Source organism: Dasypus novemcinctus, chromosome 15 (assembly GCF_030445035.2).
Source record: "Dasypus novemcinctus isolate mDasNov1 chromosome 15, mDasNov1.1.hap2, whole genome shotgun sequence".
Lineage (NCBI taxonomy): Eukaryota > Metazoa > Chordata > Mammalia > Cingulata > Dasypodidae > Dasypus > Dasypus novemcinctus.
In genome coordinates, this window is record NC_080687.1 from 21,397,622 (window position 1) to 21,541,800 (window position 144,179).

Genomic DNA, 144,179 nt, shown 5'->3' on the forward strand with positions numbered 1-144,179 from the left:
GCAGCTCTCCTTCTTGGGCACACTCCTTGCACATGGGGCTCTCCTATGTGGGGGACACTCCTGGTGGCATGGCACTCCTTGTGTGCATCAGCACTGTGCATGGGCCAGCTCACCACATGGGTCAGGAGGCCTTGGGTTTGAACCCTGGACCTCCCATATGGTAGGTGGACACTCTATCAGTTGAGCCAAATCCACTTCCCATCCTGGGATATTCTAAGGTAAGAGTTCTTAACTGTTTTGTGCCATGGACCCTTTTGACAGTCTGGTGAAGTCTATGGATGCCTTTTGGGGATAATGTCTTAAGTGCTTAAAACAAAATGCATACAAAAGACCAACTTATTATTTCAAAAACTAATAAAAATGAGAGAGTCAAGCATACGTATTTGACCTTCTATACTAACTCTACCAATGGATATTCAAATAATTGATGACGCTTTTTTTTCCTTTGTAGAAGTTATGGTTGCTTGGAGTTATGCACCCCAGAAAAACATGTTCTTAGTCTTAACCCACTCTTTTGAGTGTGAACCCATTGATGAGGTTTTCCAGTTAAGGTGTGGCCCAACTGAATTTAGGATGGGTCTTAATCTTATTACTGAATGCTTTACAGGAAAAGGCGTAGGGAGAGAGGCCAGAAGCAGCAGCCAGGAGCTGGAAGAACCTGAAGCAGCCAGAACTTGAAGAGAAAGGAAAAGATGCCACTATGTGCATTGCCATGTGTGAGACATCAAGACCAAGGATCTCTGGCAGCCAGCCCCAGAATGCTTCAGCCTCAGTTTTGGACTTACCTAGGCTCCAAACTGTGAGCCAATAAACTCCCTTTGTTTAAGTCAACCCATTGTAGGATATTTGTTTTAGCAGCCAGGAAATTAAAACAGAAATATTACAGCTAATAAATTATAAGTGATAGAATTAAAATAATTCTAATTATAAAATAATTCCCTAATTAATGAACTTAAAGACTGAGAATCAATGGCTGCTAACAGAGACAACCAGAAGTATTCTTGCTGCCCATCTCCTACCCTCATCTGAATCAGACCTAAATGGCATCAAACCTCTAGATCCAACTGCCCGTATACAGGAAATACAGAAGAAAAAGGGATTCAGTAAACTATACCGTGCGGATGCAATCTACAAAATCTAGATTGTGGGAAACTCTACAGGACAAACAATCCTTTCTTTTTTCCACCCAAAAATCAAACTGCAAGGAGAGGGAGGAAGAGAAAGATGAAGGAGAAACCTAAAAATTAAGAGACTTCAAAGACATACCAACCAATTGAAAGTGCAGACTTTATTTGGATTATTTTTTTAAAAAAGTCTTTAAAATTTCTAACACTTATGGATAATTAGAAATTTTAACACTGATTGGATATTTGATTGTATTTAAGTTTTTGTTGATTTTTCAAAAGTGTGACAATGGTATTATGATTATGTTTTAAGAGAAAGGACTTATATTTTAGAGAAACATACTGAAACATTTATGGATGAAATTATATGATGTCTAGGATTTACTACAAGATAACAGGACTGAAAAGGATATTGGGGTGAAAGTGGTGATGGATATGTGGGTTTCTATATATTACTCAGTCTAGTTTTGTATATATTCTAAGTTCACCACGCTAAAAACCTACAAATAATGTTTAGGATTACCAAGGAAACAAATTATCTTGTAATGCAAATATCAAAATATATTTTTAAAATATGTGATAATTTGCCTCAATAATGCACTAAGTAACAAGATCTAGTGGCAGGTATAATAACTACTGCAATTTCAAAAAGGTTGTAAGTATACACAATATTTTGAAATATTTAGGACAACTATACTGTGATATGAAACTACCTATTATTTCTATTGGTGACAAAGTCACACATACTGCTAATACTTGGTTGTAGCAAGCAGTTTGTTGACTATATTCATAGTTGAAGGAAATGCTAAATTGCAGCTGAAGTTTAATGAAAATAAAATGAAGTTTTTTCCTGCCCATGGTCAATGAACATTCTGAATTCTATCCATGGAGTCCTTCAACCCCAGGTTATCCCAATGGACCTCAGATAAAGAACCCCTGTTCCAAGGGTATAGAAAAGCTCTGGGGTAGAGACAATATTGTATTCTAGGCTAGAGCAATCCTATGTTTGACTTGGGCATTTCAATCGATTTAAGTCATGATTCTTATCTACTTGAGACATTCATGGACCTGTCTTTGGGGACCTGTTTTCAGAGATACATGTTGGGGATCCTAGCATTTCTTCTTTACTCTCCCCAGGGGAGAAGTAACTCAATTAATATACCACATTTCTGTTATACTGCTCAGGAACTACATGTAGTGATATAGAACCGCAGACTCCTGAAATGTTAGCATAAAAAGAGACCCTAAAGTCAAGATGGCAGCATAAGAAATCTCTGGGAACGTTTCCCCTTAGAGGCAGCTAAATAAAAAGGCAAATTCAACTTGCTTGGAACTCTGGAGGGTGAGACTGGAAAAGGACTCTACAAATGCTGAAATGAAGAGAAAAAAAAAACTGGAAGGAAGGAAGGAAGGAAGGAAGGAAGGAAGGAAGGAAGGAAGGGAGGGAGGGAGGGAGGGAGGGAGGGATGGAGGGGAGAGTAGAGTAGCATGGACCTGCCAGTCTGGGACACACCCATGCTCAGTCCTGTGAGGTTTAAGAGACAGAGCCTCCCCACTCACCGTGACAATGCCCCATGAACACTTGAACACATTTATATGCGTTATATGTATACTCGGGTGAGCCTCCTCCCATGTATCCTCCATCACTGACATCCTGCACCAATGATCCTCACCTGCCACAGTTGTAACCCTTCCTCAATCCAAAGCTTCTTTAAAAATGAAGCCAATAAAAGAGCCAAATACAATTAATAAGAAATGAAATAAAAAATGACAGCTTACAAAATAAGAAATAAAATTTAAAATTTTTTAATTAAAAAAATTTTGATAATAAAAAATAATAAAGCTATATTTTAAAAAATTTTTCTACATTTTGCCTTTCATCACTATAAGATCTATTGTCCTATATGTACAGTAACAATTTCTTCCATTTGTTCCCCCAGTGTTTTTCTTTTTCCATTTTGTTTTCAAAGAAGTTTTAGTTTACATAAAAGTCACATACCAAATACAGGGGACTCCCATACACCTACAGAATTGGGTGGGAGAGAGTGTAACTACAATGTAAACTCTAATCCATGCTTAGTGGCAGTGCTCCAAAATGTACTCAAAATGGATGTACCACATTAATGAAGGATGTTGTTAACGTGGGACAATGTGGGGGGTGTGGGGAGTGGGGCATATGGGAACCCCCTATTTATTTTATGTAACATGTATGTAATCTAAATACCTTTTAAAAATAAATTAATTAAATTAAAAATTTTTAAAAAGAGACAACAGTGGCACTCTGGCCTAGGTGCCTCCTCCTGGTCACTGACCACAGAGCCACCCTCATCAGTGACTAAGGGTTCCACAGTCAGGCACGAGGGCCCAAGGACACATAGGCAGGGCCCTAGTAGTAGACATGTGCATGCATACAAAGTGGTCTGCCAGAAATCAGCATGACCCAGGGCAGGACTATTGGCATGCACACTCCCAGCCTGATCCCTAACTGCTATTGCACCTAAATGAAAAAAAATCAGATGCTTTTGAACACTGACCCAGTCTGACCCCATGAGCCAGGATCCCCAAAAGCAGAAGTTATTGGAGGCAGAAAAGCCACATGAATGTCTGTAAGGTAGTACAGACCCTGGGCTGAAAGCTGGAATGAAAAGGTGGCCTAGAGAGCAGGAGAGTTGAGAAAATCAAATGTTGGGGAGGAAAAGCTGCATAAAAACAAAAGAGAACAGTTCACCACGTCTGCAGGAGAAACAGAAGAAAGGAAACCCTCTCCTGGAAGGGAAACAGTCACCCATAATAGGTAATCTTAAAAGTTACTGAGCATGCACAGGGCAAGAGGCAGGTAGGTGCCTCTTGATGGGAGATTGATGGGAGAAATAAGCATCAAAATGGTGAACAGCTGGAACTCCTCCCCTGCCATTAGCAAAAGGGTGGGATAATTAGCAGTTCAAAAAGTGGAGCAGGGCCTGAGTTCTCTCTCTAGTGCACTCTCTTGCCTCTGGACCCCAACTCTGGTTGTCTTCCCTGCTTGGATCACCACACAAGTAAAACCTGGGGTTTTATAACCTGTAATAGGAAATTGTAGTCTGTAAATTAGCCTGCTTTATCATTTTTCAGCCCCTTCCTCTCTATCTGGGACCCCTGGTCTGTTATTTTCTCCCATTTCTCTTCCCTCCCTACCTGAATAAATTATTAGCCTCACCCAATGTGCTCTTGAAATTCATTTCTGCAGCACAGTCAAAAAACCTTAATAAAGTCCAAAACAAAAGAAAGGAAACCCTCTCCTGGAAGGGAAACAGTCACACATAATAGGTAATCTTAAAAGTTACTGAGCATGCACAGGACAAGAGGCAGGTGCAGAAACACCTGGGAAATCTTAACTGTTAAACATGGGCTGCTCTAAAGGTTCAGTATTAAGTTGACCAAGCATTGAACAAGAACCTTAACACAGAGACAGTTTACACTAAAACCCAAGGCAAGAGAGAGAAACTGACTTCCAGAGTTAGCACACCAAAAAAATCAAATGCCTAGACATCAACCCAAAGATCACAAACCACAGAAAGAAATAGGAAAAGATGGCTCAATCAAGGGAACAAATGAAAACTTCAGAGAAAACAGACAATGGAACAAGTACTCCAAGATGTGCAGTAAAATCTCCTAAATCATCTTGAGGTGCTAAAGGAAAATATGGGTAGAAATTAATTAGATTTGGATATAGAACTAAAGGATATAAGGAGGATGGTGTGTGAACAAAAGGAAGAATTAGAAAGTTTGTGGTATTTTGAAGCTGTATGTACTCTTAAATGTAATCCATTCCTATGGGTATGAATCCATTATAAGTAGGACCTTTTGATGAGGTTACTTAAGTTAAAACGTGACCTATCTCAATCAGAATGGGTCTTAATCCTATTACTGGAGTCCTTTATAAGCAGAATAAAATTCAGACACGGAGAAAAAAAGCCACATGGAGCAGCCAGAAGCTGAAATTCAACAGAATCCAGAAAAGAATGGAAATACCACCATGTGCCTTGCCATGTGACAAACTAAGAACCAAAGATTGCTGACAGCCAGCTGAGGAATGCCAGTCTTTGGGGAGAAAGTATCACCTTGATGATTCCTTGATTTGGACTTTTCCAGCATCAAACCATGAGAAATAAAAGGCATCCAAATAGGAAAGGGAAAAGTAAAACTCTCCCTATTTGCTGATGACATGATTCTATTCATACAGAATCCTGAAAAATCTATAACAAAACTAGTAGCACTAATAAATTAACTCAGCAAAGTGGCAGGGTACAATATGAACATGCAAAAAGCATTGGTGTTTCTATATGCTTCAGAACAATCTAAAAGAGGAAATCAATTTTAAAAATTCCACTTACAGTAGCAAATAAAAGAGTCAAATATCTAGGAGTGAATATAACCAAGGATGTAAAGGACTTATACATGGAAAACTACAAAACATTGATGAAAAAAATTAAAGAAGACCTAAATAAATGGAAGGACATTCCATGCTTATGGATTAAAAGAATAAATATTGTTAAGAGGTCAAGTCTACCCAAAGTGTTATACAGATTAAATGCAATTCCAATAAAAATTCCAACAGATTTCTTCACAGCAATGGAAAGCCAATCAACAAATTCATTTGGAAGGGTAAGTGGCCCCCAATAGCCAAAACCATCTTGAAAAAGAAGCATAAAGTTAGGAGACTTACATTTCTTGATTTCAAAATTTGTTACATAGCTGTTGCAATCAAAACAACATGGGACTGGCACAAGGACAAACACATAGACCAATGAAATCAAATTGAGATTTCAGAAATAACCCTCACAACTTTGGCCAATTGATCTTTGACAAGGGTGCCAAATCCACACAGTGGGGAAAGAATAGTTTTGTCAAAAAACCGTGCTGGGGGAACTGGATACCCATATGCAAAAAGTGAAGGTAGACCCCTATATCACATCATATAAAAATAAGTAAAAAATGATCCAAAGACCTAAATATTAAAACCAAAACTATAAAACCCTTAGAAGAAGACAGGAAAATATCTTTAGTCAGCGATTTCTTAGATTTTACACCAAAGGCATGAACAAGAAAAGAAAAAATAGATAAGTGGGGCATAACGAAAATTTAAACTTTTGCATATGAAAATACTTTATTAAGAAAGTTAAAAGACAATTTACAGAATGAGAGAAAATATTTGGAAGCCATAATCCTGACAAAGGTTTACTACCCAGAATATATGAAGAGCTCCTGTAACTAAATAACAACAAAAAATCAAACACAATTTAAAAATGGGGAAAGACTTGAATAGATATTTCTCCAAAGAAAATATACAAATTTAGCCAAAAAACACATGAAAAGATGACCAACATCATTGGTCATCAGGGAACTACAAATCAATACCATAGGAGTTACTCATCTTCTGTTTAAAATATATATATAAAACTCCATAAAATATATTTTACAAAAAACAGCACAGGACTGTGAAGACTGAGAAAACAGAAACAAAATGAGGTGAGTCCTATGATCACATTAGCTTTCTCCTGGAGGCACTTCCCAAACCACAGTGTAAGATGGAGGGGTGGGGGAGTCCACGCAGAATAAGGCAGTATTGCTGGGTTGAGGAGACAGAGATCAGAGATTAGAATTGGTAAGGCAACTGGAAGCCAGGGATTTTAGAAATGCACAGAGAAAGAGTTCCAGAAACCTGCATAGGGGCTCCCTTGAGTCTTTGAATATACTGCAGTGCATGCTAAAGGCAAAACTCTGAAAAGTGCAGGCAAAGATCAACTGCAAAGGAGTTATAAGCTGAGTAGAAATTCCAGAACATGCACAGAGTTAAGAGACAATGAAGTGCCAGTCAACCAGTGTGGAAAGACCTCACTGAACACACCAAGCACTGAAATGACACCCCAGAAAGACCATACTTTAAAATAGGGTTATTCTAGCCCTAGAGTAAAGGCTACTCTCAACAAACCCCAACAAAGTTAAAACCAATCCTCAAAAATATCAAGTTCATCTGCAAATAAATTAATCACTTGCAAGAACTAAACTCAATACTATTCAAATGCAGACAGTGCAATTCTAACATTTAACAATGTGGCATCCACTATGTCCAGCATACAACAAAAAATTATTAGACATGTAATGGATAAGGAAAATGAGAGAAAAATATGAGTAAGAAAAAACTCAGTTAAAAGAAACAGGCCAGAAATGACAAAGGTGATTCACTTTAATACAACCATTATAAGTTGGTTGAAAGATTTAAAAGCATGAACATACTGTGAGAGCAGATGGGAAATATAAAAAGAGAAATGAACATGATTTTAAAAGAGCACGTGGAAATTCTAGAATCTAAAAAAACACATTCCAAAATGCAATATTTTCATTCATATCTGTAAGCTTTCTGATCACAATGTCTGTCTTATCTGTAAGTGTAATGCAATATAAAAATATATTATCTGCCTTAGTTTCTTGGCTGCTGAAAAAAAATACCATAAAATGGACTGACTTAAACAATAGGAATTTACTGGTTAATAGTTTTGAGACTAAGAGAAGTAAAAAAATTGAGGTGTCAGGAAGCAGATATGGCTCAAGAAATTGGGCTCCTATCTACCACATGGGAGGTTCAGGGTTTGATACCCAGGGCCTCCTGGTGAAGGCAAGCTGGCCTGTGTGGTGAGCTGGCGCATGTGGAGTGCTGGTCCATGCGGAGTACTGCCTCACACAAGAGTGCTGCCCTGCCCAGGAGTACTGGCCCATGCGGAGAGCTGGAGCAGCAAGATGACACAATAAAAAGAGACACAGAGGAGAGAGAATAAGAGATGCAGCAGATCAGGGAGCTGAGGTGGTGCAAGCAAATGATCACCTCTCTCCCACTCCGGAAGTTCCCAGGATCGGTTCCCAGAGCTGCCTGATGAGAATACAAGAGAACACACAGTGAATGGACACAAAGAGCAGACAATGGAGGGAGGGGAGAGAAATAAATAAATAAATCTTTTTTAAAAATTGAGGCTTCCTCCCTAAAGACATTCTGAGGCTGGCTGCTGGCAATGCTTTTTCCTTGGCTTCTCTGTCAAATGATAGTGCACATGGTGATGTCTTTTCCTTTCTCTTCTGGGGGCATTAAATTCTGGCTTCTTCCTGTGTTTTTTTCTCTCTCTGTTTGAATTTTGTTCTACTTATAAAAGATTCCAGTAATCTGGATTAAAACCAGTTGCCCACATCTTAACTAAAAATAATATCTTCAAAAGGTCCTATTTACAATGGATTTATGTCCTCAGGAATGGATTAAGATTAAGAACACGGTTTTCTGGGGTACATAATTCAATCCCCAACATTAGTAAATCCATCTGTAAAATAAAATATGAGCCAAGTAATCACAGGTTTTAATATAGTAGCTTTCCTGTAAGGAAGCCAAGGAATTTCATGAACAGATCCAGGTACCCTGAATTGGTTGGGCACGCCTAGCTATTATTTGAAGATATATCTAATCTGGGTGTCTATTTCTAGGTTGCACACAGGAAAGTATATGTTTAAGAAGCATCCCAGGTAATCCTGGTACATGATTACCCCATAAGAAGCACTGAAAAAATGTACAGATATAATAACCAAAACTTACAATTTCAATCAGTATGGTTTTATATTCATGGTGTGGCCAATTATTTAATTTTCCTTTTATAACTTGTGTTAATACCCATCAGTTTCGCTCTTTATAAATGTAGAAAAATATTTTTTTTCCATTTTTCCATTTTGTACTGAAAGCAAACTACATTTTTAGATGATTCAAATTTTCATAGTTTTGTACACTTGAACCTTTCACACAGTATATGCTATGTATTTGTCTGTTGAAAGAGTAAATCTAGATGACCATTATCTCATGGACATCATTTCTGAAGCCGCTTGATATATACTAGTAATTTTTATTTTTGTTTCTCTCCCTTTCCTTTCTGCCACCGCCCCCCCCCCCCACCAGTTGTCTGTTCTCTGTGTCCATTTTGCTGCGTGTTCTTCTGCGTCCACTTCTGTTGTTGTCAGAGGCACGGGAATCTGTGTCTTTTTTGTTGCATCATCTTACTGCATCAGTTCTCCGTGTGTGCAGTGCCATTACTGGGCAGGCTGAACTTTCTTTCATGCTGGGTGGCTCTCCTTACGGGCGCACTCCTTACGTGTGGGGCTCCCCTACGCAGGGGGCATCCCTGCGCAGCACGACACTCCTTGCGCGCATCAGTACTGTGCGTGGGCCAGCTCCACATGGGTCAAGGAGGCCTGGAGTTTGAACCACGGACCTCCCATGTGGTAGACGGACGCCCTATCCTTTGGACCAAGTCTGCTTCCCTATACTAGTAAATTAATGATGCAAGAACCAAGATAAATGATCCCTTTTATGTTGGCAGAAAGCATTTTCATAAGTAAAATTGTTTTTGTTAGAGACTTCTGGATCATTAGCTTTCTCCCCCCCTGTAAATAAATTATAATAGGAATGTTACTCACAAATTCACCAAGGTGTCTTCTCACTGTGAAATAATTAAAAATTCTTTCACCTAATGATATAGGATGAAAAAAGATTTGGTTCATCAAATTCGTTGTACAAAAAGCAGATTTGCAGGCATTTTAGAAGGAATCCAGAGAGGAGTACTTGCTTTCAGAAGTCTTACTTGATCTACTTTCTCAGCACTGAATTGGTACACTAACTCTGAATCTTAATTGAGCTAATGTGTGCATCTAATCAATTTCTCATTGAATTTCTGGGCTTCTTGTACTTCAAACTAAAAATCGACTTGCAGGATATTATTCTTAAAGAACATTATTTTAGAAAGATTTTTTGATATTATATTCAACAGGAGTTTTTTTGTTTGCTTAATTACGTTCTTCATTTTCTTTTAAGAGCAAAACAAAATTGTTTTTGTGTTGCAGGGTTTTATATTTTTGATGTATTAATAGATGATATACCAGGAAGTAGGATAGCTGTGCCCTATGTAATGCTTAGGTATCATATATATGTTCCGTATTATACAGAGATTATACAAGTAGTCTCAATACCTGTCCCAATTTCATTTTGTATGTTTTGTATATATCATGTATGAGTGAGGAGAAGGACACAGTTATGTTTAAGTGTAACCATGTATGTGTTTTTTGAGAAGACGTCTTTTCCTTGTTCATTTTTTATCCTAATTCTGAAGCTCAAAAATATAGCATACTATATTTTCCTATTTTGTTTGTTTGTTTAATTTGCAGGTCCCTGAAACTGCTCCATTTTTATGTTTAAGGAATGTAAATAATTTTTTAGCTACAATAGTGCTATTAGAAATTAGTTTTTGAGACTTTGGTTCTAACTACAGCCTACTTCCTCTATGATAAAGAAGAAATTAATGGATTGATATCCTTATGAAACCTGCATGCATTTTTCTATTTTTAAACATTTTTTAATAGGGTCCATGAATCACTAAGTACTTTTGTGAAATAGTCTTTCCATGGCAACTCCTTGCACTTCTCTAACTAGCCAATAGATAAAATTCATTATCTGTGAAAAAAATGGAATCATTACCCTAAACATCACTCCGTAACAGCATTCAGATCATACTGTTTCCTCTGGGGAATTACATTTTTCTGGGTAGCATGGTCTTCTTGTTCAGCTTAGTCTCATCTGAGGTATGGCAATGGACCTCACTATTGGTGATGGTCATGGTTTGTGGTTCTGGTTCTTATTTTCTAAGAACTCAGAGAAACACCCTTTGCAAAAATACTTCCATTTCAATATAATTATTTAGGTGCAGTTCCCTCCTTCTCAATTTTCTTAGGTCTGGGAAGGCTCTCCTCATTTCTGCAGGTATTATACTACCTTTCCTTTCTCTGTACCCAAAGAATAATGTCTTTTCGAAATGAAAAAGGGAAAGATAGGATCATAGGTAAAATCAAAGCATTATACCAAATTGGAAAACTGTCACAACTGGTACTGAGACATTACATTTTTTGAAATGAGAACTCCACTAAGCAGAAACAATAAGAATTCCCAAATGTCTGAAACTATAAATTTAGTGGGTGAGATGAGGGAAAGAAGATAGTCAATAGATCCACAACACTTTCCATGCCCAAAGGAGTTCTGATATGCACCATAGTGTTTCTTTAAAAGTTCTGGAAAACATAGATTTAATCTAATATATTTTATCCTTGCAGAACCCTACTTTTACCTCTAAACTCTCCTTAAATGTGTTCAGTTAGATATGCTCAAAGCTCAGTTTTCTATAAAATAGTGTAACTTGATGTTTAGAGAAGAAAGAGGTTGACAAACTAACAAAAGTTGTTTTTCCATAAATATCAAGGACATGGGAAGGAAAAGTAAAGAGAGGGATTTTGTGAGTCAAAACAACAAATTTCTCAGATGAAAAAGAGAAAATTCCTCTATGATTAGCAACATAAAACTTTAAAATGGTTATTATAAGCCAGGGATGCAAATCTACCCGAGATATTCTCTAGACTTCAATTAAGTAGTACCATCATTAATTGAAAGTCGCTTGGTATAACAGTAAGCGCAATGAGGGACTGCTCTTAAACTTGGTGGTTTGAACAAATGCATTTCTATTTTTCCTTTGTGGAAACTCATAAATAGAGAGTTAAGGAATAATAAAGAAGAAGAGAGCAGTAATCTATGACAGCAATACTTTTGTTGGATAAGGAAAGAAGAGACTTAAGCAGACTTAAGAAAGCCAAAAACTGGTGTGTGTACAGTGAGTGATATCTTAAGGAACAAGATAATTCTCACTGTGGAACTCAGGAAAGGCTAGAAACTGGAATTATCAGGTTCCTTTAAATACTGGGGTCAGGGGTAGGGCTGAAAACAGATTTTTGATGTCAGTGTGTAGAGCAGTTATACACTGAGGTCCTCTCCCTTATGCAGCACACTCGGGCAACTATCCTTCTTCCATCACCTTTTTAGGAGATGCTTACAAATGGTGTACATTTCTGATTTATTTGCAGAAAATTGAACCAAAGATGTATTAAGTTATGGGACATCAAGCATAGCAGAGAGCAGGGAAGAAGACTTATACTGAAAATAGAGTGATTAAGTGAGTTGTGAGTCCTTCTGCCCTTCAGTTGTAAGAATGCTTGAAGGAGATTGCAAAGTCTTCTCTAGAGAAAAAAAGGATTTCAGAAGGAAAAGAACTATAGATAACAGACATTCGATACACCCTAATGAGTCCTTCAAGTGTCAGGCTACAGAAGCCTTCCAGGTATCACATAGGCCACTCCCAAAGCTTCCTGCCACCTGTTTGATGCCTTATTATTAAATATTAATAGAATTTTAAAAAGATAATTAGACATTCATAGACATGTCTCCAACATGAAAGACTGAGTCCAAAACTAACAGGTAAAGGGAATTAGAAAGAACAGATAATCCAGGGTACATAGAGAACATTAAAAAAAAACAAAAACTCAGAAAGAAGACATTAGCAAATCCATGAAACAAAAAAAAAGTATGGTGTTTTTAAAAGTAAAATAAAGAAAAACTCAGAGAATAAAATATGTCTTGGAAATTAAAATTATGGTGGCCATAAAACAAACAAACAACAAAATAGACTAAGTAAAAGATAGTGATGAAAAGCTCTCCCAGATAGCAGAATAAAAAATAAGTAAATAAAAGCAATGGAAAATAGGAAGTCAGAGGATGATACAGGATATATAACCTCTAGCTGATATGAATTCCAGTAAGAAAAAACATGGGGAATAAAAAGAGAGAGAAGGAAATTTCAAATAAATTATTCAGGAAAGTTTCCCAGAATTGAAAGATATAACTTTTAAGATTGGATGCAGAGAGTGAATGTGACTTAAGTGGTTGGGTGCCCACTTCCTCATGGGAGGTCCTGGATTCCGTTCCCAGTGCCTCCAAAGAAGACAAAGGAGAAAAGAAAAAAAGACAAACGAATAATGAGCAAACAGATGAGACAGCCATGGTGGTGGGGGGGAAGGGGGATAAAATTTTTTAAATTCTAAAAATTTTTTAAAAACCATAACCTTTCATAAAAAAAGATTGCATGCACATAAATTCTCAGTACAAAAAATGAAAAAAGACTCACCTCCATGTACACCATGATGAAATTTCAAAACCCAGGAATAAAGAGAAGGGATAAAAACGAACAAACAAAAATAGCTTACATAGAAAGAGTGTCAAGCAAGTGAAAAACAAGTAAATAAAAACAAAAATAGATCAAATATAAAGAATCTTGAATCAAAAGAGCATGGGTTGCCTACAGCTGCCATCATACTTAAAGGTGAAAGACGGAATATTTTCCCTCTAAGATAAAAAATAAGATAAGCAATAAAAGACATCCAGATTGGAAAGAAAAAAATAAAATGCATGTATTTGCAGATATTATCCATGTAGAAAATCTTACAGAAACTAAAACAAAAAAACAAAAACAAAAAAATACAGCTACCAGAACTTATAAGGACATTAAAATGTTACAGAATCCAAGGTCAAAATACAAAATTTAATTGTGTTTCTATGAACAATCAAAAACAAAAATCCATAAAACAGCACCAGTGACAAAGGGTAAAATATGGAATTCTTAGGGATAAAGATATGAAAAACCTGTACACTGAAAACTACAGAACGTTGCTAAAAGAAATTAAAAAGATTTAAATAAATGGAGCTATATATTGGATTAGAAGACTCAATATTGTTAAGCTATCAATTCTCCCCAAATTTATCAATAGATTCCATGAAACCCCAATTAAAACCCCCAAAAGGCTTTTTTTATACATAAATTGAAAAGCTGATTCTAAAATGTATATGGAAATGCAAAGAACCCAGAATATTCAAAAAAACTTTGAAAAAGAGGAACAAAATTGGAGGATTTATCCTACTTGATTTCAAGACTTATTATAAAGGTACAGGAAACAAGACAGTGTGGTATTGGTATGAAAATAGACCAATAGATCAATGAAGCTAAATAAAGGGTCCAAAAGTAACTCCACATATATGGTCAACTGATTCCTAACAAAAGTGCCAAAGCAATTCAATAGAAAAAAAGAATCTTTTCAAAAAATGATACTAGAAAAATTGAATAATGACATGCAAAAAAAAAAAACCCCACAAAAATATCAACTCTTTCCTCACACCATGTACAAAAGTTAATTTGGAATGCATAATAGACCTACATGTGAGACCTAGAACCATAAAATATTAGAGCATTGTACAAAAGAACTTTCCTCAATGATGGAAATGTCCTTAGGCTGTAGTGTCCAAATGGTAGCCACCAACCATATGTGACAACTGAGTACTTTAAATGTGACTAGTGTGACTAAGGAAATACATTTGAATTAAATTAAATTTAAATAGTCACACAGAGTTTTTGGCTATCATATTGGCCAGCACATTTCTAGAAATAATTATAGAAGAAAATCTAAGTGACTTCGAGTGTGGCAAAGATTCTTAAATATAATATAAAAAGCATGAGCTATCAAATCAAATCAATAAATCAGACTTCATCAAAATTAAAACATTCATTCTTCAAAAGACACTATTAAGAGAATGAAAATGTAAGCCATAGACTGTGAGAAAAGCAAATATCTGGCAAAAGACTTAAATCCAGAATGTATTAAGAACTCTTAAAACTCAATCATAAGAAAACAAATATCTCAATAATAAAGGGCAAAAATATTTGAATGGACATGTTTCCAAAGAAGAGATATGGATGGCTAATAAACACATGAAAGGATACTCAACATAATGAATCCATAGGGAAAAGCAAATCCATAGGGAAAAGTACAATGAAATGCTATTACACATCCACTATTATTACTAAAATTAAAAGGCAAGTGTTGATATGGGTTCAGCCATGTGAGATAATCTAGAACTCACATACACTGCTGGTGAGAATGTGAACTAGCACAATAACTTTAAAAAAACAGTTTTGTAATTTCTTAAGAAGGAAAACATACTTACACATGGCACAGGTGTTCTATTCCTAGGTATTTAGCCAAGAGAAATAAAAACGCACACCGCATATGTCCATAAAAAGACTTTTACACCAAATTCATAACAGACAAAACTTGGAAAAAATATCTATCACCAGGTGAATGGATAAACAAATTGCAATATATCCATGTAAAGGAATACTACTCAGCAATAAAAGAAATGCACTATTGATATGCTGTAACATTAATGAAACTCAAAATAATTATGTTGAGGGCAAGAAGTCAGATGAAAAAGAATACATATGGCGGCGGACTTGGCCCAGTGGTTAGGGCGTCCGTCTACCACATGGGAGGTCCGCGGTTCAAACCCTGGGCCTCCTTGACCCGTGTGGAGCTGGCCCATGCACAGTGCTGATGCGCGCAAGGAGTGCCGTGCCACGCAGGGGTGTCCCCCGTGTAGGGGAGCCCCACACTCAAGGAGTACGCCCCGTAAGGAGAGCGGCCCAGCGCGAAAGAAAGTGCAGCCTGTCCAGGAATGGCGCCACACACGCGGAGAGCTGACACAACAAGATGACACAACGAAAAGAAACACAGATTCCTGTGCTGCTGACAACAACAGAGGTGGACAAAAAGAACACGCAGCAAATAGACACAGAGAACAGACAAATGGGGCAGGGGAGGGGGAAGAGGAGAGAAATAAATAAATAAATCTTAAAAAAAAAAGGAATACATAGTAGGAAATTCCATTTTTATAAAATTATAAAAAATACAAACTGATTTATAGTGAGAAAAAGCAGAATAGTGGTTGACTAGGACTGAGGAAGGAAGCAGAGAGAGGCAGGATGGAAGGTTTAGAAAGAAGATAAGGACACTTGAGGTTGATGGATATGTTTATTATCTTGATTGTAGTGATGGTTTCATGGGTATATATGTTTCTCAAAATTTATTAAAGTTGCACACTTTAAATATGTGCAGTTTATTGAGTATTAATTATACTGCAGTAAACTGTAAAAAAAAATAGTATGGATTGGACAACAGTAACATGGAAAGTAAGAAGACAAAAATCCCGAAGGAAAATTATTTTTTAGAATTCTATACTTGGCTAAACTATCACTCTAGTGTTGTATAAGCTGCCAGAAGTTTCAGCCTACCAAAACAAGGGAATGAATCTAGCAAAAAGAAAATATGAATGCCAGAAATGGGAGCTTTACATGGAAGAGAGTTAAAATGAATCACTATGATGACAACCACGCAGCAAGACTAGAGAGCAGCCAACCTATTTTGGAACAAATGGACAGACAGCTCCTGCAGGGTTGGCTCCAACAAGACACAGAATTAATAAAATTCCTGATCTGTTAACCCTTGTACAAAAAAGTATTCAAAGGTGCTTGCAATATTAATGGAGAGTTTGGGAAGAATTTGTGATAGGACCATAGAAAACTAATTGAAAGAATAACTATGACTCTCATAAATTTTAAAAAAGGCCTTTTTTAACTTCATGGAAAAGAAACAGTTTCACAAGAAAGGAATATAATCATATTTCACCCCTGGGGTCAGCCATGAACAGTACGTTAATGTTCAGAATAAGGTAAACACTGAATACTGATTTTAACAAAAACTTATGATATGCCTACTTTGGGAAGAAAGAAAGAAAGTGGGAAAGAGTGTAAAAAGAAAAAACATGTAAGATTTATATGGTCTCCAATAAGGTCTGAACAGATAATGTCTAACACTAATGAATCAATAATAAGCAATATAAACATATACTTCAGAAATAGTAGATAAAAAATAGTCAAATAAATTATGAGAAGTTGCTGCTGGGGAGTGGGTCTGAGGGATGGGGAAAGGTGAGGCCTGGGGACTCATATAAACCAGGCTTATAATGCTGGTTGACTTTGAGGAATATTCTTATGTATTATATTGATGATAAATATTAGAATTTTTCAGCTCCAGATTTTATTTCTGAATTTCCCATTCATTAATGAAGATTACTTAACCTATCTTGGTCTCATATTACTCATCTGTAAAAAGGGAGAATTATACTTATACGTAATTGTGTGATGAGGATTAAATGAAACTGTGTTTACAAAGTACATAGAAATTAATCTCTTTATATTTCATTCTTCCTAAAAGACTCAAAGTAGTTTACAAAGATGGATTTAATATAATAAGATAAATTGAATTATAAATAAATAAGAAAAACGAGGCAAAGCCTGGCATCCAATTGTTGATCCATTCCCTTTCTCCCATGTTGTTTGGGGCAAATTTTATGGGTTGGTATGCTCAGTTCGTACTATCTTAATGTGGTGAGAAGAACAGCTCCCCGTGGTCTCCTGTGGCTTCTGCTGTGCTGTCATGTAGACAACTAATTCAGGGTAGATTCAAGGTCTGTTGATGGTCACCAATTGATTATACTTAGAGGTCCTTTCTACAAAGAGATTTAACTAATCCCACTGAAGTCTAAGCTACTCAATTTCCTAACAGAATCTGGGTCCTCAGAATGTGCAATATTTACTAGGTAAGAAAATGTACTGGAGGAAGCAGATGTGACCATACGGGAGGACCCGGGTTCGATACGTGTGGCCTTCTGGTGAAAAAAAATAAGAGAAAGCATGCCTGCATGGCGAGTCAAGTGCCCACACGGCAAGCCAAGTCCCGGTGCAAAGAACCAGTGCCCATGCAAGTGAGTCACGCAGCCAGATGACGATGCAACAAAAGAGAGACAAAGGGGAGAGTCAAGATGAAGTGCAGGAGAAACCAGGAATGGAGGTGGCGCAACTGTCAGGGAACCTTTCTCCTCAAAGGATGTCCCCAGGATCGAATCCCAGTGAATCTTAGAGGAGAAAGACGAGAAGAGAAGACAAAAAGAGAAATAGATACAGAAGATCATACAGCAAATGGACACAGCAAAAACAGTGGAGAGGGGGAGAAAAAATGTAGTGGTATCATAATCAAAAAGGTGAGGGAATATTTAGTATGCATGAGCAGATTAAAATGTCTCCTTACTTAAAACAATTCTACAAAAGCGTAAGTGAGGGTGTGGTCATAGTGTTAGCATGTGGAGCCAATTTTTGATCCATACTTTCCAACCTTTAATAGTTTTGCCATGAGAATTCAGTCATACAGCCCTGCAGCAAAGGATAATAGTCCTTTTGAGGTTTCTAAAATTTCTTGTCTTTCTAATATTTTGTTCTTTCCAGGGATACTCATCTCTGACCCTCTCCTGTGGATTCAGTCTGAGCTTCTAGGTAACCCCTTGTTCCTAATCCAAAATATTTCTATTATATCTAGTTCAAATACAATTCTATGATTATAACAGTGGGTCCTGACTTTGGTGGGCAAGAGGCTACTTAAGGGTACTTTTATAGTAAGAATAAGAACCATCTCATATATTTTTCCTTAGCTGGGATGAAAACAGGTAATGAGGCCCAGTGCCTTTTAGTTTTTGCTCATACTAGGCCCCAGCAAAATGCTCGTCCAAGTGTACCTTGCCTTCTTGTTCTTATTCTCCTTTCTTCTCTCATCACAGCCCTGCATGTTCCTCAGTCTTCTCCACTGCTACTCAGTAAAGCAAGAAATTAAAATAGATTTAAAAATAAAAACTAAGGTTTAACACACATAATTAAGAATTATTTCTTCCAAAGGCAGATATTGGTATATATTTGATGAGCTTATAACATAAAAATAATTATTTTCAAAAAACTGAAAAAGTTAATCTAATACTTTGGTTTTAGGGTAACGGTATAACTCATACTGGCCCCTCCTACTTTTGAAACACCATCATCCCACACTGAATTGATAGGTAGTTTTTTGCCATTATTTCATATTATTATTGTTACACAACTATTATTGCTATAAAAAAGTTTCTGTGTGCTGCCCATAACACCCAGTACTATAGACATTTTGTTACCAGATGGTTTGCATAGAAAAAGAAAATCCGGTATTCAAAAGGAAAGGAAGAATGTATTAGAACAGAATTGAGTGTAGTAGAGTTAATCAAGTGAAATAGAGAAGCAAACTCTGGAGTGACACTTAAAGCAGTCCTGCTGATGGTCAAAACTGTTAGACTAAGCATCTTTTTAGAACATTGGCAGAAATTCTGGTGTTGGGAACACTTCAATCTGAAAGATACAAAAAGCTAATGAATACTTTTTAGCAATTCTTTGGCATACGATTTACATGTTAGAATTTTACTATTTCTAGTTCTCTCTGTGTTGCATAGATTTAAAACTGGTTTGTTAATCTAAGTAAAATGGCAATTTAAAAATTTTGCAAAGCAGATGTGGCTCAAGCAATTGGGTCCTGTCTACCATATAGGAGGTCCAGGGTTCGATTCCTAGAGCCACCGGGTGAAGACAAGCTGGCCAGCGAGGCATGATGGCCCACGCAGGAGTGCTGGTCTGCGCAGGAGAGCTGGCACAGCAAGATGATGTAACAAAAAGAGACATAAAGGAGAGACAATAAGAGATGCAGCAGACCAGGGAGCTGAGGTGGCACAAGAGACTGAGTGCCTCTCCCACTCTGGAAGGTCCCAGATCAGTTCCCGGTGCCACTAAAGGGCAGAGAAGCAGACACAGAAGAACACACTGCAAAAGGACACAGAAAGCAGACAGTGAGTGCAAAACAATGAGGGAGTGGAGAGAAATAAGTAGATAAATCTTTAAAAAGAACAACTTGTTTGCTCATTCTTTTAAAAAATAAGCAAATCCTTAATTTTAGACTTTCAAACTGACATTATTACTAGAAATGTATTCTCAATTTTTAAATACTGCAATGAAATTTGGAAAATAAAGTAAATTATTTAATTACTAAAGGCAGTAATACATTTTAAAAATAATTAAACCAACACTTTATTGCTCCAAATTGAATATATCACCTATACTAACTATTTGCAGAGAAATAACATTGTATTTAATGAGGCAGCAAAGGTTAAATTATGCAACTGTATTAAAACACAACATAAATAAGAATAGATCATTTTAAACCATCTTTAAGTTCAATATCAATTTGAATATTATATTCATACTGTTCCCTTAGTGTCTCAATTACTTCACAGTGCCCTAGAACAAATGAAAAACTCAATAGTTCTACCTAAATAGGTAGTCCAAACTTAATAAATATTTATGTTCTAATATGCTAGAAGCCACTAAAAAACTGAAAGAAAAACAACACTTTATTTTAGTCTTTTAAAAATCACAGTTGCTTTCAAATAGATTGAATATTCCTATTGGGCATTGCACAGTTTCTTAAACTTGGAAATCAGATCAGACACCAGTCCCCTCAGTTCCTGTTCCATACTGATTTTTCCACAGTAGCTGCTTTCCGCACAACCTCTGAAAATCCAGTTTCAGTAAGGTATGGTGTCATCAGAAGCTAATGTTGAAAACATGAACTATCTCAAACTAGTTGTTCCCATGGGGTGTGACAAATGTCTAGCATTGCTGTGTTTCCTTCATTATTTAAAACTATCTGGAGGTGTCTGAGTTCATTATAGTATTCAGGGATGCCTTGGCTCACAGTTTGGGAAATCATGGGAATAGGGTGACGGAGAGTTGGAGCCAGGTCATATGGCACTGCCCTATCGCCCTGGACAGTACAGACACCAATCATGCTGGTTATTTAAAAAAATAAATTTCTAGTTTTGTACATTTTTGCACCTTCAAATATACTGAAACCAAGCAAAATTATAAGTTAATACAAGGGTGCTACAAATAAAAGCTCATTAGGTTCTGGCTGGGACTCTCAAACTACATCTACAGCAAGGTCACTGTTTTAAGATTTGCTCCCCAGTAGCTCCCTCCTAATTCTCTTGATGGTTCTGTGATTAAGGCCAAAAAAGGGCAGACTCCCACTTTGCAGCTCTTCAAAGACTCCCTATTGCAGATGTAGTTTTCAAAGAGGGCTGCATGCCTTTTCCCTGCCTAGCCACCTTCTTTCCAGGTGACTGAACCTCTCTTCATACCATGACCCCAATGGTCCCAACAAGATAATCTTATCTTAACATAATACAGAGCAGGACAGTAAAACACAACATAATGCAATGCAATGCAATGCAGTAACCAAAGCACTTCATTTTAACAGATAAATGTTCACTGCACCCCACTATGTGCCAATTTATGTAGCAGGTATTGGGGAGTTAGAGGTAAAAAAAAATAAAAGCAAAAAACCAAAACAACTCCCTAGCCTCAAGTAGCTCACTCACTCTAATATTTATAAAATACAATTAATACAAACATGTGAGCCACATACTCATACAGAATCTAGTCCCAGTTCTCCGGGCACCGGCAGAATAAGCACTCTGCCCTCTCCAGCAAACCGAAGCTGTTTATCTCATTTCTCTTCTACCGCTTCATCTCACAGAACTGAACTCCTTAAAAAGAGCAGCAGCAATAAAGGTAACTCATTTTACAGTGTTTTATTAGGGCCAGGCACTGCTAAGTGCTTTAGGTTCATTATTCCATTCGCATAATTGTGTGACAGGCTATACCGTCACCCAGAAGTGCTGGAGGTCTGATTGGACTGGAAGTAGGCTCGCACCTCTTTATACTGGTTCTTTGGTTTGTCAACTTCTTACCAGCAATCTGAAGGTCTGCTGACTCTGTCTGGCTGTGTTGAATTCAATAAATATTTATTCTACCTTTTATATGTGCCCAGAACTGTGCTGATGCTTGGAATTGGAAGGAACGGAGGGAACAAGGGAGGAAGGGAGGAAGATCAAACCAGACACAGTCCCTGTTCTCAAGGAGGTTTGATTATACTTGGCCTTTTTATTTACAAGTTTATATGTGGACTCTTTCCAGAGGTAGAACATTCTGCTAACTCAGAATATTCTAGCAAGGGAAAACCTGCACTCACAAAGAGCTGCAAGTCTTCATGGCTATAGCAGTGACTGTAAGAGGAAAATGAAGGGTTGACCCTTATAAAAATTTATATACATATATATTTTAAATTTTTTAGTCTTTATTTTTAAAAAATCTTTAGATTATATAAATGTTACATCTGACCTTTTTGTTATAACTTAAAAACATTTTAAAGTGAAGAATTCATTTTAAAGTGTTATTGCAAATGTTCTGTTTTCCTCAAACATAATTTAATATAATCATAATTGTTTCAAATTCAGCATTTTTGGGACTTTGAGTTGTCCTAAATAATATTGCAGGGTCAGATGCTGGACTTTATATATCCTGCCTTAACCTACTGAATGTACTGGGGGAGAGTGTGAACTACAGGGAAAACTATTATCCATGTGGTGCAGCAGTGCCCCAAAATGTGTTCACCAAGTGCAATGAGTGTGCCACAATGATGGAGGAGGTTGATGGTGTGGGAGGAGTGGGCTGGGGGGGGTGGGGGGTATACGGGAACCTCTTATATATTTTTTGGTGATGTATGTATCTTTAAAAAAATACAATTTACAAAAATGATGGGGTGGGGGGTAGAGAGTGGGGCATATGGGAACCTCTTACGTTTTTTATGTTTTTTAAAATGTTTTTAATGTAACGTTCTTTGTGAGCTATTAACTTTAATTTTAAAAAGTATAAAAAATAAAATTTAAAAAAGACAAAAAATTGAAATGAACTTGTAGCTTATAGAATGAATTAAAATTATCTGTTATTATTTGTTATATTTTAATACAAGTGCAGCTTTTAATTTAAATACAATATTATTTTTCTGTAAATAGTTGCTACAGGTGATACATTCATTTTGGAACAATAAAGTAGTGGTTTAATTATTTTTAAAATGTTGTATAATTTCTCTTAGCAATTGAATAGTTTGTTAGCCAAATTTTATAGTCAGTATTTTAAAATTGAGAATACATTTCTAGTAGTAGCCTCAGTTTGAAAGACTAAAATTAGTGACTTACTAATCTTACTAAATAGCACCTAAGTCAAGGAAGCATGTTATGCCTACTTATTGTAGGAAAAACGCTTTGTGGATTATAAAAGAGACACTTGGTTAATATTCATTAATGGCTCCATGGACTTAAAGTGATCAGGTCCTAAAAAGTTGTTGTGATGAGGTTTCTTTAGCAAGTTCTTGTTTAAATTATTATTTATTTGATGAGTAAGGTTTTTACCTTGCTTTGCTGTGTGAAATTTTAAAAAGGGATGTTTTTTCAGGCTGGAAAAATAAATGTTGCTGTGCAGTTTTGTTTTTGTTTTTGTTTTTAAAAAGCTTTTTAAAAAAATGAGCAAGAAAGCTTTTACATTAATATTTGGCTTAGATTAACAAACCAAGTTTACATCTATATAATGCAGAGAGAATTAGAGATGATAAAATACTAAATGTAAGCTTATATGCAAAACAATTACTAAATGTGTTAAGTGACTTTTTCGTCCTTTTCAGTTTTAAATGCTCGCAGCTCCAAGATTTCTACCAACTTTCAAAAAGATGCTAAGACTAATAGTATTTATCAACAGCACAGCTGATGGTCAAAATACAGCTTTGAGTCACTCTAGAATTTACTTTTACTATTTCAGTTGGTTAACTCTACTATAAACAATCTTTTCCAATATAGTCTTTCTTTTTTTATGTGTATTGGAATTTCCTTTCCCTATGCAAAATATCTGGTGACAAAATGTCTATAGTACTAGGTGCTGTGGGATGCACACAATGAGTGTTAATATGGTAATAATAAGAGATAGTAATAATACTAGAAATAATAGAAAGGTTAAGAAACTCTGCCCTATCCACTACTCATCAGGGCCTGATTACCTGGGTTGATGTTCTTAACCATTAAAATTATGAATGCATTAGTCCACGAGACCAAAAAAGCGATAGTTAAAGTGCATAGGTTTCTCAGATTTGCTGAATGATACCTTGGGATTCTTATATTACTAATATAGCTTTGATTCTTTAAATAAAATATTTTATCTTATATCTTACTTAAAATTTATTTTCACACATGCTTTGCAAATAATTATTGATCTTTGCTGCAATTATCTGTGCATATCATGAATCCTGGCTTTATTATTATGAGCAGTAATAGCAGCATTCACAATGCAGAACTGACTGCTTTGTAGAAAAACTACTGATGCATAATAGTTTACACTGTTTGTAATGGAAACCCCTTTGTTCAATCCCTTCCTAAGACATTTAAAATACTTAACATATCCAGCCTTTTTTACAATAAAGCATTCCCATTTTACAGATGACAATATTGAGAAGTCTGATAGCTAAATACTATATTATTATTGCTACTGTTATCTCTCAGACTCAATCAATTTAACCTGTCCCATGTGCAAGGTTAAATGGCACTTCTCTCACCCTCATTGGGTTCACAAGAGTGGTGTGAGATAGTTTAGTCTGGTAAAATTAGAAAATGTTAAGACATGACATATAACTTTGCTTCATCCTTTTATTCTTCGGTTCTTAAAAAAAAAAGTGTTTGTGGTGTATGCGCCCTATGTTTTACATCAACTATACTTCAGGAGAGTGGGATATATTTATAGAGCAGCTAAACCACCAGAGAGTGGAAAACAAGATGACTGCATCAGTCAGTTGTGCCTATTTATAAGATTCTAATAATCCAGTTTAAAAATGTTTCCTTCTCCCACTAATTTAATTTTCCCCCAAATCATCTAAACTGAACAATAAGTGAGAGCACTTTATATATAATATAAATTGCTACTCAAATTTAAATTATCTAGACACGGCTACATACAATAACAAAAAAACTCAGGTCCATCTCCAACTCAGATTTTCCAAGTGTCATCTAGGACCTGCTCAAAATCACATGGAATGTCCCTAAGAAATTGCATATTCTTGAATCCCACTAGAACACTATCCCACAGGAGCACAGGGCCTGAGAATCTGAATTGTCAACGAGCTTTCCTGCACCATGAAGTTGAGAGATCACTGTCCTAGTGCATCTCTGTTAAGTTGAAATCTTTGGCCACCCAAACCAATCTGGAACCATTCATTTTAAATAGAAGGGAAAAAAGCAGTTATCATACATACTTTGCTCAAATTTATAACCTTTATCTAGTTATAAAGAATATGTAGACAATTTGCTCATCTCTTAGAGAGACCCACTATAGGGAATGTTTATAGTAGCTTTATAAAACCTCAGGTTTCAGTTTAGGTTCACTTCTAAGAAGTCTTCCCTGACTCCCCCAGACTTGAGCAAATGCTCCCATGGCATCTGATATGTACCTGTCACGCAAGTGACTACCTGGTATTGTACTTGCCCATGTGATAATCTGTCTAGCCCACCAAACAGTGAGCACTGTAAGGGCAGGGACCCTATGGTATTGATGTACATATTCTCAGTTCCTGGTGCAGTGCCTTACATGTGGCATGTGCTAAGTTCCTAACATAGAATGTGTTCTCAACTGTTGAACAAATGAGTGAATGAATATGATGATTGTCCAGTAACTCTAAGGAAAACTCATTATTAATTTGAATGAATGGAAGATTGTGGTTTGTATAATTCCAGTTGTTTCCTACCCTGGTCAAATCGAGCACTTAATGTCACTATTATCCAGTTTTCTCTGCCTGACTTGACACAGGGGTATATATCAAATGACCATTTATGGAGACCTGCTCTTTGCTAGGCATTGCACTTACATTTTATCATGAATCCTGACCATATCCCTGGAAGTTAGTATTATTATATCTATTTTACATATAAGGAAACAGACTCAGAAGTAAGGGCATCTGCCCAAAGACACAGAACTATTAACAATATGTGACCTAGCCATGATTAAACCTCAGTTTTATCTGACTCTAAATCTTACATTTTTCCCACGTTGCTGCACTGCAGTTTAACAGAGAACAGACATACTATAAATACCGTATTGACTAATTTTTCACATGGAGTCTACCTTTTCTTTGAGCATAGGTATGTCATCTCTCTTTGAGGTGAAAATGCGAATGGCCAATTTGTACCAGGATAAACTTCACTTCTCTGTTCAATTTCTAACACAAAGAATAGAGCTACTGCTTTTCTATCCACTTGGATACAACAGTTAAATTTATCCCTGAAAGTTGGGATTTTCCACTTACTGAAATTTCCTCTTACAGTATGAATTACTTCAATGCATGAAGTTCTAAATTCTTTTGTAGGTTCAAACATGTTCACTGGATTTCATCCTATACCGTTACTTAGAAATAAAAAGATAAGTTGCCCTCTGCTTTGAATGTTTTTCATGTCAATCTTGACACCACTACTGTACTGTTTATAGGTTTTATATATCCATGAGGTATCTTTGCCCTGTAAATTCCAGTATTCTTCATGTGAAGTCCTGGGTCAGTCCTTTAGATGTCTAAGATTCTCATTTTTGCATCTTACGTGTGCATAGGACTAACAGAGTGCTATCGCTGCCACTAGATATCATCTCCAGTTAGCATTTCCGGGGTGCTCAGAGAGAAAACAATGTCTGGGTGATGACTCTTGTCAGTTCCCCATTGTCAAACCCAATCTTATGTTCCTCCACACTCTCACAATATTTCCCCATTGGGAACATGCCTGACATTGCAATTTCTCAAAACTGCAGCTCTGCAGTGAATGCCTAATTCCTGAAACTGCAAAATCTAACAAAAGCTGATTTTTTCCACTGATTTGACTGGCTGACTATTTCGAGGCTTTGCATGTGATGACCTGCTGTTCCTCACAAACAACATCTTTAATACACCCACATGGTTTTTCTGAAGTGGCTGAGGGCAATTAAGTCCTTGCAAGCTGCCTGCGGGACATTCAGAATTACTTGTGAAGTCCAGAGTTTCTGTCCCAGACGAATTTTCCCCATATGTTACACTTAGCCACTTACCATGTAGTAATCTGTTACTTGATTTTGAACTCAGAACCCATTTACCACATAAGGTGTCGTCAATGTTACCCAGGGGAAAGCTGTGGAATGTCAGTACACTTGACATTCCACGTAACTTGAGGTATTTGTTTTCTTTTGTTTTAAAAACTGTGTTGTGTGTGTGTGTGTGTTTTGTTTTTTGTTTTGGTGTTGGAGTTTTCATATATGCAGGTGAAAAGCCAATTTAGAGGAGAATATGGTAATCCTGTTTTTTTTTTAACCATCAGAATAAATGATCTTTTTCTATCTTTGGATATATCGCTTGTTTGGGTTGTTTATATGATTTCTATGTTTGTTAAAACTCTTGTTAGTTTTATTTCAGCACCAATTCAGACCAATTTCCCTACTTTCTTTCTCTCTCCCTTGACCTCCCTGTCATCCTTCAGCCCAGACTACAGGTGAGCAGGGGGATCACGCCCGAGAACAACTGCATGGCTTATAGCCCCAGTGAGGGTCTATTTCTCCACCTTGATGGAGAATGGGGTGTAGTGACAAATAGCCTTAATAGTTGTTCCCATATTGCTTCATGTACGCACAACAGATGGAAGTCAAAGGGATGGGAGGCCTGTATGATAAAGAAGATAAGGTAACATTTTCTGGAGGGCCTGGGGAAGAAAGTGAAAAGGACAGCAACCTAGGATTTGGTCTTTAATTTTTTGTGTCATATGGAAATTGAATTGCGTTCATAAGACATATCCTCTTGAACAGAGAGTCTATCAGCATTCTCCATAGTCTTCCACTCAGAGGAACAGTCTGGAAGACAGCCTGAAAAATGGGAAATGCAGGCATTTCCTTCAGGAGATGGAATTTTGACGGGCAGCTGGTCCCAGAGTGCACACCCGCATCCCTGAGGTCGTGCACGCCACCGTGTGTTTACCTCGCCTTCCGTGGCTGGGTCCACTACCGTGTATCGTTTTTCAGCTGGGGTGGGGGTTCCGCTCGTTCTCGTCCCTCTTCTCATTCTCTCCTCCCTAGATTGAGAAGCGGGCGAGCCCTCCATCCTCTCCTCCCTCCCCCCCTTTCGCTCTCCCACTTGTTGCGGTAGAGCCTGAGATGTGCTTGTTCCGCCCGCTGATTGTAAAAGGGTTTGACTTGCAACTGACCCCGGGGTCAGGACTTTCTCTCTACTAATCCTGCCCTCTTTAAACACAAAAACACTCGGCCCTCTTCCCTCCCATCAGTCATCTTAATCTCCTTCCCCCCCTCCCCAGCTCGGCTACTGACACTCCGCCCTGACCAAGGCGTGGGCTGGGAGTGAGTTGGGGGCGCACTCCCCATCGACAGCGTCCCAAGACAGTGCCTCTGGGGAACCTCAACGCGACCCCCTCCCCCGCCCCGCAGCCCGGGGGACCAAACCAGGGAGGGGAAGGGGTCAGTTCCCAAGCACCTGCCTGACCTCAGAGGGAGCATCCTGGGGCTGGAGCCAGGATGGAGAGGGGTATAAAAATGCAGTGAGGAAGAAAGGGGAAAGAGAAGCAGCGCGAGTATAAAGACAAAGAAAAGAGCGGGGAATACGGAGAAAGAAAATTCAACGCAAAGCAGTTTGGTATTAAACTCAGAAGTGTGTGTGGTGGGGGTGGGGAGAGAGTCCAGGGAGAGCGGAGGAAACGAAGAGAGAGAAATGAATGAGTATGGGTGACAGGGTGAGTGTATTACAAAAGTGGAGAGAAAAAGAAATGAGTGGGGATGAGAAGGAAAACGGCAGGAAATATCCGCTCCAGGTCTTCGTACATGCATGTAACAGGAGAAAAAGTGACTTGCGAAAAGTGGGGGCAAGCAGGGTAGAAGCGAGGAGAAGAGCGGGGAGCCCTCAGGGGGAGAGCCCCGCGCCCTGAGTGGAGGCCGGAACCGCTCATGGAGCGCGGCGACGAATGGGTGCGCCCGGGGTCGCGCGGCCCTGGACCCTGGCCGCAGAGCCTCCGCCCGCCACGGCCGCTGCTTTGTTTCCTGGGGGGCGAGCGGAAGACTCCGGGGCGCTCGGCAACCGCCAGGCAAAGAGGGGTGCGCGCAGCTGGAGAGGAAGGTCCGGGGTAGGCAGGGAAAAGGAAGGAGGGAGAAAGGGAAAAAGGAAGGAAGGGAGGGAGGGCCGCGCGCCTGCTGCGGGGCCCTAGCCTTGGGCAGGCGGGAGGCAATCCTGGGGGCTGGGAGCAGAGCGGGGAGCAGAGGGGGGAGGGAAGGGGCAGTCCTCGCCACCCCCAGCCTCCCCGCGCCTGGCTCCCGCGCGCTCACTTGCCCACTCTGCGGCCCACGCTCGGCCCCTGGCGCGCCACCCTCACCCCTGCAGGCCAGGGGCTACAGAGCCTGGGGAGGCGCCCCTCCTCGCTCCGGGGGACCCTCGCGGCGCCCCCGCTCCGCTAACCTTCTCCCCGTTTTGGCCCAGGCCTTGCAATCCCGCCAATAGTCACGCTGGGAAAAAAAAAAAAAAACAACTGCAGCCAAGGCCAAGTTTGCCTTTCACTTGAAGTTTCCAAGGAATCAAACCTATTATTAAATTCTGCCGCCGACGTTTCTGGTGCCTCTGCCCAGGCACAAGGCTGCGGAAGCGGAGGTTGGGGGGCGAAGGGCGGGGGCCGGTGAGAAGGAGAGCGGGGGCGCCCTGAGGGTGAGGTGGGTGGTGCTGGCGCCGTGTTTGACCTCAAATCGCTCCTTCCAGGGACTAGGGTCCCAGGAAGAGTTTCTCTAATTAACCGGAATTTTCCAGAGACAAAACTCTGCGGTGCCCAGTTTTTGTGGGGAAAATGAGATTCGTGAATATATGTGTTATTCTTCTCCCACATACATTATTTGAATAGACCTGTCAGTCACGCTACTCGACAAACATCTGCAGATCAGGCGCGCTGCACCCGCAACTGTTTTTTTTTTTTTTTTAATTAATTCATTTAATGTAGCTACTTGTGGGTTTCTTTTGCGGGGGGTGGGGTGGGGTATCAATGTCTTAGCAGTAACAACAAAAAGAGTGCGGTGAGTTAAAAGACAAGACAAAACAAAACGAGAGATGGGGCCTGAGCCGAACTGTCCAGTTAATGAAGAATTCATGCAGTCGCTCCGGCATGAAGTTAATCAAACTTTGTGCAAGACCTCAAAACGGTCCTCGCCACGTTCTTCGCACGGCTTTAACACGAAGTGGAATAAGCGATGAGAGCACCACCCTGTAATTTGGGAAGTGAATGAAGTCGTTATATAACTAGCGTCATATATAATAGTTCGTTTTGTGAACACGATCAGTATTGCCTTAGCAAGAACCGAATTTGCAGTTGGGTGAAACGTCTTCAGGGTCTAGTGGAATATTTTCCCCACGAATGTTAATGGGAAAGACGCTGCTGGGCTAATGGGATCTCAATCGTGAGAAATGAATCCCAGCTAATCCCCTTCAGTGTTACTTCTATATTTACTTTTCTCCATGTCCTTCTAATAAACCAAACAGTAAGGAAATAATGTGGCTCTGGGGCCCCTGGCATTGAATATTTTAGCTGACAGTGTATGAGGCACATGCAATAGAATGCCAAACTCTGTAAGTTTACCTTCCAGGAAACCAACAGCTTTGTCTGCTATTCCCAGTACACCAGCTAAACTTTTTAATTACCTGCCTCTTTTAAGGACCAGCCTCTATGGGAGCCCATATCACTGATATTTAAATGTGTGATGAGCCAAGAGTTTGATGCCAATAGTTGCAAGTAGACACAAACTTAGGTATATATGTATTTGAATTTGGTCCCACATTTGTCCACTACTGAAGTAAGAACAGGGAAATGTTGGCATATGGAGTGAACATGAGAAGGGCTTCAGAGAGCCAAATATAACTCCATATATTTCAGGGTAAATATGGCCTGGCCCTAAATCTTGGTGGTGAATTAACAGAGTGTTGCAGAATTTCCTGAAGCATCTCCTAGAGGGGACTGTGTACAGCACTTGTTCCCAGGCTATTTTATGGTTCTACTCCACTGCGTAATCCGTATGCACCCAAGCATTTTTAGAAACCACTGTTTCACAAAGGATCAAAGCCCTAAAAACAAAAAAGAAGGGGAGATTGTATTATCTTGTTTAAAACCACTGGACATTATTCTCGGATTTTTTGCGATCACTTTAAAGAATGAGAGGCTTAAGCAAAATTATCACAATGACTCCAAAAAATTACACATGTCAATGTCAGGTTAGCATATACTTAAAGTGTAATCTCTAATGCAGGCTGAATTCGGGTCTCCTTACCCAGCTAGCATATATCCGCTTTTGGATGGATAATCCATAGTCATTCCAGGACAAGAAAAGGTGTTGAGAAAATGAGAAAGGCCTCTAACTGCTGAAATCAACATATTCCTATCTGGACTTAAAAGGTGTTTTTTTTTTCTCCTCGAAATGTAATTTCATTCTAACATTGTGACTAATTTCAAAACGTATTTGCTACAGTATAGCTTTAAAAATGCAATATTAATGCTGTCAGATTATTTGAAGACAAAGTTTTACAGAAAAGTTTAAATTCTGCAATGTGCCAATAAACACCTAGAAAAAAAGTTTTTAAAATTTAAAGCATTAAACAACCTCGTCAAGAAAAATAAACACGGCATTTTGCCTTTACATTAGTTAGCAAATTGCGTCCCAGTTCACGCGGGGCGGGGGATTGAGTTTTTGCGTGTGAAGATCCTACAAAATTGTTCTGCCCTTCCCCAAGGAGGAAGAGGCCAGGAGGGAGGGGCAGAGGGTGCATCTGAGCGGGCTCGGTTGCAGTACATTTTGGTTCATATATTGTGTTCCCTTGAGCCAAATGTGGATCAATTCCGCTAGCGATCCCGTTAAGTACAGGTGAATTGCGGACACCCGAAGTCCAGCCGTGGTTTTTGTTCCCAATCCTTGGCCTGGTCCCGCCATTGGGGTCTTCCCCTCCTCCAGCCCAAAATGCAGCGAAGACCCGAAACCAAGCTGAGGCCGCAAAGCTCCACAGCAAGGACCCTCTAAACCGCCTGTGCCGCGGCCCACAGTTTAAAACAAGCAAACCAAGAGGCCACACTCTAAAAGCAATTTTGTAATTATTTTTCAGTTTGTATTAATACTGTAGACTATAGAAAATAATCTCGCTCTAACCTGGTCTTATCGAGGTGTACTTTCTTCCCTTCCATTTAATAAAGCTTCTCGAGAGTCCTGCCCCCATTCCCCTGGGGCTCCGTTATTTTCTGTACATGCTGATAATTTATCTTTCTCCTCCTCCCGATTTACTAATTATATTTTGAGGTCATAAAACATGCAAGTGAAATTAGCACGTTTCAAACTTATGGAAAAAACAGGGCTCTTTTTCTCTTTTAAATTTATTGACTCAAAATCCAATGCATCTTTGGGGGGGGTCGTTTTTTTTTTCCGTTTTTAGAAGAAGTCTTTTTAGGAAACTATGTACATAATCTGATTCTCCCTCTCGCATACCGCAACGCCTAAAATAAAAATCTCACAATGCATTTACAGGAAATTATACAAAACAAAAGAGGAAAATTTAGATACAGAAAGTTTTACAAAACCCAGAATGTAACGTCGCAGTCTGAAGGAGGAAAAATCTTTGTATAAATTAACCAAAAAAAAAAAAAAAAAAAAGGCGGTAACAACTACAAAAAACTTTTAAGTGTCTGGATTTGTCTTACTACATTTATAACAAATGAGAACCGCTCCCCATCACTTTGTCTTAGGCGGAAAAATAAAAGGCATTAAAGAAAGGACGCGAGGATGAAAGTTAATGAATGCTCCAGCGATAATATAAAAGTTGGCATTGCCTGTATCTTTGTTTTGTCTTTTCGTCCTCCTTAGGAAACGCTTCCTGCTTCCTCCACGAATGATAAATACTGTACAAAAAGTCTCAAGAAAACACCGAAGTTCAGTCTAAAACGCAAAACTTGTTTTAACAGCTAGTAGTCCCCAGGAGCTTCTAAAAAGGTAAGTAGAGCAACGGTTACCTTCTCTTCCTCATCAGTATTTTCATTTTTACAAGAACATGAAAACATTCTGTACAAAAAGGAAGGCCAGGGTGGGGGTGGGACCCGGGTGGAGAGCCGGGAAGAGGCCCCGGCGCCAGGTCCAAGTTCGCGCGTCCGCCCGCTTCCCCCGGCCATGCGCGGGGGGCCCGAGCGCCACTGGGCGCGGACCGCTAGATGTGCGTCAGGGGCACGGTGCCGTTGACGCCCGAGCTGGCGCCCTGGTAGTGCTGGGGCAGCGAGTGCAGCCGGCTCTGCGCCGCCGCGGCCGCCGCGGCTGCCGCGGGGTCGCCGCCCTCGCCGGCGGGTAAGTACATGCTGATCATCTCGCGCAGGTCCCCAGGGCAGGGCGCCCGCGAGTGCGATGTGACGGGCGGGCTGACGCTGGGCTCCGACTTGACGAGCGAGCCGAGCGCGCCCAGGGCGCCCGACGACGCGGCCGCCGCCGCCGCCGCCGCCGCCACGGCCGAGTTCTGGTGCGGGCCGCCCGCGGCGGCGGCGGCGGCGGCCGCGGCGCCGTAGGACAGGCCGCCGTAGCCCGAGGGCGACGCGCTCATGTAGCCCTGCGAGTTGGAGATGGGGCTGTACTGCAGCGCGCCCATGTCGTAGCGGTGCATGGGCTGCGGGTTGTGCGGGTGCGGGTGCGGGTGGTGCGGGTGCGGGTGCGGGTGGTGCGGGTGCGCGCCGCCCGCGCCCGGGTGCTGGCTGTAGGCGAGCTGCGCCTCCTGCATCATGGCCGCGGCGACCGCCGCCGCCGCCACCGAGCCCGGGTAGGCGCCGTTGGCCCAGCCGTTCATGTGCGCGTAGCCGCCGCTCGCCGGGCCGCCGGGGCTCTCCAGGCGCTGGCCCACGCCCGCCGCGCCCACGCCCATGCCCACGCCGACGGCCGGGCCGCCGCCGCCCGCGCCCGCGCTCAGCAGGCCGCCGGCCAGCGAGTACTTGTCCTTCTTGAGCAGCGTCTTGGTCTTCCGGCGCGGCCGGTACTTGTAATCCGGGTGCTCCTTCATGTGCAGCGCCCGCAGCCGCTTGGCCTCGTCGATGAACGGCCGCTTCTCCGCCTCCGACATCACCTTCCACTCGGCGCCCAGGCGCTTACTGATCTCCGAGTTGTGCATCTTGGGGTTCTCCTGGGCCATCTTGCGCCGCTGCCCGCGGGACCACACCATGAAGGCGTTCATGGGCCGCTTGACCCGGTCCTGGTTGGCTTTGGTGCTGCCGCCGCCGCCGCCGCCTCCCCCGCCGCCGCCGCCGCCCGCCCCGGCCTGGCCCGAGAGGTTCGTCGGGGCCTGGGCCCCGCCGGGCGAGTGCAGGTCGGTCTCCATCATCATGCTGTACATTGGGGCGGCTTCTCCGGTTCGGTTCACCCGCACCAGGCAGAAAAAGCCCCAAGCATAGAGGGCCGGGAGCGGCTGGGGGGAGAGGGGTTCAAAATGGAGCGAGACGTCGGGGGGGATGGGGAAGAGGTCCTAGCAGAGAGGAGGAGGAGGTGGGAAGGTGGAGGCGACCGCGACCGAAAAGAGGCAAAAACACAACGCACTCAACGCTGGTCAGAGTCACAGGTGCAAAGTTTCTCCTGGTGCGGCACGCGCTTGCCCGGGAGGGTGACTGCTGGCGCCGTCGCCGTCGCCGTGGTCGCCGCCGCAGCCCGGTCGCCCTCGGCGGTGCAGTCGGAGCAGGTGCGCTGGTTGCAAAGTTGCGGCTCCACTTTTTCGGAGGCGGGAGGGAGTTCGCCAAGCGGGGCCCGGCCCGGCCCGCGGGGTCGCCGCCTCCTCGCTGGCCGCCGCCGCCGCCGCCACCGCGCGCACGCGCTCCCTCCTTTCTTCCGCCGCCGGGCTCCTCACCGGCCTGCAAAGTTGGCGGCCACAACTTCTAGGAGATGGGCGAGCCGCGCGCGCTTCGCCTCTGCCGGTCCCAGGTGCCCAGTGGGCGCGAGGCGGAGAGGGAGGGCGCGCGAGGGAGGGGGCTCGGGGACCCCGCCACGCCGCCGCCGCCGCGGGCCCGGGAGGACGCAAATGAGATTGAACCCGAGAGGTGGGAAGGGAGGGCGCGGGGCGCGGGCGAGGAGGACGGGCACCTCGGCGCCGGGGAGGAGGCGCCGCGGCCGGGAAGGGGGCTCTCGGCGTCCCTCCTCGGGGCCCGAGCGCTCGGAGCGGAGGCGCAGGAGCGAGGCTCGCGGCGCGCCGGGGCCCCAGCAGCCATACGCCGAGCCCCGAGCTGCCATTAAATGAGGTGGCCGCGGCCAATGGGAGCCGGCGGCGGGGGGATTATTTGCATGGCGCGCTGGCGAGTGACGTGGGGCGGCGAGTATATAAACTCGGCGCGGGCGGCGACAGGAGGGAGGGGAGCCGGGGAGAAGGGGAGAGGCCGGGGAGGAGGGAGGGAGGGAGGGAAGGCGCGGAGGAGGGGCCGGGAAGAGGGTCACAGCCACGCTGCTTCCTGAGCGCGCGCGGCGGCGGCGGCGGCGAACTCGCAGCTCTTCCTCCCCGCCCTCTCCCCCGCCCGCGCGCTCGGAGGGGTGAACGATTGGATTCAAAAGCGAAGGGGGAAGAAAGAGTAGTGGAGGGAGAGGAAAGGGAACTGCAGGCCCCGGACAGGTTTTAAAGACTGGGGAGGGAGACCCAGCCTCCCCTGCCCTCCGCCCCCAGCCGCCCCAGCTGGAACGGAGGCCCGCCCTTCGCCTTAGCTTGGCCACAGAGCTGGAAGGGACCGGCCCGGAAGGCCTTCCGAGAGGCACAGCTCGAAATGTCCCCCTGTGGTTGTGCCGCCGCTTCGCCCGAACCTGGTCCTGGGGCTACGGTGACCCCTCCGAACGCATCTTTGGATGCCGCGTGCAGGGAAGTTCTGAGTGCAATCTTCAGCGCCCCTTCTCGAGCGAAGGCATCCACAGTCCAAGACCCCCCATAATTCTGGCAAAGGGAAAGCATTTTGTGTCGGGCATGGCTCCATAGCTCACGTTGGGATCAACCCTCAGCTTTTTGTGGAGTTGAGGGTGGGGAAATCTTTTAATGAGCTTGGCATTTATAGTCACATACTTGTCCCAACTTGGTTTCCTCCTGCTAAAACAGGAATTTCCAGGAAGGTCAAAATCAACAAGATCTATCTGGAATCTAAATGTTCAACACTAGAAAAAGTTTGTTGAAGTCTGAAGAGGATGACCTACCCTGCGCTCTTCTGGAATGGGTTTTCCATAAACTGTTTGCCTAAGAAAGACGGAAACTGCATGAATTGCGCAAGGCCCATCTGAAACCGAATCGGAAAGATGGGGCCTCATGAACAAGCGACAGATCCCGTTTTCCTGTATTATGCAAACGAAAGGCCTAGTTCTTGGGATGATTAAATATTTACCTGCGGTTACAATTCTTAAACAGCAAAGTATCTTTGATTCGGGGACATACAAGAGGTGCCCAAATGCTACCTTCAAACATCATTATGCTCGTTTATGGTTTTCATCCGAATCACAGGAAAGTGACTGGAAGAATGCTTTTAGGAATTCCATTGAGCCTAGGTATTCCTCTTGTCCTCACGAAGTTACAGAGAGCATTTCTAGTTGCATGAGAATGAGGATACTTAACGGAGTGATGGCTGGTAAAGTAGAGCCAACCATGCAACATGCCTGACCTTCTTGTTTTAGAAATAAACATATAATAACGATGATCATAATAATAGTAGCAAGCAGAAGAATATTTCAGTGTTTTGGGTAGTGAACACGTGACATCGCTTCCTCTGCCTCACTTTTTAAAAAAATTTTGAGGTCCTGAATTTCCTGACCTTTTGCTTGTTCAAAGTACAGGAATAATGCTTTCTTTCCTCTCAATTACTATGATTATTACTGTAGTTTTTTTTTTCTTTTTACTTTATTGCAGGGTTGCTACAGTATGCAGTGCAACAGCAAATTGTTCTCTCTGCAGATTAAACTGCTTTCGTTTCAGGCCATTCAGCATTTAATAGTAAATTCATCCAATAATATACAATTATGTTAGAAAGGAAATGGCATTTCATATTTATTTTCACTAAATATCTAGGTTATAAACGCAGTTTTAACTTCCTTAGTATTTCACCAATCGACTTTGTTAAATCTTTTTGTTTCCTGCATTATGTACAAATATCAGTTACATTGTGAATGAACAAAAAAAAAAACCACGAATGAGTATTGTTTAAGAATGCAATAGACCTGTTTTTCCTTTGATAACTTAGGAAGCAATGGGTGTGCAGTGAGATCCAGTGCATTATGGGAAGCCAGCAAGACTGAAATAAAGGAAATGGTTTACAAATTATAAACTATATTATCCACTTACCAATTGAAAGATTTCTTTCCTCTGCTTTTCAATTTAGATTTTCAACTAAATAGCCTAAGACCTCCTGAAAATACTTTGTATGAATCAGGCTTGGTGCATTATTTTCCATACCAATGGAGCAATTTATTTTACAAATACCCTGCACTCCAGTGTGCATCGCAGGAATGCTTTATAGTTTTTGGAACTTGGATGGTTGACTTTGAATTGGTCTAGTTTTTTTCTACCACTGTCCTGAAAATTGTTTCCAAATACCACATTACCCTTGTTTTCCAGAGCATTTAAATAGGTGGTAAATGGTTTAGCCTTGTATGAGATCATGCTAGTACTTAGCATTCAGGGTGCTCTCCTTAAACCCCTTTTAGCAAGGAGATGTTCTGCAGGTCCAAGCTGGTGCACACAGTCTGGGCGCCTACATGCGTAAGTATTAAATCCGAGCTGCAGGTGTAACTTGTTGCCAAGTGATTGGATGATTGACAGCTATAGTTTATGCCAATTAGGCAGTCGCTGGGCACTGAGTGCCAGACCTCTCAATGCTTTCCATCCTGGCATGAGGATCGAGGCGCTTCATATTAACTCCTCTAGGTAATTGCTTCTGGGAGCCTCACATATCTTGCTCCTTTTGATCCCTTGCCCCAACCACTCTTTAAAAGGAGAGAAAACAGCCCAAAAACCATTTCAAAAATACCTCCTTCTCTACTCCATGTCTATCTCTTTCTCCCTCACACCCCCACTGCCATGGCAGAGAACTCCTTTTAGTGGAGAGTTTTCCTAAAGGTAGTAAGTATCCTTGAAGATTTGAAGAATGATTATACTATTTCAAAGTAACGTCAGAGAAAGCCCAGATCCTGAGGCGAAGGATTAGTTCACAGTTGATTGACCAAATTTGCCCTCTTGGCAACTCAGAAACTTCATTATGCCTCATTGCTCTAAATGCCAAAGAGAAGATCAACTTAGAAATATGGAGAAAGGTGCTTTGTGTTCTTTTATTTAAGCTGTGGGCATAAATCCTTAAGGAAAATCCAGACCCAAGCCTTCATTAAAGGAAATTAAATATACATACATACATATATGGGTGTGCGGGTGTATACACATGTAGTATGTGCACAATTACCCCAACACCCTTGATTTTCAAATAAATTGAGTCCTGGAATATTAAGTCTTAAACCATTAGCTTAAGCGACTTACATGAAGTAACTACAACTTTGAATAAGTAGTTTCTGTCCTCTACCCCTGCCCCAAGGTTGTTCTCAGGAGAAATCCGCCAAGCAGAGAGGGTCTTTATGGACAGAATCCCTTGACCCGAACAAGCCTCAGATGAAAGCTAGCTTTCCGGCATCTAGAAATGGATTTTCTGTCCGAGCGTTAGGCTCAAGCTCTAAGCAAGGATGAGATGATGGACACAAGTTAGGAACTCTGGGGGACTGAATGATCACTAGTTGAGAAGTAAATAAGAGCCAAGATTCCTGTCGGTCCACACGCAGATGTTCTATTTTGGCGACCCTGCACCCCTCCCGCGGTGCCCTGCGCCTAGCCCACGGCCCGCCGCCCTCCCAGAGCTCAGCTCCCGCGGCTTCTGCGGCCAGTGGAGGACTGGCCAGGTAAAGGCGCCCCCGAGGTGCAAGCCTTCCCGACTCTGGCCTCGCCGCGAAGGGCGGCTGAGACCATCAAGGGAGGCAAGTAACGAGGGGACCACCAATTCCTGGACGGCACTTTTGGGAGACCGAGGAAGAGGAGCGAGGAAAGAAAATTCGGGAGAGAGGAAGCAAAAAAAAGAAGAGGAGGAACAGTTCACACTGAAGAGGCTTTAGAGGTCATCTCGGCCAACAGGAGGCGCAGACCGGGGAAAAGGTGGGAGAAGAGAACGCGTCTGGAGCGTTGGGCGCTCCAGAGTGGCGCTCTGGAAAGATGGAACTAAGAAGGCTGAAGAGGAAAACTGCAGCGGGAAGGGGGACGGAGGCAGTGGAGGCCTGGTTTCCTTCTCCTGGGCGGAGAAACCAGGAGAAATGCAGAAAGCCCACTACGGGCTTCCCGGCTCCGGCCCGGGAGGCCCCCGCGGCGGGTCTGCACCGGCCGAGCCACCGCACGGGCCGCGATCGCCGTCTGCTGGTGGCCGGGGGAGGCCGCGGCTTTGTCGCCAGCCCTCGCGGCCGGTGGAGAGACCGGTGGCCTCAGACCCCCGCTTCTGCCGCCTCCGCCTCCCTCCCCCTTTCCCAGCTCTCCCAGCCACTCGCGCTGGTTCTAGGTCTCGGCGCGCGCGCTCCGCTGTCTGCGCGCCACAGCGCGCACGGGTTCCCCGCGGGGGCGGCATGGGTGGGGGGATTAGGTGGCGCTGGTCTCTCTCCCTGCTTCCCAGCAGCAGGAGCCCGGGGCTCTCGGTCCACCTTCTGCGTCCTGGCACGACTAACTTTGGGCCAACGTGACGCAAAAGTTTCTTGTTTGTTTTAAAGAAAAAAGTAGTAAAGGAAAAGGAGGAAGAGCGGGAGGAGAAGGAAAAGAGAATCGCTGGCGAGTGACTTTGAGCGAAATCTGCGCTAGTAAGGAATAGCCACAGAGCAAACGAGGTCTTTCTCACTGCTCCCAGCGCGCAAATCCACCGTCCCCGCCTGAAACTGAAAACACACCCGGATTTGGAGGGCTGCTCCAGGGGAGTCTGAGGAAAAAGGGTAAAGTCCCTCCCCTCGACAGCAACCAAGACTTCCTTTCCAGAGATTAATGTGGAGATCTCTAAATTTACAATCGAAGAGCAAACACTGCGTGTGTGCGTGTGTGTGTGTGTGGTGGTGTGCTCCTAGCTCTCTGGGTGAAAGCATTTGGAGAATCTCTGGAGCTTTCGAGTAGGGGCTCACCCTGTGAGCAGTACTCACACATATAATTCAAATTTCACAGCTGACCTGCTCTGAAAACCTCAATCAGCTTCTAATTGAAGGGAAAACAAAATATTGCTTCCCTACAGCAGAGCTAACGATTTAATCATTATATCAGACATTATAGCTTTTAATTAGGCTAATGCTGATACTGTATGGAAAGAGATAATTCAACACAGTTCTTGATGAATTCTGTAATTGGGTTAACGGCGGAGCAGTTGGGGGAGAGACGTCAATATTCAAGCTGCGTTTGTAGCCACCAGGTTTATGAATGAGAGAGAGAAGACAAGGAGAGGCAAAAGACTGGAACCCGAGGAAAGAATTGCGCCCTCCGCTCGGGCAGATCTGCGGGCGTTTTGGAAGGAGAGACGAGCGAAATCCGGCTGGCGGCCGGGTGCCAGGCCGCCCTGGCCTCTCGGCAGAGTGCCGGCTCTTCTTCCACGCTCGGCCTGCCCCAGCCCTTCTTTTGCGGGAAACTTTCCGAGATGACTGTCAGCCAGGCCTACCCTGCTCCATAAGCCCGTGAACTGGGGTCTCTCAGCAAGATACCCAGCCCGGCCAATTGGAGGGAATGGCCGTACCAGGAGCAGTTTCAGGGCGCAGTTCGCTGGGGTGACCTTTAAAGAAACGAAATCTGCCAGGGTGCCCACAATCGTCCGGCCCCGTGAACTAGCTGCGCGGGCAGTAGCGCTCAGGGCGGGGGGCGGGCTGCCCTCTTTCCCTGGCCCTGCGATGGTGCGGTCCTTGCGCAGAGCGCGGGCGCGGCGGCTGTTGGCACTACAGGCTGCTCGCACTCTTGTGCCCACGCAGATTATTCAGAGCATGGCGGGGAAAGGGCGACTCATGTGGAGGGGCCCAGGCTGGTGTCCAGTCGCTTGGCTCTCTTGGCCTTGGCCGGAGCCACTGCTGGGCACTAGGGCAGCAGGCGAAGGGCCTGATTGGCAGGTGAACAACCAGGGCCTGCTTCCCTTCCTCAACCAGTCACCAAAGCTTCTGAAAAAAGAGCGGGGAAGGAAAAAAACACACAAAAAAACCCCCAACGTTATGACTCGCCCGAGGGCCGCGAATTGTACGAGGGGGCGTCGGTCACTACCTCCTTCCACCTCCGCAGGCCTTGCCAACTCTGATCTGGGCTAGAGACCGTTTCGGGGTCACCCGGGAATCTCACTCCACCGGCTCTCTATCTCAAGCCTCCTCTTCCTGCGGCCGCGCGTCCTCAAAGTGCGGTGGTCAGAGGCCGTGATATAGCACTATCTCCCTCTTCTGCCTCCTCGATTTCTAGGACCCACAAAAGTTATATCCACGTCGGGGAATCGGTGGAGGTGAGACTGGGCCCTGCCCGAGGACAGGGTTTGGGAGACTTGGATTTTGTGGCGAATATGCCAGCGCCTCCAAAATTTGGTTGGGCTCCTTAGAAAAGGCACCTAAGCACCCCTTTCTGCGTTTTTAACACAAGTGGTTTTGGGATGTGAAATGAGTGTGCCTTTTATATTTCTGTCCCCCAGAATCTTAAAAATTTCCCCTTACTCCTTGGCTTAACTACGTCAGTGCAATATTCTCCTGCAAGATAAATATACAGTATTGTGATTCATCCTTGTCTTATTTTGTCAGTAATTATCACAAAATTAAATGGGTCACTGCTAAAGTTTCAAGTACACAAACCCCTGTAATTAACAATTTGAATACACCTTTTTACGTTGTACAAAAGTTGTAATTTTCTAACACATGTGGGTTTTATTGATAAAGAATGGCTTATGTTAGATGCAATAATAAGAATACAAAGTGGTACCTTTGTACCAGAAGTATGCTTAGTTTCTTTATAAGATGGTGTAAAGATTCAATACAAGAGCCAACTTTTCTGAATATGGGGGAGCTTCACACATACTTAGATTAAAATTTGTGGAATATAAATATCCTAGAATATATAGGACATCTGATTAAATTACACTCCTAAAGCAAACTTCTAAAGCAACAATCCTTGGCAGAAAGTGAATAGCTTCTTAGACAAGCACCTCAGGACCCTGTTCTGCCATGTGTGGTGGACAAGGTAGGATTTGACACACTAGGTTGTGGTAACATTTAAGACACCAAAAACAGTGTTTCAGGCTAATGCAAAGTATCCTACTCAAGTCCAAGTGAGTCAATAACTAGGGGAATTGAAGTCTGGGTGTGTGCAAGAAAAAGCTGGAGTTATGAATAAACACAGCCCTTTCGCATATTCTCTCATTAGTCCCCAAATAGAAAAGGCATCACTCACGAGAGGAGACAAGTCATAAGGAATTTCTATATGAAAAGAAATAAAGTGAAATCAGAGAAGCTTTTTCTTACAGGCCATCCCTGTTATTGCAAATTAGATTAGCTACACAGGCTTCAATATAAACATGACACGCGGTTCACATCGAGTGAAAGGATCATCCACTCCAATCTCTCCTTTCATCGAAGCATCTCACATAAATTACATCTTGTCCTTTAATACACTTTTCAAGGAGATTAAAACATCACTTTGACACAATTTCAAGCCTTTTCAGTTGCATGCATTGCTTACTGCAGAAAACAGCAAACAAGAGGAAAGTGGACCCATCTAAATCATCAGGCAATGGGATCATGCTTTAAAAAGCCCACACCACTGCCCTATGCTTCAGGTTAATAGATGGCCCCTTGGCTCTATTTTAATGCCATTTATCTTGCCATACAGAGGCATAAATCAGCTGTCCTACAAGAGGAAATCAGATTTCTATTAGGTTGGGTGGAAGCCTAGTGACTACCTTGCTCACAGGAGCCTTTCTGGAGGGCCCACTTGTGTTACTCATGTTTCAGTGTTTGGAACCTGTAGGACAGAGGGAATGGGAAGGTGCCTACTGGCCCACCTCCCTGCAGAGCCCAGGGACCCTGCCCCACGGGACACCAATCATCTTGCAGAGAATACCCCAGACAAATGAGAAGGACAGATCAGAGAAAAGAGCCTTTTTTCCCCCAGTTAGCCTTTGAGCCCTAAATCTTAACTTGTGAGGGGGAAAGTGGGTGAATGTAGGGGAGTTTTATAAAAAATAATAAAAAATATGGCTAAGGGGAGATTGTCACTTCCACCTCCCCCAGAACCTTGGCAGCCTGAGATGCCACATCCCTGCTCATGGGTCCTTTTATGCACTGACCTGCTCCTGGACTGGCACCCATGGCTCTGGGGAGGGGCAGGGCACCCAAATGCACAAAGGCCCCCATGACGTAGCAGGGGGAGAGCATTTGGAGTTTGTTTAAGGGTAGGAACTCTATGTGTTTGTTTCTAATTCAGCTCTCTAAAATTTTGCTCAACTGTCAAAGCACAGGCATATGCATTTCTGGAGAGAGGCTGTTTACAACCTGCCATCCCAGGTGGTTGTATCCACTGCCATCCAGCACATAGGCTCGCAACTGGGCGCCATGTCTCAGACAGAGCACGACCTCCTCCTGCTCCTGGCGAGCCAGGCCGGATGCCCAGGGTTCTTGCAGGTCGCTTGGAGAGAAGTGCCCTCCTTTCCATCTCAATCTTTCCCCCTTGCCTTCTGCCGCCGCTTCCCACCCTCGGCCCAGCGTTTTTCTCCATCCCGTCCTTCCCTGGGCAGCGATAACTTGGACCTGAGCACGAGGCTACCCAGAGGTCTTCCGTATGTGGCAGAGCACGTGTGGCGTTCCCTGCGTGCGTCCATGCCTTGGGTCGGAGCCACCAGGCCTTCGTCGCCCCATCCGGGAGAGACGCGTGCTGGGGAGGAAATCTCCTAGCGCCCAGGGAGAGGCGGGGCTCGGGGGACACAGAATTCCTTTCCGCGTTGCTTCCAGCCTTACTGGGCTCAGGACTGCAGCCCCAGCTGAGGACATCGGGATGACACTGGCCGAGGCCGGGCACCTTGGCTGCTCAAGGAGGCTCGCGCTTCCCTCTCTGTCGCGGGTGCCACCGACCCGTCCGGGGCCGAAGGACTGCGGAGGCTCCGAGCAGTGGGAGGTGAGCCTGGGTAACAAGGTCATAGATTGGGGGGAAATAGAGCAGGTACCCCAGCGCGGGAGAAAAGCCCGCAACCCGGCAATCTGGACAGCCCTGCTGCTTGCTGCTCCTGTGGCAGGGGCTTCTTGGGGTCTTCGGCGCCCACTGGGACGCCGTCAAGCCCAGACCCCCCTTCCCCCTTTACAAAGGAGCTTCCGAAACTCTGTCCCTCCAGCGCCTCGGGGAAATCAATGCCGTAAAGGGGGCTTTTAATGGGTTAATTGACTGGTGGCTGCTATCGTGTTTAAACACCTGTTTCTTGAAAGGCGAGGCAGCCAGACCCCGTCCCTGCCCACAATCGATAGCTGCCAGTCCTGTCCCGCGCCTGTTGATTGACTCCAGCCACCACCCCCCAAAATCCATTTCACCTTTTAAACTTTGTAACCTTTTCTTTCTCTGCGGGAGGCTTAAAAGCAGAGGAAAGCAGGCAGTGCAAGGACCGAGAGTGGAGAAGCTCCACAGGGGCGTGCACGTATTGACCTCGAGAGGAAGGAAACCGAGCGAGAAGGCGATTTCGCAGGAAGGAGGGCAGAGGGCGGAGAGTGAGGCTGGGCGCCCGCGAGGATGCCACCTTTTTCCAGGGCGCCGTGCTCAGCAGGTGGGGCCTCCGGACACGGCCAACTCCCACCTTAGGACGCCTTCGCGGGCCAAGGAGCGGTGTCGGCCCGCGCCAGCGAGGCTCCCAGCCAGGCTCCGGGTCTAGAAGGCGTTCGCTGTGAGTCCAGGGCTCCTTGCCTATTGATTTTTTTTTTTTTTTTTTTGGCAGTATTAATACAGTCAAGACCGTCGGTCAGTCAAAGTTAAATTGATTCTTTGCCCAAAACACCTCTCAGTAAATGGCACCGTACTTCGACATGTTAATTTTTAAAACGTAATCGCCACCCGCTGATTTAGTTCTCGGCGCTGCCGGACGCGGCGCGCCTCGGCGCGGGGCCGAGAGCCCGAGCCCGGCGCGGGCCAGGGCGCGGAGCCGTTGGCCTTGGCCTTGGCGGGCGCGCCTCGGCGGGGGCGGGGGCAGGAGAAGCGCGCGGGAGGGCGCGCGAGCCGGGAAGAAACGCGGGAACGGCGGCGTCCGGGCTCCAACCACCGCGCAACTCTCTTTCAAATAACCGGCTCAACCTCCCTCCGCCTCTCCCCTAAAAGGGCGCCTCACAAACAGTCTAGGGTCCTTTGGCCGGAGGCCAATCCAAAAAGTCGAGGTGGGGGTGGGGTGGGGAGGGTGAACTTAAAGAAAAGGACACACGTACCACTGCACGCAAGTCCACCCGCAGCGGTCACCACATCTACCCACCTGTTCAATACCGAGGACCGAAAGCTGCGGGGCCACCCCCACTCTTACGGAAGTCCCTGCAGGGACGCCCGCGCCCCTCTCCCCAGCACCCCTCCCGCCCCCTTCCCCACCCCGGCGGGCTGCAACCCCGCGGAAGTTCGAGACACTTACAGTTAGTTCCTCCTGCTCCAGCCAGCTCCCCAGAGCGGGACGGGCACCGCCTCGCCCCCACCACTCTGCCCGCGGGCACCCGCCTTAGCCCTGGCACCGGTCGCTGCAGAAGCGGGACGGCCGGAGCGCGGCGTGCGGCCCTCGGACCCTGGCCCGGCCCGGCTCCCGGGCGGCGCTGCCAACCGGAGACGCGGTCGCCCGGCGCCACGCGCACGCACACACTCACACGCACACGCCCGCTCGCAGACACACTGACACAGGCACTGCCTCACGCACACCCTCCGTCCGCCTTCCCGTCGCTCGCACACTCCCGGACACACACACCCCGCAGGCGAGAGAGACAAGAAAATGAAATTTATTATTGCTCGAAAAGACTTTTAAAGACAATTTCAAGTTATTGTTTCTCTCTGGGAAAAAGGGGGATCCCTCCACATAATGAAACGCCTTTTGTGTGGCGCCGAACAATACCAAACAAGTATTCTAATAAATAGCCACTTTTTTGTTCCTCCTCGACAGTGAATAGAATTGAGCAGTTGGTCTGAGAGCAGCTGGGACGCCGTTTTAAGCTGGGAGGTGGAGCCGACTCGCTCGTCCTCCTCTCGCCTCTCACTCTTCCTTCCCCTCTCTCCTCTCCTCTCCCCATTCGCTCCCCTCTCCTTCTGCCTCCTTCCCTCCGCCCCGCGGGCTCCAGCACCTTCTTTCCCCCGGCCAGAAAGCTCCTCGCCCCCTCCCCTCCCGCGGCCGGGCCTGGCTTCGCAGGTTCGGGCCCAATAAAACTGCTCGGGCCTGCAGAGCCCTCCTTCCTCGCGTCACCTGCACTCCAGATGACCCGGCCTTATTTTTTCCTCCCCTCAAATAGTTTTCACTTGGGCCGTCACGCAGCACCGCTCGCCGCCTCTCCCTCTGCTCTCCTGCACCGTCCCCAGCCTCTCCGTGGGAGGAGATCAGCCCCCTGCACCCCGCAGTCCAGTCACCTCGGTCATATCAGCCCCCGACACCCTCCCGCCACATCGTTTCAAGCGCTTTGGTCTCGTGCACTGGGCGTTGAGCTTGGTCGGTCCTCGCTGCGAAGACACCTTGGCGGTGGGCGCCGCCGAACCAGGCTCTGCCGCGGGAGCAGCGCGTGGGTTTTATTTTTGTTATTGGTTTGTTCCGCGCCGCGCTCCAACCCCCTACCCCCACCCCTAGTGCCCTCACGACTAATGACAGGTGCTGGACGAAAGACAGTGGCCGAGGATTAGTGTTTGGGACACAAAGCTCTCCAGGTACAAAGTTGCCCTTGCCAGGCGGCCCCGCGTTCCCGGCCGCGCTGAGCGGTTGGGGAGCCGCGCGGGGCTGCGCTCGGGCGCGGGAACGGCTGCGGCGTCCCGCGCAGGGCCGGCCAGGGCCACCCGGGAGGCTCCGGGCGCGTCCGTTCCCCGCCCCCGGGCGCCCACCCTCGCCGGGCGGCGTCACTCCCTCTGCAGGCAGAGCCCCGGGGCTCTCCTCCGAGCAGCCCTGCTGCCCTCCACGCCCTCACACGCGTGCCCACCCGCAGGAAAAGGCGAGAGGAGATCCCTCTTCTGAGAAGGAGCGTGGGCTGGAGCCACGAATCAACCTCTCTCTCCTTTTCTCTTCCTCTCTCAGTTGTGTGAAGGTGTTAGCACTTTGGACTTAAAACCGCCACCCTCTGAGGCTCCTTGGGAATGAATCAAACGCAAACATTAACTGCTTTTCTGAAAATAATGACCCTTCGTTTTGCCCCAAGGACATATGACCCCCTCCCATCCGAAGGAAAGATAGTTACCAATAAAAAAAGTACAAGTACTGCACATTTGAGCGTCTTAAGTGCTTGCCAGCCCCTTCAATATTCTAGGGTGTATGCGTGTGTTTAGTTATCTCTTTCTTGGATAAACGTATGATAATTTTTTTTTTTTTTATTGCTCGCAGCTGCAGTTTTAAGGAGATCCTTGTCTGTCTGGCTCTACTCACAGAGACAAAAACCCACATGACTTTTACTCAATGGATCTTAATCTAGAGAAACACTATGTCATTTGCAAATTATTTCTTAATCGGACTAAGCCATTTAGAAGTGTAATGAGAGGAGTTAGTGTTTTGGAAATCGCCAAAGAGCTCACATTTTGATTAGGAATACTCTTCCTAGCAGTATCTCCCCAAAAGGCACGTTGGTTTAACTATCCTACGCAAAATAAAGCAGGTACGTTTCTTTTCTTGGGGGATTAATTTTTTTGAAATCTACTTTTGAGCAATTGTATTCCCTGGGAGTTTACGGTAATTTAGTTCAGTCATCCGAGATGTCGGTAACCACAGGAAGAGAGAGTTTGATGCTTGGCATTTTTTAACAATCGGATTTGTGCGAGAGGAGGAACGCAGGAATCTCGCGGCGGGGAAACGCTGGAGGAACACGTTGGAATTGGATCGGCTCCAGCAGACACACTGAAAGCTTTTTCCTTTTGTATGGAAAATGGAAACATTTTGGAATCCAGATTTAAAACTTTGACTTATATTTTACATGTTAAATAACTGAAAGATTGGGTACAACACTACATAAAGCTTCAAAACCTGCAAATATTGAATGGTTTTTGTAAGTGGAGCAGCTGTCAGTCAGCTGGGTTTGACAGGCTGCCACAATTTTGTCACTTAATAGTGGGTGTTAGGCTAAGTGCAAAACACTCTGGCAAACAGATGTCAAACCCATATCTCATATAAATGGGGGTTGTAAAACTGAGTTTTAACCCATATCTAGGTCTCACAAATTGGAGCCAATGTGTACGCCGCGTACCCAGCGCAAAGAACGCAAGCCCTCTTCAAAGTCGCAGCTGGGCCCTAGGCAGAAATTCGGGAGGCGCCGGAGACTGGACTTTGGAGTTCTGTAAAACCGAGGTGGCGCCTGCAACCCGCCGAGGAGACGGGGAACTGGACGAAAGAGAGGTGCAGGACGTGGGCAACCGGACAGAGGGAGTGGGCCCCCGAGACAAATCTAAACACTACCCCCCCAACTGCCTTGGTCGCCCACCCCTCCCATCTTGGCAGCTCTTGGCGAATCTTCGGAGGCAGCAGCGAGAGATCAAGTGCAGCTCCGCGCTGTCGTCCTTCAGCTTGCTTTGCGCGCTGGCACACACGCGGAGGCCGTGTGCCCCGCGAACTCGGCCCCCAGCCCCGAGCCTTTCCCGTGCCCGCAGCAGTGAAACTCAGAGGGGCGGTGAAAAATAAAATAAAAATAATACTTTCAATAAAAATTAAAAACCCGCGGATTGGAGCCCGATGGGTGCCATCAAAGTTAGCCCAGAGGTCGGCGGTCACGGTAGAGCGGGCCGGGCGCGGCAGTGTACTGTGTCCCACTGCCCTGGGGTCGGGGAGTCTGGTCGAATTGGCTTTTCCTCCTTGTTAGGTGGAGAGTGATAGGGAAAAAAGACTTGGAATCCTCGCTACTGCGAGAAAGGGAGGGCGGGTTGCAGAGATTCAAAAGAAAATCTTCTTTGTTTAGGCATCCCACAGGCAGGCCTCCTGGGGTGACTAAGTTCCCTCTCACAATCATTCTTCCATCCCCAAAAGTCTGAACTGCCCTTGCAGTCAGAAAAACCGGAGCTTTCCTCCGTGGCGGCGAAAAGAAGTACCACCCTCCTCGTGCAGCTTGCAGGAATCCGGGGTCCTTTGTGTTAATAGCCCTGTTGTACTATTATTAATACTAGGGCGTGGTTGTTGGGTGAGGCGTCCTATACAGTCTGCTCTCCCAGCAAATCAGTATAACGAATGGATTATTCTACATTAAGGATATTTATGTCTACTCACTCAGAGCTTTAGTCGTTCCTCAAACGACTTCCCAAATTTTCACCTCTTGGTGATGCCTAACTTACATACAAAATGGAAATGTTTACAGGATCATACGCCATTACCTATTTTATGTAAGATAATTTATGCCCATGTCACAACAGATTATTAATTGTTGTTAGATTTTTATAATATGGATTATATTTGACTGAATTTTGAATTCTTTCCTTTCCATTGTATAACCATTCTGTCAGTCTTTCATTGGTAGAACTGGAGCTGGCAGGTCAAAACAGAACATTTTAATTATATTACAAAATGCCATGGAAGACCAATGTGTCATTACGAAGATTTTTTAAAAAATTCTCAGGGCTTTCCCTTGAGAAAAGCTACTTTCATTCACTCTTTCCTTTATGATAGGTATTTTTAAAAATAACTATGGAATCTTTAGGCTAGTATCTATTTTATAATAAATCAAAACAGATTAATTTGCTTACTATAAGATCAGCCTGAGACTCATTTTATTTTCCATTAATGCATGCAAGTTAATAAGACCTTGAAGTAAGAGCCTTATTTGTTTCTCATATTCACATGTATGGAATGCTATCAAAACATAATTCAATGAAAAAAAACCCTTAAATATACAGTATGATATTTTTCTTGGTGTGGAGTTTTAGGAACACTGTGTCCGCTTATTTAAATTATAATCTTTTGGAAAATCCAATATAGTAACTTTTTTTTTAATTTTTTTTATTTTTTTTTATTTTTTTATTTTTTATTGACTTTGTAATAATATTACATTAAAAATATATATGTGAGGTCCCATTCAACCCCACCCCCCCACCCCCCCTCTCCCCCTCTCCCCCCCCAACAACACTCGTTCCCATCATCATGACACATCCATTGGATTTGGTAAGTTATAGTAACTTTTAAAAGTAGTTTTCACAGGTCCATAGAATTAATTAATTGTGAATGTACAAAAATGAGAGTGTATTTTCACCTTCTGAGTAAAGTCCACTGTTTTCTCATGGAAAAATATCCAACCTATGTGGGGAAATGTTTGTAAATTCTAATGCTTCACATTGGAACAAATTGAGGAGCTTTCAGAAAATTCTGATGCTCAAGTTCCCCCCCTAGACCAACCAACTCAAATTCTTTAAAAACTTATCAATGTTTTTTAAAGGTCCCAAGGTGATTCTGATGGGCATCCAGAGTTGAGAATCACTGGCTAGTATTTCCAGGAAATTACTTAAAATTGTTTTCCAATTTATGGAAGAATCATAATGTAAAAGTGTTTACGTTATGTAGACATGGCTGCATAGATTCACTGACATGGAATATGTATGTACACATGTTCCTATTTATATACGCTGTCCTATTATTGAGTATCTTAAAATAATTCCACAGGATAGTGAATAGTCCTCTCCTGAAGCGCATATACTTTCCAAAAATGTGGGGTGAGTGGGAGGAGATTAAAACTGAATGTGTGTCATCTGCAAGCAAGCATCCCATCCTCATTGTAAACAGTACACAGATAACTGACTTTGAGGTGTTAGGAAAGCACTGGGCACAAAAGCAAGTCTTTATTAATTAGACTTATTAAAATATAAGAGGCTTGCATCCTTTTTAAGGGAGAGGCAAGAAACACTTGCTAAATGTAACACATGTTCAATAAACAGTAGTGAAAGAACAGTTTAAATGTCAAATTGAGGGATGCAGCCAGTACAGTTCAGAAGTTCAGATAGAAGGACATTAAGTGAGTGTCAGAACATCGTGGGGGGTGGGGGACTTGGAGGAGAAAGATGATTCAGATCAAAGGAGGTAGAATGGAAAGCATCATATGGAAAAGATGACACTGCCATTATAGGTAGGGTGCCAGGAGGTGAATTAATTCCCTCAAAAATCCCTTACTCTTAAGTTTTACTTATACATTCTTTATTAGAGATGATAATTTTACTCTCATGGTAATACATTTCTGTGCAGTTTATCCAAGGATTCAGATGGAACCAATTGGTGAACCACAAAATAATGAATCATACTAATTTGTTGAACTTCTGCATTTATGTTTAACTGAATCAAAGTTTACCTCTCATCTTCCCTCCCCTTATTCTCTCCCAATAGGCAACCCACAGAGTGAATGTATACAATTAGAACTGAATCCACAACTTGTTGAATAGGAAATACAATTGGAATGCCAAAATAGTCTCCAGATCAGAGCTGAAAAGGTCCAATATTTCATTTTATTCCAGTCCTTGAATATAAAAGCACAAACTGTAATTACTGGAAGACCTCACCAAAGATTCAAAGACTTGTCAGCGGAGAACTCGAATAAGTGTCTTTCAAAGGAGTCTGTCTAGTAATGTACGTATAAATGAATAAAGGATCTTCTCATTAATTACCTCATAATTTACACAAATAGAAAGTATCTAATAACTATGGACTATGCCTAATTCACATGTGATGTGCACGTTAGTCTTGACGAGGTTTTTTAGCGTTTAGTAGTCTTGAAAGAGAGTTTATAACTTCCTAAGCAGAGTCCTTGGAACAGTGATTGATACATAGTAGGCCCTGGGGTATTTGTTTCTAGATGAACAGGTAGCCAGGGCCTCATCATAAGACAGAGCTGAGCTAAAGCCTGGCTTCATTCTGCTCTTTTGTACAGTGTGAACTTGGGCAAGTTTCTTAATCCTCAATTTCCTAATCTGTAAAGTCGTGATACTAACACCTCCATTATAGGATTAGTGTGACACAAAAATGATGTAGTGAATGTAAAAGTACCTGAGACCCAGCATTCAATAAATCACCATATTAGACAAATTCCTCTCATTCGTTCTTCTTGACATACCCATTCATGTTGATTTCCCAGGCAAAGATAAGTGGTACGTAGAGTGAGATCAGGCCAAAGAAATACTTTATTTCTCTAGGGAAAATTCCACTAGTCTGATGCTAAGAAGTATACTATAGGTATTATATAAATTGTCTCCTAGTTAGAGGTATTTGTTTTCAGGAAGATAGGAGTCTGGTCCCCCTTGACATATGAATGTTTTTCATCTAAGTGCGTCAAAACCTAAGCTGAATTCTCCTCTCGGAACTTTGTTACCATCTACAGTCTGTTTTAATTTGGCACGCTTTCCCAGGCTGTCTTGAATCAAGTTGGCTTTTTGAAAACAGTAGCTAAATATTAAAATTCTTGCTGCCTGAACAGATAAAGGCTTATTTATTGATTTAAATAGAATAAAAGTGCAATTGGAATACATAGGCTGACCCCACTTCATAAACGCTCGGGCTTTGGAGGTCTCACCCTTTTTTGTGTTCCGGGGTGGGACCTTTTGTATCATTCATTCATTTATTTAACACGTACTTACTGATCTCCTACTATGCGCCAGTCATTGTACTAGGCCCTGGGGCTTAGAATGTGGACTAAATGCAGGGTTCAATCTTTGTCCTCACAGAATATGCAAACTTACTGGGGAGTGAAGATTTGCAGATGAGATTTGGTGGGGTCTCTGGTTATTCGGGAATAGCTCTTCTCTGTCTTTTTCCGGCGCTCTTCCTTTTCACCTGGTATATACTTTTAAAAGTTTTTTTTGTTTTTTGTTTTCGGTGAGGCATTTCTTTTTCTTTCCTCTTAGATCTGTGAGCATGTAGTAAAACTAAGGATTCTTTGGGAGAAAAAGTGGATAGGTTTTCTTGGCTTTGGGTCTGCCAAAGCATATGAACAATTCAGTCTAAATTTAAGCCAAGTTGTTGCTTATGGAGCTCTAAAGAGGCGAAACATCTCAGTAGGACCCTAGCAAGTTACTTTACCTCTCACAGACCTCAATTTTCCAAACTCAGAAATAAGATAGCAGAACCTAGCGACTTCTAGGTTCCATTTCTAGATCTAATTCTTTGTGATTCAAGAAATGAACAATTTATGAATTGAATATCTTATCATGAATATTTTATCATGGTTTAAACCTCTAGGGTTTAGTTTATTGATCTGTGAAGTGGGTACAAAAATGTACTAGCCCCACAGAAACATCAATATGTAAAAAGGAATTTGGAAGCTTGTAAAGATGTGAAATGCTATTATTATAAAGAATTTTCTTTCTTATCACATCAATGGGGCAATAAGGTGGGCAAATGACAGAGGGAGCACAATGATAGCCCTCTTAAGATAAGTGCTTCCTGCTATTTGAATTTTGCAGCTCTGGCAGAGTACTGGGTATTAGGAACTCAAAGAGTAATTTCATAAAGAAAAAAAAAGTGTAGTTTATACCAAAATGGAATAAACCCCCTTTTGAGTAACAACAATCTGCATAAATGCTTTAAGAAAGCCTATAATTATGATAAAAATGTTGCTCAAAGTTAAAATTATGAAGCAATCAAGATTTATAAACAGTCTCTCATCGACTTTTAATCATTCTTTCTTTTTTATATACAAACTGTACACAATATATGGTTGCAATATATCATACTATACATTTTATTTTCAGTAATTTAGCTGAGTAAAATATATGTGAGGTGACATTGAGAAACTATGTTATATATGCACATGATTATGGGAATGTAACTGCCTAAAGTATGCACACACACACATGAGAAGCTATGCATCTTTAGTATTTTACCCAGGAAAGATGCTTGCTTTATTGTATCATAATCTCCTTAAATTTTTAATCAGCATAGCTCCTTTTGCAATAGTTTGAAAGAAATATGACATACCTATGGATAGTAATTCTCTTTTGTAAAAAAGAAAACATTTTAACCACTGGGTGATTAGGCCAAAAATGCAGCAGGTGGACCAATATTTTTCTATATTGGGCAATACTGGCAAGTATGTGAAGGACTGACTTAAAATGTGAATTTATAGATGCTGTGTTTGAAACTTTCCCCTCAATGATTTAAAAATGTTTAAGCTTAAATGGAAAATTAAAACACAAGGATAAACTTGATAGCAATAAGCACTTATTAATTGGCATCATTATGTCAGGAATCCAAAGAAGATACTGGACATATTTCCAATAATAGTATAAGAATGGTACCTTGCAACTAAAAATATTTCTCCATGGGCCATCCTTATTTCCTTTGACTTTCCTTAATCCCTTATGTCTACCTCAACTTTGTCTTAATACTTTCCTTCTAGAGTCCCAGCCTGGTCTACATAATTCTGGTTTTGTAGCATAAAACTAAACCCATTTGAGTGCAAAGAACTAACTCAGCAATGCTTAAAAGGACTTTTTAGGCCCAATTTCATCATCTAAAAATTTGAAAGGGAAGGATTAACTGTTGAAACTTTATTAGCTCCACAATGACCTACTGTACACTGATTCTTCTAAAGTAAACATCTGGTCTGTAAAATGTTTATTATTCTGATTCTCTTGGAAGACTCAGCCATGACAGACATATTATCACTGATCTAGGATTTTGTTACCTATACTTAACAATACATTTCTGAACCTAATCTTGCTCAAAACACTTCAGTGCTGTCCCATTTCTCAGATCCTTAACAAGACCTTCTGCCTATCTCTCATCCTGGACTGCTGTCTTCACAAACCACCTTCCAGCCCCAATGACTATTTCTATTCTTATTTAGGAGGACTCCTCTCATGCTCTTGTCTTTACCTAGTTCTCATACTCTATTTCATTTTTTATGCCTCTTCCCTCAGACTTTTATTTGACTTACTCATCTTTCAAGTAACTTCCTTAGAGAGACTTCTTCCCTAGCCAAGATTAAGGTACTCAGTTATATTTTCTCATGGCAGTCTGTTCTTTTAACACACATACCTACTGCAGTTTTAACACAGACTTATTTCTGTGATTATTTAATATGATTTTTCTCCCATGGATCATGTCATTTGTTCACACTGTATTCCTAATGCCTAATGTATTCATAGTGCATAACACATTGTAGATACTTAATAAATATTTGATGAAAAACAAATCTGAACAATAATGGACAGGTGTCCATAATGGAAAAATTGGTACCATGTTAGCCCTTCAGCCATAAACAGCTGTATAATTGGACAAAACATATGAGGCAACTGTTTTTCGGCAGTGGACAACAGATGTCACAAGAGCGTGATCTTTACAAGAAGAAAAAGCCACGAGGTTAACCCTGTGCCCTGGCTTTCTGCCTAGGGACAATTTCCTGACCATGATGCAGAGAGCTGGAATTCAGGGAAAGCATGGTGGTCTATATGAGTTTACAAAGGAGGCATCAGAATTCTGGGTGCATGGCACAGCTGGAATCTGTAGGGCAGAACAAAAGAACATGAAGTGAGAGGGCCCCAGAAGTCCCTGTGGGGTTCCTGCATGAGTCCATGGCTCAAGGCCAGGATGTACACACAAAAGGCAAGACTAACAAAGGCTTATCAGACAAGAACTGATAGAGGCAGGAGAATGAAACAGAAAAAACTAGAGTTGAGGCATTGTTGGAAGTCCAGTCCTGCCAGAGTGGAGAGATCTTAACACATTCTTGTTGTGGTTTAAAGCTATATGTACCCCAGAAAAACATGTTCTTAAATCTAGTCCATTCCTGTGGGTGTAAATCCATTGTAAATAGGACCTTTTGATGAGGCTACTTCAGGTAAGATGTGACCCACCTCAGTCAGGATGGTTCTTAGTCCTAACACTGGAGTCCTTTATAATAGAATGTAATTCACATAGACACAGAGAGAGAAAGCCGTGGGAGCAAGAAGCTGGAATCAATGAAACCTGGAAGAGAAGAGAAAGACCAGAAGACACTGCCATGTGCCTTGCTATATGAAAGAGGGGCCATAGATCACTAGCAGCCGGTTTTGGGGAAGAAAACACTGCCTTGATGATGCCTTGATTTGGACATTTTCCCAGCTTCAAAACCATGAGTGAAGCATTTAAGCTGAACCATTGCATGATACTTGCTGGAGCAGCCTAGGAAACTAAAAACAATCCTTAACATCCCTGTCATCCAGATGAGACACCAGAATGGCTGCCTTAGAAGTTAGCATCACATGCTAGTGTAGATCTACTCTAATCCATCCCTGATAAAACCAAAAACTTGCCCTGAAATGATCCACAGGGGAAATAGAGGTTGAGGGTTAAGTCCAACCAAGTCAGAGGGCCTTGGGAAAAACTTTGGGTTTCCATGGATATTCACTGACAAACCATAAAACCAAGCTTGTTCAGTAATTGAACTACCTGCTGTTATAGGAATCAATACTTTTCAGAGGAAGGAAACAGAATCCAGAGTCCCTACAATATATTATACACAATGTCCAGTATTCAATAAAAAAAAAATCAGCAGATAGGAAATGGCAAAAAGAAGAGTAAGTAACTTGGGAACATCAACAGAAATTAGCCAATAAAAAGAACAGAGGGAGAAAAAATTGAAGGAAAAGGAAGAGAGCCTCAGGGACCTATGGACAATATCAAATGATCTAATGTATATGTAAATGGAAGTTCAGAAGGAGGAATAAGTGATATTGGAGCATACAAACTTGCCTAATTTGCTGAGAAAAGATGACTTCCAGGCCCAGTAAAACCAGTTAACCCCAAACAGGATAATTATAAAGAAACAATATCTAGGCACATTATAAACTGCTGGAAACTTCCCTAACTTGATGAGAAAAGATAATTTACACACCTAACAAAATCAGCAGACCCCAAGAAAGATAACTATAAAGAAATCATACCTAAACATGTTATAGATAAACTGCTGAAAACCAACCATAAAGGGGAAATCTTGAAATTAGCCAAAGAGAAAATGACACATGTATAGGAAAAAAAGCTGCCTTCTCCTGAATAACAGTGGTGCCCCCAAACAATGGAAGAACATTTTTAAAGTGCCAAAAGAAAAAATGTAAAATTGTCAATCCATAGCAATTCTATATCCAGCAAAAATATCCTTCAAAAGACAGATGAAGAAAAGACATTTTCACGTAAATGAAAGCTGAGAGTGTTCATAGCCTGAAGATCTGCACTAAAACAACGGTAAAGGATGTCCCTCAGTATGAAAGGAAATGATACACTGTAGAAACTTGCATTACAGGAAGAAATGAAGAACATTAAACATGGTTATTAAGACTGTTTTTTTTCCCCCATAATTTACTTAAAAGATAACAAGGTGTTTAAAATATAAGATTTCACTTCTTAATTAGTGTAGCGCTAACAGATTCACATGGAGATTGAATTCATACCCTTGGCCTCACCAATTCCACCAAAAGGAGTGACTGTTTACAGATAAAGCAAAAAAGAAGAAGGGGGGAAACCATAACACGGTGTAGAGAATGATGTTTTATCACAAATGAACTGAAACATTGGGAGTTACTGAACATTCAGAATCTTTTGCCAACAATGAAATTTGAACCCAATGTGTTCAAATTTCTTGAAGATTAAATGCCCATTACCTTCCAGTCAGGAACTAGGCTATGCTGAGGATGTATTGTGTTCTTAAAAATAAAATAAATATTCTGTCTCCATTGTATCATCAGCTTGTTTCTCCACATGTTCTTCAATATCTCCAAAAGTCCTTGTTCATTGAAAAGTGGAGTGAGAAATCTAGCTCCCTTTTACAAATCGAGATTTGTTTGCAACATAAACTGAATATTATCTTTCATTTTACTGCTTAATGGCATTTGGAATTATTTTACTTAGGAGAGGTTTATGCGAAAGACTTTAGAACTGAGTAATTTGATTCTATATCTGTATGTGTAATGATAAAATAAAGATGCATTTCTTTTGAGAATAAAAGAAGTGATAGGCAAATAGCCACAGTCAGACTTATTTAGTCTTTCCTTTCTCCTCACCCCTGCCTTCCTCCTTTCTCCCTTTTCACTCCCTTCTCTCTCTCTTTCATTGGGTATTGGCCAGGTATATATTTTTAATAATCATAGTGAATGATTTATTACTTTTGGTTATGAGTCTTCCATTTTAAATGAATTATAATCTGGAATGAAAGAGAGCATGCTCTTACCACAATGAACTTAGTACTTGGAAAAAAGTAATACTTATATTACTTATAACAGTAGATCTTACATTCATATATAGGATAAGTATAATATTGCCTATATTCAGTAAGTCTGTATTTAAAAATATCCCATGAAGTACTGTTCTACGACATAGGTTTTCAGATTTGCCTATTGGATTGAAGTTTACCAGAATAGTTTTAGTGAAAGACAATGTTGTGTACTTTTATGAGTCATACTCATATAATGAATCCTAAAACAGAAGTTTATAAAGATTTCTAATTATTGTTTGTGATACTTTTCTGGCATGTGTGTTTGTACTCAATCTTTTTCACAAAAAAGATTGTGTTATGTGTTGAAATGATGATCAAAAATGTATTATGGGAAGTGGCTGTGGTTTAATTAGTTAGGTTCCCGTTTACCATATGGGAGGCCCTGGGTTTGCATCCCAGGGCCTCCTTGGGAAGGCAGGCTCCCCTGCATGCTGTGGAGTGCTGCCTGGGGCGGCAGCGCCTAGGAGAGCCAACTCAGCAAGGTGACGCAATAAAAAGGGAGACAAGCGTAAAAACACAGAAGAGTGCACAGGGAATGGACACAGAGCAGACAGCAAGCAAGTCGCAAGGGGGGCAGGAATAAATAAATACAGACACAGAAGAATGCACAGCAAATGGACACAGAGAGCAGACAGCAAGCAAAAAGCCACAAAGTGGGGGGGGGTAGTAGATTAAAAAAAATGTGTTATGACGTTCCTCCAAGCGCACATTCCTCCAAGCATGTTACTTAAGAAAACTCAAGTTACTTTGAGGTCAGATTATTTTAAGCCTCATTTTAGCAAGTACTTAATTATTTAATGTTTAGTTATTTTATTTTTATCATCCCATGCTGCTTTGTCCTTGTTAAAACATAAATTAGTTCCACTGAATTAAAAAATGTAAACTTGCTTTCAATCCCATATACTTCCTAAAATAAATGGATATTTGGTTTATAACTCCTCCATCATTTAGACACTGAGGAAAAATGAAGGAGAATTGAAATAAAGTGAATATCCATGAAATGCTGCTGTGGGTTGGGAAGCAGAGAACTGGGGGTTACCACTAAAGACTAGGGACAATCAGCCTCTAAATTAATTTTGCTTCTCTTCTCTCTGGATTTCTTAAACCATTATTTACAAGCTGTCAAATTTTATGGTTAAAGTAATTTGTATAAAATATGCAGAAACTGTGTATTTTATCCATTGATTTCTTGACTGTTTATGTTTGCCATTCATTTCCTGAAGAACTCTTTTCTGCTTGTATAAAACATATATTACAAGTTTTCAGTCCTGTCTATAATACAGAGATGAAGAGAATGGATTTTGAAGTTAGGCGGGCTTGGGTTTATCATAGCTCTACCCCTTATAAGTGTGTGACCTTGGTCAAATCATTCCATATCTCCAAGTTTCATTTTCTTCATTTAAGAAATGGAGATAGTAATAGCGCACATATCTGAAAGTGTTTCTGTAAGGACTAAATGAGTTAATACATATGAGGCTCTCATTTTCACCTTGAACATATTAAAAGGATTTTGAGAGGTTTTTCTTCTTTTAATGAAAAATTTTATACATACTGCTTTATCTGTACTTGACATTCTTATTGAAAGAAATGCTATTTTCAATAATGACAAAATAGGTAATTTGGTATAACTCTCACACTGAGAACAACTCAAAACACCATATCAGTAAGGATCAACTGGATAAAAACCAGTCTTCCTAAAGATTTGCAGTCCTGTTTCATATTAACTATGTGACTGAGAACTTGATATAAGACCTCCCAGAGAGGGGTGGCATGGGTGGGGTGGGGGTTATATGGGGACCTCATATTTTTTGAATGTAACATTTAAAAGAAAATAAAGAAAAAGAAAAAAAAAAAAAGATCTCCCAGAATGCCAGTTCCCCAGTAAGCCAGTGGAAGCAAATAAAAAATCTTTCCTAAAGGAAGATAACATAATTCTACTTTTCAAGTAATTTAAAGGACTTTTTAAAGATAGTGTGTTCAGTACTTAAGACAATCAGACACAGAGAGACAATATACCATAAGTGAGAAAATGAGTAGAATAAGAAACACCAGAAATAAAACTAGAGAGTTTAGATACTAAAATTATTACATATAGTCCATTATTATAATTTCACTTATTATATAAGAAGAGATAAATGCCAAGGTTTAAAAAATTGACAGGAAATTGGAAACTACAAAAATAAAATTAAAATTAAAAAAAATCAGAAGGAAAAAATACAGTAATTCAATCAAGGACTCACTGGATAGATTTAAGACCAGACCAGACAGAGCTAAAGAGGTAATTAGTGAACTGGGAGATAGTTCAGAAGCATATCCAAGAATCAACATGGAGAGACAAAAAAAGAAAAATACAGAAGTAGAGATAATAGACATAGACCACTTAATGAGAAAGTTTAATGTATGTTGACTTGGTGCTCTAAAAGTGGAAGAGTGAAACAAGCGGGAAATATTAAAAGCTGAAAAGTTAATAGCTGATAATTTTCCAGAACTAATAAATAACATCAAACCATAGATTCAGAAACCCAATGTATTCCAAACAGGATAAATAAAAGGCAGTTCACTGCGAAGCACATCATAGTGAAATTGCAGAACACCAAAGAGAGAAAATCTTAAAGCATGGATGGACTACCTTCAAAGGAGCATCAGCTAGATGGGGAGAAGCCTTTTTAACAACAACAATGGAAGCAAGAAGATAGTGGAATGATACTTTCAATCAGGGCTGGGACTAGGATGAAGTGAATGAGGTATTTGTTTCTGGCACAAAACTTAAGGGGGTACAAAAAAAATCTCTATTATCAAGATAATATGTCTTAGACTGGGCTGTGGTTTGGTCAGCACAGATTTTTGGCTTTTATCCACAATGTCTGTGGAAGCAGGCATTTGCTGGAGTGTTGAAGCAATAATATGGTTAATCAAATCTAAAAATCTACTTAGCCAAGGAATTTTGCATGTTTAATAACCTGCTTAGTGCCGCCATTTTAAATAACAATCAATTTCATATGTTCCCTTCTAATCACTTTCATATGTGTATGATTTAGATCATTGCAATCAAAATTTATAAGGTCTCTTGTGTCTTATTCTTTTCACTTAATATGAGCATTTCTCCCTGTATAAAATACTGTTCAAAGACATGCTTTTTATGATTGCATAATATGTTGTTAAAGCTTGCATATCCCATACTTTATTTAATAATTTCTTTATAATTAATCATATCTTACATTTAATCATTTCTTTACTTTTCATTTGAGTTGCTTCCCATTTTTTTGTTATCACGGATACTGTTGTGCTGGATATATTTGGGCATATGACATCAACATTTAAGATTAGATTTTAGGAAACAAGAACCTTGGCACATCCTGCCAAATTGCTCTCCAACTTATTTGTTCTAGTTTCCACTGACATTGACAATGGATATGAATAAGTTCTAGTTTCACGGTATTCTTGACAATATTGTATATTCTAATGTTGTATTATTTAGCAGGTGAAAAATGACATTAAAGCATTGTTTTAAATGACTTTTTTGTTTGTTACCAGGGAACCAGAGTATTTGTTTACCTCTTTTGTGAAATATGTCTGTTCATGTCCTTTGCACATATATTTCCTGGGATATTAATGCTTTTTAAAATATGCTTTTTAAAAAATAATTAATTTGTAGTTATTATATTGTGTTAACAGAGTAATTTGTAACATTGATAGAGTAAATAATTAAATAAAATAAAACGCAAAAAAAATTTGTACAAACTCCTTATGTAGAACACCATAAAATATAAAAATTATTAACATATCATCTGACACGTTTGCTGCAAATACCTTCCATGCCCTCATGCTTGGCTTTTTATTGTGCACTTATATTTTACAAGTAGAAGCTGTACATTTACTTTTTGTTTGTTTTTGTTTTACTTTATATATTAACTTTTAATCTAATCACTTATTTATTTGCATATAATTCAAATTCTCTAGATAATTGTTCCACCCTTCTATTGAATTTACTAATAAACTCTGGGTAATTATGTGATCTTAACCTCTTTGCACAACTCTACTCTTTTTTTTTTTTTTAGGAGGTACTGGGAATTGAACCTGGGATTTCCTGGGAAGCAGGCACTCAACCACTGAGTTATGCCCACTCCCCCAGCACAACTCTACTTTGAATCATGAAGTTGCTTATGTATCTTCTTACATGTGCTTTGTACACTTAATACCCTTTGAAAATGTAATAATAAATTGTAATACCAACAATGTTAAAAAATTATGTAGCACTGTAAAACCTATCATGGAAAGCTCAAGCAATTGAGCGCCTATTTACCATATAGAGGAGCTGGGTTTGAGCCCTGGACCTCCTGGTAAAAAAAAAAAAAGAAAAAAGCCTTCCCAGACCTGTGTGGTGTAGAGAGGCGCAGGCTCCCACGTGGCAAAGCAACCCACCAAAAAGACAATGACACAACTAGATAGGAAAAAAACACAAAAAACCTATTATGGATACTGTGTACTTAAAGTGAAATGGTTAGAGTAAGCTCCTGTTGGGTTTAAAGCCATTTAATAGAAGGGAAATAATTTTGCTGCAACAGACTTAAAAACAGAAAAATACCATTTATAGGAAAAAGAGAGGGAAATTTCAAAGTTAGGGAAATAGTCTGTTCTTGTTAATTTCGAGCACCTCCTCTTGAAATTCCCTGTGCCTCCTGGCACATATACAGGCATCTTCCTGTTGAGCTCTCTCTAGCTATGGAACAGCTATTCCCTCTGCCACTAACTCTTTCTTCTCTGACTCAGCTTGGCTCCTGCCACTTCTATCTCAAGCATCAACTCACATGTCACCTTTTCCAGGAAGCCCTCCCTGATTTTCCTAGACAGAGTTTGGTGTTCTCACCTCAGCATTTCTATGATATATCATTAGTGACTTTAAGTTGTCTGATCTTCTGTTTATTTATACACCTATTCTCTCAATTTGTCTGTAAACCATTTTGTTTTATACTCAAGCTTCCTCAAGTCCATTAGCAAGAATCCACTTTCAGATATTATACTAGTTGATTTAAAACTTGAACTTGGCAAGAGAACTCAAATGGGTAGTAGAAGAAGTAGGCAGTTAAAGTAGCAGCCAAACTTTAGGGAAGTTTGTGCAGCCGAGAAGGATGCAGGCTCTTAAGGTAAAATAAATGAAGGTGGTAGGTTGGATCACAAGATGTGACAATGAGAAATCATGAGTGTAAAGGTATTTTTCAAAACCTCTCACATTTTCACCTTGGACTTGAAATCACCATCAGTTTGCCCATACCCATCTGTGAGGTAGGAACGCTTCCTTTCCTCCCCTCCTGTTGGGTAGGGGATGGGGAGGGTGGGAAGATAGGGGAAGGGGAAGGAAATGGGGGAATAGATAGGAAGTTAAACCAGAGAAGGCAGTGACACCGGGACATGAAAGTGTCAATGCTGGCATGACGGGGTGGGGCAGAAGTGTGAGCGCGTACTTTTGCAACCTTCTTTTACAAACTTCAAGTGTGTCCATTTAGGAAGCCTTTCTCTATTCACTTTAATAAAACATCTTGTTGGGCTGGAGATTTATCATCATTAAGCCAATATCCAAAATATCACTTTGTCAGGAAATAAAGAAGTGTGCTTTTTTCATAAAAAACAGTTCTAATCCCATATTTTGGTCCAGTCTCTTTGCCAACAAAAAGTGATCGTTTCCTGGCATCAGCCTAAATTACTTTGTGTTGTCTTACTAGTTCTAAAAATGCAGTGGAAATTTGGATCCTATGTAGGGGTTTGAAATGCATTCAGTTGAAAGACACATCTTTCTGGGAATGCAACTGGGAAAATCAGTAGTTTCACTGGTCTTAATAAGACAATGGTTTGTTCCTTCTTAAAGGTTAAAGGTATTAACATTGTGAAACTTTATTTATTTTTTAAAAAAGATTTATTCTATATCTTCTCCCCCCCCCCTTCCCCCCCCCCCCCCCCGTTGTCTGCTGTTTGTGTTCATTTGCTGTGTGTTCTTCTGCATCCACTTACATTATCAGGCAGCACTGGGAAACCTCATTTCTTTTTGTTGTGTCATCTTGCTGTGTCAGCTCCCCATGTGTGCAGTGCCACTCCTGGGCAGGCTGTGCTTTTTTCACATGGGGTGGCTCTCCTTGCAGGGCACACTCCTTGCACGTGGGGCACTCCTGCGCAAGGGCGCCCCCACCTGGCATGGCACTCTGTGTGCCACAGCACTGCGCGTGGGCCAGCTCACCACATGGGTCAGGAGACCCTGGGGATCGAACCCTGGACCCTCCATATGGTAGGCAGATTCTCTACCAGTTGAGCCACATCTGCTTCCCTACATTGCAAAACTTTAAACCTCTTTCCAACTAATAGTTGTAGATTTTAGTCAAAGGATATATGGTATGTGTTGCCATGCATATTCTACAGGTTGTTTGAGATTTACATTTTCTTTTGCATTCAAAAGTGGACACTTACCAATTATCCACTGAGGGGGGTGCTGTGATGGAGAGGTTATTTCTAAATATTCGCCTGAATAAAAACCACTTACTCAAAGTGCGATTTCTGATGCATGTTACAAAGCAGGTAGCACACCTTGGCAAGGAGCACTGGAGGTAGCAGTTTCTCCTCTTCTCATGCTTTTAGCCTTCTACTTAATGGGATTAGGTTTACATCACATTAATTTCAGTTGCATATCAAAGTCATTTATGTACAGTATATGAAGTTTCTTTCCAGGGAGCTTAATGTCTTTAGCATAAATGAGTCTAACCAACTTCCTATGAGACAAGCTAGAGATGAGGAATCCATATCTAAAAAGTGTCCTGCTGCAGGTTCCAAGAACAGAATTCTGGGTGTAATTGCAAATTAATGGAGGTGTCCTTATTTTTCACTGTTCCAATGCTGTCTTGGCCAAAAGTTTGTATGTATGGTACATTTTCTCTTTAAAATGAAATCCAAACAAAAATGAGTACAGGGTTATACTCATTCTTGGAAATGAAGATTTTATGGCCACAACTGTACCACTTCAGAGTTGTAGAACCCATTACTTTGAACAAAGCTTTTAATAGATATTATCCTTATTCAATAATTGTTCCACACATATTATTAAATGCCTTCTATATTCTCGGTGCTGATAACATTCACACAATGGCATAATATATAGCAAAAAGACTGAAAAAACTGCAACTACGCATCAGCATGAATGAGTCTCTCAGACAACATGTAGAGTAAAAACAAGCCAGATACAAGAGGATATACCATACGTCTCACTTTTAGAAAACTAAAAATTAGGCAAAACTAATCTCTGATACCAGAAGTTAGGACGTGTGTGTGGGGCAGATGCTAACAGAGACTTTTGGGGTGCTGGTAGGCTCTGGTTCTTATTGGGGTTCTCGTGACATGGTGGCGTCCACTTGGTGAAATCCATTGAGCTCTACCCTATGACCTGGGCACTTTTATATGTTGTGCTTTTGTATGTTGTACTTCAATAAAAAGCTTACTACCAAAACAAACAAACAAGAATTCTGGAGGGTACTAAAGCAGGCACGTGACATGATCGGTGTATGTATTAAAAAGAACATTCTTCCTGCACTGTGGAAAACAGACTCAAGGAAGGCAAGGGAGAAAGCAGAGGCCAGTGAGGGGACTATTGTATTTGTCCCAGTGACAGGCAATGATGACTTGGTCTTGGATGCCAACAGTTGAGATAGAGAGGATAAATAGATTAAAATATAATTGAGAGGAAGAAGCCCTAGGACCTGCTGATGGACTGGATGTGGGCAGGGAGAGAAACAAATAGCAACCCAGTGAATAGCAGTGACATTTTCTGAGACAAGGAAATTTAGAAGTGGAATTGATTTATTCTTTCACTGTTATGCACTTAAAAGTTCTATAGAGTCAAAAGCAAATAATATCACATTCACTTTAAAGATTGTGAAATTATGATAATACAGGTTGGTAATTAAGACTTTATTTAGTATTTTCTTCTAAAATGTATTCAACTACACACATACACACACACACACACACATATATATATATTTTTTCTTTTTAAAGATTTATTTTGTTTATTTCTCTCCCCCCTCTCCCCATTCCCCTTGTGTCTGCTCTCTATGTCTCCTTGCTATGTGTTCTTCTGTGTCTGCTTGTATTTTCATTAGGCAGTTCCAGGAACCCATCCTGGGACCTTCTGGAGTGGGAGAGAGGCGATTACTCTCTTGTGCCATCTTAGCTCCCTCTTCTGCTACTCTTCTTATTTTCTCTCCTCTGTGTCTCTTGTTGTGAAATCTTGCTGCACCAGCTCTCCATGTCGGCCGGCACTCCTGTGAGGGGTGGCTTTCCTGCGTGGGATGGCATTCCTGTGCAGGGCGGCACTTCTGTGTGGGGCTGCATTCCCACATGGGCCAGCACTCCTTGTGGGCCAGCTCACTGTGTGGGCCAGCTTGCCCTCACCAGAAGGCCCTGGGCTTAAAACCCCGGACTTCCTATATGGTAATCGGGAGCCCAATTGGTTGAGCCACATCTGCTTCCCCAAATACATATTTAGTTACATTGTTTGAGCATGTGAAAAAAGTAAGGGGAGGAATTATCACCTGCATTTTAGAGTTGAAGCAGAATACTGTGAAGTGAATAATACAAGGCTACTTGCTTGAGTTCCTAACTAGTGGTCAAGCTGCAACCATTAAGCCCAAGACCTAGTTCAACAACCTGCATGATTTTCAAGTTTAAGAAATCACTTTGGTGTGAGAATCAGAGAATCAGAGGTTCCCACACACTTCTAGGTTAAAGAAAGGGAAAAAAACACACATGGCAACACCTACATTTGGTAGCTCCATTTTATTATTACAGGGGGTGCTGAAACAAAATCATGGTTTGTGGCTCAGGCATTAAAATCTTTGGCACCAGCAGATGTGTGGATTGCCTCATGTTAAATGCTTCATTGCCCACAGTTGGAAAACAGTAACTTTTGGCACCAAGTGTTAAAGGAATGATTTAATGTAAGTTCCAAATGTCGGTGCTCAGATCCATTTTATATATTTTTATCACTCTGTTTCTTTTCTATGTACATGTTCATGTGGAATCTAGCCAGATGACAGATGATTTCTTAAAATAATTTTAAAAAGGATAAATTATCTTCTTTTTTTTTGCATTAAATAACCCTAATTTATCCCCCAAATAATGGGAGACAGAGAATAAGTCTAGGTAATCAATGGTTTAAACCTGAGCTTCCAAAGGAATTTCTGTGGTGATGGAAGTGTTCTGCTTCTGTGCTGTCCAGTATGGTAACCACTAGCCCCATGTGGCTTCATGCACTTGAAGTGTGGTGAATGCAACTGAGGAACTGAGTTTTTAATTTTATTTAATTTCCATTTAAAGGACCACATAGAAGGCTACTGTACTGAAGCTTGCATGTTTACATACACTCGCTTCAGTGTGATTGCTCACCTTTATGAGAGAGCTCCTTAATGGGGAAATACATATTTTAGATCTTCCAAAGCAATTTTTGTAACACCTTTGATAACTATTATTTTCATGAAGAAAATGTGTGGATTTGTAGAAGAAACAAATGAAACAAGAAAGAGTTAAGAGATTGGTTTTGGATCTATGAGCATTAATAGGTTTATTTTTCTCAGTTGATGGTTATAGGAATCAAAGTAACTCATTTTTCATTAATTCAGTACATGTTTATTGAGAGCCTACTGCCTGCCAGTAAGTATTCTAGGATCTGCTGTGAACAAATTAAAGTCCTACACTTAAGGAGCTTGCACTCTAACAGAGGGAAACAGACAATAAATAAACAAGTAAGTGCATTAACGTCAATGTTCGTTAGTGAAATGTGCTCTGGGAAAAAGTAAAGCAAGGTGAAGGGGAGAGGAAATACAGGCTAGTCAGGGAAGGGGATGGTGATAAGATGACATCTGAGCAGGCATTGGAGGGAAGTGAAGGAAAGAAACAAATGGATATTGGAGGGAAGAACTTTCCAGACAGAATGAACAGCATGAACAAAAGGCGGAGGTGGGAGAGAGCTGAGTGAGAAAAGGGGAAAGTAGAAAGAGATAAGGTCAGTGAGGAAATTTGAAAGAGGGGAGCTGATCTTCAGAGGCCCCTGCAAAGATTTTTACATGAATTTTGAGTGAATTGGGAGGCAGTTGGAGGATTTTGAGCAGAAGAGTGATATGATTGTAATACATTAAAAGTATGCTGGCCACTGTGTGGAGAATGGACTATAGGGAGGCCAGGGTAGAAGCAGGGAAGCTAATTAGCAGCCTATTGCAAATATCCAGTCTAGAGATAATTGCATATGGGTCAGTGGAGATAGTGTACAATGGATAGTAGTGGAAATGGAGAGATGCTGGCAGGTTTTACATATATTTGTTGAAAGGCCAGATATGAGGTATGAAAGAAAGAGAAAAATCAATGATGACAAGGTTTTTGGCCCAAGAAACGAAAGAATGGAATTACCATTGACTAAGATGGGGAAGACTGAGGGTGGAACAGTTTGGTGTGTGTGAGTATACATTTTGGTTAAGTTAATTTTAAGATGCCTATTATCAGTCAAGCACAAATATGAAGAACAATTATACATGTATGTCTAAGCAAAGAGGTGCTAGCCAAGCATATAGATAGGGGAGTTGCCTGTGTACAGGTGACATCGATAGCCATGAGACTGGAAGAGATCACCTGGGGAGTGAGTGCAGCTGGAGGAGAGGAAGTGACATGGGCAAATCCCAGTGTTTAGATGAGGGGTGAACCAACAAAGGAGATTGAGAAGGTAGAGAACCAAGAGAGGATGGCATCCTGGAAGCCCAGTGAAGAAAGCTGTTCAAGAAGAAAGGAATGATAATTTTCCCAAATACTCTTGGTAAGTCAAGTAAAATGATGGACTGTTGGATTTATTGATGTGAAAGTCATTTTTGTGACCTTTACAAGGGTTGTTTAGTGGAGTGTCATTGTATTCAAGGAAGAATGGGAGGAGATGAAGTGGGGACTGAGTATGGACAACTCTTTGGAGGCATGTTGATCAAATAGATAGGGAAAATGATATGTTAAAAATTAGTTTGCATGCTTGATCCAATCTGTACCTGAAATAGCCATGATCAGTGTTTGATTTAATCTGATGTGATTAGAAAGTAGTCAACTCTCTCTCTCTTTCTCTTTCTCTCTCTCTCTCTCTCTAGGGTTCATTCTAAATTTAACTGTTAAATTAGGATTTCCATGAGTTTTTCCTTATTTAAAAACATGCTAATCACTGGTCAATATGCATCTTTAAAAAATCTACTTGAACAGAACAAGAAATATAGAGAGGAAAAATATTATTACTTGTAGGCCCAAAACTGAAAAAGTTGTGCAAAAGAAGAATCTTGGGATATATGGAGACATTCCTATCTTTTCCCCAAAAGTTATATTTGAGCCAGAAAGAATTTTGCTTAATATTAAGAAAAAAAAATTGCAGAATCTTCTTTCACAAAATTTTGAAATATTTGGTTTAAATTCACCTTTAGGAGACTTCAAGACATTAAGAAACAGAATCTTTATGCCAGTAGAAAAATCCCACTCATCCCTAACAACAAGGAGGAAGACCTTCTTATTACAATCTGTGCCTTGGAAAATACCATCCAGTATTGCATTTCAAAAACAAGGACCAAATATTTTTTAGTCTTGACTATTCAAGACTGTACAGCATACTTAGAAAAACATTCTAAAAGGTGGCAACAGAGCCAGGAGACAAAGCCTCAGCATATAACTAGAGGCCACTCCCCCTCTGCTACCTTTTTTTAGTCATGTAAAGCAGAATGAACTCTAAATAGCTGTCTTTTCAAGGGGCTCATCTTGTAGACAAATAGCTGGGACCCTCTCCCCTGAGAAAGTCTTCTGGGATTAGTTTCTTACATATAGCTTGTCTTCTTAGATAAAGTACAATTGCTCACATGTATTATTTGCTGTTTGTTTGACCCAACAAGTAAAATAGAATAAAATAATTATGGAGTGCCCATAACTAGAAAGAGCACAAACTTTACCATTATGTAGTACAAGCCAAGGAAATAGAAGATTTATTTCTCTCAGTCTCCTGAGGAGTTTTCAATGAACTGAAGAAACAAGGCATGAATGTCAAATTACCATGGAACAGAAACAAAGGTAGTGGGAGAATAATGAGATACTACCTTTTGTATTTTTATTAGGTACTTTTTTTTTTTAAAGAGGTACTGGGGATTGAACCCAGGACCTCATCGCATGGGAAGCAGGCGCTCTTGACTGAGCTACAGCTGCTCCCTTTAGTTACTTTTTTAGCTTTTAATTTTCAAATAGTCTTTTGGATCCCAGCATAGATAATAGATTGAGAAAAATGCTTTCCAGTGCCATAGTTTAATACATAATCAATAGATTTAGGAAGAATTTCCTGCTCTAGACTTGATATGTAGTCTTCCTCAGTCTTGGCTGAGGAAGGGATGAATGTCAGATGGGGAGCAAGAAAATATATGAGGCTGTGATGGTTAGGCTAATGTGTCTACTCGGCCAGGTAATGGTACCCAGTTGTTTGGTCAAGCAAGCACTGGGCTAATTGTAATACAAGGGCATTTCATGAACTTCAATCATCAGTGAGTTGATTACATAGAAAGCTGGTTACACCCACAATCAACTGAGGAGATTGCTGTCAGCAATGAATGACATCTCATCCTATCAGTTGAAGGCCTTAAAGGGGGAAGTGATCTCAGCATTCAGAAAGAGAATTCCCATCTCTACTTCAGACAGCCAGCATTTCCCAAGGAACTCATCAAGGACCTTCATCAGAGCCCCTGGTTTGCAGCCTGCCCTATGGAATTTGGACTTGTGCATCCCCACAGTTGCATGAGATAATTTTATAAAATCTCATACTATTTACGGATATCTCCTATCAGTTCTGTTTCCCTAGAAAGCCCTGATCAATACAGAGGAGTATGTCTCTATATCAATCAAGCAGGAAGGAAATGGCACACTCAAAAGGGGAAGTGTAAATAAAGGGAATATTTACAAATATGTGGACAGAATTAAGAGAAACCAAGAAGCATCTGGTGCCAGCAGCTGTGGGAGCTATTACCACCCCTAAACCTGAAAGGAGTTAGTACTGGGATGTGGAAAGGGCTGTGTCTGCAAGAATGGACCATGAGACTTGAACTGTGATCTCTGATAGAGGAACACAGACCCTGCCCTTCTGTAGCCCATCAAGAAGAGATCAGGAAGAATAAATGTTCTTACCTATCTCTCTTTTAGTCTTCCAGTTATCTTCCATTCCTTCCCATTGGTCAAACCCAACCACAAGGTAGAGTTCAAAGGAGTTAGGCTGATGCAGTCCATGGAAATCAGTGTTGTGGGGCATAGAACCAGGTGGAAAAGGATAGAAAAGCATGTAAGTTGATCATGTGGGGTAAATGGACAATATCCAGTTCAGTCCTGAGAAGGGATGCAGAACTCTGTCTACCTTTGGTACTGAGTTGGGGTGTGATTGAGGAAATGAAATAAACCTTGATGAGTTTGGGAATTCAAAAAGCACGTGCTTGATATTCTAGGGAGGTGAAAAGTCCCACAGCATTGATACACCAGCGTAACATGGTAATCAGAGGTATGGTATGTCCAGGCAGAGAAGACTTTGAAATAACCTCTCGAGGTTTCTCAATGCAAGAGTGGCACGGGAGAGTACTCAAAGCTGCTTTTGTCCTGAGAGGGTTTTGTGTTGAGACATTATAGAGGACCTGACCTTGCTGTTGGGACAGGGAAGAGGCAGAGAGCTTAGATGGAAGACTTGAGAAGGATGAGTACTTAAACATTTTATAGTGGAAATATATGCTCATGACCAGACCCCATCAGGTACAAGAACCCTGTACTACATGTCAGCAGGAAGAGAGGATAAATGATCAAGGACCAGACTCGCTGCTGAATATCTTGATGCATTTAAGCTACTTTTGACCTCAGATGCAGTCCTGCATTACAGAAAGGAAAGAAAACCCCAAGTAAACAGGAAACACCCTGAATTGGCTAAGAAAACCTGGAACTGATTGAAATTATGGTTCAGCTATAGATAGACTGTGAAATTAAGCTAAAATAGGATTTGGTTACAGAAACAGAGGATTTTATATTTTGACATTCCCATATTTTATGACTTGCATAATTCCTGCCTTCTATATGACTAAAAAATATGTTTCACCATTAACTTCCAGTCTCACAATCAGTGAAGAAAATAGCCAAGTAGACTGATTGGAAGCTAAGATGGCTGTCTTGGAGGGCTTTATGGATTAAGAAGGAGAGATGGTAGTTTGGGTAAGAAAAAAGATTGGAGAAAATTTCAGGCAGTGAACACACAAGGTCTACTTGTGGTGCTAGAAACAGATTACTTTCCCCTGCTAAGTGAGTAGGCCTTTCCACGTGTACTCAGATGCACAACATATGGTTAAAGCAGAAGCATTTTTTAGGAGGTACCTGGGATCTGGGTACCTCATACATGCAAAGCAAGTGCTCAACCACTGAGCTACACCCATTCTTCACAAGCATGTTGTTTTTTCAAGGATTTATTTATTTATCCCCACCCCCACCCCCTATTGTCTGCTCTCTGTGTCCATTTGCTGTGCATTCTTCTGTGTCAGCTTGTCTCCTCTTTAGGTGACACTGGGACCAATCCTGGGAGCTTTGGAGTGGGAGAGAGGTTCTCAATCTCTTGCGCCATCTAAGCAGCCTGGTCTGCTGCATCTCTTATTGTCTCTCCTCTGTGTCTCTTCTTGTTGCATCATCTTGCTGTGCAAGCTTTCTACCTGGGCCAGCTTGCTGCACAGGCCAGCACTCCTGCACAGTCCAGCACTCCGCGTAGGCCAGCTTTCTGTTCGGGCCAGCTTGCCTTCACCAGGAAGCCTTTGGAATTGAACCCTGGACCTCCCATATGGTAGACAGGAGCCCAACTGCTGGGGCCACTCCCCTTCCCACAAGCATGTTTTAATGATGCTTTTGGACCTAGATGTTTCCTGCCTTATCAGGCAGAGTTTTCTCAAAGGTAGATGGAGTCATTCTGATAGACTTTAGGTTTCCAGGTGTGGTAGATTGACTTATATACCCCAACAGAGACATCTTCTAATTTTTAGTCAGCGTTCCTGTGGATGCAAATCCACTTGTAAATTGGACCCTTTGAAAATAAATGATTAGTTACCGTTTGGCCCAACTGAATCAGGGGGACCTTAATCTGTATTACTGGAGTCCTTTCTAAGTGTAAGAAGTTCAGATGCAGTGAGACAGAAGAGCAAGAAGCTGGAAGCCAGTGAACCCAGAAGAGCAGACACAGGGGAGAGAGATCCCTGTGTGATGGGAGGCAGAGATGCAAGCCAAGGAACCCAAGGACTGTGACAAGCCAGCACCAGAATGTCACACACTTGGGTTAGAAGGCATGGTCTAGTCGACACCTTAATTTGGGACTTTTGGCCTTTGAAACTGTAAGCCAATAATTCCTGTTGCTTAAGCCACCTCACTGTGTGCTACTTGTAGCAGCTCTGGCAGACTAAGATACCAGGAATCTGGGTCTCCTTTTACAGGGAGGAAAGCCACTCCTTTTAGCAGGGAATAGTGATGCCATGAAGGCAGCACAGACCCAGGGGCCTGTTCTGTGGACTTAGGCTGTCCCGGACAGAGAACCATCAGACCCACTCTTACAAGGGGCCAGCTGTGTTTGGTCCTGATTTAGCACAGGTGCCCAGATGTTCAGAGACCAGCTGCCAAGGTACAGCTCTCTCACAAATGCCTAAAAATATATACAACTGAGAGCCAATTAATGTTTCCATTTCAAATATAGCATGATGTCCTGGATTTAAAAGGTTGTATTGAGCTGTATTTGTTCATATCTAAGGCCAACAGACTTCTTTAGGTGGAAATAATGACCAAAAGAAAAAAAAGGCAAAATTAATATTTTCTTTAGACCTCAAGTCCTATAAGGAAATTGTCCATGGGATTCCTTTATTTTATTTTATTTTTTAAAGATTTATTTTATTTATTTCTCTCCCCTTCCTCCTCCTTCCCCCCTGCCCCCCCCCCATTGTCTGCTTTCTGTGTCTGTTTGCTGTGTGTTTTTCTGTGTCTGCTTGCATTATCTGGTGGCACTGAGAAACTGCGTCTCTTTTTTGGTGTGTCATCTTGCTGCATCAGCTCTCTGTGTGTGTGATGCCACTCCTGGGCGGGCTGTGCTTTTTTCATGTGGGGTGCACTTCTTGTGCATGGGGCACCCCCATGCAGGGGTACCCTGCGTGGCACAGCACTCCTTGCATGTGGGCCAGCTTACCATACGGGTCAGGAGGCCCTGGGGATCGAGCCCTGGACCCTCCGTATGGTAGGCGTGGTAGATTGAATTATGTATCAGTTGAGCCACATCCGCTTCCCCATGGGATTCCTTTAGGTCAATTGGAGAGAGCAAACTGATGAGTTTGGGTTTGGATTATTTAGGAATAGTAAGGTCTACACTGCAATGAGGGAGCTGATTATGTGCCAGAGGCTGCTTCCAAGCAGAATACTGACATGAAGCCAAATTCCGTTCTTGGGTGAGACTGTGGAATTCCCATGTAATTTTAGGGAGAAAACAGGCCTGAAGCAGAGGGCAGGGATATATCCACCATGCCAAATTTGATTTCTCTAGAAAGGCAACATTGAATGTGCAAAACTGGCCAATCTCCATTTGGAATCAGAACATCAGAAATGATTCCTGGTTTTGCTTTTTTATTTTAATGGGTCAGGAGGAGAATTCCAGAAAAGAGAATGCAATAGGGATATTCTGAATGAAGATGGGGAAGAGGATAGTCAGGGGCTATTATTGATGGAGTTACCAAGATGTGGAATGAGAGGGAGGCTCAAAGAGGGGGCTCGGAGTTGTCTGAGGATGGGGCACTTTTAAGTGATGGTGTGTGGTTTTTAATATTTCCATTGTTGCCTCAACTGAAATTAGTGTGTGTGGGTACAGAGGGTTCTTTGCTTATTTCAGCGAAGAATTCAGATGGAATGTCAGGAAGAGCTAAGGTTCCTTACTGTAAGGAACTATCTAGTTATTTACAGGACTCTGCTTACAAAGGTAGAACTTGTGCCTACCTCATCTGACATTGTGTTGCGTATGGTCCTTTTCCACACAGAATGCAGTTCTTCCTCTTTCCAGAGTGTCTTCCTCTACAGTGGAGACTGGAAAGCTTGTGAAGCACCTTGCCTAGACTCTTTGCAGCTGGGATTCTGAATATCAATAATATTTTCCCACAGAGGTTCTTTTTTTTTTTTTTCTTTTCATTTCTCTCCCCTTCCCCCTTCCTGCCCCAGTTGTCTGTTCTCTGTGTCTATTTGCTGCGTGTTCTTCTTTGTCCGCTTCTGTTGTTGTCAGCGGCATGGGAATCTGTGTCTCTTTTTTGTTGCTTCATCTTGTTGTGTCAGCTCTCTGTGTGTGCGGCACCATTCCTGGGCAGGCTGCACTTTCTTTTGCGCTGGGCAGCTCTCCTTACGGGGCGCACTCCTTGTGCGTGGGGCTCCTCTGCGCAGGGACACCCCTGCATGGCACGGCACTCCTTGCGCGCATCAGCACTATGCATGGGCCAGCTGCACACAGGTCAAGGAGGCCCGGGGTTTGAACTGCAGACCTCCCATGTGGTAGATGGACGCCTTACCCACTGGGCCAAGTCCGCTTCCCCCACATAGGTTCTTGTACTTGCAGGAGATTTAAGGGCAGAAGTGAGGGGGCCGTATTTTGCTGCCAGCAAAGAAGTGTGTGAAGATGTGGACTGCCTGCAGCAGTGTTCCTGCGTGCGTCTAGCTTCATGGCCATGGAGAGGCAGCTATGACACAGGCACAGCCTCAAGTGTAGGCCACAGCTTTGTGGGAGTTGAGAAGCATTTGCTGTGATGCTGGAAAGGGAGTCAGTGGGTCAGTGCTGCAGTGTGCTAAGAGTCATTCCTGGATTCTGGCGAGCGCCCTTCTACTAGCCTGCTGATGAAGATCCTGGAATCCCTTCTGCTTGAAACACTTGCTATGGTTTCTGTTTCTCATGCTAAACTATCTTGATAAAATTTATTGTTCCCTGGGAGGGTGCAACTGTCTTGTTCATTCATGCATTCACTCATTCATTTGCTCTTTTATTAAACAGACACTACCACTGGACACCTATTTCTTGCCAGGCACTTTCTTAAGCTCTGGGGATATAAAAATGAATAAGACCTGATCTTTACGGAGATGATAATCTAGAGGGCAAAGAGACAACAGACCACTATAATAAAGCATGTCACGGGTAATGACAGAAGAAGTATGCAGGGTAGGGACGCCTAATCAGACTGAGAGTTTGGGCCAGGAGGCAGGCTGTCAGGGACGACTTTGGGGAACCATTACATGAAAAAAATAGAAAAACATAGTCCCTGATCTCATGGAGATTGTAAACTAAAAAATATCAAAGTAGACACCTATTACAGATATAAGAACACTGAAGCACAAAAATAAAACTATTTTTTAAACGTTGTTTTGTATGTTCTGACTTTGCACCTTAACCGCCAACTGCAGTGGCAGGGACCATCTTTCTCATTACGATTTCATCAATACCCCTAATCCTGACTGGTGCACAATGTCCACAAGGCATCTGACGGACCAGGTGTCATTCAGTCACTCATTCATTCTACACGGAAGTTAAACTGAACAAGAGAAACAAGGTTTCTTTCTGCATGAGACCTTATGATCAATGGGGAAAACAGAGATTTACATAGAAAACATTTATATAACATGAAGATAAATGAGAAATCCTCTGCCCTGAGGAAAGTGATAGTCTGTGCACTAAGCAGAAAGATCAATCAACAAATTCCAGGTGCTACCCTAAGGGTATGTGCAAGGTGTTCTGAGAGAGAGCAAGGAGCATCTGAAACCAAAAGCAGAGGGGATGGTAATAGCTGATCTTTTGTAAGCACTTGCTCTGCCAAACATCACTCTGAGTGCTACAGGCACATTATTCCAGGTAAGGCTCCCAACACCATCGACAGACAGCACTGCACTGGACAGACAAGGAAATAAAGATGCACACAGGTTAGGTGTCTAGCTCAGGCTTGTGTAAGAGCTGGGATTTGAACACAGGCAGCCTGTGCTTTTAACCAAGTTCCTTTTTTTTTTTTAAAGGTGGTATCAGAGATTGAACTCGGGACCTCATACATGCGAAGCAGGCACTCAACCATTGCGCTACACCTGCTCTGTATCTTAAGTTCCAAAGGATGAAGGAGTTCATAGGTGAGCATGTTGGGAAAGGCAGAGGGAGCAGCAAAATGGCTAGGGGGCACAAAAACCAAAGCCAGTTTGGAGAATTATATATTTCCCTCAATGCTTCATATAGCACAGGACACTAGCAAAAAACACAGTGACTTGATCTGGCAATTGAAACTTTCTTCTGCACGTTCTGTTGCTCATTCTTCCTAGAAGAGTTGTGGCAGAGTGGAAAGGCATAGGTTTAGAATTAGTCACATCTGTTCCAATCATTGCTCTGCCACTTTCTTCAAGGCTGAGATCTTAGGCAAGTAACTTGCCCTGGAGCTTCAGTTTCCCCAGCTATAAATTGGGAATAGAATACATACCTTGCAGCAGTGTTTTAGTATTGGAGACAACGCCTATAAAGTACTTACCATCATGCCTGGCACAGTAGGTGTTCAAAAACGGGCACTAGTAAACATTCCCTCCCAACACACACTGCTGGTAGCACTTTCGTGTCCCCCACCCCGTGTGGAGGAACAGGAGAGCGCTGCAAATCCCGCCACGGTGTCCTCTCGCCTTCCTTGGATCTCAGAGAACCTCTGTGCATCAGCGCTGCCAGCGAGGCCAGTTCTGAGATGGCAGTGACATGGAGTCTTTGCTCTTTTATCAGGATTTCCTCCTCTTTTTGCTACGTGTCTCTGAGTAAATGTAGGGAGCAGAGCTCCTCTGAGAGGCTGCCTGGAAAAGCCCTCCCATGAAGCGGAGAGCCACCCCTGTTGGATGAGACCCTAGCTGACCCCATTTACCCCTACTTGAAATCAAGGTGTCAACGGAGCTGGGCACTGTTATGGATAAACAACTCTCATGGTGACAATTTTAATCTTGGTGCCTTACATTTCTCTCCTAAGTGATAATCCTATTTTTTCATAAACCATTGAATTTCAGAAGTGGCAGGAATCTCAAAAGATCGTTGAGAAATGCAACAGAATAACAAAATTGACCAAGCCATCGTTCTCATCCTCCCCTTGGATGGAACGCTTGAGGAATTTAATGAAATTAGAGTTTTCTACTGCCTGAGCAGTAGAGTAGTAATTAAGATTTTTGTTTATTAAAGTTGAAAAACTAGAGCAGTTATTTATGGAAATATGCATCCCTATAGACATTATTTATTTATTTTCTAATTTTATTTTTTTAATTTTTAAATTTTTTCTATATTTTTAAAAAATGTTACATTAAAAAATTATAAGAGGTCCCCATATACCTTTATCGAACGTGAGCACTCAAGACACTTCCTTCTCATGGGAGCAGGGCTTACATCTAAACAGAAGGTAGAAAATAGGCCCCAGCTCTCAGGAAGGCCTCGATACATCATCCTGCGACCTGGAAGACTCTTCCTGAAAGCTTATCATACATATCTGCTGCTTTTCTTTTTGCCACATTATTGAATGTGATCTTACATTGACCTCTGTGCATTCTCCTGCCAGGCCCACAAGCAAAGGAGGCGGCATCCACCCTGGCGAGACACGAGACAACATTCTTCTCCGAGAGCCAATAACCCAGCGTGACCCTTCGGGCGCTTAACACTTCCCCTCGCAGGGAGCTGTAAAAACAAAGCCTGCCCATCCACAGAGCCTTTGAATTCCACCACACGTGGAATCGCAATGAAGTTTTTCATTGATTTTAGCTCTTGTGGTTTGGCAACCATGGCATTTTGCTTGGACTTTGACTTCATTTGAAACTCCGTGGGTGTGAAAATATGTCAATCAGATTGTCTTCTTGAGAATGAGGCCATTGCTGACAGGCATAGACATCTAACCTGCATGATAAAATAAAATAGTTTCTACTAGACAGGTGGGATGAAGTTCAGATCCTTAGAAACTCTGGGGAAATGACAATAAATCTGAACTATGGAAATTCGGATCAGGCAGTCAGGTGACAGATATCCATAGAAAATTCATCTTCATCCTCTCTTTGCCAACCACTCCGGTTGAGGAGAAGAAGACAATGATTCTGGGTGTGAAAGTAAATGGATGCTCATGGGAAGCACTGGTCCATCCACGCCACTCTCCATGGATTCTGTCACACTCACCCATTTGAGGGGTGGCATCGTTATCACCAGGAGCCATGCTACAGGGACTCATCCCCTCAGGTGTGAATCAACAAGAGTCAGCTTGTTGAAATTCATTCTCTCTTCTAAGGAATATCATTCTCTCTTTTAAGGAAATTCATTCTCTCTTCTAAGGAATATCCAAATAACAAAAATGTTGAATACAACCCTTTTATTGTAAAGGATTCTTAGGTGCCTCAGCCTGGCTGCCTGGGCTCTCTTTTCAGGTGCATATCAGAACAATCATCCTTAGCTCCCTTTCCAAATTACTGTCCATTTTCTAGTGCCAGTAGAGAGAAAAACTGAGTACCATTATTGGGATGGGAGAGAACTGTGGAGCATGCCCAAGTAAAGATGCCCTGGGGTTTGTTGAGAGAAATGTTGTGCAATAAATGTTGTAAATTTAAGAGACTATTTTTCAGTCCACCCCTCCCTCTGACTGATGCCAAACGTTTGGTTTAGGAGCAGAAACTATCTTCATCTGAAGGTGCATATGTAATTTGGCATCTTATGTTATCCATCCACATACCTTTCTCCTAAACGGTTTTATCTCTTCAAAAAAGGAAGCGAGACTCTTCTTGCCTATCGGACAAAATCACACCTAAAAAGCATCAGTTTCTTCATCTGTTAATGAGGGAGTTGAAATACAGGACCTCTGAGGTGTCTCCCAAAGCCAGAATTTTGGGATAAGGGACAGGTAAGAAGATCATGCAAATGACGTTTGGGGTAGTCATTAAGCATTTGTTTATGGATGATTTATTGTAGCAGCTTGAGACATTTGGGATAAATTTTGTGTGATGTTAGGCCAGTTTGCTGCAACTGGGGTGTGCATTTGCTGGCTCCTGCTGGTACCAGGTGCACTGGCCTTTGCTTACCCTTCTGACTTGGGTCCCTCAACTTCTGATCCTCACTTGCTTCTTCAACTCTGCCTACTCTGACCCTACCACTTTCTTTCTCAATGGTGTGGGTTTCTCATTGCTCAATGAACTCTGAATCTTTCTTTACCTGGTTGACCTCAACTTCAGTAAAGGCTTTTCCCTGAAACTCTTGCTGTAGAGTCTATGAAGAAAGGAACACTTGAGCCAATTTTCAGCACCATGAAACAATTTTAGACAAGACCCAAACAACTGGCCATTAATCAATTGGTGAAAATAATGTAGAGGAAGCGCTAGGGAGAGGAAAGAATTAATCCATATACAAAACTAATTAATTTTATCATATAACCAATGCCATAAGTTTTGGAGGATAATGAATCTTAACATTCAGAATAATTTGCAAGGTCTGTGTGTTCTTTCTTCATGTCACATTTTCTCTTCTGACTCTCCTGAGATATCCTTCTCCTTTTTTTTATAACCTGTTGATCCTTCCATGCCCTTTCCCACCAGTCAGCTGGATCAAAGGGTCCTTGAAACAGAGGCCAAGAACAATACTCCTGTGCATTCCCTACAGCACAATCCCAAGTGTGTGACAGACGCACAGGGACACCAGTATGTCCTTAATATGGAAGGGGCATTCCTTGATAAAACTCAAGTCTCTTATATGCATCTGTAAATACTTACTGAATTCTTTCCAAAATTGGGGTCTAGTTTTAGGTTCAGTATCTAAAATGCTTCATCATGATCTCTAGATGCATAAGAAATTCTCCTGTCTGCCTCATGGGACCATTTTAGTCTGCTTTGTTTTCACTCATTCTGATTTTCACACTCTCCATCATGGTACCAAAACCATTCTTCTTCCCAGTTTTGTCAAGTATGACTTCTCCAGGTGCTTTAAGGATTTATTCTTCAGAGTTGCCTTGCCTGACACCCACTTACATTGAATTCTCTTTGAGTCTGCCACCCCTTGCACCTTACTTTCTAAATTTCCACTTAGTATTCAGCTGAATATTCTCTTCTGTTTTGATGTCAGCTGCATGATTTTTTGATGCCTTTGTAACGTATATTCCTTACAGTCATTTAGCGTAGAGAAACATGCCTGCTGATATTTTAGGAGAATAGGACCTCAGAGTCTAGGACAGCTACTCCAAATGCCTATTAGAGCTACTGCCAGGCAGTGATTCTTCCAGCCCTCTCTGACACACACTTGCCACCCATTACCACCTATCAGAGCTCTTCGGCACCTTTACATCCCTCTCTACATCATCGAGTCCTCTTCTTACACTCCCTCTCAGTTCATGATTTTGAAAAGCCTTTTGCAGAGAAAAGACAGAGCGTAAGGCAAGAGCTTTATTTCCACTCACTGTCGCCAGTGCATCCATCTGACTCGTCCTTCTCTTTCACCTCCTTCCTCTCTAAAAGGCGCCACCACCCACCCAGCCAGGAATCTCAGCCCCACGTCCAAATGGCAGCTAAGACCTGCCTGTCTCTTTTACTAACATCCCTCCTACCCTCCCTTTCTCTCTGACACTTGAGTTGAAGTCCTCTTCCTTCTTCACTTGGGCTAAGCCCTGGCATCTCTAGTCTCCATTCTGGCTTCCCCTCCAAGTCATATTCCAAACTGTTGCCAGAAGGATCTTTATAAAACACAAATATAATCACTGCCGGCCCCAGTTAAAAACCTTTCAGTGGCTCCCTATTTCTCCAGGATAAAATCCAGATCCCTTAGAATGGCCTACCAGGGCCCCCTCAGTCTGAACACTGTCTGTTTCTGGTTTTCTCTGTGACTAAATTACCCCCTTTAAAATTAACTGTAGCACTTGACTATGTGGTGCTACACTTTGCTCCATTATTCCTTTTGCCCTTCCTTTCATCCACCTGACTTTGTATGTCAGACTTGATTCAGACACCACCTTCTTTTATGGAGCTGACCCAGACTCTCTGGATAACCATGCCCTCCTTTTCCCTTATATCAAAACTCAGATAGACTTTGATCATACCTCCCAAAGTGGTCTTTTGGTTATCTCTTTTTCTCTTGGAATGTAAGTTTCTCAGGAGGGGTGCCATGTTTTATTTGTCCACTCCTTCATCTCAAATCCAGTCAAGAGGGCTCTAAGAGGCCACTCAGAGAACTTGATACTTGACCCTTGTAGATTGGTGGACACGGTGGACTGATGTTTCACATACCTGAGAACACTAAAGGACAATAATTTTGTTGAGCACCCTGCTTTGATGGTAAAGCAAAGAGAGGTGGCTGCATTGGCCATAGAATGCCCTCTCTGAGTTTGTTGGGGCAAAGCATACATGGATATTTCTCCTGGGCCATGCTAGAAAGAGTGGCCTGTTCAACTAGTGTTGCAAGGGGACCTCAGCAGAAAAAGCTAGAGGTTTTCTGCCATAGGTCCAGGAGCAGAAGGAGAGCTTGTGAGCAGCTGGCTGACGGTGATGAGTTTTCCTTCATCCAAAGACTGCCATAGGAGAGTTCCCAGGCTCCAAAGAGCCCTCAAGGCTACCCATGAGCATCACCTTTAATCATCTGCCACCACTGGAGGAAGTCACTGATTACACTGGTGCCAGCCAAGGAAGATCAGGCTCTCTTTGCATCTCTGCCCTCCATCTGCTGATATCCTGGAGGAGCCAGGGTGGTCTAGTGCTTGTGAAGGAGGAATAGAAGAGCTAAAGAGTGAAGATAAAGGAAATAGAGTGCCTGTACCACTTTCCCACTTGTAGGCTTCCTGGCAGCAGCAGGTCCAGGCTGGGGGGTAGAAAGAAAGGCTTTAACTTTAAATGAATTTTGGAATGTAAGTGAATGAAGACATTTTAAGCAAAGAAATGAAATGGTTCTTGAGGCTAGAAGTGGATGGAGGACTTTGTATTATCTGTGAGGGCTAAAGCCATGAGGACTGTAGCTTGCATCTGTGGCAGGAAGAACTAGCTCTGACTGAGCAGGCTCAAAGGGGCAGGGGGTTGGGAAATGCTGACAAGATAGCAAAAACCATCTGTATTCTCTCTAGATTTCTGGGTCCTCGCTGGGTGTGTGTACGAACAAAAGAATGATAGTTGAGGTCATACTATATGTCAGGCATTTTACATATTTTCTTTCTTTCCCCCCAACATGTAAAAAAAAAAAATTCAAACTTACTAAAATGCTGAAAGAATGATGCAATGACCACTCTCTACCCACCAATTGTTAACATTTTCCATGTATTTGCATTCTCTCTTTCCATATGTATGTGTGTATGCATTGTGTATATATGTAATTTTGTTTTATTTCTGTTGCTAAACCATTTGAAAGTAAGTTACAGAATCATGAATCTTTACCCCAACATTTCGACCTGTATTGTCTAAGAACAAGGACATTCTGTTACATAACTACAAGGCCTTTATCATATCCAAACAATTTAACCTCGATTCAGCATTGACATCTAGTTACAAAAATATGAACATTTTCCCAAACATCCCCCAAAAGGTTTTAGTTGTTTAAAAATATAGACCTAAACAAGAATCACACATTTCATTTATTTGTCACTTCACTGTCCTTTTAATCTAGAATCTAGAGCATTCCCCTTCATCTCTTTTGTTTTATGTTTTTTTTTATTTTGGCTTTCACAATATTGTCATTTTTAAAGAGCTCAGGCCAATTGTCTTGGATATATCTTAAAATCAATACTTTTCAAATACAAATGACAAATTAGAATATAATAGAGAAATGGCTCCCATTTACCATAGCAAAAAAAAAAAAAAAAAACTGCAACAACATCAATAATAAGAGGAAATTTAGAAATAAAATCAACAGGAAATGTGAAAAGTGCATTCAAGGGAAGAGTTAAAATGAAGTGGAAGTACGTGAAATAAGATTTGAACAAATGGAAAGGCATATTTTTCTTGAACATGAAGCCTCAATATTATAAAAATGTAAATTCTCTGGAATAGAAATTTAATATGAATCCAACAAAATTACCAATGACTTTTTGAGGTAAGCAAGCTAATTTCAAAGTTTGTAAAGACAAATTAGCTAAGAAACCCTAAAAAAGAAGAGCAATGATGGAGCCCCAGCCCAATGAGATTTTAAACTTTTCAAGACCCAGGAATAAAAATAGGGCAGTGCTGAGGTATGAATAGTGTTGAAAGAAAGTTGAACAGAAAAGAAAATTCAGGTATAGAAACAAATATATATGAATTAATATATGATAAAGGTGACATCTCAAGTCTGTGGGGCAAATAAATATGTGCTTTTTAAAATTTTTAATTTTTATCTTAAAGAAGCTTTAGATTACATAAATGTTACATACAAATTATAGGGGATTCCCATATGCCCCACTCCCTCTCCCTTCCACACTTTCCCACATTAACAACAACCTTCGTTAGTGTCCTGGGTGAATCTAATGAACTGAAGAGTAGATGTTGCAACTCTGCTGAGATTCAGAACTCAACTGGTGCAACAACAGACCAAAGACTTAAGTCTCTGGGACATATATTTAACAAGTATAGCGCTAATTATAGTTTCAAATAAAAGGGGCAGAAGAGTCATGTGTAGGGAAAATATAAATGAGTCTGAGGAGCATAAATTATTGAGTAAGGTCCACTGACATGGTGCTGAATTCCTGAGCTTGTCTGTCGTGCCTATAGTGTCTGGACGTCTCTAGAGCCCTCTGGAACCCCATCTGTTTGAGGCACTGTTTAGTGTGACAGTCAAAGAGATCCTGATGAGACATGCATAAGGGTAGCTGCTGGAATGTCCTCCCAATTCAGTTTGAAATCTCCTAGTCATAAAAACTCATTTGTGTTTAATATTTCCCTCTTTTGGTAAAAAAATATGTGCTTTTTCATAAACAGTGTTGGGATAACTGGGTAAGTAACTGGAAAAAAATAAATTTGGACTCATATGTCATACCATCCACTAGAATAAATTCAAATGAAGCAAAAATTAGATGTAAATAAAAGAAACCATAAAAATACTTGAATCTAGCATGGGGAAACTAAGATTCATCAATTCAATTGGAATTAAAAAAAACAATTTCTATCACAAAGCACTAATGTCCTTAATTATTAGTAAACCAACTTGCAAATCAAAAGACAAAGACTGGTAAACTAAAAGAAAAATGGGCAAAGGAAGTTTACAAATTGGTCCACAGAAAAGGCAATGCAAATAACACTTAAATTCTTGAGAAGATGCTCAACCTACTGAGATATCAGTTTTTTTAAATAAACAAGCCTGGGAAAAATCCAAAAGTTGGACAATATGTTCTGTAGTCTGGGAAAACAGTACAGACATTGTTGGCAGGAGTGCAAGCTGAAGGGAAATTACACAATATTTATTAAAATTACAGGTGTAATCCCACTTCTGGGAATTTATACTAAAGATACACCTGCCCACATGTAAAACAAGTAGGCAAAAGGCTATTCACTGCAGCATGGGGTGAATCAGAAAATAATTGGAGACAACACAAGTGTTCATCAATAAGGGACTATTGAATATTACCTTTTATTATAAATAAAATGTGAAGCTGTAAAAATGAATGAGGAAGCTCTCTACTGGAAATAAGGGAAGTTCTCCAAAATAAAATGTTTTGTGGAAAAACCTCAGTGCAGTATGCTATGTTTTGTGTAAAGAGGGGGCAAAAATAAGAACAAATGTTTATATTTTCTTTGTGATTACATAAAGAAACCCAGGAAGGATACATAAGAAACTACTAAAGGTGGTTATCTGAGGGAAGGAGGTAGGGAGGTGGGGATGGGGCAAGTGGGGTGGGGTGAGGGATAACACTTTTCACTTATACCTTTTTACATTGTTTTGATATGAAACCATACAATATATTACATATTCAGACACACACACACACAGATTCCTGGTATAACTGGGACAATCACCTTGAAAACCCATTTGGCAGTATTTGCTAAAGCTAAAGCTAAGCCTGACCTATAACCTAGCACTTCCATTCCCAGGTACCTATCCAAGGGAAATGAGTGTAAGCAACTGGAAGTAACCTCACATGTCTATTGACAGGAGACTAAATAAATTGTGGGATATGCTTACACTGGAGTACTACTCAGGAATAAAAAAAGAATGAACGATTCCTACATTCACCTACAGGGACAAATCTCAAACATGTAAAGCTAAAGACATAGACCAGGATATACTCTATGATTCTGCTTACATCATGTTCCAAGACTTCCCATGTGGGAGGCAGGTGCTCAACTGCTTGAGCCACATCTGCTCCCCTGATTGAGTGCTTTTTAGGAGTCTCTTCTGAAAATCACCATGCCTGTTATTCTGAGGAGCTGTTTGGATGTGTTCTTCAAGGCCTGCTTGTCTGAACACTGGTCTGTCAGGGTGGAAACTTCTGAAGGAAAACATTTTGCTGTGAAGCAGTGAGTCCCCAGAGGTGCCAGTGTCCTGTATGATAACCATGTCCTCTAAAAAGCCAGGGGAATCCTGCCAGAACTCAGCATCTGAATTCAGGCAGGGATGGGAGGAAGAGCCATTCAAATGAGCCACCTTCTGAATCCCAAGGACGTCCTCTCCCCACAGCGGTCAGTGTGGCAGCCATGGATGCAAGTAAGAGTGAGGCATTTAAGTCCCCTCATAGTGAGAGGAGAATACACCCTCATATGTGGATTCGATTCCATCAGAGCTCAGCAGAGAAATGTGAGTCCAAATCCAAGGAAATTAAATGTGGAAAGCCCAGCATTTTAATGAGGTTGAACTCCTGGAATCACTAATACACACTAATGGTTACAAGTTAAGTTAATTTAGGTCAAAGCACTTCTGTCAGGAAGGAGAAGAATTAAAATTATTGAAGTTATACCCTTCTTTATTATCATTATTTTTTAAAAGATTTATTTATTTATTTATTTATTTCCCGCCCCCCACCCCGGTTGTCTGTTCTATGTGTCTATTTGCTGCATCTTCTTTGTCCGCTTCTGTTGTTGTCAGCGGCACGGGAATCTGTGTTTCTCTTTTGTTGCGTCATCTTGTTGTGTCAGCTCTCTGTGTGTGTGGTGACATTCCTGGGCAGGCTGCACTTTCTTTCACACTGGGTGGGTCTCCTTATGGGGCACACTCCTTGCCCATGGGGCTCCCCTACGTGGGGGACACCCCTGCATGGGGCGGCACTCCTTGATGCATCAGCACTGTGCACAGGCCAACTCCACACGGGAAGTAACCCTTCTTTAAAAGGCCTGAGTTTCAATCTGGGTCCTGTGGCCTGGTTCCAGGAGTGTTCCACATGGGTGGTGCAAGTATAAATGTGCAATAGATACAACCCTTTAGGGATTCACACCTGGCATTTCCTGCCCACTCTTCTGTGCCCTCCAAATTTGCCTGGCAACTGAGGATCACATGCTACAGGCTCCAGAAACGAAAGTGTTTCCACACATAGGCGGTGCCCACCCTTCCAAAGAGCTGTTCTTTGGGTCAGTTCTAGCATTTGGCTCCCTCAGTTGGAGAGGAGGGACCCGGCTGCTTCCCTCCCAGCTCCACCCCTCTCCCCTCTGGCCTCCAGACCCCTGTTCGGGTGACTCTCAGGGTGGCACTCCCACAGTTAAACCTCCATAAGGAGAGCAATGAACTGGGATGAGCTGCCTCCCCGAACCAAAGCCTCACTGGCTGCTAGGCATGGCCAGCTCTGCCAGGGGATGCCAGGCCTTCTGACTAGGTAAGTGAACTTCAGCAAGTATTTATTAAGTCTCTATTGTATGGGATGCTGAAGAAAGATAAGACCTGGTCTTCCAATCTAGCATATTCTTTAAGGTGAAGAGTGCTTAAGAAAGAATACAAGAAAAGAAAAATTGATAGGAAAAAATAAAAGATGGTGGAGAGAGAAAACAATTTTCATATATGGAAAATTTGAATGAGAGGTGAAAAGGGGAATAATTCCGGGTTTGGGGAAACATGGGCTAAGCCGCTGACCTAGGCTTATACCCCAGTAGCCTGACTCTCGACCAGGCTGTGCTAACTTCCATGGAGCCTGTAAGCTGGCACCTTCCTCTGAGGCATAGGGATGGCAGGGCTGTTTCTAGGTGGGCTTTCCTAGTAGGTGGGCTTTCCTAGTAGCTGAGGATTTTGCTCACAGCAGGGGGCTTGGGATGGGGTTAAGGGGCTAACGAAGGCTAGGCAGGGTTTCAGGTTTCTAGTTGATTCTGCTGGACTCAAGGTGGCAGTTCAGACCAGCAGGGGCCCCTGCAGGGGAACAGGGGGACAGGTAGGGCTCTGGGAAGAGGGGCAGGCTGCCGTGTGCCTGGTCCTCTGGGGCCCACCCAGGCAACTTGAATTCCAGGCTGTGGCAGAAAGACCAATTCCAACTGGTGGGCTTGCCCTGTTGGCTGTATTGCCTCGTGCAGGGTGGTTAAGGATTGGGCAGGGCTGAGCTGCCAGTTTCTGGGACCCAGTGACTCCAGATAAGCAGGACAGGCAGGCAGGAGTAGGGACATGGAACAGCATCCATAACTTGCATCAGATTTTCTTGACCGTACCCAGCTCTCTCAGGCTTGAGGGATGTTCTGAGCCAGATGGCCTCTCTGACCCCCTTTGGCCTCCTCTTTCCACCTCAAGAAGGACATGTGTTGGTTGTCAGGCTCAGATCCCATGTGACCACACATTCCTGCCACAAAGGTGTAATGGCTGTGAGTTGGTGTCACTGCTGTGCCGTTGGCCCTGTGCTGACCTACAAGGACAGGTGGGAACTTTTCTTCAATGAGGCCAGCTGGGCCAGGCACCTCAGGGCTGGGCCCTTGGATTTAATTCAGTAACATTCTTCTTCCATTTGGAATGATTATTCCTGTCATTCTGCTCCACCTCCAGACAGTCTATATTGAATATTCTTAGTGTGACTTGGCTGTTACATAATATATGTTCATTATCTCCAATTTACAGATGAGAAAACCGAGGCTGAGGAAGAACAACTAACTTGCCCAAGGTCATAGAGAACATGATGGGAATGGGATTCAAACACATTTCAGAGGAACTATGGAGCCAGTTCTCTTTCCGTTACTCCACAATGCTGCCGTATTTTTGTCCTGTGGAAAGTATGAGCTATTTTTGGCTTTCTGAACAAACTGAAGTGAGAGATGAAAGATAATGCTCAGCCATTTTGCATTTTGCACCAAATGTGAAATCACTGATGATCAGCTTTTACCCATAACCTCTGCCTGTTCACTGAGGCTTTGCACATTCCTTGCATATGCTCATCTCAGGTTGTGAAGCAACATGTCACCCAAGAACAGTGAACTGGTGAAATCAGTCCAGCAGCCAGCTTCAGTGGCACATAGCACTAGTTAATTTTTTTTTCATTATTGAAGTTCACTCATTTAAAACAAAACAAAATGACTAGAAAATAAAGTAAAATAAATCCATTTATGCCTATAAAAAGAAAATGTGAGGAGTTGATTTTCTTTTTAACAGAACAGATAACTGGTAATAATTGGAGTCAATATTAACATATTCCAGAATTGCCCAACAGCAGGCAGGAAAAAATGGGTAGATGCATTGAGAAACAGAGAAGAGGTATTTTAAGAAAGTTATGTATTCCTGAATAAAAGTAATATAAAATAATAATGTGGCAAGAAGATAATGGTTTTGTCTGCACACCACATAAAATATAACAGTTTAGGAAGAATCCAGATCAAGCCAGGCAGTAGAATGAAACAGTTCTCAAAGTGTGGGATTTTGAATGAGACTGCCTTGGTTTGGGTTCTGACGCCAGTGTTTCGTAGCTTGCGACCATGAGTGATGACTGACCTCTCTTACCTCTGTTTCTCAATGAGTGAAAGGGAGACAATTATAACATATACATTAAAGAGGGGGCTGGGTTGAATGGTATCCCCAAAAAGCCCTGCTCATGTTCTAATCCCTCGTCCCTTGAATGTGATCTTATTTTAAAATAGGTTCGCTGAAGATGCATTTAGTTAAGATGAGGCCAAATAAGGTGGCCTAGTCCAACAAGTCTTTCTAAGAAGAGGAAATTTGGACACAGAGACAGACAAACACTAGAGAAGATCATGTGCAGAAAGAGGAGGCAGAGATTGGAATGATGTATCTACCAGCCAAGAATTGCTGCCAAACACTGGAAGCTGGATACACAAGGAAGGACCCTCCTCTAAGGTTGTAGATACAGCATGATCCTGTAGACACTTCAGTTTTGGGCTTCTAACCTAAAAATTATGAGACAATAAATTTCGTTTGTCTTAAGTGACCTGGCTTGGGATACGTTGTTACAGTAGCCCTAGGAAACTAAGACCCTTGAGGGGCGGTGAGCATTAGCCAAGATGATCCACATAAATGATTAACTACAGGGAATCTCACATAATAGGTGCTCCCTAAACTTTACTCTTAGTGCCATTACCAGCATCATCACAGGGAATTGGCGGTGTATGTCTGTGGACTTATTTCCACCTGAGAAAATATTCTATCAAAATGTTTCTTGGATTAAAAAAATTGAACTGAATCTGATTAAGTATGTAGAACTGTGTTGTCCTGGTACTGGCTTTTAAAATTAAATTAAATTAAATTTAAAAAGTCAGTTCCTTGGGCAAACAAGTCATATTCCAAGTGCTCAGGAAGCACATATGACTAGTGGCTACCATATTCATGCTGATATAGAACATATCGATTATTGCAGAAAGTTCTACTGGACAGCATTACTCTAGAAATAGAGTAATAGAAATTGATAAATTTACAGAAAAGTCAGGGGACAGAAGAATAAGTTAGAGAATCATACGGGGATATAATCAGCCCACTCCAGAATATGGGAAGTTTTACAGGACAAATAATTTGGTTTCTTCAGCATATAAGTAGCAAGAGAAGAAAAGAGGCAGAAAGAACTGTTACAGACTAAAAGAATCATATCAACAGATGCGATGTGTAGCTCTTGTCTGGATCTTGATTTGAACAAACCAATTGGAAAAAAAGGCATTTGTGTGACAACGGGGAAATTTTGAACATTGACTGGATATTTGTATTAGGGAATTTTGTTAATACTTAGAAGTAATGATGATATTGATTGTATTTTCTAAAAGTCCTTATCTTTTAGAGATACATATTGAAATGTTATTACAGATGAAGGTACGTGATGTCTGGGATTTGTTTTCTGACCCAGCAGGGTAAAAGGTAGGAGGTATGGGTGAACAAGATTGGCCAGAGGTTGATCATTGTTTTTCTGGATAATGAGTTGGTGTAGGGGGTTGTTATTATAGTAATCTCTCTAATTTTAGGTGTGCTTAAAATTTTCCACAATAAAAAATTAAAAAAAAAAAAGGGAAACATATGCTCTTCTCTTTATAGCAGACATTGTTCCTGCCTACAGAATAATATGTGCCTCACAAAGGTGCCTGAGATCCACGGGGGCCAGGGCTATCCCCAGATGATTGACGGGGGCCTCCAGAGTGAGTTAATAGAGCGCAGGGATAAAACTGTACCCCTTCCCTGGAAGTCTGGGTTAATAGTCTTCTGAATACAATTTCTTATTTTAGCAGCTCTTTTGAACCCCAAGGGAGAGAGCAAAATATGGCAACCATTGAGAATTGTGTGCTAGATTGCACTCCTTTTCCCCTGCTCTGGCCAGGTCATCATGATGAAGGATTTTGGAACCACGTTGGATGGTTTCACCATTGACATGTTTGTTGCCCTAGGGCATTGAATGGCAAGTCACAGAGTGAATGGCTCAAACGAGGTAGCCAGTGGGCTGACAAGGTGAACCTGTCTCCACAGGCCAGAGCTCCTCCCTGCTTTTTCCCTGTTGAGATGTTAGCTCACTCCATTTTCCTTCAGTAGATGTGAAAGCAAGGACTAGAACAGATATTTGCACACTGATGCTCATAGTGATGTTCACAAGTGTCAAAAGATGCAAGCAACCCAAGTGTCAATCAACCAGTGAATGGATAAATAAAATGTACATACACTCAATGGAATATTATTCATCTGTAAAAAGGAGTGAAGTTCTGTGCATGAAACAACATGGATGAACCTTGATGACATCATGCTGAGTAAAATAAACCAGACACAAAAGGACAAATATTGTATGATATCGCTGATATGAGATAATAAGGATCAACAAAGTTAGGGAATCAGAATCTAGAATACAGGTTACTAGGGGCTGGGTTGGGAGTAGGGAATGAAGAGGTTAGGCCTAAAAGGCACAGTTTCTATTTGGAATAATGTCAGTTTTGGTAATAGATGGCAGTGATGGTAGTAAAACATTGTAAATGTAATTAACAACATTGAATTATATAGTTGTATGTGGTTAAAAGGGGAAATTCTAGGTTATATATATGGTACTAGAATAAATTTTTTAAAAAAATCCATGGAATTGTACAACATAGTGAACCCTAAATTAAACTATGGATTATAGTTAATCATACAATTATAAAAATGTTTTCATCAATTGTAACAAGTGTTTCACAACAATGCAAAGTGCTGATAATAGGGTGGTATATGGAGAATCCAGGATGTTATGGATTAATGCATGACTGTTGTTTTTTTTTAAAAAGATTTATTTATTTATTCACCCCCTGCTCCCTTCCCTCCCCCTCCCCATTCTCCTCCCTCCTACCCTGCTGTTTTTGCTGTCTGTATCCATTCGCTGTTGATTTTCTGTGTCTATTTCTTGTTTTGGTCTTCTCATTTTTCTCCTCTAGGATTCATCAGGATTTGATCTTGGCGACTGCTGATATGGAGACAGGTTCCCTGTTACCTACACCACCTCAGTTCCTGGTTTCTGCTGCATTTCACCTTGACTCTCCCCTTTATCTCTCTTTTTGTTGCATCATCATCTTGCTGTGTGACTCACTTGCACAGGCGCTGGCTCACCATGTGGGCACTCAGCTCACTACACAGGCACTGGCTTGCCAGGCGGGCACTGGCTCACCACACAGGCACTGACTCACTGTGCAGGCACACTTTCTCTTCTTTTTCACCAGGAGGCCCAAGGAATTGAACCTAGGTCCTCCCATAGGAAGGTGGAAGCCCTATCACTGGAGCCACATCCGATTCCCTGCATGATTGTTCTGTACCCACAACTTCTCTAATAAAACAAGGGAATGTTAAGATTCATGGACAGTAGCAGCAACAACAATTACCACCATCTATTAAGCACTTACTATTGACCAGGCGTAGTGCTAGCCTCTCTTCATGGATCTCTTCAATACACCCTGGCAAGAACCCTGTGAAGTAGGTGCGATCAATATCCACAGCATACAGATGGAAAAACAAAAGCCCAGAGGGATTAGGTAATTTGCCCAAGATCGCACAACTAGTAAGTAAGTGGCAGAGCTAAGATTTAAGTCCAGGTTGCTCTGCCTCCTCCTGACTATACTTATATAGGAAACATCATCTTACACTTATATAATCTTATTTAAGAGTGCCTTGGACCCTGAAATCTTTAGATACACTAAAGATACTCTCTGTATAGGCTTTTTGGCTTCTCCTAGTTTTTCCTGTCTATAATTTTCATTTTTCCTCTATATGTCTCCTAAATAATTTGTTGACACCACATGTATTATGAAGTACATACATAAATATTTACATGAGCTAGTCTTCCTAGATATACAACACTAGAAAAGATCCCTTCAAGAAGCTCATCAAGAACCCTGGGAAGTGCAATAATTAGCATGCAGTAGGCCTGCTGCCCCACATGTGTACACAGCTGGTGCATGTGTGAACACAAACACCGTAGGGCCCATTTGGGCTTTTGGCGCCTATGGCCACAGGTGTGTGGATTTTTTTCAACAGCACTGTCAGCCAAAGGAGTACTGATGCAAAGTACTAGAAATCTGTTGGTTTTTATAAAGGGTGTTTATTTGGGGTAAAGGCCCAAAAGAGTTCAACTCAAGGTACCATAAGAGGTATTTTCTCATCCTAAGTCTGTTGTCATGTGTTTGTTTTTTTTTTTTTTTAAAGATTTTTGTTTGTTTTATTGTTTGTCTGCTTTACTGTTTATCTTGCAAAATCCTACAAAAGTAAGGGGAAATATCTGCAGACTAAGTTAAATAAAACAAGGCAGAGATTAAGTATTAAATATAAAAAATAAAAGTTTAACTTCATTACTAAACTAGGGAAAATGTTCCTGAAGCATGTCAGTTCAGTAGGCTCGCAGTGCATTAAAAAGTGGAGAACATGAATTGCTTCTAACAAATGTTTTCAACATTTTGTACACTACCAAAATATTTAGTGAGAATATGGTAATTTTCAAGTCATAAAACCCTGAACAGACTAAATACAAGTTACTTTTTAATCTGAAGTCAAAAGTGAAAAATATATAAAAGTAAAAATATTTCCATTTTCCACACATCAATCTAAGGATAATTCCTACAAGTCCTTAAAGTCTTTTCAATAATGATCTCCTGGCAAGCTTCCTGCTTAAACGGAAGTAACTTTAAAAAAAAAATTTATTCATTTCCCTCCCTCCCGCCCCCCCCCCCCCAGTTGTTTGTGCTTGCTGTCTGCTCTCTGTCTTCTTTTCAGGAGGCACTGGGAACCAAACCCACGATCTCCCATACGGTAGGCAGGCGCCCAGCTGCTTGAGCCACATTTGCCTCCTTGCAAGTAACTTTGGAAGGTGGATTTCTCAATCTGTAGACGGAAGTAAGCTGCATTGGCAGCACTGCTCCATTCTGGAGAGCCTCTTGAGAACTGAAGAGAGCTCAGCAAGGACCTTCATTGAGACAGTATCCCCTACATAGCTGCAAGTCTGCAGGAGAGATTCCAGGGCAAGTACAACTCTCAGTCAATAAGCTAGAAACAGTAAAGAGAAGAGAAGGAAGCAGAGGACAGATGTTTTAGCTTACAGATGCTATTCCAGATAAAATGCCAAAGGCTCGAGTAACTTTTTACATGTTGGCTCAGGAAGTCCTGCTTGGGGGCAGCCTCTTTAGAATTCATTTATGAGCCGTACTCCTAGGCATTTCTATTATCTGATACATCTGCCCCTCTGAGCAATTATAACTGATACTCAAAAAGATGGCTCTGACACCTTCCAAGGTTCTATAAGTTCTTCTGAATCAAAGAAAGGTCACATTATGCCTAGCATTGTTTTGGTGTTGGCCTATACTACATGACAACTATTAAAAACTTGGAAAACCATACTTGGGCCCTATGATCGCTCCCTCTATCAATCATGTCATTTCATTAACTAGAATATCCTATTTGCCTAACAGGATTAATGGTTAGAGCTTACTATACAACCAAAATCAAAACTGGGGCAATAAGTTCTCTTGGAAGCTAAGCACCCATTAGGAAACATCACACAGACCAACTCTTTAGCTCTCTTTGTAGGTGCAAGATCACCAGTGGTACACGTTTCATAGAGTAAGGGCCTCATGAAGATTAGACCCTTAGATTTTGCAGGATTCAGAGACCTTCATTTGTTGCTTAGCCAGCCCTCTACTTGTTTACACGTAACTATCTAGCTTTGGTTGGCTGTTGAGTCCCAATGGAAAAATTCCATTTCGCCTCTGAGCCTTTCCTTTAGGGACTTGAGAAGGGAAGGTAGTGCAGTTCTTTCTGGCCATTTGTCAGACATGGGACCCCAGGCTTCTTAGGGTAAGTCCGACTGGCAATTTTAAAGAACTCTTCTGCAGCATCAAGAGCAATGAGACGGTCCACCACAAAGAGATACCTCTCTGAGAGCTCCCAAGTTGTTGGGAAAATACTGGTCTCTTCAGCCAGTTTTAACAGCATCTCTCGAGCTTTCCTTGTGTTTCTGAAATCACTGATGGTGCTGAGTTTATTGACTGACAGCAAAGAGTCTGCCTCCTTTTGAAAACCTAAATCTTCTAAAATGCGTTTCCATCTGTTTCTCACTTCCCTTCGAATATGCCGCAGGGTATAGATATCATAGTTGAGTTTTTGCCATTCCTCTGAGTCTTTGGCCTGTTGATTACGAACAATTATCAAGTTGTACAGGATTCTGTCATCATCTGCCTCTGTGTGGGACATATCATGAGGCACACTCCACAAATTCTTTTCATCATCTCTCACAAAAGTTGCTCCAAATGAGGAATATGGAGTTTTATCACTGACCAGAGGCTCCTTCTCGGGCAGGGCAGGCTCCTTCTCGGGCAGGGCGGGCCCCTCCAGGCCCTTGCACCGACAGCAGCAGCACACGGTCCTCAGCCAGTCCCTCAGCCCCATGGAGCGCGAGGTCCCCCACCGCTGCGGGCTGACTCCGAGAAAACCGCCGCGGCAAGCGTTGGCGGCTGGGGCGCGGCCACCCGGCCGGCGTCCAGGTGCGGGGACAGTCGCGGCCCGGGCGTCGCGGGCCGGTCCGTGCGCATCCCGCCGCAGCCGGGGACGCTGGCGAGAAAAGACTGTTGTCATGTGTTGATGCAAGATGGCGGGCGATATCTGCAAAGGTCCAGCCTTCCTCTTTCCTCTTAGGGCTCCGTGGGCCCAGCTTCTTCCGATCTCAGCTGTAGGCTGCATAGGGCTCAGCTGCTCTGTTCTCTTCAGCTGCAAACTGTCAGGCAAATGGCTCATCTCTCTACCCAGGGCCACAGGATTCTCTTCCATTTCTACGGAGCTTCCATTCCTCTTTTCTTGCTTCTCTGCTTCTGTCTCCTTGATTGAGCATCTGTTTATATAACCCACCAAGGGGGCAGGGACTCAACCCTGCATGCCCTAATGATGTGGTCAAATCAAAGCGCTAGTCTTGATTTAATCAAGTAAACTTAAAGACTTTGAATTTAAATCAACCAAAGGGTATCATGCCAGAGTAACAACCAGTTTATAAAAATAACATCTTTTTGGAATTCATAAATAATATCAAACTACCACAAGAAGCTTCCCACAAAAGGTCTTGTTTATCCTGAACCTGCTGCCCAGTCCTGGCTAACCTGACACAGTTCTGCCTCTGTTCCCCAGTAAAGGGACTGAAATCAGGCAAGGCAACAAATGGCCAGGTGTGAGTCTGGGGGTGGGGGGGGTGGGGAAGGGAGCTTTGAGTTGGTTGCTGGGTTTTCTTGACTATATATAGTCTAATTAAATTTAGCACATTTATTAAATAACCACCCTTATGGATAAAATGTGAAATCACCATACACACAATTTACCATGCATCAATGACATAAAAAAATACATGGTAAATACATTATAATTATTGGTTAAGGAAAAGCCAAGACAGTTCTCTCTTCCTAAGTGCTCATTTCACTGTAAAAGGTTTAATAAATAATTATATTGTAGATACATAGTTTTCCTTAATGGCTTATTAAACAGTAATAAAGTGATCCATAACCGGTCCAAATAGGACTTAAAAACACCTTGCAAATATTTATAATGTATTTTCTGTATAAACTAGTCATGAAATATCAATATTCTTAAAATATCAATACACATTAGTAATGCATTTCCTTTCCATTTTGAGACCTACTCAGAATATTCTGTTCCATAAAAAGCTTATTAAAGACACTTATAATCAGATGCACAACCTTTAAAACAAATGAGCTGAGAATTGCTGTCTTTGGCATGAATCTATGAGTTTCCTAATATTGTACATTTTCAGCCTTGTTTTGCTTTTGCCTGAATTGAAGCCAAAAAGCTTTCAAAAACCTGTGTTCACCCAAAACAGAGTAAACTGCCAAGGCATAAATTGAATTCTAAAGATTAACTGCAGCTCTAGCCATTGTTAGCTTTTATTGTCTTTGTTGGCTTTAAAAAAAATGGATTTATGGCCTGAAATGTGGATTGCCTGCATGTGAACCTTTTGTAAATTTTACTCATTTTACTAATAATGTCATTTTTCTTACTTTTGAAGCTTTTTATTAAACTATTTTGTTTTCCATAGGATGCTAGTTACATTCCTAGTGCTTTTTAAAATTGAAAAATGACTTTTATTAAAATCATCCATAAATCCAAAATACTGTGATTCGTGCACTCTACCCTACCCCATTCCCAGTGGGGATAAGGCATTGAAAGTAGATGTGTGTTCAGCCATTTTCTGGAAAAGTAGCGCAACCATATTGCTTTACCCTAACTTGATGCACAGCAGTTATCTGTTTAGCCACCAAGTTCTCATTCTATTTGTTTGTTGTTTTTTAATTTTTTGGGGTTTACAGAACAATCATCATGTATAAAACACAGGATCCCCCTTCACCACCCCACCACTAACACCTTGCATTGGTGTGGAATATTTATTACAATTGATCATAGCACTTTTTTTTTTTTTACAATTGTACTATTTTTTAAACAGTAGGTACCTTTGTTACAGTTGATGAAAGATTGTCAAAATAGTGCTAATAATGATTGTCCATAGTTTCCATTAGGTGTATTTTTCCCCTTTTACTACCCTATTATTAACACCTTGTTTAAGTGTTGTGCTATAGTCCATCTACAATAGGGTTCACTGTGTTATACAGTACTATGTTTTATCTTTTAATTTTTATTCTAGTAACATATATGACCTAAAGTTTCCCCTTTTAACCACATTCACCTATAGCATTCAGTGTTAATTACCCTCACCATACTGTGCTGCCATCACTACCGTCCATGTCCAAACCTTCATGGTCAACCTAAAAGGAAATTCTGTACAAATTAAGCATCAACACCCCATTCTCTAACCCCTGTCTATCACCTGGTAACCTGTTCTAGAATCTAACTCTATGAGTTTGCTTATTATAATTAGTTCATGTCAGTGAGATCATACAATATTTGTCCTTCTATGTCTGGCTTATATTATGCAGCATAATGACCTCAGGGTTCATCCATGTTGTTGCATGTATCAGGACTTCATTCCTTTTTACAGATGTATAATATTCCACTGTATGTTTATGCCACATTTTGTTTATCTATTTATTGGTTGGTGGGCACTTGGGTTACTTTCATCTTTTGGCATTTGTGAATAATGCCAAATGAACTTCAGTGTACAAACATCTGTTCAAGTGTCTGATTTCAGCTCTTCTGGGATATACCTAGTAGTGGGATTGCTGGATCATATGGTAATTCTATATCTAGCTTCCTGATGAACTTCCCAACTGCCTTCGACAGTGGCTGCACCATTTTACAATCCCACCAGCAATGAATAAATGTTCCTGTTTCTCTACATCCTCTCCAACACTTTTAGTTTTCTAATTTTTTTTAGCAGTAATATTAAAAAAAAAATTTTTTTTTTAAAGATTTACTTTATTTCTCTCCCCTTCCCCCCTGCTGTCTGCTCTCTGTGTCCATTCACTGTGTGTTCTTCTGTGTCTGCTTGCATTATCCAGTGGCTTCAAATTTTTTAGAATATATATATTTTTAAAGGATACTTAGATTACATAAATGTTACATTAAAAATATAGGGGATTCCCTGATTTTTAAATAGTAGCTATTCTAGTGGATGTGAAGTCGTATCTCATTATGATTTTGATTTGCATTTCCCTAATAGCTAGTGATGTTAAGCCTATTTTTTTGCATGCTTTTTTGGCCATTTGCATATCCCCTTTGGAGAAATGTTTTTTCAAGTCTTTTCACCTTTGTTAATTGGGTTGTCTTATTATTATTTAAAGATTTATTTATTTATTTATTTATTTCTCTCCCCTTCCCCCCTTCCCCAGTTGTCTGTTCTCTGTGTCCATTTGCTGCATGTTCTTCTTTGTCCCTTTTGTTGTTGTCAGTGGCATGGGAATCTGTGTTTCTTTTTGTTGCATCATCTGGTTGTGTCAGCTCTCCATGTGTGCGGTGCCATTCCTGGGCAGGCTGCACTTTCTTTCGAGCTGGGCGGCTCTCCTTACAGGGCTCACTCCTTGTGCGTGGGGCTCCCCTATGTGGGGGACACCCCTGCGTGGCAGGGGACTCCTTGCATGCATCAGCACTGCACATGGGCCAGCTCCACACGGGTCAAGGAGGCCCAGGGTTTGAACCGCGGGCCTCCCATGTGCTAGACGGACGCCCTAACCACTGGGCCAAATCCGCTTCCCTGTCTTTTTATTACTGAATTGTAGGATTTCTTTATATATTCTAGTATATTAAGCCTTTATGAGATATGTGGTTTCCAAATATTTTCCCCAGTAAGAAGGTTGTATTTTCACTTTCATGGCTAAGTCTTTAGATGCACAAAAGGTTTTCATTTTGAGGGGGTCCCTATTTTTTCTTTCATTGTTTGTTCTTTGGGTATAAGGTCTCAGAAACCATTGCTTAATACAAGATCCTGAAGATGCTCCCCTACATTTTCTTCTAGGAGTTTCATAGTCCTGATTTTTATATTTAGATCTTTGATCCATTTTGAGTTCATTTTTGTGTATGGTGTGAAAGAAGGGTCCTCTTTCATTCTTTTTCATGTGAATATTAAATTCTCCCAGCACCATTTGTTGAAGAGTCTATTCTTTTCCAATTGAATGGACTTGTCAGCCTTGTTGAAATCCAGTGGGCCACGGGAGAAGACATAGCTCAAGTACTTGAGCACCTGCTTCCCATGTCAATCCCAGTACCTCTTAAAAACAAAGAAAGAATCCAACTCTCATTGGGGAGCAGATGCAGCTCAAGTGGTTGAGAGCCTGCTTCCCATGTATAAGGACTTGGGTTTAATCCCTGGTAGCTCCCTTAAAACAACAACAACAACAACAACAAAAAACAATTGGCCATAGATGTGAAGCTCTATCGCTGAATTCTGAATTCAATTCCATTTGTCAATATATCTATCCTTGTGCTAATACCATGCTATTTTGACCATTGTAGCTTTGTAATATGCTTTAAAGTCAGGAAATTTGAGTCCTCTAACTTTGTTCTTCTTTTTCAAGGTGTTTTGGGCTATTTGGGGCTACTTACCCTTCCAAATAAATTTGATAGTTGGCTTTTCCAATTCTGCAAAGCAGGCTGTTGGAATTTTGATTGGGATTGCATTGAATCTATAAATCATTTTGGGTAGAATTAACATCTTAATGATATTTAGTTTTCAATTCATGAACACAGAATGTACTTCCATTTATTAGGTGTTCTTTGATTTCCTTTAGCGATGTTATTTAGTTTTCTGTGTACAAGTCCTTTACATCCTTGGTTAAATATATTCCTAGATATTTGATTCTTTTAGTTACTATTGTAAATGGATTTTTTTTTCTTGATTTTTTCCTAACATTGCTCATTACTAGTGTATAGAAACACAATTGATCTTTTTGTGTTGCTCTTTTTCCTTGGCACTTTGCTGAATTCATTTATTAGCTCTACTAGTTTTGTTGTAGTTTTTTTGGGATGTTCTATAAATAGGATCATGTCATCTACATATAGTGAAAGTTTTTACTTCTTTTCTATTTTTTTTTTTTTTGCCTTTTATTTCTTTTCCTTGCCTAACTGCTCTGGCTAGAACTTGCAGCACAGTGTTGAATAACAGTGGTGACAGTGGTGTCTTTGTTTTACACCATTGAGTAGGATGTCAGTTGTGGGTTTTTCATATATGCTCTTTATCACATTGAGGAAGTTTCCTTCTATTCCCATTTTTCCAAGAGTTCAAATGTCTTTTCTGCATGATTAGAGACAATCATATGCTTTTCCCCCCCTCCATTTGTAATGTGGTATATTACATTAACAGATTTTCTTATGTTGAACCCTTGCATACCTGGTATAAAACCCACTTGATCATGGTGCATAATTCTTTTAATGTGCTGTTGGATTCAATTTGCAAGTATTTTGTTGAAGATTTTTTGCAACTATATTCATAACAGAAATTGTTCTGTAATTTTTGTGTAGTATCTTTATTTGGCTTTGGTATTGGGGTGATGTTGACCTCATAGATGAATTAGGTAGTGTTCCCTCCTCTTCAATTTTTTGGAAGAGTTTGAGCAGGACTGGTATTAATTCTTGGAATAAATGGTAGAATTCACCTGTGAAACCATCTGGTCCTGAATTTTGCTTTGTTAGGAGGTATTTTAGTTTGCTGAAAGCTGCTGGGATCAATATGCCAGGAATGTGTTGGGTTTTATAATGGAATTTTAGGTTAAAACTTACTGTTCAGAGGCCGGAAAGTGTCCGAATCAAGGCATTATCAAAGATGCTTTCTCACCAAAGTTTAGCTGCTGGCAATCCTGAACTCCTGCCACATGACAAGGCCTAATGGTGGCTCCACTGGTCTCTGCCTTCTACTTCAGGCTCATTTTCATCCCCAGCTCAGCTGTACATGGTGCTCAGGTACATGGTGGGTGGACTTGTCTCACCCCTCTCCTCTGGGCCTCACTGCTAGCTCTGCTTCAGGCTGCTCTATCTGTGGATTTTCTCTCTCCTAGGTTCATTGATTTCTGAAGGCTTCTCTCTGACACTGCAGTCTTATTTCTATGTCTGTGCATTATTTCTCTATTTAGAAAGGATTCCAGTAAGAGGATTGAGGCCCAACCCAAGCTACTGGAGCAGTCTAATCAAATATCCCTTAACTGATCTAATCAAATTGAATTGATTCAAAGAATCACAATAAATTCAATTTAAGAACATAATTTTCTGAGGTCCATGTAAAAGACTAAGACCAATACAATTTTTGATGACTGATTCAATCTCTTAACTTGTAATTGGTCTGTTGAGGTCTTCTAGAACCAGTGTAGGTTGTTTGTGTGTTTGTGTGTTTCTAGAAATTTGTCCATTTCATCTAGGTTGTCTAATTTGTTGCCATATAGTTGTTCCTCTTATGATCCTTTTCATTTCTGTGGGGTCAGTAGTATGTCCCTCCTCTAATTTCTGATTTCATTTATTTGCGTCTTTTCTCTTTTTACTTTGTCAGTTTAACTAAGGGCTTATCAATTTTTGTTGATTCTATTGTTTTTTTTTTAATTCTCAATTTCATTTATTTTTGTTCTAATATTAATTATTTCTTTTCCTTCTTTTTGCTTTGGGATTAATTTGCTGTTCTTTTGTAGTTCCTCCAGGTGTGCAGTTAGGTCTTTGATTTTAACTTTTTATTCTTTTTGATGTAAGCATTTAGGGTTATAAATTTCCCTTTCAGTACTGCCTTCACTGCATCCCTTAGGTTTTGATATGTTCTGTTCTCATTTTCATTCGTCTCAAGAAGTTTACTGATTTCTCTCAGAATTTCTTCTTCTTCTTTTTTTTCCCTCACAATTTCTTCTTTAACCCACTGATTAAGACTGTGTTACTTGACTCCATATATTCGTGGATTGTCCAGTTCTCTATCTGTTATTGATTCTCAGCTTAATTTCAAATATGGTAAGAGAAAATGCTTTCATAATTTCAATCTTTTAAAATGTATTGAGATTTTAATTTCAATTTTTAAAAATTTATTGTGACTTGTTTTGTGACCCAACATGTGGTTTATTCTGGAGAGTGAACAATGTGTACTCAAGAAGAATAGATATGCTGCTGTTATGGGGTGCAATGTTCTGTATATGCCTGTTAAATCTAGTTCATTTGTCATATTATTCTAGTTCTTTGTTTTCCTTATTGATCTTCCATCTAGATGTTCTATCTATTGATGAGAGTGATATATTGGAGTCTCCAACACTTTATTGTAGAGGTATCTATTTCTCCCTTCAGTTTTGCCAGTGTTTGCCTCATGTATTTGGGGCACCATGGTTAGGTACATATTATACACAATTGTTATTTTTTCTTGGTGGATTGTGGCTTTTATTAATATATAGTATCCTTCTTTGTCTCTTATTATAGCTTTTGACTTAAAATTTATTTTGGCTGATATTAGTATAGTTCCCACAGCTCTTTTTTGGTTACTATTTTGCAGGGAATATCTTTTTCCAACCTTTCACTTTCAAACTATTTGTGTCTTTGGGCCTAAGGTGAGTCTGTAATAAATAGCATATAGTTGGATCATGCTCTTTTTTTAACTCATTCAGCCAATCTGTGTGTTTTGATGGGGAGTTTAACCCATTAACATTCAGTGTTAATATTATAAAAGCAGTACTTACTTCTACTATTTTGTCCTTTTCCTTTATTACAACCTTCTTTTCTTTAGTTGATCTTTTGTGATGTATCTGACTGATCCCTTTCTCACTTTTGTTACTGTATATTTTAAAAATACTTTCTTTGTGGTTACCTTGGGGTTTATATTACACAGCCTACTAAATTGAAAATATACCCATTTAGCTTCAATAATGTATACATTCTCTACTCCCATATGCCCATTTCTTCTCTTTATGTTGTTTTTGTCCCACTTTACTATTTTATATTTTGCATGTCCATTATCAGGAAATATGCCTTTTTCTTGTTCAACTGTATTCTGACTCTTATAGGAATTTCAAAGTAGAGCTCTATAATAAAGACACAGTACTATTGGGTTTTGCATTTAACCTTTTAGTTACCCTTACTGGTGAAGAATTCTTCATTTCTTCACTCTACCTGAAGCTACTCTTTCCTGTCTTTACCTTTCAACCTGCAGAACTCCCTATAATAATTGTTGTAGAGTGGATCTTTCGTTGGTGAACTATTTCAGTTTCTACTTATCTGTGAATATTTTAAACTCTCCCTCATTTGTGAAGGACAGCTTTACCAGATAAACAATTTTGGGCTAGGAGTTTTCCTCTTTCAGTACTTTAAATATATTGTACCATTGCCTTCTTGCCACCATGGTTTCTGATAAGAAATCAGCATTTAGTCTTATTGAGGATCGCTTTAATGTGATAAATCACTTTTCTCTTGCTGCTTTCAGAATTCTCCTGTGTTATCTTTGGCGTTTGTCATTCTGATTAGTATATGTCTCTGAATAAGTCTATCAAGATTTATTTGGTATGGAATATGCTGTGCTTCTTGGACCTATACATTTATGTCTTTCATAGGAATTGGGAAATTTTTGGCCATTGTATTTTTTCCTATATTCTTTCTCCCCCTTTTCCCTTCTCTTCTCTTTCTGGGACACCCATGACACATATGTTTGTATGATTCATGCTGTCACTCAAATCCTTGAAACTCTGCTCAATTTTTTTTTCTGTTCTTTTCTCTGTTTTCTGATTGTATGATTTCAATTGCCCTGTCTTCTAGTTCACTGATCCATTTTTCTGCCTGTTTAAATATGCTGTTGTATGCCTCTTATGCATTTTAATTTCTACTATTGTACCTTTCATCTCTGTAATGTCTATTATGTTTCTTTTTATACTTTCAAATTCTTCCTTATGTTCACACGTTGTCTTCTTAATATTGTCCATCTCTTTATGCACATTTTCCTTAAATTCATTCACTTGACTTAGAATATTTGTTTGAATTCCTTTAATTAGTTGTTCCACTTCATTTCTCCTCTGAAGTTTTAATTTGTTTCCTTGACTTAGCCATATCTTCCTGTTTTTCAGTATAGTTTGTAATTTTTTGCTGATCTAAGGCATCTGATTATCTTGATGAGGTAACTCTGAAGGTCAGTTTCTCTGTCTTGTCCAGGGTTTTTATTGTGAATTGGCTTTGTGTTTAGCCTCTTCTTTAACAATTGTGTTAAGCCACTTCTTTGACACTTCTTTGTCCTTGTTTAACTGATCAGATTTTCTCAGCTTTTCTTCATCGGATTCTGGCCCTGGATATGCAGCACAATTTTTAATATTACAGTTTTTATGTAATTGCTTCACCTCCAGGAGAAAACTTCCTTTCCTCTGTTCCTTCTATGGGAATCTTGATCTGTTCTCTTTGTTTTTGTGCAGAATTTTCTTCCTAACTCCTTTGATTTGTTTAAATTCTGTCCCTACTCAGTGCCTCATTTTCTTTATATTTTTTAGTTCTGTGACCTTCATGTCTTACAGCAGTTCAGTTTAAATGCCCCACCCCATTTGTTTTTCTCTGTGAGGCTTTTCTGCCTCTGTATTCTCCCCTTTAGGCTATCCCACCCTGGGTTAATCGATAAATGTGAGCCACTCCAGGAAAGTCCATTTTAGGCTTAGATCTTCCAACCAACAGAAATTGGATTGAGTAAGGGCACCACCGCCAACCCCCATTCTGCCATGGTCTTTCTCTCCCTCCCCGCTCCCAGGGACTCTTGTATACAACACTCCTCAGCAGCTTGTGTTCTGCCCTAGGTCTCTGTGGACTTGGATGCCTCTGCCTGGATATGCATAAGGCTCTAACTCACTGCTGTGAGTGGCTTTATAGTCTCTGGCCCCTGCCTCTGAGCAACTCCCAAGATGCACTGGAATAAGTGAGAGTGAAGGTAGTGGACTGGCAAGGTCCAGAATGGAAACTTCCTCCCTGTTATTTTTCTTTCCTTTTGATTCTGTATTTGTGGAGGCCTTCTCCAGTCTCTACCATTCTCCAGGGTTGTAAGCAAGTGGAATTTGTCATTTTATGCATTGATCTTTGGGTAGGTTTCTTCAGGGGGTGTCTTAGTCATCATGTTGATGATGCTGCCCTAAAAATGTCCTTTCATTCTGTTTTGCAATTTGGTAGTCTTGCAAATTGCCGATGCTCTTTCGCCCATTATAAATGGATGCACTAATTCTTTCTAGGCAAAGATCTCAAAGTATATTATACATTTTAGTCTTTCTAATAGCTATTATTAGAACCTGTGCTTGAGTTATTTTTATTACTTCCTGGAGTTGTGATAGATTTTTAATACAGCAACTGTTTTTTTATAGTTACCCATTATCTCAGTGGCTCTCAGAATGTGGTACACAGGCAACTCGGGGCTCCCCAAACCTTTATGGGCGGCCCCAAGATCAAAGCTATTTTCCTACTAATGTCAAGACATAACTTGCCCTTTCCACTGTGTTAACATTTTACTGATGGTGCAAAAATGTGAGTAAACTGCTGGTCCCAAATCAAGTCTAAGCCGTGGCACCAAACTATACTAGTAGTCACTGTATTCACTGCCACATGATCACAGTAAAAAGCCACCACCAACAACAAAATAACAATGCAAGCTTTACTTAAGAATGGCCTTGATGATGCAATAAAAATGATTAATTTTATTAATTGTTAACCCTTGAGCAGAGCATGTTTTTTTGATACCCTATGTGATGAAATGGAAAGTACATACACTGAGGTGTCATGATTGACTCAAGGAAAGCACGTGGGAGATTGAGTTATGAGCTAAATTACCTACATTTTTTCCCCCGTGGAGTGTCATTTTTACTTGAAAGAACACCTAACAGACAAACTATAGATATTGAGACCTGGGCACCTGGTAGAAACTTTTCTTGAAAATAAAGAAGTGGCCTGTCACTTCAAGGAAAACAATTGGCAGTATTTGTTGCCAATGATAACATTTGATTTTTCAGTGGAAATTAGGAATTCTGGAAGCTTGCATCTACCACTGTGACCTTAACAGCTTCCCTATACTTTGAAGATTTTTAAAATGATACGGCGATCATATTAATGAATGACATTTTTGGATATTGTATAATGAACTTTGTCAGTCACATAGTTCAGTGAACCAATATTTTCTAAATGACCACTGTATGATATTACAAAATCCTAAGTGGGTAAAAGATTCATTTAAAGTGCAAGATAGACTAATGGATTAAATGTAAGAGACCACACAATGTTCATTGATAATGATAATCAAGACACTAACACTTGTCACATTTTGGTATAGTACTAAGGAGAAATATTTACAATTATTATCCACAGTATAAAGGACCTACTAAAACTCATCCCTTTTTCGTTACATACCTGAATAAGGCCCAATTTTCTTTATATACTTCAACCAAAATAACAGAGAAACAGATTGGCTAGAGAAGCAGATATGAGAATCCAGCTGTCTTCTATTAAGCCAGTCTTAAAATAATGTCACTCTTGTGAAATTTCTCTTTTATTCTAGAAAATCTAGTTATCTTTTAAATAAAAAATAGGTTGACAGGTGGTGATTCACCATTGTTATTTTTAAATGAGTTAATATTTTAAAAATTTATCAGTTTTACTTTTTAATATGGCAAATAACCCACACAAACAAAAGTTTTTTGGGTCCTTGTCTTCGTTTGCCACAGGGCTGCCATGCAAAGTACCAGAAATGGGCAAACTTTTATAATGGGAATTTTATTTAGGGTAAAAATGTAAAATTCTGAGGCTGCAAAATGTCCAAATAGAGGCACAATCAGAGATGCTTTCTCAGCAAAGTCAGTTACTAATAAACCTGGAATGTTGCCACGTGGTGAAGCAAGATGGCAGGTAATCCTTGACGAGGTCCTGGCCTTCCCCTTCATAATCAACTATCTCTTGGAATTTAGCTGTGTGCAACCAGGTATAGGGCTTATCTCTTTCCAGGCCTCTTCTCAGTTTCTCAGGGCTTCTCTTCCTTTCTGCAGCTATAGGTGAACCTGGAGTCCTTTCTGTCACATGACTGGATGAAATATGACAGCTTCCTTTCTTTCTGTGTCTCTGTTTGTATCAGACCCAGCAAAAGGGCTGAGACCCAACCTGGCTCACACCTCCCAGATGCCCCACACCCACAGGAATGAATTAGTTAAAAAACATAATCCTTTTCTTTTTTAGGGAATTAATAAAAGAACTTCAAACTGTCACAGTCCTCAATATGTTTTTAAGAGTGTACTGTAGCCTAGAGACCAGAACATTTAAGAACAGTCACCCATAAACTATTGAACTATGGCCACACAAACTTAAAGTAGATAAAGTGTTTTTCTCCTTTTTTGATATTGAGGCTGGTGAAGAAATCAAGTTAATGGGGAACTTCAGTTTCCCTTATTTTCAGTTCAGAAAAGAATGTTTAAAGTACACTGTATTTTGTTATGTCATAAAATAATCATCAGGATAATTCACAGGTCAAGTTTAATCTTTGATTCGCCATTAAGAACATCAGTCAGAGAGTGCTCATTGTATAGGGGTGTGGGTAAAATTAAAACTAATTTTAATTTATAATAATATTTCATTAAAACTAGGATGGAAGCTGTTGGAATTTTTAAAAAATCAGATACAGAAATCAATTCTTGGTGATACATAGATGTGAGATTCCTGGGAGGTCCTGGCTCCCTTACTTGAGTGTTTTTCCCCCTCATCCTCTGCCCCCACCCTACTGTTTTGTTTTCTATGTCCATTCACTATGTGATCTTCTGTGTCTGTTTCCATTTGTCTTCTCTTCTCAGTTTCTCCTCTGGGCTTCACCAGGATTTGATCCCGGGAACCTCTGATGTGGGAAAGATGTTCCCTGTTGCTTGTGCCTCCTCATTTCCTGGTTTCTGTTGCGTCTTGCCTTGACTCTTCCTTGCATCTCTCTTTTGTTGCATCATCATCTTGCTGTGTCACTCTCCATGTGGGCCTGGCTTGCCACATGGGCACGCCTTTACCAGGAGACCCTAGAGACTGAACCCAGGTCTTCCCATATGGTAGATGGAAACTTAAACGCTTGAGCCACATCCACTTCTCCTTACTTGAGATTAAGGAATTGGAAAAGAAATGACTATATGGAAAAAAAGAATCTCCCTCTTACCCTTTCTTTGTACAAGTATTGGATTTCTAGAACTGGTTTGTGGTACCTGGACAATTTCCCGATCCTAGTAAATCCTAGCTAAGTAAATTATTTCCGAATTTTAGTTATCCACACCCTATATTGACTTCATTTTATTAAAAAAAGTGAAAAGTTGCCTATATGAACTGGCTCCTTGAAACAATGAGATTGTTGGAACTTTCAAATCTTAACAAAACAAAACAAAAAGTAGTCTACACCCCTACAAGTTATTTGTTGGGATTGAAGGCACAACTTCTTGAATTAAATTACCATTCCATCATGAATGTACACAAGTATACTCATATATAGATACCCATACTCATAAACAGATGCACTTGATATCAAACAGACAATTTTAGATTATTACAGAAGTGTACAATTCTGCAAGACTTTTTGCAATAGTCAAATTTGAACTTGGTACTTTTTAACAAGAAAGGGAAAAAAAGCAATAGAAAAAGTTTAGAAAATCTTCTTAGGGCATAAGTGCCCTCATTAACTTTGAATTCTCCTCATTGTACAGTTCCTGAGTTCTGCACATGTTTTCAGAGTATATTTCTGATAAGAATGATCTTAAAAATGAAAATGTTTTCATGTTCCTGCTGAGTTCATTATTTTCAAATGTTAATAATCTCACTAATTGTAGCTCAAAAATTCTTTGCACTTCATAGAACTTCCTTTTTCACCAAAGTCTTCCCACATGTTCCATGTTAATTCTCTGATGTTTCCCGGTGATTAAAAAATAACTCAATAATCTTATCCTGAGACATCTAAAGCGAACAGAGATTAAAATTTATCAGAAAACATATACCAATATGTTTCTAACCACTGGGGAATGTAAAAAGCCAAGCTTTTACATCTAAGTCGCAGTGCTCTTGCAAATGAAAATTATTTAGCAATTGTCCTGTTTTTTTCAAACAGGCACCACAGGCCAGCCTGAGACATGGAGACTCAGAGTGTTAGGTCAGCATTTGGACAGGTCTCCACGTGTCAGGAAGAAAGGCCCGCTGTTACTTGTTAGGCCTGTTTGAATTTGTTTGTAAAGGTGTGTCCTTGATAATAAAGAACTGCTAACTACTATATTACTTTCCTTTCTGGGTAAAATCATTGACACTGTGGAGGAAAGGTGCGAAAATGTTCCCTCCTGCTGAAGCCAAAGAATGCAAATGTGTAGAGTTAATTTACACATTTTACTAGGTTATTTAGGTGCTGGTGGGATCAGAGCAGGGCCCTTTAGCTTTTGTTCTCAGAGGACAAGCCCTATGATCTCCCACTAAATGTTTGTGTGTGTGTGTTTGTATGATTATGAATGCTTTCTCATTTAGATGAATTCTACTCTTGAAAGAATATCTGGGAGTGAATTCCACAGCCTACAAACTATATAGGGTTAGAATGGAAGAAATTTTAATTTTTGTTTATTTATTCCTGCATACTTTACAAATTTTCAATCTGCATTTTAAAAAGAAAACCCAACAACTGCATAATAGAGGCTAATATCTAAAATTTAAATTAATTTTTCAATCTTTTATTTATGTCTGAAGGGATGGCCTTGGCAAAAGCACTGGCTATAGAATCAGAAAGACATGAATTTGAAACCTAGAATTGTTAGCTGTGTAAACTTTGAGCCAATTACTGAATATCTTTAACTCAGTTTAGGATTCTCTAAATTGGGACACAATACCTATATTTAAGGGTTGATGTGAGAAATAGGTGAAATAACATAACAAAGGGCCTAGTATCCATTAATTTATGCATTCAACATTGAGTTAGTGCTTACAAAAGTGCTGGGAGTTTTATTAGTTGTTGGGTATACAAAGGTGAATAGCATAGATGTTAATCTTTTTCATGTTTATTTCTTTCCATACTTAACCATGGTGAATGAATGACCTTTTTGATGATGTAGCTGCTTGCTGATATGTTACTGGCAGAATTTTATAATCCCCTTTTCTCTAAATGAATGTGGGCAGGAGAGACTTGAATCACTAAAAGACTTTAGCTTGCGAATTTGTGCTGATTCTTATGGAGGAAAGATAGCATCTGAAAGCCAAAGGAAACCTGTGAAGTTAGGCCACCCCATTGGTGGCTGGCATAATAATTATCTTAAGATAAAAGTATTCTGAGCCCTGAAAAGTTCTTCCAAGCTAGGTTATACAAATTTCTCTGATGTCTCTGAAACATTGCTCATTCATTTATTCATCTGTCATTTGTTTATCGTTATTAAGTACCCAGCCCCATGGTAGACTCTAGAAGTACTATGAGAATGGGACTTTTAACAAACCAAATTAATTGTTTATTTTTCAGCAGAATTAGAAACTTTAGTCTACTTTGTGTCCTTGAATGAACGAATGGTAGTATTTTCTCTTTAGTGATTCTTTCCACTGACAAGATTAACTAAATAGTATAAAACAGAGTGCAGTGGGAAGCTTTGGCCTGCAAGTAACAGAAAACTCCAATTTAATTGACTTAAAAGAATAAGGGGAAATTTTTGTTTTAATTTCAACAAAAAACAAGCCCCCCAAATTAGATTTTAGGGCTTTTAATTCAGGTTGTTTCTAGCAAATGTTTTCAGGCTTGTTCTTCTCATGGGTGCATCACATTCAGACCTGACCAGGATCATCCATGGCAATGTACAAGGGAAAACATTGAGCAAAGTAAATATCCTCAGAAACCCCATAGCAGTCTTCCCCAAACTTTCATTGGCCAGAATTGTGTCACATGATTGTGACTAAACCTATCTCTGACAGGGAATGGAAACACCATGACAACTTAAACCCATCCTTGGAGTCGGGACTGGGCCACTTCAAGGGAAGCACACCATCACAGGGAAGGAGGATATCAGTATTTCTTTAGAAAGAAAAAAAGGAAGAGTGTGAATCCTTGTTGGGTTGACAAAAAACAGTGTCTGCCACAGTGAGAGAAGATAGAATTCCCACTTTTTGAAAGTTAGGAGGGAGATGAAAAGATTATGGGAGAATTGCTCTTGCTTGGAATATTGAATGCAGGTATAATCCTCTCTTCTCTATTATTAAATCCTTGAGCACCAGTACCTTCAAATTCCCTCCATTATGCCTTCATTCACTATTCTCACTATCTACTTATTATTTCCAGGTGCTTCCACCAGTGCTATGAAGCTCAATTATTCATCAAGGAAGTGACATTAGTAAGAAGGAATAGAGTTCCACATTTATCATTCCTTCAGTGTGAATTTTAACAAGGCACCAGAGGAAGGTTCAACATTTCTTTTTTGAATGTTTCTCTCTACAGATCTTGAACATACTTAATGATTGACTTGAGGATCTGGCATCAATTCCCAGAAATTATTAGAGAGGCTATTATTGCATAAGGTAGAAATGAAAAAGAGTGGGAGAGGCCCTGTAAGGCAGTTTGTCCATCTACAAATATAAGTGGAGAAAAAAAGAAGAGAGATGCTCTCACTGAATGTTCACTTTGCTTCTCAACACTAGAAACAAGAAGGAGTAATAATAAAGCCAAAGCCTGAGTGCAAGCAGGATGAAAGGAAATTATTGATTTCAAGAAGAAATAGAAATTGCAACATTAGCTTCAGTCCAGTAAGAATGGCATAGAAGATAACTAATTTTAAAGGAAGGAAATGTCATTTTCAATATTCATAAATTTTATGTGGTACAATAATTCAGCAGATGATTTTCAAATGAAAGATGACATGCAAAATAAAGAGCAAAACTCTCAATGAAAGCAACTTGAAATATTGCCCTTTCTGGAAGTCTAATTTCTAAAATCTACCTCATTTAGACATTGTGATCAAAGATGGTTTGTGATAAATAAGTAAATCTTACTAGGTTGTAAATAAAAAGCAAGTTGGAGGTCATGGTAAATTGCTCTAGAAAACCAAGGTATAACGATAATTAAATGTGCAATATCCAGTTTATCACTTGGGTCACCAGAACAAATTATCCTATAGTAGAAGGAGAGGTGTAGTATTTCAATGTTTATATGGGGAAGTGGATGTGGTTCAAGTGAAAAGGCCTCCGCCTACCATATGGGAGGACCTGGGTTCAATCTCTGGGGCCTCCTGGTGAAAAAGAAGAAGAGAATGTGTGCCTGCATGGCAAGCCAGTGCCCATGCAGGGAGCTGAGTGCCTGCATGGTGAGCCAAGTGCCCACGTGAGTGCCTGTGTGGCAAGCTGAGTGCCCACATGGTGAGCTGAGTGCCTGCACAGCAAGCCGAGTGCCTGTGCAGTAAGTCAGTGCCCATGCAGTGAGTCAGTGCCAGTGCAAGTGAGTCCATGCAGCAAGATGATGACGCAACAAAAGAGAGATGAAGGGGAGAGTCAAGGTGAAGCTCAGCAGACACCAGGACCTGAGGTGGTGCAATTGACAGGGAATATTTCTCCACATCAGAGGCTCCCAGAATCGAATCTCGGTGATTCCAAGAGGAGAAAGACAAAAAGAGAAGACAAAAAGAGAAGTAGATATCGGAGCTCACACAGCGTATGGACACAGACAGCAAAAACAGCAGGTAGGGGGAGGGGGAAGGGAGGTAGGGAGAGGGAAGAAAATAAAAAACAAAAAAAAGTTTATATGTACCCCTAATAGAATCTATATTTTAAGCCTAAGCAAAATATACTTTGGTTACATCTTCAACTATGTTTCGGTGAATGTGCTATAAATATAAAGTAAAAAACAGGGCAGAGAAAGAACAAAAAATATTGGTGCATAAAATGCATATATATATATATGTCAAGGTCAGGATTTTTTAAGCTACATACTGTATACAGTTAAGTGGAAGAAAATGAAATGACATTACTGAAGCCAGTTCCTGTGAAAATAGTACTTACAAGTGTTACACAGTAGTCACTATACATTAATTCCCTCTCCCATCACTTAATTGCATCACCCTTTAAGATAGACGTATAATGTAATTAGAGATTTGAACAGTTCACAGCCAGATCACTTAAAGTAACATTGTTAATGGGCTCTAGAAGTTCTCCCTTTAATATTGCCAGTGTTATAACTTCTAATTACCTTAATAATTAGGGCCCTGCCACTCATGATTGCGGTAACAGTTCCTAACACTAATGGGTATTAGAGGTCTGGTACGAGGCATGTTTTGATGTTCCCATCTAGTTGCGTAGGGCCGGAAGGAGCTATTTGTCCTTGGAAACCTACTGGTTGCTATGAGGTGGCCTGGGCATCCTTATGAACTACTTCAGTGCTGCCATTGCCACTGCTGCTTTCATTCAAGAGGGAATGTATAAACTCTATTCACTACAAACTACACATGAAATGCAAATGTGGCACCTATGGATGAAATTTTCCGAATTTAAATTGCCCCTGTTGCTGGTACTACAAAATAGCAGTATAAACTTGGATGTCAAATCAACTGAAATTGAAATTAAAAGGCACTGAAATTTCTTTCATGTACAGTTAGGATCTGCTGTTAATTGACAAAGGTGAAAAATTTGAAAGTAAATGAGAGGAAAATGAGAAGAATCTTGCTGCTCTGTTGAGAATCATATGGGAGTATGCTGAATGGAGGGAAAGTTTCTACCTAGTAATTTCATATAAATCTATTTGAACTCAATAAGATAAAGGAGAAATGGTGAAAAAAGAACACTTTAGGGGTAAAACCTGTATATAATAATACTGACTTCTTTTAAAAGTATGGTTCTAATAATAGTCATCTAAGGAGACAGGCAATTCACAGTAATTGCTGGAACACACATGAACTGTTAATGTCATATGCATCATTCAAGGCCCATACCAAATGTCATCTTAGCAATGCTTTCCCTGATGTTTCCTGACCCTGTCACCCAAGAGTGGTCTCCCCTTCTTCAGAGCCCCACAGCAAATTCTCTGTCTCTTTTGGCACCCATACATTGTAATCTTGTATTATTGTCATTTACAAATCTCCCTCTTCTCTCCTAATTATAGTGTACATTCTTTGAAAGTAAGTTGCAAAAATTAATCTGTGCATCCTTAGTTTTTAGCTTGTTTTAGCCTGTAACAGAAACAGACGCAAGTATACATTGAAAGAATAAGTGAACGAAGAGTTGAATAAATTAATAAAAAGAAAAATCTGTGACATGCTTGATGAAAGTGTGACCCCAATTAGTCCCCTGAAGGAATAGGTTTGGAATTTTTTCCATCAATGCTTATTGAGCTATTTCTTAATATTTAAAGAGTGATCAGCAGGAATTTAGTTCATCCTAGAACAATGCATTTGTTGCGTAAGTAGACTTCTAAGCAGACCTCAAAGGTATATATAAACTAAAAAATACAGACAAGAGAAAAATAAGTTTTCTTTTTGTAATTGTAAACCTTCCAAGGATTAAGGCTTCCTGCATCTTTCCTACTTGAAACAGCCTCCATTCCAGATGGCATTCCCAAACTTTGTTCAAGAGACAAAGTCCTGTGAAGGCAGGATGCTATTTTCAGTATAGAACTTACTGAATTCCATCATGTGAACTTGGAAGATCCATAAAATGCCTACAGTATATCAGACACTGTATCATATAATATAATATTCACAATATTCCTACCAGACAAACATTATTATTCCCATCTGCCAAATGTGTAGAGTGATGATTTGAACCCAAAACCAGTTTACTCCAAATACTATGTGATATAATATGTTCTTAAAAATCATGGTACTGTGCAAAATTGTGCAATAAAAACCACAGAGCTTTAAGGGGAAAATGGGTTAGGGACATAATAATTAAAACTTCAATGACACATTAAAAAATATAGGGACTTAAAATGTTAGCACAGTTTTTAGGTCAAATGGTTAAGACATGTGGTAATGAATATGGCATTTCACTTGAAAAAGCCCTAACGTTTGCTTGTAGAAGTAGACGTTGGACGGTTGCAGTTTGTGAGTTATTGTGAAGCGGTGGAAGGAGGGAATCTGAAATCAGAAGGAAAGTTGTAACACCAGCTGTGGATGAGTGTGGCTGACAGCACAAGATCTGAACTGAGTTAGCTGGTGGGTACTTGAGATGTGTGCATTTTGTATTCCTACCCAGGTCCATTCAGCTGGATGCAGTGTTTTGTGTTCACCAAATGCTTGCATGCACCTAATATTTCTTGCAGAGAAGATCACGCATAAGCAAACAAGAAATTTACTTTATGTTCAATATATCAATTGCGCTGGGACAAATTCATATTTTCAAAACAAGTGTTATAGTGAAACTGCATGTGCTTTTCCTTCCACTCCAGGTGGAATCGTTTTTGGGTAGAGACAATGTGACTTAGAAGAGAGAGTATAGGAAATATAATTTGTCAGATGAACCCCTTTTCTACCAATATTCCATCTATGCCATCATTATAAGTACCACCAACCAGCAAATATGTATCAGATACCTCCTAAATACAGGTCACAGTGCTGGGCGCTCTGAGGTGGAGACTTGCTAGATATGGTCCCTCCTCTCAAGGATCTTACAGTAGAGCTCAGTGATAAGACACATCTACAGGAAGAAGTCACTATAAATCAAAGCAATAGGATGCGTGCTAAATAAGTGATGCAGACATGTCATGTTATAGGAATCCCATAGAAAGACAAGCACTTATTGTGAAGCAGACTGAGAAGACTTCTTGCAGGAAGGAGGGCCTTAGTTGGCTTTTTTTTTTCTTTCCAGAAAGTACCAGAGATGGAACCTGGGACCTTGTATGTGGGAGGCAGGTGCTCAACCACTGAGCTACACTTGTTCCCCTTAGTTGGCTTTTTAATTTCAAAAGCAGAACTGGAAAGACATAATTTCAATCAGGAGATGAGGAAGGGATGAATGCAGAAAGCATGGGAAACTGAAATACATAATCAGAGGATATAAAGTACATTATATAATTGATTTTTGATCAGGGGAGAGCTCAAAGGTTTGAGGTATTCAGAATGGAAAAAGCAGGGTCTGAGACGCAAGGGGAGAAGTAGGCCTTACCTTCAAAGTTCCAGCCAGGGATGATGAGAGAATGTGGTACCACTAATAGCAGTTGCAACATTGGGGTATGAAATTGGTCATGAGGAGATAGTGAATTTGGTTGAGACATGTTCCATTTAAGGTGATAGTTGAACATGAATGTGGAAATAACCAGCAAATCATTGCAAAGTAGTTCTTGAGTTTGACATAAAAGTTGGAAGTGGGTTCAAGACTAATAATTAAGAAGACCCTCTTCTCCGCACTTGAAGATGGATAAAAGGAGAGTTAGTAACAGTGAAAAATCATTTAGAAGTAGAGCACTCCCAAGGCATCACTAAAGTCAAGGTCAGAGAAAGCTTAAAGAGGGAGAGGTGTCAGAAACGCCATTTGTTTCAGAGAAGCTGAGAACACTTATGGAGAAAATGGTCCAAGTTGTGTAGCACCATGGAAGAAATTTGGACTTTATTCCATAGGCGATGCAGAGTCTTTGAAGTATTGCGAAGGAGGAGTTGACTCTGAAAGCAATGATTTAGGAAGATTAATTTGCCAGGGCCACGCAAGATGGATCAGAAAAGACATAGCCTGGATGCAGACTGGAAGGAGACGAATGAGTCAAGACATGGCAAGGTTTACAACGTGGGTGATGGGAGAATGGTGCTGCCCCACAGAGATGAAGGATGAAGCAGATGACTTGTGTAAGAATATTATGACAGGGAGCACTGAGATAAATGAAGAGCCATGCCTTTCTGTGGGGAATGTTTCTTCCATCTTACTTAATATGGGGCTGTATTCAATGTGTAAGAGGGTAATGAAGAATTTGCACGAATGAGAGTTTTGATTATAAGGCATGAAAGAATTCTAGAGTACGGGACACCATTTTCAAAGCGTAGCTTATTTCCTTGTTGACCGACAGAAAATAAGAAATGTATTTTCTACGGGCAAAAAATCCTGCTGAATTCTGAGTTTCTAATAATGAAAGATTATAAGATCAACTAAGTTCATAATAATATGGAACCGGGAAAAATCCCGAAGAGTTTTCACGGCACTCTCAGATTGTCATGTCAATTTCTTAACCCCTAACTCTGACTTCCACCTTGGACTTCCCCAACACTTGGTAAATTCTGAGAATTTCTGCTTTACCTCGATACATGCTGTGACTCCACCTTCACAGGGAGGAATGTTTAGATTCTTTTAGTATGCTTCCTCCATTTTGGGACCACGGATGAATCAAAGTTTTGGCTCAATCCAGACTGGGGGCTTCTCAGAGACTCTCTGGGGCTGGCAGGTGGGGAAGTGATGGGGCTGCCCTCTGAGCCCTCCTCTGGATTTTGAAGAGTTTGTTCTGCCCTGCATTTTGCACTTCCAAATAAGATCTTGTTTGAGTGGAATGTTCTGTGGCTGAAGGAAAAAAAAATGTCTCTGAAAAGTGCCTGAATTAGGACATGATGTGTATTTATATGATGAAAGGATTTTTCACTTAAAGAATGTTTCCACAGGATTTTAAAAAGTGATGTTAGATAAAAGCTTGATTGAGGTAAGTAGCACAGATTCCCTAGGGCCCTTTTAAGATAAAGGTTGGGGTGGGTTCTGGTTACTGTAAAGATGTAAGTGGGCCTGGTGGAAATTAGAAGAGTATTGAGCAATAAGAACAAAAAAAGAAGGAGTGAGTACTGAGGGCAGGCCCGGGCACGGCTCCTTCACCTTCCAGGCTCTGGAGCTTCTTTCTCATGGCCTCTCCATCTTTCTCCACACCCCAACTTCCAAACCATTTTTTCGGCTACTCCGCTGAACTAACCTGAAGGGTCCACTTCCTCTGCAACTCAGAGCCTTCATCCTCCCTGGTTGTTCAAAGCCTCCCCATGTCCATGCCATGCCCACACAGGGTGGGGCTCCAGGGTTGTACTTAATCCAAAATTCCCATTGCTCCTATAGAAGCTTCCATCTCCTCAGATGACAAGTCTCTGCCAAGTGGAAAGCAATCACATCCACAAGTCAAAAAATTCACTTGAATAAAAATAAAATTAGGGAAGCACATGTGGCTCAAGGAATTGGGCTCCCATCTACCATATGGGAGGTCCTGGGTTCAATTCCCAGGACATCCTGGTGAAGGCAAGCTGGCCTGTGTGGCGAGCTGGCTCCAGCAGACAGCTGGCGTGGCATGATGACTCAACAAAAAGAGACACAGAGGAGAGACAATAAGAGATGCAATAGACCAGGGAACTGAGGTGGCGCCAGAGATTGAGTACCTCTCTCCCACTCTGGAAGATCCCAGGATCAGTTCCTGGTGCCACCTAAAGAGAAGACAAGCAGACACAGAACGCACAGCAGGTGATAACTCTCAACTCTGCTTTAAGGATATATGAAGAAAATACTGGGTTCTGTGGCTTGCAGGACAGAGGCAGAGGTTTCTGGAATCTCTGGGTAAACTGGCACCCGTTTTCTAGGCATAACCTGGGGAGATAGGACGACATTGCTGGGAAAGGGGTGAGAACTAACCCCCTCCACATCCCTGCTTCAGGAAATAGATGTGCACCCCACTCCCCATGCTCACTCTTTACCCAGTTTGAGAATAGTAGCTGGACAGGGGATAAGAACCATTTGGGTTTCACCTACATTCCCATTAGCAGACCTTTTCCTGAAGTAGGAATGACGATAAAATGAGGTATTTGCATTTTGAAAGCATGTTATTTAATTTAAAAAGTCCCGGTAGCGGGTGGAATATGGTGAGGGGAAGTTCATTGTAAGTGTTCTTCAGCTACTCTGGGGTCACCCCAACAACTCCAGCAGAACAAGGGGCAGGTTACCTGGCACCACACATCCGAACAACCCACACTGGGAGTGAGTGAAATTTCACCCGCATTTTCGAGGTCTAGCAGATGTAGGCAGAGATAGGAAATGTGATCCACATCTATCATATAATGTTTTTCTTTCAATATTCCTTAAGTCCGAAGTTTTAGTTAAACAAAATCATTGCACTACTTTATTTTGTAAATCTAAAATTCCATAAAGCGTTTTGTTTTCAAAGTGGTGTCTGAACTTACGGCAATGTCATAGTGGTGGGGGGCATAAGGTTTATTGACCACTGATCTATTTCCACAGGCTTTTTCATGCTTTTCCTAAAAGGATGTTGTGCATGATTTTTAATTATTAGATCAAAGGCCTGAATTCCTACCCTATTTGTAATGACCTAAAAATGGCGATTCTCTGATTAGAATTTGAGATGAGTGCCTTGTACACACAATAAAGAAGGCTTCACTTCTTCAGCAAGGACTCATGTCTAAATGATTGTTTATCTTCTCACACAAAAAGAATGATCTTTGTAGACTCACAGAGCCTCACGGGGCCTGAATGTGGAAATGTAGGACAAATTGACAGCTCTTTCTTCAGTCTATGAGTGTTGGTTCATAGCAACTTAGTTCTCATGGGCCGCTGCCTTATATACTTAAATTTTTAAAAATATGTATGTGTCCCAACTCCCCACTAGATTAATATTTTCTTCAGGCAGTAACTGTTTTTATACCTCCCCCCGCCCCCGCTTCTCATACCCCCCCATCTCCTCGGTGTTCAGTAAATGTTTGCTGATTGATTCATCAATTTATATTTAAAGATAATGCTGGAAGGATAGGTATTTGATCCAGAGGTAGTCTTTCCACATTGGGCCCACATAAACTATGGACACACAGCATCTAAAGTCAGATTTGGACAGTCGGTCTTTTAAGTGATTTTGCCCCTCAGACTCAAAATTGACCATAATTTCTCCATCAAAGAGTTGTAATACCCTTTTTAAAAATCATGCACACCAGGTGGGAGCACTTTACTTTTGTTTCTCAGAATTCTACAGTTTTGCAACATTAAAAAATTGCACTGCACAATTATTCAATTGCACATTAAATATCTTGGGTCCTGCACTGTCAGTCACTTTTTGCATTTGGTGGTTAAGGTAACTGCTATGAATATGATGCCAAGGTATGTATTCCGTTCTACAATCTTCTGAGTAGTGATTTTTTCCCTTGTGCAGAGGTATACATTAGGGGATGAAGGTAAAAATTGCTTAAGGAGCTGGAAATGATGCTTGCTGTGGGCATGTTTCAGTTTCAAAGATGACTGCTCTGTGATCCCACAATTGTTTGGCACATAATACAGGAATGGGTTATCTAGGGTCCCTTAACTCAAACACAACTAATCACAGAGTTTATTACTGTGGGGCTACCAACTTGGCTTTTGGTGGCTGCCAGAACCTAGGTCTATTCATGATTTCGAATGCTTTTGTAGGGTCAGTGAATTCAGGGCACTGGATAAAGATATACATGTTGTGGTTTTCCTGTGGTTTGTATATGAAGAACAGAAAATATCTGTTGTACTGATAGCTGTAATGTAAACCTGAATTGTCCAACTTGCTTCCTGTAAGACAAGTTCAGGGCTCATTAAGTTATAGAGTCTTAACTTCCCTTTTAAATCTGAAAGATTCACATTGAGGATACCTAGAACAAGTGTCTAAACTGAACACCTTGTAAGGAGAAGAGTTGAAAGACCTAAGACCTGTTCTCTGAACCTTGCTTTGATTACAATGACTAGTTTTTCAAAACTTTTTGACAGTCTCAGTGACCATCCAGGTGTGAGCCTCTTTCTCATGCATGTAATGTTACATGCATTATCTCATGACCTTGTTCCAGCTCATCATTCTCAGCCCTTATGCCTTCTCTACATGAACTCTCCTCCAACAACTATCACTGTGTTTGATGCTCCCATTTGGGAACCAAAAGACAATAGTGAGAACCAGTACAAGGAAGTCCCAGGGTACATTCTGGGGTACACAAGGGCTGGAAAGAAATGATAGAAAATTTCTTTTTCTTAACTCAATCCCAGGAGTTACTCCTTCTTTTAAGCAGTAAAAGAATGACTGCCTTCTGATAGTTCTTTTGCCTAAACTTTGTCTAGAGTAGGGACTAGTTGACCTTTGATACAGGTGCTTCAATAACAGCAATACCTAACATTTACTGAAAATTTAAATTTACCATGTGCTAGGCCCTGTGTTACATGGCCTTGTTACATGCATTATCTCATTTATTCTTCACTACAATTCTGAGACAAAGGTACCGTTTTATTCCCATTTCACAGATGAGAAAAAGAAGGTATAGGGAGTTAGGTAATGTGTTTAAGGGCCCAGGGCCAGGAAATGGCAGAACTGGAATTTCTGACAGGGTGGTGGAACACAAACAGATGAAGGCTGAAATGCTAATGTGGCACAAACTACTTTGCACTGGTAAATATATATTTGATTTTTTTCTCTTCAATTAAGATATAATTCCTACATTCCTATAACATCTACATAGATAGTTTAACAAATGAAGGAATGAATTGGTCACACCCACAAATTATCCAATTTGACCTGCTATTTAATCAGTTTCTTTCCCATTTAAATAAAAATTAGTACTATAAGTACAAGTTGTAATGTGAATACCATGACCTCATGTGACATATTTTAATATATACGCCATCGTTCTTTTTAATCCAAGATGGAGAAGACAATTACCCTCTTTACTGAAATCTTAGGTTCATATAAAATGAAGAAAAATTCAACAAGCTAAGAACATATTGATGTCGGTGGCATTAGTTGTTCTTTTCCCCTAGCTGTTATTTTCAGGATAGTATCACCCAAAAGTGAGCTTGTTCTAGAGGATAATTATAAAATTCTGTCCTAGTGGGTCAAAATTAATCACTCAGTCCTGAAGGACACTTGGTTCTACCAGACCTGCAAGTATGAACATTGAAGAGTCTAGTCTCTTTCACTGAGAATACTTTGCCCCCAGCATTCTATCATTGACTTAAATCTAGAAAGAACATAGTCATCATGAATGACAAGAACGATAATCCTAGAAGGATCAGGGCTTTCTTTTATTATTTTTAGCTTCCTTGGATGGTAATATCAAGTAGTCACAGAGGACATCACCAGAGAGGCATGAACCCATGGAGAAGATATTCCATGCTCATAAAAGAACAGACTGGTGGAAGGTTCACGAGGCGCTGTATATTTTTAATAGGAAGCATATCAGGTTCAGATGAATGAACGTGTAATATTCCCTGGGGCTTGTGGATTAAATGCAGACTTTAATAATTACTCTAATTACTTCTGTTGTGATTCTACCTTTGAATCTACATCAAACAAGCATATAACAATTATTACACTTTCATTTAATCCACTAGTTCTAGGAAAACTGACTATCATTATTTCCTTCTTACACACTTTTGCCTGGAAAACAAGGCCAGAGATAAAAATTGTTTTTATTTAGTGGTAAACATGTATTTAGTGCCTAATGATACACTTTCTTTTTATGCATAATTTTAGCTCACTTACTATTCTGAAAGCCACTGTAATATTGTCGGCCTCAGAGTTTACAAAACGACCCATGGATCCTGCAGGTAACAGTAATGGGAAATTTCCTATAATGCAGTACTTCTTTTGTCCCCACCCCACCAGGGCATTACTCTTTGTGGTCAGAGAGTACTTTCAGAGCTTTCTTCTGGAAAACAGCTTGATGGTTATTATTCTTCACCAGGACTAAAATATGAGGGGGATATATGTGTATGAGGGTGAACTAAAGGTACGCAAAGGCCCTGAATCTCCCACTTTGCCACCACCAAGATCTTCCATTGACTCTGCCGCAGAGTCTGTAAGTGACACTACTGTGTCCAAAGTGGCCTCCGCAGTTTGCTAGGTGTGGGACTTTGAGCCAGTTCCCCTCAGAAACCAAGTCTCCCAATCAGTAACTAAGAGTAATGTGTACTTCTTTCAAAGAGTTGTGGTGGGAAATTAACTGAGAAAATACAGCATTTTCCAAACTTCCTGGATTGTTATGAGTCACAGAGGTGCTTTTTAAAAATACACACTTTGCCGCCTTTTTTCTAGGGATTTTAATTTAGAAGGTCTTAGCATAGGAGGGTGAGGCTCTGTATGTTTAACAAGCACCCCAGAAAAATGTTATGACATAATAGAGATGTAAAGTTCTTGGCATAGGTGCCAAATAGCATTTGCACCAGGAGCCTGGTGAAAGGGTGAACCATGACCCACCAGCTAAGCACACAGTGGGCACGAGGTAATTGAATGTGCCCTGGGGCAATTGGTTTAGGCTAGGCAGTTTTGATGTAGAAGGTGGCTGAGAAAAATTCAGACAATGGGGCTGCAGGTAAAGGAAGGTAAGATAGGATGAAGTGTTGGGAGACCAGAGAGCATCAAGAGGGCTGCTGGAAGGGTCATGTATGACTGCGAGGCAGGAAATGCTGTGGACAGACTTTACTCACCACTGCCTAATTCTATTATTTTAGAGCAGACGGATAGAATTGGAACACAGAAATATATATAACTCACCTGTCCTTGGCCATCTGGAGAAAGGGTCTCAACACTGGCTGTCAGTTAGTACCACCTGAGAAGCCTTCTCTACATAGATATCTGGGCTCCATGTCTGGGGGTGACGATTTAGTGGGGTGGGTGGGGTCCAGCAGTTGATGCTGCTTGACTGTCTTGGTAATTCCAAAGGGTGGCCAGTGCGGAGAATCACTGCCTTGGAGTCTACACCGAATGCAAACTTCAAAGGTTCAGATGCTAACCTGGTTCTTAGGTGTGAGCTAGTTGTCTGGGTGAATGGTTTCTCTGTGACTACTGATGACCAGTCTCTACTTCTGTCCAAATGCTCTCTTTACTGAGATTAGCCTTAAAGTGCAAAAAAAGTTGCAATGGTATTGCACTTTTCCAAAGTGGAGATCCCTTGGGTAACAGACCGAGGCTGTCATCTTATTTCAGGTGAAAAGAAACAACCAATTGCCGAACATATTCATGCTAAAACAAAAGCCCGGAACAGCAAGCAGGTCATGGTCACCAAGTTCCCGTGCAGTTTCAAGGACCAGCCACTTCAAGTGTGGTGAGCTTTGGTTGGGGCCGTTACAGGTCCCAAGGATCTGGAGTGCATGGCAATTTCTCCTTTTAAATTTCTTTGTGAAATTAATCATTTTTGAGCAAAATTTTTTTCTTCTCTCACCCACTGCCTATATTTATTTATCTATTTATTTTTTCAAAACTTTTCTCTGTGGGTAAAAACAAAAATGTAGGAAGGCTGAGCTGGATTGGCCTAACTGGATTAATTTAAAACTAAAGTGGTGCAATAAAATCATTTCATTTTGCATGTATGTGGAAAGAAATAACCAGTTTAGGAAATATTTTCTTTTCAGTTAGTTATTCTGAGTGAGTATAGAATAGCCAGACAATAGCAGTAATGTCAAGTGGAAAGAAATTGACCATGAGTTAAGCATCGTGCTAGGGTATATAGCTTTACAGATATTGTGTGTATGTGTGCCTGTATATATGTATATACTCACGCAGGCATGTGAATCATACATATCATATAAATCATTACATATCATACGTATCACTCAGCACTATTATATAATATCTTATTTAATTCTAACAATATCCCTGCAAAAAAACTATTATTAATTCCTCATTTTACCAATGTATAAAGCACACTCAGAGTAATTAATAACTTGTCCCTGGCACCACAGGCAGAAGCTCTCTAAGTAGTAGAAGAAATCAAAGTAAATAAGAGACTTGATAATTTATTCTCTTGTCATGAGGTCTATATGGCCACAGAACATGTGGCATTATTGCAGGGAGGGCTATGAAGAGATCAGAGCCAGTCCTTCCATTTTGCAGATGAGGAACTGAGCTCAGGGACACTGACAAAGTGTCCTAGGCCAAGAACCAAGGGCTAGTACTCAGGCCTTGGTCCTTCCCCAATCTCTGCCAATGAGTCATTGATTGTGTCCCTGCAGATCTGGGCACTTCCGTTTACCTAGCGAGGTTTCACTTTTGAGATTGGATCAGAGAACAGAGAGAAAACACTGATACATGCAATGTATAACAGGGTTTTCTAGATTAGAAAGTGGCCAAGTGTGTCAAATTGCCACCTATTGATGATTTTCTTCCAGTTCATTACATTCTGCCCATCCCATCCATTCAATCCTATTCTATTCTGTCCATTCCGTTCCATCCAATCCCATCCCATCCCATCCCAATCCATTCCATTCTAGTCGCTTCTTTGTCTCCATTCTCAGGACCACGATAACAGGATCTAGCTCCCCCTCTTCCACTTAGGCTTCGTTGGGCATTTATTTATGCATACCTGCTTATTCTTGCTCAATGGCAATCTCCCATTAACCTCTATGGGACACAGGAAAATCCCCTAGACTCAGAAGTGTCAATCAAAGGGGCACAGCACAGCTAACCTCTTCACAATTTCTCCCTGGCTCCCACTAGCACAGAAGCCCTCTAAGCTTATGATGTTGGGACTGGGAATTGGGTGGTTAATCAGAAAATATGTTAGAGTAGGGAATCCCTTAAAAAAAAAACAGATCTATACCTCAAGCATTTTAACTAAAAATAAATAATACTTAGCCAAGGTCTTTTATTTGAGTTTAGGGCTCCTGATTGACTTTTAGAGTTCTCCTTTGGCATAAATGACACCCATCTATGTAACACATCTTCTAAGGTTCCTAAACATAAAACAATAAATGAAAGCTACTTGTGAGACAATGTTATAGTTCAATGATTTCCCCCATAACTCCCGTAATTCAGTTTTCTCATCCATATCTAATTCTACATTTTAAAAAGCAACTTATCTTTATCTAGTTGTTCTAAAATACCCAATTTAGTTTTCATAAAGAAGCAATTTTTTCATTTTGCACTCATACTTCAGTGGCTCACATAATATTTAGTTAGAAAGTGGGAGGATTGCATCCAGCATCCATGTGGAATCTGAGCCTCCTCTTGACATAGAGGTGCAATGGACACAACCAATCCAATGTCCACATAGAAGAGGTGGCATTGGATTGGGAAAAGTGGACATGGTGGCTGATGGGTATGGGGAAAGGCAGGAAGAGATGAGAGGTGGAGGCTTTGGGACATGGAGCTGCCCTGGATGGTGCTTCAGAGGCAATCACCGGACATTGTAAATCCTCACAGGGCCCACTGGATGGAATGGAGGAGAGTATGGGCCATGATGTGGACCATTGACTATGAGGTGCAGAGGTGCCCAAAGATGTACTTACCAAATCCAATGGATGTGTCATGATGATGGGAACGAGTGTTGCTGGGGGGGGGGGGGGGGGAGAGGTGGGGGGGGGGGGTGGGGTTGAATGGGACCTCACATATATATTTTTAATGTAATATTATTACAAAGTCAATAAAAAAATTAAAAAAAATTAAAAAAAGAAAAAAAATAATATTTAGTTAAATTACAAAATTATGACAGTGAGTACAACTGCCATAAAAAAATGCATTGGAACAAACAGAAATACACCTGCATATACAACTCATATGGCAGGAACAGAAGTAGGTCAGTTTATTTACTGAAGAAATGAAAAGTAGTTTTCTGCTAAAGTTGGTTAAATTGAGGTGGATTATAAAGGGCTCAGACTAGCTGCTGATCCCCTTTTCAGCTATCGCTGATCTTATTTCTTTCCATGTATATACTCTGCTTTTAGAATCCTGTCTTTCAGTTCATCCCACTCAAAATTGGCAATGGATAGCAGGACTGTTATTTTTTCCTTAGTGCCATTGAAAAAATAAAAATCCACTGAGACATTTTTGATATTTCTTGGTTTTATTCATTTCTCCATTCATTGTGAACTAGAATATTAGTACTTGAACATAATCCACTGGTTTTAATCCCAGATGCAAATTATGCCATTAAGAATACTTGCCAATATGACACAAGATGTTTGTCATGGGCCATTTTGGGTAAAGAACAAATGTCTCTACTTGAGTGTCTTATATTTGATTTGGCAGGAAATGATCAAGTTGAACTTGCAAGAAGGAGTCAACAGTTCATTACATCTTCTTTTTAGATTTTCCTTGGTACATATCTTGAAATTGACCATATATTTCACTAAAAAATAAATGCTCCTTGTTTTTTGTAAGTTAACACTGAAGTACATTCATTGTACCTGTGGTCTTGTGTTATGAAATAAATGGATTCGTGAAAATAATGTTCTTAGATTTATTTAAATCCAATAACATTACAAAATTATCTGGTAGAGATGGAGTGGGATGGGGGAAGGGAGTGAAAATTGGAGAAGATTCATAGTTTAAAGAAATGAATGCATTTTGCGAATTTAGATTTTATAGCTTGGATTTTTCTAATAAATAATATTTATAAATTTATATATTATTCCAAAACTCTTATATCCAGGAAATCACCATATTTTTCCCTGTGTATAAAAGTGTATTTCATAACCAACAAGTGTATTTGACAACTTTTAGCTCAGTTAAATACATTGTCCTCCCAAATCCTTCCTGTTTCAGTAGATTTACTGAAATTATGCTAGTCTCTTTGTGGTAGTTCTATGATATTTAGAAGTGATTTACAGTGGTCAGTGAGAATTCCTTCATAAACTGTCCAGAAATATTAAAAATTTGAGACTATCAAATAATTGCCAAGGGAGAAATAAATATTTCTGGGATTCTGCTAGCTGTTATAGAAACAATATTAATAACAATAGCAATATATGTTTTAGAGATTGAACACTAGGGATTTTTAAGACATTCAGTATATACCAATCTTTGTAAGCTACAGTTAATAAATTCAGACATGTTTAAAGCAAATAAATACAGGTAAATGAATAATTTCTTTTAGCCCGCACACTGAATTTTCAAACCATTTTTAAAATAAATAAAATCCCATTTCAAGATGTGTTTATTTTATCAGATATGGTTACATTCAGAAGGAAAACGAATATCCATGTTCTTTATCAAGAGGAGGATACCAAAGTGACCATAATCTTAAAATGTATACAGTGCCACAACAGTTAAATCTCCAAGGCGCTGAGAAATGGCTGGGATGCTGTGAGCAAAAAGTGTGGTTCCAGAGTATAATCCTACTGATACACTATGTTCTTTGCAAAAGGTTGTGAGGCCTTGGCCTAATAAGCATAATCTCATTACACTGCAAATAAAAGTTTCCTATTTATCTCCAGATTTCAAATGAATCTAATAAGGCTTATGATACAGTCACCCAATACCCTAATCATATTTCTGCCTATCTAAAAGCAATCAGTAATTGTGTTACAGCAGAACGTGCTGACAATACCTCTGACACAGAAAGGAGAATGAGAGCCCAGCTGTACTAATTAAATTAAATGCTAGGCTGATGGAATACATTTGCCGAAGCCGGGAGAGTATGGGTGCAGAATTAATAAGCATTACAGCTTAGAGCAGGAGATGATATCATAATGGATGCAAGGTTTTGATGTGGAGAGCCTCATTCAGATTCAATGTACCATAATGTACGGATGTGACAGCTGCTTAGAGAGGTGCAGAACCTTGAACGAAGTGCACAGGAACTTTCTCTTTTTTTATATGTTACTTGCTAAGGGGCAGTGTATTTTGCATTACCCTTGCGGCTTAAAAACTGCCCAGTCCATGCCATGCATCAGGGCAGCGCCAACGTCTGCGATTTCTTCTTTTTGTTGAGTTTCTCCCCCGATGCCTTACTCCATCTCTCCACCTCTCTGATGCCGCCATTCTCTCATTTGGACCTGAAACTTTTGGGGCCATCCTTCTGATTTCTACACTCGTTTTTAGGTGGAAAATAATGATGCATTACAAACAGGCAGAGAAAATATCCTTTTCATATCAGGTTTTTCTAAAAGGCATTTTTTTCCGATTCTCCTGGTAAAAACTGGGGCTCAGAGGGATCAAACCACCCATCTCGTAGCCTGTGGGGGTCACCCCCTTTGGTGTGGTCCGGCCATCTCTGAGGCGCCCTCCGGGAGGATAATCTGAGCCACCTTTCCCTGATCAGTGGGGCCCGGCCCACTGCCCGGCGCTCCCGGCCCAGCCTGCTCGTGCCAGCACAGCACAATTTCTTGCTCATAAATTAGCTGCGCTATCTCGCCGGCTGCAGTGCCGAAGATGCTGTGCCAGCCCGGCCGGCCAGGATTCATTATCATGAGAATTTTGACAGGATATTAAATTTACTAATCCTGAACTTTCTGGACTGACCCCTAACTCGGGAACAGACAATACTGATATCTGCCGGTAAAACACTTTCTCTGTTTTCTTTCTTCCTTCTTCTTTTCCTCAAACCATCCCACACTCACCCCCACCCCTCCCCTCCCTCCCAACAGAATACCCTTGTTTTCCCTCTTTGCAGTCTCAGCCCTACATGCAGACACCGTCTACATCCAGGCTTCCAGGCAGGCTTCTCCCGTGCAGGTGAACAAAAAAGAGCACCCAAGGCCACAGCGCGCTGCGAGGATGTGTTTAGAAATCCCAAATCATTCACCTACTCCCATTCAGATCCAAACACTGGGTGAAACCATAGGTAATGATGTGTATGTAGGTCAAACCGTCCAATGTTGACAATTCCGTAGAGTTCAACCTTCACTTACACAGCTGTGACACACATAGACAAAAAGCATGTTTGCCACTGACTATGCTCAATTACATACACACACATGCACACACACAACCCTCGGCTCTGATGTTAGTTTGGTGCTGGTTTCACTGCCTTCCTCATCTGTGCTTTGCCCCAGGAATACTCAGCTCCACACTCTGCTTCCATCTGCTAAAATTTTAAAAAGACCCAAACACACTTATTTTGTTTACAGCCGTTTGCCTCTTTTTGCTCACATTCTCGCTGCCCCCTTGGAAATCAGACACTGTACATATGTTGTGGTAACAACTGTTACTCTTTGTTTATTCCATCTAAAAATAAACTCACAGTGCTACATCAGGCTCCATGATTATTTTTAGAAAGTTTAGTGTATCGCAGCAGAATTGGGTGTCTTGCCCATTCATGCGCTTTCAGTGTTCCCAGAAAAACAAAAAACTCCACAGATTGCCACTCACATTCTGCCAGTTTTATCTTTAAATAATTCAGCATTAAAATCTGGTCAACTCTCCTACCTCACCGACAAAACTCCTGCAAGCCCTGTGCCAATTAAGTTGCTGAAAACAGCAGATTTCCACTGATACTATACAGATAAAGCTGACCATTAAATCGCAATTTACCATCCCCAGGCAGCGGTAGCTGCTGACAACCTCTAAAGCTTGTAATCTCATTTAACCCCCTCCTGTCATGAGCAGGCCCACCCCTTTAGCATAACGTCTGCCAAATTAGACCTGACATGGCAACAAGAGAAATAAAAACCTCTTTAGCTTAAAAGTCAGGCCACAGTGGGCAACCCTGACCTTCAGCTTCCCCCACACAGCCCACTCCTTTCTCCGGGGACTCCAGAGACATTTGCGTTTAGAGAGAGAGAGATGGACAGAGGGAGGTGGGGGTGGGGCTGCCTTAGCCACCAGGCAGTTGGATTTCCCTTGGGGCAAATTACAGAGAATTTTCCTAGACAATGGAAGAAAATTTCACCTGGGCTTTTTCAAGTCTTTCTTTAGTAATAAAAGATGAACCCTGATGGTTCTGTTCAAACTACTTTGGCTCAATATTTTCCTTTGCCTGCAGTGCTCTCTGACTTAGAAGCCAGGGGACGTCTCTGTTGGAACACAGAGTTCCCACTCGATGTCTTAGACTCCTCGCATTTTAAATGAGGTCATCTTAGCTGGTGGCTGAAGTCTTCAAAGCCATCTCCTGTAACTGGCATTTACTGGAGTTCTGTTTTCATCTGGAAATCGGGCTGCCTCTAAGGTCCCTCACAACAAACCCTCTTGGCTCGACTTCTACACAAATTCCACTCCTTTTGTTAAGAATGGGGTGGGAGCAAAAGGGGTAAGGAGAATGTGGGGTCTGAGGACAAACACTGGAAGATAATTTTTACAACATTTACAACGATTTCTCCAAGTAAATCCAGAACTGCTTTTAAAGAAAGAATATACGTCACCACATTTCGTATCTTACTAGCAATTTAAAACCCAGATATTAACTAAAATAATTCTGCTACTCTATTGCAAAGTACATTTGTGCTTGTTTTCTTTTTACAATCAGTTATTAGTTTAAAAGAGCTAATCGCCCCTGCCCCCCAAAAAAGAAAGAAACAAAACCCAAAAGACATAAACTCTTTTTTTCTCCTAAAAAATAAAAATAAAAACGCTTGCAGGCTAAAAGTTAGAGGGGTATCATAAGTTTGCACTCATGCTTCTATCACGTATAAGTTTGCACTCCTGTTTCTAGAGCATCTTTGGACCTTAAAAAGGCCAAAAAAATAGAACCCTAAAAAAATTCTATCCATTTCTTCTCCTTTTCTATTTCCCCTCTATATTTCGAAAATAGATTGCGACTACACAAATAAAAACTTTTAAAAGTCAAAGTAGAGATTAAAATACAGAGAGAGAGAGAGAGAGAGAGAGAGACTCTCCTCCCCCTGGAGTAACATACTCTTAGGAAAGAATTCAACAAATGATTGAATAAATTATGCCTTCAGAAAAGCAGAGAAAAAACAAGATGCTTGTTATGGGGGAAACTCCATGGTCTCCCAGAGCAGTCTTCTGCTGAACCTTGCATGTGTCCACCAGCCTAGCCTGTCGCTAGACATTCAGCTCCTGGTGCATCAAACCCTCCTGTAACTTACCCATTGATGCTCCTAGAGGGCCCGGCGCAGGAAGGAACTTTCAGAGCCTAGAAACTGCCCCTCTCAAAGCGGCGGTCGGTTTACCTGGGCCCTTTCGTCCTGCCACTGCCGAGGATGCCAGCTCTTGGTGCTGCTGACCAACTCAAATGCTGAAGCAAACCCCCCGGCCCCCATTTTTTTTTTTTTTTTAATCCTTGACTAAAGTTAACTGAAACTGCAAGAAGAAGCCGCATCAATGTTTATTTCCACTTCCCAGGGCTGCAGTGGAGAAGTCCTGCCTGCCCAAGCCTCTCTTAGCAATGGAGTGGTTTATTTAATTTGTCAGTATAATGGGAGCGGCTGAATGAGAGACAGAGAATGCAGTGTGGTATAAAAGAAACAAAGGCTAAAAGTACCACTATTTTGATTCCCTTTTTAAAATTACTTCCAAAGTGTGGTATCTATTGTGAAGAATAATGCTGAACAAAGCACAGTGTCTTGGCAATATTCACAGAGCTTATTCACACACAGCCAGTTCTGTCTGTACATTCAGAGGTAGAATACACTTATAAATGATGTATTGGAGGGACTATAGTTTCTATTGTATTCCCAGTGTAAACAAAAAGACAGACAGAAGCTGAATGGCATATGGGCAGCGAGGCCGTGCTCGATCCAACCATTCCGCCAGTTCTGGGGAGGTAAAATCCAATGCTTTTAAAATAAACCTTCCATCAGCTAAAAAATCCCCTATCTGAATTAATCTGATCAAGGCTCGGCCGAGAAGCGCCCCCGGTCGCCCTGGCCCACCTGCTCCTCGTCCATCCGCCCGGAATGAGACCTGGAGGAACTTGGCCGGTGCCCACTTGGGCAGCGCCGGGCGCCGGGCGGGGCTGAGCGCGGGCCTGCGGGCTGGAGACGCGCTCTGTCGCCGCCGTTCCGGACCCCGCGGGCCGAGCGGTCCTGCCCGAGCCCGGGAACCACCGGCGGGAGGAAGAGGCGTCCTAACCCTTCCGACAACTTCCTGAATTCTCTACTTGGAGGACACCAGCCTCCCCAGTTGGGAACAGCGTTCTTTGCGCCGGGCAGGTCGGGAGTGGGCTTTCCCAGCCGTCCCTCCTCCCGCCCCGGGCCAGCCCGGGACGCAGGCAGGGAGTCAGTTACGGCACCTGATGGACTTGGCATTCCCTAAAGCCGAGTTTCCCGCTCCCTGAGGATCCTGGAGCGGATACTTCTGCCCCTGGCCTGCCTCTCCGTTTCTGCCTATGGGCAGTCACTCATTGTTTGAGCTCTTGATTTTTAAAACCTACTTATTTTTTTTAGTAAAACTACTCTAGTACATTTGTGAGAGAAGGGCCATTTGTTTACAAACTGCAAATTTCCCACTTCCTTTGCAAATTTTCGGTAAAAACACATTTTGAATTTTGGTTTTCTTCTTTCAAAACATTTTTAGACACTCATACCAACAGGGAAAGATGAAAAACAAATCAGTGATTTTTACTGTGACTCTTGTCCCTTTATAGGGAAACACAGAGACCATTGTCCCTCACTAAATAATTAGAATTCTGAAGGGAGCCCTCAAATAGTTTCTTTGCCTTTTGCCTCAGTATATACACTTTTACCCCATAATAGACATTCTTGTTAGGAGGAATGAACTGCATCTTAAAAACCTGTTTGCCTGCTTAGAATTGAGCTGTGTTTAAAAAGATATCAAAGAAGGAATATACTCCCTCCCTCCCCCCCCCCCCAACAAGTAAGTGGCTGTGTTTTTTTTGCACTAAGTGGTGACTGTATTGGTCATTGGGAAACAGTGTATCACTCACTGTTTTCCCCAGGTGAATATAAACCTAATAAGAATAACAGCCAGTCAAGATTCATCAAGGGCTTCCCAGGTGGTGCACTACAGACTCTTACAGTCCCAACAACAACCCTTCGTGGCAAGTACTTTTAATGTTCACACCTTACAAATGAAGAAACCAAGGCTTTGAGAAGTCAAGAGACTTTCCAAGGCCACTTGACAGAGAATCTGGGGGGTCTTAGTCCCCACCAGCTACGGACAATTTTACTTCAGTTTATCTGGGTATCTGGGACCATATTTTAATTTTTCGTTCTAAGTTAACAAATCAACGCTTCTTACTTTAGGTTGAAAAAACCCAACTCCTACCTCTAGCTGTTTTTAAACAATGGCAGCCCAACAAATTCAGTGTTTTAAAGGCGCACATACCCTTTCAGTGTCTATGGTGTTTCTCCACCTTCTCGAGAGTGAGTTTCGATGTTTCTTAGTAGTGGAAATGTGAGACATTTCCCTCTGTGCCATCAAGAAATTCCTGTGGAATTTGTAAAAGTCTGACAAAGAGTCACCTTGTGATTTAGGTTTTATACTGGGACATTTCTAAAAACCCCTCTTAAAATTATTTAATTAGTTCCCATGATAGAAACAGAAATAGATACCAGAACATAGATTCTAAAATCAGAATTCTTTCAATGACTTTAGAGCCAACATTTTGACAAATTCTGGAGAGTTCTACATGTGCAAAGATTACAAGACTGAGGTTTTACTGAAATGCTTTACTCAGCAAAAAATGAAAAAGTCATAAAATTGATTGATGAGCCAAAGTAGACAATGAAATATCAAGGATCACTAGGAATGGTATGGCTTACTTCTCTTTTTGAAAGGGACTTGTTTTTGTCTTTTCTGAGTCTCAGTTTTCTCATCTTTAAAAGTGGGACAGTGAGAGTTACCATTTGCAAAAATCCAAATAGTGTGGCATAAGGGGAAAAGAGCATTGCTGACAGAGTTCAAATTGGGGTTCCATTACTTCTTAGCTGTATGGGCATAAAAGCTTCTGATTGTTGGGAAAAAAAAAAAAAAAGAGAAATAAGTCCTACCTCAGTGTCTAATGAGGCTTACATATAGCAGTTGTTCTCCTTTACTTTTAGGCAAACATTTATTTCAGCCTCCCATGTATAAGTCACAGACACTGGTGATACAAAGATAAATGAGACAGTGTCTGACATCAAGGAGGGGATATATAATTACTGCAACTATCTATATACCAAAAAATATATATTTGATCAAATCCACAGTATTAGCTTTATTTGGAAGGTGTTTGATCCAGAGGCTTCAGAGATCATCTAGTTCAATATCATCACTTTATGGTGAAGAAAATTGAGCCCCAGAGGTCAGCCACCAAAGCTCATAGAATAAAAGAGCCTGGTAGAAATTTTAGCATCAATTGGTCTAATATTCCCATTTTACAGGGGTCAAAATTGAGATCCATAGAGATTAAGTGACTTGCTCAAGATTAGTTAGTAGACAAATTGGGATTAGATTTCAATCTCTTAAACTACTCAAGTACTTAAATTAAAAAAAAAAAAACCATACACTCTGAAAAGCAGCAGTGAAAGATAGTAATATAATTACTTCTGGTATATAAAGTTTCTAATAAATATCCATTACTTCTCTGCAATTTTCCATTTTGTACACAAGATTCTAAGACCTTGAATAACATGGTTGATTATTATCAAGTTAATGATGACTCAAGAGACTTTATAGTTTGGGTTATCTTTCATTTCTGTGAGTTCCTTTCTGTTTGATAATAAAGTACTAAGTACCATTTTATTAGTGGCTTATGCTTATAGGAACACGCTAGATGTATCTTACCCTTCTCCCATCATAACTTTCCAGTTAGCCCTGGGCTAACTCATGGACAAAGAAAAGAGGGTTTGGCAACTGAATTACTTTCACGTCCTTAAAAAGAGATTTCTTTTTCTAAGCAATTAGAGGAATAACAGACTGCCACTGTCTGTAATACATATAGTTCTGATTTTTTTGGTTACTTGGTAAATGATGAGTAGGCCAAAGATTCAGTAAATAGAGCCTAGGCTTGGAATTAGGAAATGAGCTCAGGTTTTGGAAACCTGAGACAAGTTATTTTACCTCTGCCAATTCTCCAATGGTCTTGCCAATTCAAAATGGTCTTGACAAATTATGTACATCAACTTATATGCTCTCACTTCCACATATTATCTAGAGATATAAATGTCCTTATAATGCATTTAGAAATATGTAAGCAGTTTAGGCTCTAAGGGTGCTATATAAATTCTAAGTAATTCTAGCCTACATTCGAAGGGGTAGGCACGAAATGTTCACACGCTGTCATCACACATGGTCCTCTTCCCCGTTTAATTCATATTGTCTTAAATAGTTTAGAGTCTCTTATTCAACTACCTTATATTATAGCCCAAATTAGGCAGAGAATGTTAGAAGTCCATCCATTTCATTCACAGATGACATGCATGAATCCAAATTTGTACAATGGAAGCACAAGAGGTAGAATTCAATTATCATCATTTTGATATTGAAAGTCCCTTCAAGAGGTTAAATAGCATGACTGCTTCAGGCCATATTTCTCAACTTTCATTTTCAAACAAGGTTCTCTGTTTCTATAGGAAAAGTAGCCAAAGGAGAAATTCACATTATTAGCAGCTTCATTGGATTAAGCAGCACACCTATTTTAAAAAACCAATTCTCTAGTCTTTCATTTTTTGCAGTTCTTCTCTCTCTCTCTCTCTCCTCATATGCTTTAAAATTCTTTGCAGTCTTCCATCCCAACTGCACGGTATCAAAAGCTCTCTGTTCTAATCCTCTCCCGGGCTGCCTCAATTAATCACTTCTTTATTACAGAACTTGGCGTCTTGCCCTCTCATTCACCAACAAGCATTTCCCGTACTTTTCTTTGCTTCCACGAAGTGAGGGCATCCCCTTTTCTTCCTTGCCATCCAGTTCTTCTTGTTCTGAGGTTCCCACTTCCTTCTTCACTTTTTGAAAAATTGTCTGCTTCGTTTTCATTTTTCCCCTCTCAACCCCTTAAAAAATTAACTCATTCTTTCATTTCTTCAATAAATTTTATCGAATGCCTGCTATGTCCTTTCCTGACGACCTTGAAGGTAAGATGTTATTAGTATACAATCATAACTATAATGGCTAGCACTTACTGAGCATATACTAGGTGCCAGGTACCTTGTTCCTCTCTGTGAATACTCTCATTGAAGCCTCCAGAACTTTCTGAAGTAAGGGTGCTTACTAGCCCCATTTTAGCTAGGACGAAAAGTGACTTACCCATGCTAATAAATGACTGAGCTGGGATTTGAACCCGGGCAGTCAGACCCCAGAGCTCATTAGTAGCCACTGTACTACACCAGTCTGTTGGTATATCATCCGTCTTATGGATCTGAGTCTTTAAAATTTAATAATTTAATTTAACAATTAAAATTTAACAGTTTATGCCTGTAGTGGAAAGAAGTCCAGCACTGCTTGACTTTGTGTCCTTCAGTGTCTGTTTCATCATCTGTGGAATGGACAGCTCTTCCTTACTCTTTGGAATGCCTTGAAGGCCACTGAGCTGTAGGATTGGGCAATGATTTAAAAATGGAAAGGGCTTCATGGCTATAAGCTTTCATTGTTATTGTTCATATCATCCACAAAAAGATTATTTTGGTACTATCTCAGATTTATTAATTAGTAACAAGATTAATTTTCAGTGGTGCAGTTGATAGCTAATATATTTGCTAAAACGTTTTTAGTAGTCTGTTCTAATATAAAATAATTGATGTTTCATGATTTGTGTTTTTTTCTAAAGCCCTATTTTAAAAATAACTTCTCAACTCACTATATGGAAAGAAAGAAAATTTCTGATACCTATTTATTTAATTGCCCTAAAACACAGGCATTTTAAAATAAATAGTTATCCATTCAATTCAGTGAATATGTATCAGACAATTACAAAGCACCATTATTTTAGTGGAAACTTTATCATGAAATAAAATGGAGAGAAAAAGCTGTAAATATCTTAGAAGGTAAGCTTTGAACACCCAAACATAAAGCGTTCAGCCTAGTGATGTGAGAGAAAAGATAAAATCTTTCTCTTAAGAGAGAAAAGATAAAATCAGGAAAACACAGATTCTTGATTTACAAACTTATTTGTGCCCAGTGGTGAGTTGCAACATTATGTAGCTCATCCATGATTTTATAGGCATTATGAAATTTTTCATACCACAGAAAAAATATGACTGAATGAATTCCCCACTGTTCTATGAAGAAGGTGGTTGCTCAAATGATAGTGCCGTAGTGTTTCTTAAAAATAAAATGTTGGGGAAACGGACTTTGGCCCAGTGGTTAGGGCGTCCGTCTACCATATGGGAGGTCCGTGGTTCAAACCCCGGGCCTCCTCGACCCGTGTGGAGCTGGCCATGCACAGTGCTGATGCACGCAAGGAGTGCCGTGCCACGCAAGGGTGTCCCCCGCGTAGGGGAGCCCCACACGCAAGGAGTGCGCCCGTGAGGAAAGCCGCCCAGCGTGAAAAGAAAGTGCAGCCTGCCCAGGAATGGCGCTGCCCACACTTCCTGTGCCGCTGATGACAACAGAAGCGGACAAAGAAACAAAAGCAGACAAAGAAACAAGACGCAACAAATAGACACCAAGAACAGACAACCAGGGGAGGGGGGGAAATTAAATAAATAAATAAATCTTTAAAAATAAAATAAAATAAAATAAAATGTTATTGAAGTGTATCATTTATACATGAACATACATAAACAATAAATGTACAGTAAAATGTGTGAATTACAAAACAAACATGCATTTCATCATACAAGGCTCCCATACATCTCCCTACCACCAACATCTTGCATTGTCGTGAAACATTTTTTACAGACTATAAAAGAGCATCATCAAAATATTACTACTAACTACAGCCAATATCTTACATTTGGTGTATTTTTCTCCCAACCCACCATATATTTGTTATCATTCAGGAGAAAACATTCTCTTATTTGTCCTATTAACCACAGTCCATCATCCACCACTGGATTCCCTGCGTTACACAGTTCCATGCTTCATACAGTCTGTTCAAAGTGCATACTCAGTGGCTCTCATATTCATCACAGAGTTGTGCTGTCACCACCTCAGTGAATTTTAGAATGTTTTCATTGCTCCAAAAGGAAAAGTCACATATCCCCTTATACCCCCCATTGCTGTCCGTTAGTATTGAAAAAATATCTTCTTGCCATTGTTGCAAAATATTACAATAGTACTGTTAATTATTGACCTTAAGTTACATTATTTATAATTTTCCTATATATCACCATATTCTTAGCACTTTGTAAATGAAGAGCATTCTTATAAGCATACTATTAGCCACAATATTCATCCACCACAGAAATTACTGTTGTACAATTCCTAGATAATTCTCTAGTTTCTTTTAAAGTCACATTTACTTCCACAGACTACCTCTTTCCACCACAATCACATTTATAAATCAGCAGTGTTAGTCATTCTCATTATATAACATGTTACTCTCAACTCTATTCACTTCCAAACTTTTCAATTTACCTTATTAATAATGCTTTATACATTAAGCATCCTCTCCCGTTCTCAACTCATCTTCTTTTTCCTAGTAACCTATATCCTAGAGTTTTCTTATTTGAGTTTACTCAGTGTATTTAGTTCATATTAGTGAGACCATACAATATTTGTCCTTTTGTGTCTGGCTTATTTCACTCAACATAATATTCTCTAGGTTCATCCATGTTGTTATATGCATCCCAATTTCATTTCTTAATAGCTGAATAGTATTCCATTGAATGTACATACCATGTTTTTTTTTTTTTTTTTTTTTTTTTTTTAAAGATTTATTTTTATTTATTTAATTCCCCTCCCCTCCCCCGGTTGTCTGTTTTCTGTGTCTATTTGCTGCGTCTTGTTTCTTTGTCCGCTTCTGTTGTCGTCAGCGGCAAGGGAAGTGTGGGCGGCGCCATTCCTGGGCAGGCTGCTCTTTCTTTCTGCGCTGGGCGGCTCTCCTTATGGGTGCACTCCTTGGCGTGGGGCTCCTCTACGCGGGGGACACCCCTGCGTGGCAGGGCACTCCTTGCGCGCATCAGCACTGCACATGGGCCAGCTCCACACCAGTCAAGGAGGCCCGGGGTTTGAACCGCGGACCTCCCATATGGTAGACGGACGCCCTAACCACTGGGCCAAAGTCCGTTTCCCCATACCATGTTTTGTTCATCCATTTGTCAGTTGATGGTCACTTGTGCTGGTTCCCTATTTTAGCAATTATGACTAATGCTGCTATGAATATTGGTGTGCAAATGTCAGTTCGCATCTTTGCTTTCAGTTTTTCTGAGTATATTCCTAATTACAGAATTGCTGGATCATACAGCAGTTCTACATTCAGCTTCTTGAGGTATTGCCAAACTGTCTTCCACAGAGAATGCACCATTTTACATTCCCACCAACAGTGAAGGAGTGTTCCTGTTTCACCACATCCTTTCCAGCACTTGTAATTTTCTGGTTGTTTTTTTTTTTTTTTTTTTTTTTTAAATAATGGCCATTCTATAAGGTGTGAAATGGTATCTTATTGTAGTTTTGATCTGCATTTCCCTAATAGCTAGTGATGGTGAACATTTTTTTCATGTGCTTTTTGACCATTTGTATCTCTTCTTTTTCTCATTTTACTCAAGTCTTTTTCTCATTTTTAAATTGGGGAGCTTGTCAGTTTATCATTGGGTTGTATGACCCTTTATATAACATGTATTTGTCAAACCCTTATTGAATATGTGGTTTCCAAATATTTTCTTCCATTGAGTAGGCGGCCTTTTCACTTTCTTGACAAAGTTGTTTGAAAAACAAAAGTGTTTAATTTTGAGGAGGTCCCGTTTATCTATTTTTTTCTTTTGTTGCTTGTGCTTTGGGTGTAAGGTTTAAGAATCCTCTTCCTACCACAAGATCTTGAAGATGTTTTCCGACATTTTCGTCTAGGAGTTTTATGGTTGTACCTTTTATATTTAGATCCTTGATCCACTTTGAGTTAATTTTTGTATGAGGTATGAGAAAGGGGTTCTCTTCCTTTCTTTTGGATATGGATATTCAGTTCTCCCAGCACCATTTGTTGACTAGACTTTTCTGGCCCAGCTGGGAGGGCTTGACAGCCTTGTCAAAAATTACTTGACTGTAGATGTGAAGGTCTATTTCTGAGATCTTGATTCAGTTTTACTGGTCAATCTGTCTATCTTTATGCCAGTACCATGCTGTTTTTAAACACTGTAGCTAAGTATTATGCTTTAAACTCAGAAAGTGAGAGTCCTCCAACTTTGTTCTTTTTAAATACATTTTTGGCTATTCGGGACTCATTATCCTTCCAGATAAATTTGATAATGTACTTTTCCATTTCTGCAAAAAAGGCTGTTGGGATTTTTATTGGGATTGTGTTGAATCTTTAAATTAGTTTGGGTAGAATTGACATTTTAATGATATTTAGTCTTCCAGTCCATGAACATGGAATGTCCTTCCATTTATTTAAGTCTTCTTCTGTTTCTTTTAGCAATGTTTTATAGCTTTCTGAATACAGGTCCTTTATGTCCTTGGTTAAGTTTATTCCTAAATATTTGATTATTTTAGTCACTAATATAAATAGAATTTTCTTCCAATTTCCTTCCCAGATTGCTCATCAGTAGTGAATAGAAACACTACTGATTATTGGTATTAATCTTGTATCCTGCCACTTTGCTGAACTTGTCTATTAGTTTTAGTAGGTTTGTTGTGGATTTTTCAGGATTTTCTAGATAAAGTATCATATCATCTGTGAATAATGAATTTTCAATTCTTCCTTTCCTATATGGGTGCCTTTTATTTCTTTATCTAGCCTAATTGCTCTAGCTAGAACTTCTGGCTTGATATTGAATAACAGTGATGACAGCAGGCATTCTTGTCTTTTTTCCTGATCTCAGCAGGAAAGTTTTCAGTTTTTCACCACTGAATACAAGGCTAATTGTAGGTTTTTCATATAGGCACTTTACCATATTAAGAAAGCTTCCTTCTATTCCTATCTTTTGGAGGGTTTTTATCAAGAAAGGATGATATATTTTGTCAAACACCTTTTCTGCATCAATTGAGAGGATCATGTGAGTTTTCTTCTTCAGTTTATTAACGTGGTTTATTATACTAACTGGTATTTCTGTTTTGAAAAACTCTTGCATACCTGGGATAAAACCCACTTGATCATGGTGTATAATTCTTTTAATGTGCTTTTGGATTCGGTTTGCAAGTATTTTGTTGAGGATTTTTGCATCTATATTCATTAGAGATATTGGTCTATAATTTTCTTTTTTGTAGTAACTTTATGGTTTGGTATTAGGGTTATGTTGGCATCATAAAATGAGTGTGGTAGCATTCTTTCCTGTTCAATTTTTTGGAAGAGTTTGAGCAAGACTGGTGTTAGATCATCTTTGAATGATTGGTAGAATTCAACTATGAAGCCATCTGGTCCTGGGCTTTTCATCTTTGGGAGGTTTTTGATGACTGTTTCAATCTCTTCACTTGTGACTGGTTTGTTGAGGTCATCTATTTCTTTTAGGCTCAGTGTAGGTTGCTGGTGTGTTTCTAGGAATTTGTCCATCTCATCTATAGTCTAGCTTGTTGGCATACAGTTGTTTATATTATTCTTTTAAGATCTCTCTTATTTCTATGAGGTCAGTGATAAAGTGACATAGTATTTTAAGCTTTTAACCTTGTATTTCTCACCTTTCCTTCTCTCCCATTCCAATGGGAAATCAGCCCTTTGTTCATTGCCTCTGAGAAGGTCATGGCAGGGTGAAAAGCTGAAATAGCCTGGAGCCAGAGCCACGAGCCACAAGTGGTAATTGAGTACTTGAAATCTCGCTAGTCCTAAATGAGAAGTCTTACAAAAAGGAATGCATTTTAATATGTGGATTTAAATAATGTATATTATTAAAATTGATTTCACCAATTTCTTGGTATTATTAATATGGTTACTAGAAAATTTAAAACTACGTATCTGGCTTACATTATATTTCTATCTCATAGCATTGGTCTAGATCCCAGTCTTAGGAACATGACTGTGACATGGACTCAGCAGAGAGACATAGGACCTGAACAACCAGACAGACTGACAACCCTCCCCTTCCTTTAATAACCCCCTCCAAAATACTACAAACAAACCAGAACCCAACAAACTTATTACAAAAGATTCTAGAACTGTATACACACATGAAGAATGTGGAGAGTCCTAAGAAGGTATAGTTTCAAGTTTTTCCCAGCTAGTAGGTTGGGGACTTAAAGTTTGT

General features: G+C 40.9%; 1 protein-coding gene, 1 long non-coding RNA gene and 1 pseudogene across 2 annotated transcripts; 1 reads left to right on the forward strand and 2 right to left on the reverse strand.

Moving 5' to 3' along the window:
- Nucleotides 1–32,889: 32,889 nt before the first annotated feature.
- On the reverse strand, nt 32,890–34,206 carry SOX1 (SRY-box transcription factor 1). The gene has a single exon (XM_058276411.2). The coding sequence runs from the start codon at nt 34,125–34,127 to the stop codon at nt 32,964–32,966; it is 1,164 nt and encodes a 387-aa protein (XP_058132394.1). The 5' UTR covers nt 34,128–34,206; the 3' UTR covers nt 32,890–32,963.
- Nucleotides 34,207–43,483: 9,277 nt separating this feature from the next.
- Nucleotides 43,484–84,443, forward strand: LOC131273406 (uncharacterized). The gene is made up of 3 exons (XR_009180599.1): nt 43,484–43,925; nt 77,261–77,368; nt 78,811–84,443. It is a non-coding gene; the product is annotated as an uncharacterized lncRNA (long non-coding RNA).
- An 11,084-nt stretch (nt 84,444–95,527) lies between these two features.
- On the reverse strand, nt 95,528–96,481 carry LOC101435244 (melanoregulin pseudogene; annotated as a pseudogene).
- Nucleotides 96,482–144,179: the final 47,698 nt, after the last annotated feature.

Bases quoted from the DNA above. Each gene is read 5' to 3' on its own strand.
- SOX1 (XM_058276411.2), bottom strand. From the start codon at position 34,127: ATGTACAGCATGATGATGGAGACCGACCTGCACTCGCCCGGCGGGGCC.